Source organism: Vipera ursinii, assembly GCF_947247035.1.
Source record: "Vipera ursinii genome assembly, chromosome: 1".
NCBI lineage: Eukaryota > Metazoa > Chordata > Lepidosauria > Squamata > Viperidae > Vipera > Vipera ursinii.
Window position 1 is genome coordinate 65,315,822 of NC_139512.1, and position 144,179 is coordinate 65,460,000.

The window sequence follows — 144,179 nt, forward strand, 5'->3', positions numbered from 1 at the left end:
GCAGGTGCGGGCTGGTGCGGCTCCAGGCTCAGCCGCAGCTCCGACCAAGGGCTGCCAAGCTCACGGGGCATCGTGCCGGCCCCCTCCCTCACTCCCCGCGCCTGGATGCGCCCCCGGCGGAAGCCCCGGCCAGCCGCGGTGCATGCCTGAGTGAGACGGGCAGCTGCGCTGGCGGGTCCCGCTCTCTTCCAGGCATCAGAGGTAAGAAAGGGATGGCGGCGCCCCCAGCCGCCCCCCCACCGGCTCCGAAGCGGAGGCTCCGCTGCGCCGCCTGCCTCCTGGCACGGCCTCGGGTCCCGGCGCTTCTGCCGCACGTGAGGGAGGGGATGCCGGACCTTCCCCCTTTTCCCGGGGGAGGTGTGGGTGGGGGGTGCGGCGGACGCCCAGGATGCGGGGCTCCCTGCGGCAGACTCGAGTGCTAAAATCCACAGGTTAGGGGGTGCAAATTACTTGCCTTGCCCCGGGTGCTGACAACCCACGCTACGCCACTGAAAATGTGTGAATATGCGACTCTCCATCATGCTCCTATTTAAATTTCATTGTGGAAACAGTTGATTTTCACATCATAAAGGCAGAGCTGCTTTTTGATACTGTGAGAAGTTTTATATGAAAATATATTTTATTCCTTATATTGTTTCCATCTTAAAACATTAACAGAATTCACAATGGACTGAGACTCAGTGTCTCTAGATAATTGACAGTCAAACTGAAACTAAGTTAATCAACTAAAATTAGCAAATTTCCTCAAACCCCCAAATAAGTTACCCAGACATAATCCACATATCAAAGGATAAGGTCTGTAAACACAGAGTTAATTAAAATAGGTCTCCCAGTGGAACTGCATGTTCACAAGAATAAACATACCTACACACACACACACCTAAAGTGTCACCCTAGAATCAGCACGTGGGCACTTTGACAAGCTCCCCTATTAAGAATAGAATAGAATAGAGCTGTAAATGACCTTGGAGGTCTTCTAGTCCAGCCCCCTGCTCAGTCAGGAGAACCTATATCATTTCAGACAAGTGATTTCTTGGCCTCTTCTTAAAGATCTCTAGTGATGGAGCGCCCACGATTTCTGAAGGCAAGCTGTTTCACTGGTTAATTGTCCTCACTGTTAGGGAGTTTCTCCTTAATTCTAGGTTGCTTGTCTCTTTGAACAGTTTCCAACCATTGTTTCTTGTCCTGCCTTCTGGTGCTTTGCAGAATAGTTTGACCCCCTCTTCTTTGTGGCAGCCCCTCAAATACAGGAATACTGCTATAATGTCTCACCTATTTCTTCTTTTCTTTAGACTAGCCAAACCCAAGTCCTGCAGCCATTCTTCATATGTTTTAGTCTCCAGGCTTTGGATCATACTAGTTGCTGTTCTCTGAACTTTTTCCAAACTTTCAACATCTTTTTTGTGATATGGTGACCAAAATTGGTTGCAGTATTCCAGGTGTGGTCTCACTAGGGTTTTATAAAGCGGTACTAATACTTTGTGTGATCTTGATTTTATGCCTCTGTTTATACAACCCAGGACTGTATTTGCTTTTCTGGCTGCTGCTGCACATTGATGGCTCATAGTCAGATGATCGTCCACTAGGACTGCAAGGTCCCTCTCACAGCTACTGTTTTTGAGCCAGGTCTCACCTAATCTATACTTATATTTTTGATTTTTCCCCCTGCCTAAATGTAAAAGTTTGCTTTTCTCCACATCAAAACTAATTTTGTTGGATAGGGCCCATTGTTCAAGATCTTTTTGATTCCTGAGCTTGTCTTCTGGGGTGTTGGCTATTCCTGCCAGTTTAGTATCATCTGCAAATTTGATGATTTCCCTTTCTATTCCCTCATCTAAGTCATTGATGAAGATATTGAAGAGTACTGGGCCTAAGATGGAGCCTTGTGGTACCCCACTGCTTACTTCTCTCCATGTGGATGTAGTGCCATTGAGGACTACTCATTGAGTATGGTTTGCCAGCCAGCTACAGATGCACCTGATGGTGTTGTCTATCCCACCTTTTTCTAGCTTACCAAGGAGTAGGTTGTGGTCTGCTTTATCAAATGCCTTACTGAAATCTAAGCATACTGTGTCCACAGTGTTTTGCTGGTCTACTAATTTGGTCACTTTATCAAAGAATGAAATAAGATTGGTTTGGCATGATCTGTTTTTAACAAACCCTTGCTGGCTACCAGTTATAACTTGGTTTGCTTCTAGTTGTTCGCAGATCTGTTTTTTATTATATTTTCCAGAATCTTCCCACGTATTGATATTAGACTGATTGGTCTGTAGTTTCCTGAGTCTGTTTTTGTTTCCCCTTTCTTGAAGATGGGAACTACATCAGCCCTTTTCCAATCATCAGGTACTTTCCCGGTGCTCCAGAATTTTCGAAAGATATGGTGCAATGGTTCTGAGATAACATCTGCCAGCTTCTTCATTTAATTGGGTTGCTGTGCCCCATATCTCTGCAGCCATGCCTAAAGGCAAATAGTTTTGCTTTTAGGAATAAATATTTGTTCTTTCATCACAACTGTCTGGATCTGATTTTTATTTATTCTTATGCAGCCATGGCTCAAGTTGGAACCCCAAATTATTCTTCTGGCAATACCTTTAAAAAACATATATGGGAAAATCCATATAAGCGTCCTTGCCATAGCACAAGAAGAGGCCATGCTAAGTGTTTCTACAGAATGTGTGTATGCCACAGCTTGCAACTTAATTGTCCACCTACAGCTAATACACCTGAAGAGAACTTAAGAAGTTCCATTCCAGAAAACTTGTTTCTTCTCCCCCCCCCTTTAGGTATAGAGTATGGGACAGCCCCCTTAGAGTTGGGAATGATGTGGTTGGAGATCATGTTGTCTTTTGGATGTTGCTTCTTTTTTACATGTTTTTTATACATCTGGTGAAGCTACCTAGAATCTCTCTGGAATTGTGTGACCTAGAAACTCAATATATAAATAATAGTTTTTAGCTCCATCACCTACCCCACAGATACTGTAAACCCCTTTCTCAAATTTCAGCTCTAAAAAAGGTTATCCAGCAACTTTATAAATGCATAGAACCACTAGATGGCAGACTAAAGGTCCTGCTAATTTTTTTGTGGGCATCTACAAAAAGATAAACAGTTGACCAATCAACCCAAAAATTGCAATGTGTAGAATAACAAAAGTGTCATGTGAGCCAGTTAGAGGACACTTCTCATGCAATGCATCCTTGGAATTTCAGCTGAAAGAATCACAGCCCTTAGACTGTTGTGTATTAAAGCTGTATGACAGCAACACAACTTAGATCTGTTCCAGGTAAATAATGGCATAAATGCAGGAGTACAGGTTTTTTGGGGACTGGGGTTCCTCCTAGCTTCAGGAACCAAAGTGGTTGTGTGGATGAAGCAGTACTCAGCATTAGGCATTTAGGACTTGAGTATTCATTGTAGCTGCTCCTTAAGTCACGATAAGATTCAAATTTGCACTTCATATACGAGGGCAATTCGGAAATAAACTTCCATTTGGTTATCAATGACAGACACAGATACAGAACTTTTATTATACACATTATTATGCACACTACAACATTGCATTACTTTTTGACATAATCGCCATTCAAATTGAGGCACTTGTCATAACGTCTTACAAGGTTTGAAATTCCTTCGTAGTCTCTCAGTGCCAAATCTGGGCTAAGGCGGGGTGGTGGTGGTGGTGGTGTGTTGATCTGGGTGCATCTAGCAGTGTGCGGATGAGCATTATCGTGAACCAACACCACACCGGAAGTCAGCATGCCCTGATGCTTGTTATGGATGGCTCGTCTGAGTTTTCGTAACATTTCACAGAAGACTTCTGAATTGATGGTTGAACCACACTCCATGAAGTTCACTAGCAGTACTCCTTTGGCATCTTCACATTTGGCAGGATTTTCTATGGCACCATTTCCAGTGTGGTGTTCGTTCACAATAATGCTCTCCTGCACACCACTAGACGTACCCAAGAACTTTTGAAGCAGTTCCGTTGGGATGTTTTTGATCATTCCCCCCCAGCCCAGATTTGGCGCGAAGTGACTACTACCAAGTAATTTCAAACCTTGTAAGAACAAGTTCCTCAATTTGAATGGCGACTATGTTAAAATGTAATGTTGTAGTTTTCTAATGTGTATAATAACAGTTCTGTATCTGTGTCTGTCATTGATAACCAAACAGAGGTTTATTTCTGAATATGAGACCTGAAAATATCTAAAGCTAAGCATAATAATGTAATAATCAGCAAACTATTTCATAGATTTCTGAATCTATCTATGAATCTCCAGGCTGATTTTCTGATTCCACTTAGGATTTAAGAGCTAGAACTGAATGGGAAAATAAGTAATAACATGATTCTCACAGTATTGTTTTATACTACATCATGCTATACAATCACAGCTAATTATTAAGTTCATACATTGGACAAACAAAAAGATAGGTTAGCTTTAACTTATCATACTGTGTTAATTCAGCCTTAGTAAATAGAGCAAGTCTCCAGGTTAAGAATGCCCAAATTTAAAGACAACCCATAGTTAAGAATAAAGCTTATTGCAGCAAATTTTTAGTTAAATACACTTTTTCAGGTTAAATACACAATGGTTCAAGTTCATTAGACAATACTACTTATACAATATGATACAATAGTACTCATTTTTAAATTAGAGACTACCTGAATTAAGCATCATGTGCTTTTCAGAAGAATATGTATCTTACATAGGTTTTTAGGTGAGAGAAAAATTTTGTTGCATTGTATAATATCAACTTTATCTCACGCTAAAACAAACGTTGAATTTCAGAGTGTGGTTCATAATGACAAAAAAATACCTGAATTTACTTCACCAACTATACTCATTGATGCATGAGAAAAGTTACTCCTGGTGAAAACAAGCAGGTCATTTACTTTTTACAAGCTGTAAAAGCCCCAATTAAATATAGTTGCCACATCCAGTAAATCTAGAAAGTTATAAGTAGATCTGTGCAATAAAAGAGGAAATAGCTCTCTCTGAATGTGCTCATTTTTTTCTGAAAAAAGTGAGATTCCATTGAGAGTAGAAGACAGTGTAATTTTCCCCATTACATTTGAACTTGGGCAGTTCTTGAAATAAATCTGAAGGAAAAAGTCAAAAATAACATATTTCCTTTCCATTTCATAAAGAACTTTATTTAATGACTACTTTAAGTGACTACTTCATTTTACTTTTTCTCACACTGATTCCGAGATCTTGCTCCCTGGGAAATCACCTATTTTGGATCTACTGATCTACTGTAAACATCCAGCTCTCAGTGTGTGACTGAGCTGACCACATTTGCTTTATGACTACTACCTCTACTTAATAACCACAATACAGGATGGGTGACCTGCTTTGCAACCATCACGAAGCATTACGGTTGTAAGACGAGGACTACCTGTATTCCTTTCTTTGGGCAATGACTCTTACACTATCCCTCCCTGTACTACTTAGAGAAAAATAAATTTCAACATCTGTTGAAATAGTCTTGTGGCTGCAATTCCCCCATCACAAAGCTAAATATAAGCCACATACTGGCTCAAAACAATGTATGAATCCAACATTGCATGTGTTTATATGAGTGTCTTGGGTAAACTCTGTTCTGTTCTGGCAAAGCATTCATCCCAAACCACATTTTAACCTTACAGGTAGTCCCTGACTTATGACTGATCGCTTAGCAACCATTTAAAGTTCACTTCCCTGTGAATGTTGACCGGTTCCAAACTTCTGACAGCTGCCCCCCACCCCTGCCCACACAGTCATGGGACTGCATGTCAGGTGCTTAGCAACTAGCCCGCATTTATGGCAGTTTGCAGCGTCCTACAGTCATGTGACCATGTTTTGCAACAGTTTCGCATTTACTTCCTATTTTTGGCAAAACTGGCCCATAGCAAACCATTCTTCATTTAATGACCACAACAGCCACTTTATGACCACATTTGCTTTATGACTACTACCTCTACTTAATAACCACAATACAGGATGGGTGACCTGCTTTGCAACCATCACGAAGCATTACGGTTGTAAGACGAGGACTACCTGTATTCCTTTTTTTGGGCAATGACTCTTACACCATCCCTCCCTGTCCTACTTAGAGAAAAATAAATTTAAACATCTCAAAAGGTTAAACACTGGGCAGGGGTGAGGCATTCTGTTCACCCTTCATTCTGCATTTTAAATGACCTCTCCACCCATCCATACATTCACGTGTGTCATTTGGTAATAAAACTTGCTCTTAAAACATCACCTTGTAGCTCTTAATTGGTGAGTGCACATATTTTAACTTTAACTTCAACTTAGCAGTGAAGTTTTTCTCATACAACAGTGGTCCCCAACACTTCTGGCTCTGGGGAGTGACTGCAGTGGTGGGGTGGGTGGGTAGAGGGGATGGTTTCACATGCATGCCTGCCACTTGTGCAAATGGAGTTTCACATGCTCGCCTGCTACTTGTATGGATTGAGGATTGGGGCCACAGACAGAGGATTGGGGACCCCTGTCATACAACATCTAGGATAAAACCTTCTAATATTATAATAATATAATTAGCAAAACTAAATCAAATAACAGAGTAAAATGAAAACTGCCAAAATTACAGTTGGAATCGCATATCACACTAAGAAACTACAGTTTGTCTGAGTCTGGTTTCAACGTTGATTATAAGCCTCAACAAATTTGATTCAGCAGTTTACAAGGAGCTACCAAAAACAAAGCTACTTTAAGTAAGTGTAAGAAAATTGCATATCTTTGACGTTTATATTTTATCTTACAATGCTGTCAGAAAAAGGTCCTTCCATAGGCACTGCTTCTATTACCAGTTCTTTCCAAACAGTTTGAATTGATTTTTGAAACGCAAAGACCGGTGCTTTTGAGGTGATCAGAAACTTGAAAGGCAGGATCAAGCTACCAAACACATTACTTGTTTCATGTTGGTGCAAATTCTAAATAATTAGGGAAGGGAAAGCTATCAAGACGCCATCTCTCTGCTTTTTGAGAACTCATGTCAAATAATAGCATTTTAGGAAGACATGTCAACTGAACATCTGTGAGGCTGGAGGACAGGATAAGAGGAGTTGCATGCTGGTAATATGCTAGTTTCTTCTAATGAGGAACCAACATACCCACATAGACTTTCATCTTTCAGAAGGGTTAAAGTTTGTTTTGAGATGAAACCACAGCTGACATAGAAATAAATAAGCTCAATTAAGAAACAGATGATGAGGTTGTCAAACAGAGGCATGGCAAAGATATCATGGAGAAGCATCCTTAGGTCCAAATAAATGGACATGAGTTAAAGGGGTGTGTGTAAGAACTAAAGAAAGTTTCGTATTTTTCTAGTTCAGATGCAGCTGAACTAGTAGTTTCTTCTTTCTGGTCAGCTGTTTGCACATCATAGAAGGCCTGATTTTCTTCTTGCTTGAAAGAAGTTGAGCAACTGATCTAAGACACAACGCCTTTCCTGAGAAATAAAAATTGCATGCCTAATACTTTTACATTCAGCCTATTTATGTTCAAATAAAAGCAGATCCGCCCCCCTTGTCCCTCAGCAACGTAGTCATTGTGACGAAATCTCATCCGTCATCCTCAGGCTGGTGGCTTCAGCTTCGTTCTTCTGGGAGAAGTGTGTGGTAGTGGCTGTTTTTTCTTCTTTTTTAAACTGCCAGAGGGGGTGTAGTCTGTGGGTGGAGGTGTGCTCTGATTGGGTGGGGGGTTAGCTGTGTTCTGATTGGGTGGGGGTGTGTTTTAAATGGGGGCTGTGTTCTGATTGGATGGGGTGTGTTTTGAGTGGATGGGCTGGTCTCGGCTGCCAGCCTTAGACCTGAACTGGTGAGTTGTGCTGCTTTTGTTCGGGTCCATGTTTGTGGTGGTGCCATATATTGCAAAAAGAAAAAGAAACACAAATAACTTCCCTCCTCCTTGACCCCTTATTACCTATATGAATACCCTCCAGATGCTTTGAGAGTATTTCCAGAAACATGCTGGGAGTTATAGTCTCCACGCATGTAGAAGGCCAAATTTCAAGAAATGTTGCTTTATCCAGCTGTCCATATCCTGGGACATCTCATATTATTGAAGAATTGTTTGTTTTCTATCCATCTTCCATTTCAGGTGCTCAAGATAACATACATGGGGCTCTCTTCTGGGCTTTCTTCCCCATAATTTCTTTCAATTCTTTCACTTGTTTATAAGGTAGGTTTGGTGAAAGAAAATATATGATTTCTTAATAATTTGATAAATTAATATGATAAATTCAGTAAATTCAATAAATTCAAATTCAAATTATAACATATGATAGAGCTGGATCATCCATAACAAGCACTTTGTATTTGGGGCAATTGCAAAAGTGACCGGAATGGTTTATCTGTCTGATAACACACACCTAGTCATATATTCATTTGTATAATTTAAACCATGTTAGAACAATAGGCCATTCTCCCCCAAAAGCAATACTTTGTACAGCTGCCAATGGCCTTTGCCAGCTGAGAAGCCTGGATTACTCTCTCCCTAGAGTCCACTCAAGACGCCTAAATGAGTGGCTTCTACTGAGTTCTTAATTACATTTAGGGCTCATACTCAAGCGTGCTTAATGCAAATTAATTACCTTCTCTAACTCACCATAGCTGCTCTTTTTAGTAAATTAGCAAGGTGGTCAAAAGTTGGCTTCCTTGCTCATTCTATAAAATATTACTGCATATGGAATGGGAACTTTATTTCCTTTTAATGTTTGTTAATCTCTACGTAGGAGATGGTAGTAACCATAGTATTCTTAAGTAGAAATAATCTTTTAACATTGCTGGTCCTTAAATTAACTTGTTTATTATAAAGCTCTTGACTAATATTTGGAGAACTTCAGGTAATTAGAAGAAAGATCAGCACTGGTGTCTGTAACCAGAAACCTCATGATATTATTAGAAAATGCACTTTCTCTTCAGACATGTATAGTGATAACTGGAAGATTGTATTTTTATTTATTGAATGGTTATTGAATCATATACACCACATATATTAATTCAGGCCCGAGGCCTAGCCACTAACCATGGCAACAATCTACTGGGTGGGTCTTCTCCTTTCATTCTGATTCAGAACTTTATAATATGCATTGTTTTACATCTCCCATTGTTTTACATCTCCTTTTTGTCACATGTTTCTTCCAAATGTTGGAGTTCTCCCTAGTACAGCCAAGGCCAATTTGAATTTTTGATGTGTGGGTTGAAGGCCATGTATGGTTTTCTGTTGAACTTCCTATCTTGGTGCCATCCTGTTATACAGTATACTGTGCATATGGCAGAACAGTGGTTTCCTTCTATTCCCACTCCACTCCATTTGCATGTAATTTGGGGCTTGGGTCCCAAATACTCTTCCCTTTGTCTTCTGGCCTTACACATTTTGGGATATATTTAACATTTAAGAAAAATTTTAGTGTGGTATCATCTGCATATCTTAGGTTGTTGATATTTCTCCTGGCAATCTTAATTCCAACTTTTGATTCATCTAGCCCTGCCTTTCTCATGATGTGCTCTGCATATAAGTTTAATAGGCATGGCGACAGTATACAGCCTTGCCGGACTCCTTTCCCAATTTTGAACCAATCAGTGGTTCCGTGTCCAGTTCCCACTGTTGGTTCTTGACCCACATATAGGTTTCTCAAGAGACAAATAAGATGGTCTGGTACTCCCATCTCTTTAAGAACTTGCCACAGTTTGTTGTGATCCACACAATCAAAGGCTTTAGCATAGTCAATGAAGCAGAAGTAGATGTTTTTCTGGAACTCCCTAGCTTTCTCCATGATCCAGCATATGTTGGCAATTTGATCTCTAGTTCCTCTGCCTCTTCAAAATCCTGCCTGTACTTCTGGTAGTTCTCGATCCACATACTGCTGGAGTCTAGCTTGTAGGATTTTAAGCATAACTTTACTAGCATGTGAAATGAGCGCAATGGTGTAATAGTTTGAGCATTCTTTGGCACTGCCTTTCTTTGGAATTGGAATGTAAACTGATCTTTTCCAATCCTGTGGCCACTGTTGAGTTTTCCAAATTTGCTAGCAAATTGAGTGTAGCACTTTTACTGCATTGTCTTTTAAGATTTTGAATAGCTCAGCTGGAATACTGTCACCTCCACTAGCTTTGTTGTTGTTCAGCTTTTCTAAGGCCCACTTCACTTCACATTCTAGGATGTCTGGCTCGAAGTCAGTGACCACCTCATTGTGGTTATCAGGGACGTTAAGCTCGTTCTTGTATAGTTCTTCTGTGTAATTTTGCCACCTCTTCTTAATCTCTTCTGCCTCTGTTAGGTCCCTGCCATTTTGGTCCTTTATCATGCCCATTTTTGCATGAAACATTCCTTTCATCTCTCCAATTTTCTTGAAGAGATCTCTGGTCCTCCCTATTCTATTGTTTTCTTCTATTTCTTTGCACTGTTCATTTAAGAAGGCATTCTTATCTCTTCTAGCTATTCTCTGGAATTCTGCATTCAATTGGGCATATCTTTCTTTTTCTCCCTTGCCTTTCGCTTCCCTCCTTTCCTCAGCTATTTGCAAAGCTTCCTCAGACAGCCATTTTGCTTTCTTGCATTTCTTTTTCTTTGGGATGGTTTTAGTTGCTACCTCTTGTACAATGTTGCGAACCTCTGTCCATAGTTCTTCAGGCACTCTGTCTATCAGATCTAATTCCTTAAATCTATTTGTCACCTTTACTGTATATTCAACAGGGATATGATTTAATTCATACCTGAGTGGCCTAGTGCTTTTCCTTACTTTCTTCAGTTTAAGACTAAACTTTGCAACAAGAAGTTCATGGTCTGAGCCACAGTCAGCTCCTGCTCTTGTTTTTACTGACTGTATAGAGCTTCTCCATCTTTGGCTGCAGAGCACATAGTCAATCTGATTTCTGTGTTGATTGTTTGGTGATGTCCATGTGTAGGGACTACTATTGTAGCTGGTATGCAAACATAACTACTGCCTCAGACTCCACTTGCATGAAACACAAGAGGTAGTAATGGATAACCATGTGTAATAAAGTTCAGAAAACAAATCATTAATATGTTCAGGAGGTCACCTTCTAGATCAGATATGTCAAACTCATGATGTCACGTGACATTGTGCGACATATCGTGATTTTTTCCCCATTGGCGGCAATGGGGTGGGTGCGGTTTTGGCGTGACACATCTGGCCCGTGGGCCGGCAGTTTGACATGCCTGCTCTAGATTCAAGCATTTACATAGTTCCTTATATAACAGTCAAAACTGAGAAGGACGTTAGCAAGGGAACTGTCTATGGCCGTGGTGGCGAACCTATGGCACAGGTGCCACAGGTGGCACGCAGAGCCCTCTCTGTGGGCACGCGCGCCATTGCCCCAGTCCTAGGCCTTCAGCTGGGTTTTATAAAACCTTTTCACTTTAGGCCTCCGCCGCCGTGTACAAAAAAAAAGGTTCAATCAATCAATTTCAACTTCTTGGGGGGAAAAAAAGATCTCACAAAGTTGGAATTGATTGATTGAACTTTTTAGTCCCACCCAGTTTGCTGTTACCACTGCAGCCATGCCCACCCAATGGGCCACACCCACTCAATGGGCCACATCCACCCAATGGGCCACGCCCACCCGGCACCTGACTGTACATAAGTGGGTTTTGGATTGCAGTTTGGGCACTCGGTCTCTAAAAGGTTCGTCATCACTGGTCTATGGGGTTCAAATTGATACCCCACCAAGGAACCCATACTTAGTGTTCTTTATGAATCTATTGTTTTCTTTGGCCAATTTTGTCCTTTTCTCAGAATTACACTGCAGAATTACACATATCTTTATTATTCTGTCCTTATTATTATTACATTTTGTATCCTGCCTTTATATATATATTTTGGTAAGGAGCATGGTGGCTCACGTGGTTGGACACTGGGATGGAGTTTGGCAAGCCCAGGTTCGAGATCTGAGTGCTCCCATGCAGTGGGGTTGACCCCCCCTTCCAGCTCCTGCAGGACAGATGAAAGGAGCCCCCAACTGGACATGTCCTGGGCAATGGTGATGTCACCCGCTAATCCTTCCAATCCAGAAGCACCTTGGTGCTTCTGACATGAGTGCAAGCAATATATTTTGATTCACTCAAGGCATTATGTTAGATAGATAGATAGATAGATAGATAGATAGATAGATAGATAGATAGATAGATAGATAGATGATAGATAGATAGATAGATAGATAGATGATAGATAGATAGATAGATAGATAGATAGATAGATAGATAGATAGATGATAGATAGATTCCCAGAATTCCCCAGCCAGTACTGAAGTCCATAAATCTGAAAGTTGCCAAGTGTGAAAAGTGCAGGACAGGTCTCTCCAGGTGTTACAAAATATGTGCCCTTTTTATATGGGAAGAACTAGAAATGTCAAAAAGGCAGGCTTGTAGAAATTGCTTTCTGTTTGGTGGAAAAAGCAATCATCTCTATGGAAGCTTATCCGCCAGAGTTTGTCCTTTAAAAAAAAAAGGCAAAGTCATTGTATATTGGGGAAAAGGAGATAAAAATGCTATGTCATTTCTGGAAAATGCTTTATTTTCCTTCTGGGGAAATTGGTTGGTTGTGCTGGATAGGCATTTTGGCAATTATTAGCCCCACACGTATCTGGAACTCTTCAGGTGCGGAGCTGTGCTAGAGTTATTAGCAGTTTCTTTCATGAACCTGAATGTTTTTTCTTCTTGGAAAGGTGATGAGATTTATTATTTCAACTTAACTCACTTCACTGTTGTTGTGGGAAAAAATAGGAGAAAGGACCAAGAAGTGGGATATAAATCTAGGAAATAAATAAATACTACTTTGGTTATGCAAAGTTTTACCAGGCAAGGTACTGTGTGTGACTACTGGGGAAATAGCTTTCTCGTTGATTACACCAAGACTTGCAAAACTGACCAATGCTTTTGTTTTATGAGCTAGATGTATATGCCACCTTTTTCCGCAGAGTTTCACAGCGGCTTTCCTGAGATTTGTGTTTCAACACTTTACGTTGGAATACCTAGTTAAGAAAAAGTGGTTTCATTTCAAATTTGATTGTTAAAATGCATTTTGTTCCAGTACTTTTGAGTTTTTTTACATTTCTGCCACATATGGTAAAAATTCTCCTCCTGGCTTGTGGCATTTCCAGCATTTATTACTATATAAATTGTATATTTTGGCAATTAATGACGGGATTGCATAGCATCCATAAAACATTATATACCAATTTTCTTTTAAGCTGCAATTTGGGGTAAATTTTACAGATTTGTTCCATATATTTTTCCCTCTGGAGAGGGCAGCTAAATAATATAATAAAATAAATAATAAATAATATCTAAATAACAGTTTATATATACATCCTAATGTAAGGTTTTACACTTAGCCTCACAATTGCCCCAGCATTACTCAGGAATTTAAAAGAGCCAAAAGGTACAGTACTCCTGAGCCGAGGTTTCAGCAAGCAAACAACTTTTATTTTGATCAAAATAGAGTTGGGTGGCCACATCTCTCTTCGTGGCTGGTAGAGAGATGAAGGTAACAACCAGGAAAGATGTCTTCCACCTTTTATACCTCTTCAGAACAAAGAGATCTGGTCTTGCTACTAGGAACCAAAAGGTACAGAAAAATAATTCCTAGATGATGACTCATACACAACAACCCAGGCTCCACCATAACTCCTTTGCCCCCTCCCCATGCTCTTTTCATGTAAGCAATCCCCTGCACCTAAAGCATGAAACATTTGCTTTTATATAACTAATTTCCCAATATAAAGCACCTACAAAGCTGCTTGCACATAAACAAAGATGATTACAAAGTATCACTACTAATATCAATATTACTAACATCAGTGCTTTTTTTGTAAAAGAAAAAGGTGCCAGAACTCACACATGTCATACAACCCGCCTTGCCTACCCTACAAGGTTCCATCCAAAAAAGGTGCCGGAACTCCGTTCTGAGCATTCTATGAGGAAAAAAAGCCCTGACTAACATCAACCTTAAGCATAATAAAATCGCTTCACTAACATATGGTCTTGATTCTGTAGAACATTTTAAATTCTGTGATTTTTTTAGAAGCCCTTCCTCATTGTTGAGGTCTGTTTTTATTCTTCCAATAATTTGTAGATATATAGCAATCATGATATATTCTGGCCTTCAACAAAAGCCTTGATAAAGATAGATTCCCCTTTCTTCAGACTGGTTGGGCTCACAAAAGTAATTTACAGATTTTAGTTTGGGCTATTGTGTGAATCTATCCACTGGGATTGGGAAATCACAATTAACACCTGCCAATTCTAGTTTAGCATCCCCAAGAACATTCAGAACTATGCAGCTAAGGTTTGTTGGCATAATAATGGTTATTTGGGTTAACATTTTAAATACATTCTTTTATAACTCTCCTTAAAATAAAAATTTAAAATTAGCCTTAAAATTTGGATAAAGTCCATTCACTGTCATTATGTAAAGGGAGGCATGATATTGTCTCTGACACTGAAGATAATAACATAATATTGTATCCTTCCTTCCTTCCTTCCTACCTTCCTCTCTCCCTTCCTTTCTACCTTCCTCTCTCCCTTCTTTCCTTCCTTCCTCTCTCCCTTCCTCCCTCCCTCCCTCCCTCCCTCCCTCCCTCCCTCCCTTCCTTCCTTCCTTCCTTCCTTCCTTCCTTCCTTCCTTCCTTCCTTCCTTCCTTCCTTCCTTCTTCCTTAAAATCAACATGCAAATATATTAAAAGGCCTCAGAAAATCAAAACATCTTTGCCTAATGCTAACAAGACAGTAAGTTTCCAGGACCACATCTGAACCACAATATAGGAGGATGCTTGGAGCAGGTTTATGTTTTATAGATAAGCACACTGTATGTGGTTTTATGTAATAAACCATAATTAAGTAATAGTATAATGTGACATAGAAACCTAACCATAGGTATATTCATGAGAAACAAATTTAAGTAGCAATATAATATTTTAATCCCCCCAAATTAGTTTGTTTTGTTGTTAAATTTATAATCTGACTTTTGACATGGAAAAGTCAGAAGATTACACCCATTACAATTTTTTTTAAAAAAACCAAAGGGTAACGTGTCCAATTACAGTAAAATCCTTATTTATACTGTATTCTTAAAGTATTATTACCATATAGTATTTTAAATGAACAGTTTTGTGATTGAGATATATTCTTTGACATTTTTGGAAGGGTCAAATACCTTTTCTTGGGAAAAACTTTTCATTATTTTGGCAGCTATGAGAAGACCTGTTGCTTACCAGATTAAGGATGGCAGTAGGGATGTTCCAACTGGGCCTCAATAAGCCTGCTATGCAGTTCCCAGATTCCTTGGGTTTTAGCCCTGTAGACCTTCTTAGATGAAATTGCACTTTATAGTAAGACACAGTTTCCAATTAATGTATTGGGTTTTAACTGCACAAATATCCACTGTGAATTTACTGTACACAAACTGTTATGAATGTAAATATTCTTATTTTTTCCAGTAATTCAGTAACAGAATATCAAAAAGCCCAGATTCATTCTGAGAGCATCTTACTTTTCACTAATGCCTCAAAAACTAAGAAGATTGAAAAGTAAGACCATACCATAATCTTCTACGCCAGGGGTGTCAAACTCAATTTCATTGAGGGCCGCATCACCATTGCGGTTGCCCTCATGGGGCCGGGTGAGTATGGCCAGGATGGGCATGGCCTACTGGGTGGGCATGGCTAGAGTACGTATGGCCTACTGGGTGGGTGTGGCCAGCTCTACATCATTCGCATCAAGGGTGCCTATGGGGGCCTGGGCAGGAGTGGGACAGATCTGGGGGTCTCTGGCAAGAGGAGGGTCTCTGGCCTAGGGCCAAGGCAGTGGGGGCCGTTCCCTCACTGTTTCCAGGATGGCTTCGCGGGCCACATGAAACCACTTCGCGGGCCGGATCCGGCCCCCGGGCCTTGTGATTGACATGTCTGTTCTACGCTGTGCCACAAAAGCCATCAACATTATTCAACTTGTTAGAGCAGTATGAATTGGAGGGTTAGAGCACACCTATTTTGTATATGTCTCCCATGTTAACCTTCGGCTGGAAAGGAAGCTGAACTAGGCAATGTGGTTCCTCAAAATCCCACCTAGTATTGTAATTGAGCAGGCAGAAATTCAATTCCTAATTTATCCACAATAACACCCTGCCCAAAACTATGCAGCCAGAGATTCTTTACAACTTTTGTGAAATAACATGAGGCTCTTGATTTTCTTTTCTAACTTCCTGGGAGTAGGAAGAATTGAAATGATCTTACATTCTCTCCTGAGGCTGAAAACATTATTCTCTACAACCCGGTAGAGAGAGGGTTCCTTGAGGATGGGCTCCAGCACGAGTCCAAAAGCTTGGAAGACTAACCTCTGGTCCTGGTGACCAATCAAGATTGGATCCTGCTTTAGTTTACAATTGATTCCTGCATCGCATACATTCACCCCCAACACCACTCCAGTACACCGGGAGAATAAACACTGGGAAACATCAGATCAGGTAAGCAATTTGACTTCCGGTGACGTCGCGGACCAGGTGAGCGGGTGAGGAAAGTTCTCTTCCCCCCCAGCTCTATCTTTTTGCCGATTTGCGGCCAAACGTGGCCATTGCCAGCCCTGGAGAGGCTAGTAAGGAAGAGCGGATGCGCTAGAACGCAGGGAGTGGTGCGAACTCTCCGACGATCGTCACGTGGCTCTGATCCCAGGGTGAAAAGATGGCCCCGTAATGGCGGCCCCAATACCACGACACCACTAACTTGGACATTACCAGCTGTGCAGTGCAGGTGGACAAGGATAGTCTGCAAGCCCTGATAAAGAATTTTCTTGTTTATACCTGGCTTGGAGATCAGCTTTCCTCAGGGGAGGAGTGGAAGCTTCGGAGTGGAACGGCAGTTGAGCTAGCGATTGATGGTGGCGAATTTTACTTTTACTTTCTTTTGGATCTAAAAACTAAGTTGGATTCTGGACTTTGCGATCTGTTTTGAGGGACCTCTCCCTTTTTTTTAGTTGGCTTTTCTCCTGACTGCCTTATCGAGCGGCTGTTTGGCTGTGCAAGGATCTGCTGAATAATTAACTATTAATATCTTGCTGGCTCATTAGTTCCTTTATATTTTTGCTGATTCACAGTGCGCATTTGGAGTGTGGAATATGCCTTTCACTATTTGAACTGGAACAGTGGCATTCTGAAGAAGGCTTTCGATTATTGGAACTTTTTGGACTCTACTCCTTGATTTACACTGATTTTTTTTCCTTAATTGATGTGATATTAATAACTCTAGACATAAGATTTATTGCTTGTGTCTCTGGATAAATTTATTGTTTATAAGTATTTTGGCTTTATAGTTAGATGAACTAATTCAAATAACTATTAATTTGGTGAATTAAACCCATAGGGGGAGGGGGAAGGTAGCAAAAAGGGGGGGGGAAGGAAAAGGAAAGGAAAGGGGGAAAAGGGGGGATTACTACATTGGGTGTGGGTAGTATATAACTTTTAAAAAGGGTTTGGAGGCCTTATGGAAATGTCGAGTTCCTCAGCAGCAGTTAAACCAAAAAAGGGTTTCATAACGCCTCCTATACCACATAGAGTGATTGAAAGTATGGTGGCTGAGAAGGCTCCATCCCTCCAGGGGATTCAAAATTTATCATATTCTATGCAGGAAACGATGGTACGGAATCAGGAATCTATGGCAAAGGATTTAGCGGATTTAAAAAATGAAGTGGGGGATATGAGAGGTGGGATACAGCAATTAAATACTCAATTTAAGGAGATACGGGCAACTTTGGAGGAGCATGATGGGAAAATTCAAGAATCAGCAACCAAGATTCAAAAAGTGGAAGGGAAAGTGGAAAGGGTTGAGCTTAAGCAAATAGTAATTAAGAGGGAGATGGAAGATGAAATTATTAAATTGGATATGGAAAGATCTGCATTTCTCTTGAGGTTTCAGAATATTGGTGAGGAATCTGGTGAAAATTTGCTTGAAGTGATCTCAGGAATTGTGGCGGAGATGTTACAAAGAGAGGTTGAAATGGTACGCAGAGATATTGACGAATGCTTTCGGGTGTACACTTCCTATACTAGGAAATTTAAACTTCCAAAAGAAATATATGTTAGATTTAGTAAAAAGGTGCTTAGGGATGAAGTGTACCAAAAGTCTAGAAGCCAGACCTTCTCTCATGCTGAGAAGCAAATCATTGTGTTGAGACAATTACCCCTTAGGGTCAGAGAAAGAAGGCAGAAATATTTGGCACTGACATCCAAACTTAGAAGATTAGACGTAAGATATAAGTGGCTAGTTCCTGATGGTCTCTCGTTGACCTGGCAAGGCAAGAGAATTCGGTTGGACACCCCGCAAGATGCGCAGGTTTTTTTAGCTAATGAGATCAAACCTTCGGGAATGGAGTCTGGGTACGAAATGGGAGTGAAGGAATCAGAAGGTGGTGCGACAGGGGGAAGGGTGGATGATGTGGGGAGCGAGGGAGACAAAGAGGAAGAGGAGAAGTATCAGAGAGTGACTAGACAGACCACCAGGGCAAGAATGGCGGAGAAATGAAAATGGGCGATGTATGTTTACTTTCAGTTAACGTTAATGGTTTGAACTTGCTGGTCAAAAGGAAACGTGTTTTTTTTTCAAAATTGTTAAAGTCGGGTGTGGATATAGTGTGTCTCCAGGAAGTGCACATTAAAAAACAACATGAAACTGTTTTGCATTGTCCAAAATTAGGTAATTTATTTGTGGCCTTAGCAGATAAAAAGCAAAGGGGTTTTTTATGTTAAACAGTATCTGAAAGCTAAATTAATTTATCAAGGCGAAGATGGGCGAGTCCTAATGAAGTCGAGATCGGTTTTCACAGGACACTGCTGGTGGGGATATATGCCCCAAATGGAGCCCAAAAGCAATTTCATGAAAGGCTGTATTACAGGTTGGTAGATTTGCAGTATGATCAGATTGCATAATAGGTGATTTCAATGGGATTATAAATAAGGAGATGGACTATAATTGTGATCAGGAACAAGGGGTTAGGCGGCTGACAGATAGGCGGATACTTCCCAAAATATGTGATGAGATGAGGGAGGAGCTTGGCCTTCGAGATGCCTGGCGGGAGTTGAACCCAAACGGGAAGCAATTTACTTTCTTTTCTACGAGGCATAGATCTTGGTCACGCTTGGACATGGTGTGGATGACAGCCGAGATAAGATCTCTAGCCACTGTGGAAATACAGAGTAATTTATGGGCTGATCACAACCCCACAGTGGTGGTATGGGGTGAAGGTAGGATTGGGAAAAAGAGAAGGTGGACCCTTGATGTAACAATATTAAGAGACATAGAATTCCAGCAGTTAATTAAGAGAGAGATGGAGCTTTTTTTTAGGGAGAACGATAATGGGGAGACGTCGTTACAAATCCTTTGGGATACGGCGAAAGCTTATATGCGTGGGGTGGCAATTAAATTTATCGCGAGGAAGAAAAAGGTTAAATTACGGGAAAGGGAGGAGTGGGTAGAGAAATTAAGAGAAGCAGAAGGGGACTTACAACTACACCCATTAGATCGAAGTTTGGGAGAGAAGGTTGATAGAATTAGACATCAGATTACGCTACTAGAGCAGGTTGATTTGGCCCAGAAATTTCGAAGTGTCAGACAGCACCATTTTGAGCACGCTAACAAAGCAGGGCGTTGGTTGACTTACCAGTTGAAGAAAGAGAAAGAGAAAAGGTTTATTGATCAACTACAAGATGAGACAGGAGAGATTAGAGTAAATATGGATGGAAAGAAGAGAATTGCACAAGATTTTTTTTCACGCCTATACTTTGGAGAAGAGATACAGGAGAATAAGATCTTGGACTATCTGACTTATGTGGATCCCCCTGTAGTTCCAGAAGACATGAGGGAGCTTTTAAATGAAGAGATAACAGAGGGGGAGATAGAAAGTGTGATTAGGAGTCAAAAGATGGGTAAGACTCCAGGGACAGATGGCTTGCCTGCCGAAATTTATAAATTGCTCTCAGAGACTTTGGTGAAATATTTGAAAGATCTGTTTAATGCAGTTTTAGAAGAATCTGCAGTTCCCAAATCTTGGTCCGAAGCCTATATCACATTAATTCCTAAAGAAGGCACTGATCACTCACAAATCAAGAATTATAGACCTATCTCCCTTTTAAATACAGATTATAAGATATTTGCTTCTATCACGGCTGGGAGACTTAAAAGATTTTTGAGTAGCTTTATTCATAGTGACCAAAATGGCTTTTTACCATCTAGGCAGATTAGGGATAACTTGATAATTATAATCGATGTGCTGGAGTATTATGAGGCCCAACCTAATAAACAGTTAGCATTGGTATTCCTTGATGCCCAAAAGGCATTTGACAAGGTGAATTGGAGGTATCTAAACTGGTTATTGAAGTACATGGATTTTGGTCCAAGGTTTCTGAATGCATTCCAGGCGATTTATAACGAGCAAACTGCCAAAATTTTGATTAATGGAGAGGAATTTGAAGAGGTGAAAATAGCGAGAGGAATGAGGCAAGACTGTCCTATGTCTCCCTTATTATTTATTTTATCTTTGGAGCCATTTTTGAGACCCTTGAGAGGAGACCCAGAAGTTAAAGGGTTGAGGATAAAAGAACAAGAATATAAAGTCCAGGCGTTCGCGGATGATTTAGTGTTTATTCTTGAAGAACCTATAAATTCGGGTAAGCGTCTCTTGGAGAAGTTGGAGGAGTATGGAGAGGTGGCAGGGTTACAGATCAACAGAGAAAAAATGAAAGTTATGGTAAAGAATATGACGATAGCGCAAAGGTTGGAGTTGCAAGGCAAGTTGGGGCTGCAGGTGGAACGTAAGGTAAAATATCTTGGAATCTGGCTCACAGAAAGGTGCTCCTCAATTAAAGAAAATAACTATCAAAAATTATTGGTACAAATATCTAAGGATTTGGAGAAGTGGAACAAATTGTCCCTGTCTCTATTTGGTAGAATAGCATTAATAAAGACGCAGGTTTTGTCGAGATTTCTCTTTCTTTTTCAAACAGCTCCTGTGAAGTTAGACAATTCATTTTTTAAGAACTTGGAAAGACTTGTTTCTAAATTTGTTTAGGCAAATAAAAAAACCTCGGGTTAAAGCTAAGATAATGCAAGGACCAAAGGCAGAGGGAGGACTTGGGCTCCCTAATTGGAAGTATTATTATGTTGCAGCGTTGTTAGTTTGGATAAGGGAGTGGATGACTCTCCAAAATAGGTGGTTGTTAGCATTAGAGGGACATGATCTATCCCAAGGGTGGCATGCTCATTTGTGGTGGGAGCCAGGAAGCCCACCGAAATATTTTATTAGGCATTATTTGTGTAATATATTATTAGGGGCTTGGTCGTTAGTTAGGAAGAAGTTTTATACGAGAACACCGTATTGGCTGTCGCCGATGGAATCATTGACCTACCCTAATGTGTTTAACCCAGAAAAAAGGGTGATTTATAAAGAATTATTGCATTCAAATGGAGAATTAAAATCTAAATCGCAATTGCAGGAACAGGGTATCCAGGTAGATTGGTGGGCATATATGCAGCTTCGCAGTCAGTTTATGAAGGAGAGAGTGGTGCCAGGGATTACTAGAGAAGCTCAAGGATTCGATAAGATTCTTTTCGGGAAAGTGAGAAGTTGCTGGCAAAATGTTATTCCTTACTATTGGATATGGATGGGTTAAATGAGCTTACAGAGAGCTTTAGGGTCACCTGGGAAAGGAATCTGGGTTACCAAATTGACCGTGATAATTGGCGGTCCATTTGGGAGAAAAATGTTAGGCTAACGAAATCTACTGCGTATAAGGAGAACATTTATAAGATGGTGTTTCGTCGGCATCTCCCTCCAGCTAGATTGGGTAAAATGTTTTTGGGTGTGTCCCCAGTGTGTTGGAAGTGTGGAGAAAGAGAGGACACCTATTACCACCAGTGGTGGACCTGTGGCGAAGCGAGGAATTATTGGCATCGGCTTCATATATGGTTGAATGAGATTTTAGGACATTCTGTTAAATTGACTCCTGAGACGTTTTTGTTAGGCTTAAAACCAGACAATTTGAATAGATCTGCATGGTATTTGATGTCGCATTTGTTAACGGCGGCACGGATATTATGGGCTCAATATTGGAAGAATTCTGTTAATCCTCCCGAGGATCTGTTAATCAAGAAATTTATTGATTGTGCGGAATCGGACTGTTTGACCATGCTGTTGAAAGATAAGGGGGATACAGATTATTATTTATCTTGGAGACCGTGGTATGAATGGTTGACAAAAAGGGATGGTTATGGGAAGGATTGATTATGCAATGTAACAGCAACTTGTCTAAATCATTAGAATGCTTATTATTATGTTTTGTATTTTTAAAAAGAATTTTAATAAGCACTGCGATGTATTGTTATGATGTAGTTGTGGATGATTTCAATAAAATAAAAAATATATTAAAAAAAAGATCAGGTAAGCAATTTTGGGGCTCGCAGAGGCTGGATGGAGTTGGGGGAACTGTGTATGAATGGAGACTACAGAAGGGATGGGTGAAGGAACCATAGCAAATTCCAGATATTTGCAATAGCCAGCCTGAGAGCTGGGAAGGAGACAAAAACATCCCCAATGCAAACGCTACTGGCAACATTTACCAATCCATTTGTTCATACCAGTAGGTGGTTTTCTGTTAAATGTGGAACAGAATCAAGGTGAAAGATATTTGAATAAAAATGGCATATCAGTAAGATAGTTGTAGGAAATGAGTATTATAGATCTATGAGCCTTATGTGAAAGTGAACCTTTTCCTCTTGCAAGAAATGTCAAAAACATTAATGCTATTATAAATTAAATGCCACTGAGCTCACCATTTATGTGGTGTTCTCTAGTTGTTTCTCATCTTGGTTTATGTATGGCATATAATGTAAACAAAATCAGGGTCTAAGACATAGACATACATGGTTAGAAAATGTGCCTTTTGGCATTCTACTGTTGTCTAATAATATTCACCAAGGTAGAAGCTGAGGGCTTAATATACCCATGATTTCATCAGCACCACTTCCTACTGCAATGCCCAGTTCTGATACCTTAGAAATCTATTAGCTCCAGATCAACACTTAACACATGTATTCTTTTCTTTACTGGTACTTAACCCAAACCATTAAAATAATTTATATTTCAGGAAATTAGATTAAATCTCTTAGCTCCAGATCAACATTGAACACATGTATTCTTTTCTTTACTGGAACTTAACCCAAACCATTAAAATAATTTATATTTCAGGAAATTAGAGTAAATGTTTAAAAACTAAGCATAACAAGCTAAACTTTTTTACTGAATGTCACCTCTATATAAATAGGAATGGAATTTTCAAGCAAAGCGGTTTGGAGAGAAAATCCCATTTGCAAAAACATTGCGATCTGTGCTTTGGTATTGATCGCCTTAAGCCTAATGAATCCCAACTAAAAGGTGTTAATATTATATCCAATTTATTTTTAGAATTTATGCACTAATTGTAAGATTCTTTCTAGACAAATTAAGAGATATTGTTCCCATGTAAACAATTCTCAGTAGGACAACATGTATGAGGATTTATTATTCCAGGAGAAACATTCCAGAAAGGGGCTAGAATCGTTATTTTGTTATCCCCACCAATTGCAGCTTGGTTAATAGGCTGGAATTAAGTTGGTGTTGGTGCAAAAGACTTAGTTTCTTGGACTATAGTCTCAGCTAGTTAGATCATGGTTTGCTGGCACAAGATGAACTGGAAAAATTGTATCTGGCTGAAGAATGGCAGGTTTGATTAGGAAGGCTGATTACTATCCATAGTCTTTCATTTGTAGGTGTAATAGTACATCTGCCATAAACATGGGTATAAGATTATACATTCCTGGTAATCCTCTACTTACAATCGATCACTCAGCAACTGTTTGGACTCACAATGGACTCTGGAAAAGTGTCATGACCTGGATTCAAAGTTCTGATGGCTGCAACCCGTCACAAGGTCCCATTTTGGGTGCTTGGCAACCAGCCTGCATTTATATCCATTTGCTGTGGTCACATGGTTTACTGTGATTTACAACATTGTCCGCAGAAAGTGGCATTTATTTCAGGTTTCTGGCAAAAACTGCCCCATGGCAAACTGGATTTCAGGACCACTATGTTCACTCTATGACCACTGCATTAATTTTATGACTGCCACAGAAAAGGTTGCAAAAATGGCTACAGTCATTGCTGACCAGCTTAATAACTGCCATGAATTATGACCGAAATTGCAGGCTCAGTTATGGTCATAAGTCAAGGACTACCTGTATGTCAAGCTCTGAAGAATTCGTTCCTTAGGCCGGGAAGAGTCAATTGGCTCAGATTGTTCACAGGTGTTCATGGTAATGATGAACATTCTGGAATTACCAGTTACAGAGCCAATTTCAGTTTTTAATTCTTGTCTTCTTGTCTTTGATATATTGTGTTCTTATTTTGGCTTTAGCATAGCCCACAAATATTAGCTGTTCTTTAGATAAATCAGGGGTGGCTAATTTATTTTTCTACTGTCAAGGGCCATGGCATAGTCATCTGTCAAGGTCGGTGGTTCTGGACAGGAGATAAAAACTTGTGCATTGTAGAATGTGGGAGTATTGCTCAAATGAACCACCTAAAAAGAAATAAGAAAGAATATTGGCTCATAATGTTCAGGATCTTCATTCTATAGGCTATTAATGTTCAGAATATGAGAAATAAGCAAACTGAGCTTGAGCTCCTTGTACAGAAAACACAACTTAATACAAATAGAAGAGAGATACTACAAAGACATTTGAGAGATATGACTGGAAGATAGACATTTTCAAAAGAGGCACAAGAGAAAGGGAAGACTATATATTAACTGTTTCCATTCCTGCTTGGAATTCCAGAGAATGAATCTGGCAATGCTGCTGAGAACATCTGGATTAAAATACATAGAAGAACAAATAACAGCAGTACTGTTATTGCTATTTATTGTTGCCAATCTATTAAGAAGAGAAATTGCAATTCTTTTTAAAAGACACAAAGTTGTAATGATGGGAAACTTTAACCCAAGTGTAATGTATTGGGATTTTTACTTGAACTGTTTTCACGTGTCTGTTTGAATGCTGCTTAAGGTTGCTCAATGGTGTGTCTGTGTAACGGTCACTGATTAAGCCAGACTTGTTGTCTCCAAGAAGATCATTGGATGATTTGGGGCGGGAATGGGTTCCTTTAAACCTATTGGCTGCCGCCTAGTGGCCAACCATATAAGTAGCTGTGCAGCAGCCTCTGTTTCAGTTCTGTTACTGTTTGCCTCAATAAAGCTATGTTCCTGTTTACAACCTTCCGTCTCGCTTATTGCCTGCAAAGAACCGGCTACACAACACCAAGTATCTTTTGGAAGAGAACCAAAGCAGGATTTTTCCAGGAAATTTCTGACTTGTCATGCTGATACTTTTCACTGTTAGAGAAGAATGGAAAACACTTGAGGATCTTCACAATGAAATAATTATGAAAGTGAAAATATCAGTGACTTTATAGGGGAAAATGTAATGCTGGAATTCTTGATCTTAAGGGAAAGTAAACTGAAATGCATGTCTTGGACTTCAAAATAGCAGATTTTAAGAAACTGAAATAAATATAGTCAAAGCAAAAAGAGGAGTTAGAGTTCCTAAAGAAAGAAAATACATACTATATACTAAAAACACACAGTAATTGCAACCAATTTCAATGACAGAACAATAAAGACAGTTCAGGAAACCTGTGTGGTTGCATGAAAAGCTTAATTAAAATCTGGGAAAAAGTGGGCATACATAGGAAATAAAAAGAGGGCTAAATTATAAACAAAAAGGAAGGTAGGCTGAAACTCTAGAATAAGTGTCAGATAAACAAAAATTCAGAATAAGATGAAATTAATGAAGGATGCTAAGAATAACAACACCTTATTTAGTTATGGAATAAAAAAGAGAAGACAACCTATATATTGTTGTTCAGTGAAGACAGCAAATGGCTTAATAGATAACTAAAGGGAGAGTTTATGACTTCTATTTTATTCAGTTTTTCTGAATAATCCTTGATGGAGCAGTGGGCTAATGCCTCCTTAAGTAACACCAGCTGCCTGCAATTAGTGCAGGTTCGAGTCCCACCAGGCTCAAGGTTGACTCAGCCTTCCATCCTTCCGAGGTAGGTAAAATGAGGACCCAGATTGTTGGGGGCAATTAAGCTGACTTTGTAATAATGCCGCTTGGGGTGTGTGTGAATGCCCTAATAATCAGGCATATACATAGAATGAAGGCTACTGCTAAGCTTGTAAGCCGCCCTGAGTCTTCGGAGAAGGGCGGGATATAAATGGAATTAAAATAAAATAAAATAAAATAAATAAAATAAAATAAAAATAGAAATATGTTCCACCAGGTAATTGTGAAAAATGGAGTGAAGGAGAAGGAATGAAGCTTGAAAATTATTTTGAATAAGTTTAAATCTGCAGATTCAAGTGTATCCTAAAGTACTAGACAACTGATATTCTGGCTCTACCTTTCCATGTCATCTCTGAGAAACCATCAAAAACTGGTGAACTACCACATACTAGGAAGAAACAGATGTTTAAAGTGGAAGGAGGGGAAAATCCAGCAAAGTACAGGCCAGTCTGACGTGGATATCTGGAAAGATTCTAAAGTAGATCAGAAAGAGATCAATCTGTGTCTCTTTAATTCATTGCAGTACAGTAATTAGCAGAGGGCAGCATGGATTTGTCAAGAACAAATCTTATCAATTAATGTTATCTTATTTTTGCCTGGGTATCTGCTTTAATAAATTGTGAGAACATTGTAGACATAATATAATTTGAGTGCATCAAAGCATTTGACAAAGTGTGCCATGACATGCCTATTAGCAAGCAAAGTGTGATTTAGATGGCATGACAATTAAGTGGATATACAGCTGGCTCAAAAATCACACTCAGAGTTTTTTTCAATGAATTCCCTCAAACTGGAGAGAGGTCCAGAATACACTGAGTGCCTTACTTTGCAATATTGATATTACATAATTATTTGGTGAAGAGCTGGAAGGAATGCTTATCAGATTTGTAGATCATACAAAACTGGGTCAAATAGCTACTAACTCAGAATTGAAAACCAGCATGATAGGTTGGAGAAATGGACTGAAAGAAATTGAGATAAATGCAACACTCTATAGAGAGGGGGAAAATCAAGAGCTCAGCTGTAGAATGAGGGGTATCTGGCTTGGTAATCCTACTTGTGGGAAATATTTTGGAATAGTCATTGATTGCAAACTGAATAAGAGCCAAATGTGTGATCTGAGTGCATAAAAGATAAATGCAATTTTAGGCTGCATCAATCGAAGTATAATTTCCAAATCATGGAAGGTAATAATTCCACTTTATTTGCATTAGTTAGAATAATATCTTGTTCAGCACCTGCAAACATCTAACACAGGTGCCTTATTGTATGAAGCTTTGTGGGATAAAAGAAATAAGAGGCATTCTACTTGGTCTCCATCATTCAGTAGAGGTTTCCCCATTGTATAGGATATCAGAAAGGTTTGGGTTGGGATGAGTATAGAGATACGACTGCACATATCTGCCTCCACTCCCCAACCCCAAGGATACAGAATAATGTGCAGTAATAAGGAAGATGAAACAAAAGGCAGCAAGAGGTAAGAGCCAGATGGACCCCAAATTCATCAACTCTTCATTAGGAAAACTGTCAGGTTCTTAATGGACTTCCAAAGCTCCATAAGTGGAAAAAAAGGCCTGTTGAATTTCTGAATGCAGAGGCCATTGCACAATGGTTAATTATCACACAAATTTCCTACAGCCACTTCTCCCACTTCAGTGATGGTTTTGCATACATGGAGACCGCTGGCCATGTATAAAGGTTACCTATATACAGTACACAAAAAGCAGCATTCTGTATGACTGGCCAAGACTTGTATAAACTGGAAGCTTTAAGAATCAAGCACTTACAAGTACAGTATCTGTTAGGGCAGAAAAAAGCTGTGTTTCATCCATGCACCACAGTAGATTTTGCATTCCAGCTCTAGAGTTGTAACTACACATTCTCCTAAGCTGACTAAGAAACTGTCAAAGCTGGTGGTAAAATTCAGATATCATAAATAGTTATAGAGAGGTGAAATGTAGGAGGAATGCCTCTAGATATCAATTTAGACAACAGGAAGATGGATCACTGCTTGATTTTTTTAGTGAGGTGAGGCATCTGGCAAAAATCTAGTTTTCACTGTTTTTCAGTTTCATCTGGCTAAGCCCCTCCTTGTGAAGGTCTACTTTCCAGTCCCCAGGAAAACATAGCCCAGTTCTAGGAAGACAAAACTGTTCACATCTTTCCGAAGAATGTGTAGGAAGGGATTCCATAACAACTTATTGAGATTATTTTTATTCCTTGTTACTTGCTTTCAGGCTATCCTGCAGATCTCTGTTGGTACAATGGCATTATTTTGGGAAAGAAAACTAGCAGGACCCAATTTGAGGGAAGGCTCCATACTCCATGACTAAAATTAACTAAACTTTGAATAAATTATAAATGGCCAAGTTGATATAATCACTCTATTAACACGGCTTATAATAAGCCACCACTAGATCATTCCAAACCAATCTTATTTCATTCTTTGATAAAATGGCTAAATTAGTAGACCAGCGAAACACTGTGGACATAGTATACTTTGTTCTGAACCAGCCCTCTTCTCGCACCCCTAATCAAAAGAAGAGTCTGGAAAGCGTCCAAGACCAAAAGGCTTCTGCCAAGTTTTAATTACACTGTTACAAGAATACAAGAGCTTGACTTCTCAAACGGAAAAGTTGCTTTCAGCAACCAGCCCCTCCCCAAACACTTCTTTTATAGAGAGCTCAGGGCGTGGTCTCCCTGTGCCTCCTCCCGAGGAGTCCCATAGCCTTTCTTTGTTTGTCCCTGCTCGTCTGCCTCCTGCGTCGGGCGTCCTTGAACAGGGCCAGCTGTGGGTCATCATCCTCCGCACTCTCGGGCTCACACAGCTGAGAAGAGGTTCCCGGCTGAGGACTCTGCAAAGTCTCCAAATCATCATCAGCCGGTTCGTTTCCCTCCTCCCCCACATCTGAGTCCTCCGATACATCGGACCCGGCTGTCGGACCCACAGGCTGGCCCTGAGTCACAACACTATCCCGCACCGCAGGGCCCTTCCCCCGGGTCTGCCGATCCGGATGCGGTCGGGATGGGAACTGTTCGTGAAACGCAGTCACCAACGCAGGGGCATGAACGGCGGTCGCGTCTTCCCATGTGAAGTCCTCCGGCCCGTACCCTTTCCACTCGATCAGGTACTGGAAGCGACCTTTCAGCCAGCGGGAATCCCTGATGCTGGCGACCTCGTACTCGGGGGTGCTGTCGCCATCACGAGGTCCTGATGGGGGAGGTTCCGCTTGGCGAAGTGGACAAGCCGGTTGTTCGGGGACCAACAAGGACCGATGGAAGACGGGGTGCACGCGCAGGGAACGTGGCAGAGTTAAACGATAGGCGACCGGGTTGATGACGGCCTCGACTGGGAACGGTCCAAGGTAACGGTGGTCCAGCTTCCTCGCCGGCCGAGTGGATGGTAGGTTCCTGGTGGACAGCCAGACCCGATCCCCCACCGATAATGGAGGCGTATCCCTTCTCGACCGATCGGCGAACCTCTTGTAGTCGGCCTTGGCCTTCTCCAGCTGCCGTCGCACCAACCGATGGATCGCCTGTAACTCCGCCATGAATTCGTTCGCTGCCGGCTCCGGTGAGTCCACGGGAGAAAGGGGGAAAAACCGAGGGTGATAACCCACATTGGCCAAGAACGGTGTCATCTGCGTGGAGGTGTGCTGCGAGTTGTTAAAGGCAAACTCGGCTATGGCCAAATAGTCCACCCAATTGTCCTGCTGCAGGTTAACGTAGCAGCGCAGATACTGCTCCAAAATGCCGATGACCTTCTCGGTACCCCCGTCGGTCTGAGGATGATGCGCGGACGAGAGGCAAACCTTAATGTCCAACGCCCGCATCAACTCCTGCCAGAAGCGGGCTGTAAACTGGGCCCCCCTATCGGAGACGACTCTATCGGGAAGGCCGTGCAGCCGGAACACCTGTTGGATGAACATGCGACTAGTGGCGCGAGCTGACGGTAAGCCGCGACAGGGGATGAAGTGCGCCATCTTGGTCAACATGTCCACCACCACAAACACTGTCGTGAAGCCGGAGGATGGGGGTAGATCCGTCAGAAAGTCCATGGACACAGCCCCCCAGGGTCTCTTGGGCGTTGGCAAAGGCTGCAGTAAACCAGGCGGGGCCCCTGTCGCTGACTTGGCCTGCCTGCATGGGACGCAGGAGGTGACATAAGACTGGACATCGTGTCGGACTCGGGGCCACCAGAATGTACGGGAGACCAGGTTCAGAGTCTTGAACAGGCCAAAATGCCCCGCAGCCGGGTTATCATGACATTGGCTGAGGACGAGTCCCCTGAGTGGCCCTCCTGGAACATAGAGCCGGTCACGATAATACAGGAGTCCATCCGTGACCGACCAAGGTGAATCTGGCCCCACCTCTTCCTTCCGCTGAGCCACCCACGCCTCCTGCTGCTGCGCCTCCCGGATCCGAGCCCGTATATCCACCGGCTCCCGCACCGCAGCAAAAGACTCGACGGGGATCACGGTCCTGGGCGGAAGCTTGTCTTCCACTCGGGTGTACTCGGGCTTCCTGGACAGAGCATCCGCTCTCTGGTTGTGCCCGCTTGGTATGTACCGCACCCGGAAGTCAAACCTCGCAAAGAAGAGGGACCACCGGATCTGGCGTTGGTTCAAATTCCGAGCGGTCTGCAGGCTTTCCAGATTCTTGTGGTCCGTCCGGACCTCGATTTGATGCCGCGCCCCCTCCAGATGATGCCTCCAAGCCTCGAACGCCGCCTTGATGGCCAGCAGCTCCTTCTCCCAGATGGTATAGTTGCGCTCCGAGGAATTCAATTTCCGTGAGTGATACGCGCAAGGGAAAAGGGTACCGTTGGGCGTCGCTGCCTGGAGTAACACGGCCCCAATGGCAATGTCGGAGGCGTCCGCCTCCACGACAAACGGCCGTTGCGGGTCAGGATGCTTCAAGATGGGCTCCTTCATGAAGGCGTCCTTCAAAGCTTGGAACGCCTGTTGTTCGGGGGCGTTCCACTGGAACCGAGTCTTCTTCTGCAGGAGCCGGGTGAGGGGGGCTGTCAAGGCAGCAAAGCCAGGGATGAATGTCCGATAGTAGTTGGCAAATCCAAGAAGTCGCTGAATATCCTTCACGCGACGCGGGGGTTGCCAACTCTGCAACGACTCAACTTTACTCGGTTCCATGGCGATGCCCTCAGGAGAAATGCGGTGACCCAAGAAATCAATGGTCACCTGGTAGAACTGGCACTTCTCCAACTTGGCAAACAGCCGATGTTTCCGGAGGCGCTGCAGGACCTGACGGAGATGCTGATGATGCGCTTCACGCGACGGGGAGTAAATCAGGATGTCGTCCAGGTAAATCACAACAAACTGGTCCAACAGATCCCGAAAGATGTCATTCATAAAATGCTGAAACACAGCGGGGGCGTTGGTCAGGCCAAACGGCATCACCGTGTACTCGAAATGTCCATAGCGAGTACCAAACGCCGTCTTCCACTCATCACCCGGCCGAACCCTGACGAGGTTGTAAGCTCCACGCAGGTCCAGTTTCGTGAAGATCTTAGCCTCCCGGAGTCGGTCCAAGAGCTCGGGGATGAGGGGCAGCGGGTAGCGGTTACGCACCGTGATAGCGTTGAGTTTCCGGTAGTCACAGCAAAGCCGTAACTCGCCCGACTTCTTTTTGACGAAGAGCACGGGCGCAGACACTGGCGAGGACGAGGGCCGGATGAAACCACGAGCCAAGTTCTTCGTCAGGAAGTCCCGCAATGCAGCCAACTCGGGCTCCGACATGGAGTACAAACGCCCCACTGGGAGAGGCGCATCAGGGACTAGGTCAATGGAGCAGTCGTAGGGCCTGTGCGGGGGTAATTGGTCCGCCTCTGACTCGCTGAACACGTCAGCAAAGTCGGACAGTTCGGGAGGCAAGGAAACCCCTGGGGAACCCTCCACCTGGCCGGCACAGATATGGCGGGTGTGGTCCACGCACTGCAAACTTGGGAAGGTGACCAAGTTCTGAGACCAATAGATCTGTGGATCATGCGCCCGGAGCCACGCCAGTCCCAAGACCACGGGGAAGTGCAGATCCGAAGTGACGTAGAACTGAATGGCCTCCACATGGGTACTGATGGCCATACACACGGGTTGCGTGGCGGCCGTGATAGGCCCGGACAGGAGCACTCGACCATCGATGGTCTCCACAAGCATGGGCGGATCCACTGGACACTGGGGAACAGCCCATTTGGCCACAAAGGCCGAATCCATAAAGTTAGTGGTAGCCCCAGAGTCAATTAAGGCATGGACCGGAATCCCCTCTGGCTTGCCAGGAAGGATCAGACGTGCCTCCAAAATCAAATGCCATGGAGGTTCACAGGCACCGTCGGAACAACGTCGCTCGGTGTGGATGTTGTGGGTCGCCCGATCTTTCACACCGTCTAGATCGGGCTCGGGCCGTTTCCCGATAGCAAAGCAGGGGACTTTCTCGGGGCAGGCTTGGTCACTGACGCCCGCTGACGCTTCTTCGGGCAAGAAGCAGCCAAATGTCCAGGGTCCCCACAGTAAAAACACAACCCCTCCGATCGTCGTCTGTCCATTTCCGTCACCGATAGACGGGACCTGGCGGCACCCAGCTCCATTGGCTCCTCCCTCTGGACTGGGGGCTCACGCACAACAGGGGCGGCAGGGGTCTGTGGGGTGGCACGGCGACTCTTACGCTGCTGCAGCCGGGCATCGATCCGCAGACAAAGATGGATCAGCCCATTCAGGTCTGAGGGAATGTCCACGCGGGCCAGCTCATCCAACATCTCCTCTGACAAGCCATCCTGAAAGGCATCCACGAGCGCAGCCTCATTCCAGGCGGAATCCTGGCTAAGCAGCCGGAAATCGCTGATATAGGCCTGTAGAGGGCGCTGACCCTGCCTCAAAGCTTTCAGGCATCGGGTGGCCGTCTGCGCCTTAATCGGGTCCTCGTACATGAGGCGCATATGGTCACAAAACCCCCCAAAGTTATCCAACAAAGGGCTAGGCTGTGCCAACAGAGGCGTGCCCCAACGAGCTGCATCTCCCGACAGAAGGCTCAATACGAATCCCACCTTATCTCGGTCAGTGGGGAAATCAGCTGCTCTCACGCTGATATAAAGCTGGCATTGTCCCAGGAAGGCAGGAAACAGTTCTGGTTTACCAGCAAATTTATCCGGCATAGCTATCTGACATTTCCTCCTGGGTGGGGGGGCAGCATGTACCTGAGCCTGCAGTTGTGCCACCTGAGTGGCCAGCAAGGTGAGTTGCTGGTTGAGCTGGGCATTCTCGGCAAGAAGCTGCTCCATCGTAGTATTAAGGGGTGGGTGGCTGAAAGCAAACTGTTCTGAACCAGCCCTCTTCTCGCACCCCTAATCAAAAGAAGAGTCTGGAAAGCGTCCAAGACCAAAAGGCTTCTGCCAAGTTTTAATTACACTGTTACAAGAATACAAGAGCTTGACTTCTCAAACGGAAAAGTTGCTTTCAGCAACCAGCCCCTCCCCAAACACTTCTTTTATAGAGAGCTCAGGGCGTGGTCTCCCTGTGCCTCCTCCCGAGGAGTCCCATAGCCTTTCTTTGTTTGTCCCTGCTCGTCTGCCTCCTGCGTCGGGCGTCCTTGAACAGGGCCAGCTGTGGGTCATCATCCTCCGCACTCTCGGGCTCACACAGCTGAGAAGAGGTTCCCGGCTGAGGACTCTGCAAAGTCTCCAAATCATCATCAGCCGGTTCGTTTCCCTCCTCCCCCACATCTGAGTCCTCCGATACATCGGACCCGGCTGTCGGACCCACAGGCTGGCCCTGAGTCACAACATACTTAGACTTCAGTAAGGCATTTGACAAAGCAGACCACAACCTGCTGCTTAGTAAGCTAGAAAAAGATGGGATAGACAACAACACCATCAGGTGGATCTGTAGCTGGCTGACAAACCGTACTCCGCAAGTAGTCCTCAATGGTACTACATCTACTACATCTACATGGAGAGAAGTAAGCAGTGGGGTACCACAAGGCTCCTTCTTAGGCCCAATACTCTTCAATATCTTCATTAATGACTTAGATGAGAGAATAGAAGGGGAACTCATCAAATTTGCAGATGACACTAAACTGGCAAGAATAGCCAACACCCCAGAAGTCAAGCTCAAGATCCAAAAAGATCTCGACAAACTTGAACAATGGGTCCTATCCAACAAAATGAGTTTTGATGTGGAGAAAAGCAAACGTTTACATTTAGGCAGGAAAAATCAAAGGTTTAAGTACAGATTAGGTGAGACCTGGCTCAAAAACAACAACTGTGAGAGGGATCTTGGAGTCCTAGTGGACTATCATTTGACTATGAGCCAGCAGTGTGCAGCAGCCGCCAAAAAAGCTAATACAATTCTGGGTTGTATAAACAAAGGCATAGAATCAGGATCACACAAAGCTATTAGTACCGCTTTATAAAACCCTAGTGAGAGCACACCTGGAATACTGCAACCAATTTTGGTCACCATATCACAAAAAAATATGTTGAAAGTTTGGAAAAAAAAATTCAGAGAAGAGCAACTAAGACGATCAAAGGCCTGGAGACTAAAACATATTAAGAATGACTTGGGTTTGGCTAGTCTAAAGAAAAGAAGAAACAGGGGCGACATGATAGCAATATTCAAGTATTTGAGGGGCTGCCACAAAGAAGAAGGCCTACATGGCATGGGTCCGGAGTACCTTAGGGAGCACCTGCGGCCGGCATCAACTTCCCTCCGCCCAGTGCGCTCCCACAGAGAGGGCCTCCTCAGGGTGCCACCGGTCAGAGAATGCCGACTGGTGACCCCCAGGGGGAGGGCCTTCTCTGTGGGTGCGCCAGATTTGTGGAACTGTTTACCGGTTGAGGTCCGGATGGCTCCCGACCTCCGCTCCTTCCGACGTGATCTAAAGACCTATTTGTTTGAACAAGCTGGCCTGGTCTAATGGGTTTGGGTTTTATTATTGTTTTTAATGTATTGTAATTTATTGTTGTATTGCATAGGGCATTATGTTTAATCTTTTCTTAATTTTTGTATCTTTGTATTTTAGTATTTATTGCCCTGTTCACTGCCCTGAGTCCTTCGGGAGAAGGGCGGTATACAAATTATTATTATTATTAAACTATTCTCCAAAGCACCAGAGGGCAAGACGAGAAACAATGGTTGGAAAATGATCAAAGAGAGAAGCAACCTGGAATTAAGGAAAAACTTCCTGACAGTGAGGACAATCAACCAGTGGAACAGCTTGCCTCCAGAAATTGTGAGTGCTCCATCACTGGAGATTTTTAAGAAGAGGCTAGATAGTCACTTGTCTGAGATTGTATAGATTCTCCTGCTTGAGCAGGGGGCTGGACTAGAAGACCTCCAAGGTCCCTTCCAGCTCTATTTCTATTTGTATTCTGGCTCAAAATTCACACCAAGACATTATTTGTCAATTGCAGTATATTGATTAAATCATAATGGCTAGATTCACAAATTATACTATGCACCCAACTGATCATTAAAAGCATATGGCTCAGTATGCTTTTAAATCTGAGTTCATGTGTTATGCTTCACCATAATGCATTTTGTTTAGTTTTGACTTAACATGTGTGGACCAACCATTTCTGATCTGTAGGTATGATTTACAACTTTTGCAGAATGTAAGCACAACTATCACCGCTTATTCTGCACGTGATAATTAAAACAGACCATGGCAAGAAAAAGCATTGTCTGCCTTCTATAAGCTGAAATGCAGAACTTTCCTGATGGCATGGTGTCATTAACACTGAAAATCATTTACACCAGCATTTTCAGTGTTATATAGCCCAGCATTTCAAAATATATTTAGTTATCCTTTATTATAAATAGTTCTTGTCTCTCTCCTTCAGAGAATACAATAATAATAATCATCATGATCCCCCAGGGAGGATTGATGTGGTTGTGGGGCTTGTGTACTCTGAGAAAGATGAGAGCTATGCTAGAGGTTCAACCATACTGGACAGGTCTCATCAGAGGAGTCAGACAAAGAGTGTCTCTCCCATAAAAAATATGGTGAAACGTAAAATTTCAGAAAGCCACACTGGCTCGGATGTTGCCTGGGTTAATAAGGTCCGTGCTAGATGTTGGAGTTCCTGGATATCTGGCGATAAATGGGCTACAGGACTCAGGAATGTTGGCTGAGCAACCAGCTGCAGAACTACTGGAAGAAAAGGTGCTTACCTGTCCCAAATACACAATGACTGAAAACAAAGAAATAATAATCTGTTATTACCAGGGCTTTTTTTCTCATAGAACGCTCAGAACGGAGTTCCGGCACCTTTTTTGGATGGAACCTTGTAGGGTAGGCAAGGCGGGTTGTATGACGTCTGTGAGTTCCGGCACCTTTTTCTTTTACAAAAAAAGCACTGGTTATTACAGATCCAACAAGAAGAGGATATCTGAAACGAATGCACCAGTTCTGGAAAGAACAACATCCAGAATCAGAAATAACACAGAACAGAGACTAGCAGATCAATGTCGATTTATAATGCAAAATAAAGTATTCACAGAAACAGAATTAGACAAACTGCAAAGGTTTACCCAGGGCAAAAAAAATGTAGAGGCAAACCAGGGGGAGCTGGCAGTAGAGGAATTCAGCAGAGATATGCAACTGTTTTCATTTGGAAACCAGGCATCTCTTCCTCAGGAAGAACAAAACCCTCTAACTAAAGAAATAAAAGAATTGAAACAAAGAATAACTGAGTATCTAGAACAGCACAAAAAACAACAGAATAAGGCTGCCTGCATTAAACCTTGTTCCAAAGAAAAAGCTAGCACAAGCATTAAAAGATTCAAATACTGCAGTATCAAGCATTAGTACCAATTCATTGCAAGAAACAAACCAACTAATGTATAGCACAGCTGCAGTTTTAACTGAATACCTGGGATGCAAAATCAACGAAGAAGAAAAAAAAACCAAACAGTACACCATAAAAATGGAAGGTTAGACTGGAAAATAAGATCAGCAAGTAAAGATCAGATGCAAGCAAGCTAGAACAGACGAAAGAAAAGAAGCTGAAGAACAAGAAGACCAAAGAATACCTAATCAAGAAATACCACTTAGAAACAAGGAAGATCAAAGAAGCACTGGAAATAATAAAGCAGCAAATAACAGCTACAGCCAGGAAGATCAGCAGATACGAATTATACAAATTATAGGCAGAACCTCCAATTTCAATCCAATCAGAAAAGTTTCTACCAATCCATCAATGGAGAAACTGCAACGAATCAGTCAGTAGCTGACAAGGAAGAAACAGTGCAGTTCTGGACGCAGATATGGGATAACCCAAAGAAATACAACAAGGACACAGCTTGGTTAAAAGAGGTGGATGCAAATAAAGCAGAAGTTGAAATGAAAGAACTAGTAATAACAGCAGAAATGGTAGAGAAAAGAGCAAGGAAGATCAAGAATTGGTCAGCACCAGGTGAAGATGAATTGCAGGGTTTTTGGTTAAAACATCTAACTGTTCTATACCCACTCATTGCCAAGCAGTTCAACAACATACTACAAGGAGGAGAAGCTGAAAAGTGGCTAACAAGTGGGAAAGCCTATCTGATAATGAAAGATCCAGCAAAAGGGCCAATTACCTGCTTCCCAACAACTTTCAAATTGCTAACTGGTGTGGTAGCTGATGCAGTCCGACAGCATCTAGTTGAAAACAATCTCTTTCCACCTGAGCAGAAAGGAAACCACCCCAATAGCAGAGGAACAAAAGATCAACTCCTAATAGACAAAATGATCTTGGAAAACTGCAAGAGAAGGAAGACCAACCTGAATGTGGCATGGATTGACTACAAAAAAGCATCTGACTTTCTCCCACATAACTGGATAATCAAGTGTCTGGAAATAACAGGAGTCAGTAGAAACATCAGAAAGTTTGTGCAAAGATCGATGGCACAATGGAAGACACCATTGCAGGTCAATGGTGAGAGACTGGGAGAGGTTAATATCAAGAGAGGAATATTTCAAGGAGATTCACTACCACCACTACTATTAGTTATTGCACTGTTTTCTCTGTCATCAATACTGAATAACTCAGGCCATGGCTATCAAACATCAAAAACATCTGCCAGACTATCCCACCTCCTTTACATGGATGATCTGAAGCTGTATGGAAAACATCATCTGAAATAGAATCCCTGCTGAACACTGTCTATATATATAGCCAAGATATTGCAATGGAGTTTGATTTGGACAAATGTGCCACACTTACTCTCAAACAAGGAAAAATAGTGAAAACTGAAGGAATCAAGATGCTGCACGAAAATAACATTAAGAGTCTGGATGAGGAAGATTACTACAAATACCTAGGTATCTTTCAACATGACAACATCAAGCACACTGAAGTCAAGAAAAAGATTAGAGATGAATTTATCAAGTGGGTGAAAAAGATCTTAAAGTCCAAACTCGATGGAGGAAATACTATGAAAGCAATCAACACCTGGGCAATTCCACTTGTTAGATACATAGCTGGAATAGTGCACTGGACTCAAGCAGAACTAAAAGCAATGGATAGGGAGACCAGAAAAATAATGACAATGAATCATGCTCTTCATCCACTCAGTGACATTGACAGACTCTACCTACCAAGGCAAATAGTGGACATGGAATGCTGTGAGTACATCAGATGGTTAAAGAAAAAAAATGGCTTTGGAAGAATATCTGAAGGACAATGATGAAGATGCACTGAAGTTAGTATATCAGGAAGGCTTACTGGCTACTGGAGAGACCAAACTGGCCTACAAGAAAGACCAAATGAAGAACAGAATAGAGGCATGGGAAGACAAAGTACTACATGGCCAGTACATTAAAAAAAATAGCTGGGAAAGCAAATAATAAGACCTGGCAATGGCTAAGGGCAAGAAATTTGAAGAAAGAGACCAAGGGACTAATTCTGGTTGCATAAGAGCAAGCCTTAAGGACAAATGCATACAAAGCCAGAATTGAGAAGACAGCAATGGACAGTAAGTGCCACCTATGCAAAGAAGCAGAAGAAACAGTGGACCACCTGGTAAGCTGCTGGAAAAAAGATCACACAGACTGACTACAAGCAGTGGCATGACAAAGTAGCAACAATGGTGTATTGGAAGATCTGCAAGAAATATCATTTGCCTACAAGCAAGAATTGGTGGGACGATAAAATAGAGAAAGTCATAGAAAATGAAAAGGTTAAATTGCTCTGGGACTTTAAAATTCAAACAGAGAGGCACCTGTCACATAATACCCTGGACTTAACAATTGTCAATAAGAAAGACAAAAAAGTCTGGATAGTGGACATGGCAGTGCCTGGAGACAGCAGAATAGAAGAGAAAAAACTGGAGAATATAACAACATACAAAGACCTACAAGTAGAAATAGAACAATTGTGGCAAAGGCAAGCAAGGGTAATACCCAGTGCTTTTTTTGTAAAAGAAAAAGGTGCCGGAACTCACACATGTCATACAACCCGCCTTGCCTACCCTACAAGGTTCCATCCAAAAAAGGTGCCGGAACTCTGTTCTAAGCATTCTATGAGAAAAAAAGCCCTGGTAATACCAATAGTAATAGGTGCCTTGGGTGCAATCCCAAAACTACTGGAGCACTACTTGGACACCATTGGCATTGACAAATTCACCATCAGTCAATTGCAAAAGGCGGCCTTAATAGGAACAGCTTCTATCCTGCGACGATATCTGAAAAACCATCAAACATCCACATCTCTAGTCCCATAATCATCTTTATTGTCTAGAGTATATATAGCACTTTAAATAGAGGATCTGCCAATCACATGTATGAGCCCAAGATTGAGCTCCGGATGGCTCCCGACCTTCGCTCCTTCCGACGCGACCTAAAAACACATCTGTTTAAGCAATCCGGTCTGGTCTGATGGGTTCTGTTTTAATTATTGTTTTAAGATAACTATTTGTGCATTCTGTTATTTATGTTCACTGTTCACCGCCCTGAGTCCTTAGGGAGAAGGGCGGTATACAAATCAAATAAATAAATAAATAAATAATAAATAAATAAATAAATAAATAAATAAGATGTAGGTTGATGCAGTAATATAACCATTATTTATTTATTTGATTTTTACCCCTTACTTTCTAAGTAATATAAAAATGAATTTATTTTCCAGATGATTCATTCTATTTCACTACTGTATTTAATGTTTTACAAAATTAATGAATCTACTGCTCTATAATATTTTTAATGTATTAAATGAAGAAACAAAACTAAAAGGAGGAACAGGAATAATACACAGCTGAGAAAAACCAACCCAAACCAAAATAATAAATACTAATTGACATGCATGAAATCTTGAGGAGAAATGCCATTTCCACATTCTATGGAAAACAGTCTTTTTTAAAAAATAAGGGAATAAAAGGTATTAGGGAATAAAATACTTCAAACAATCATGATGATCAGGTTTAACTAGATTTGGCCTGCAGAATTTTCAAATGAAAATTTCTAACTAAAGCCAGTCCCCAAGCTTTTTAATATCACAAACTCAACAAAACAGGTACTTTGGTTTTCCGATCTTTCACTTTCAATCAGAAGATGATAAAGCATTCAAAATGTTTCAGAAATAAACATAACAATTTTCCATTTACATGACTTTGTAATGTCACATTGACTTGTATGTGTTCAATTTTTTAGGTTAATGTTTGATTTTCTCTAACTTCAGAGCATAGGAGCCAATGCTGTTCTGTCAGTGGCAGCCTGATAACCTGTTGGCCAACTGAAAGTATCTCTTTAGAAGCAACTATTTAAAAATCAATTGATTCGTAGCCGTTTTGAATATTTAGTACTTCTGAATTATTTCTATCTGGCTGGATTTTCACATTGTGATAATATCTTTTGCTTCTATGTGAACCAGATGTTATTTTGATCAGAAATGAAAATAATTGTTTGATCAATTAATAAGCAATGTTTAGCCACCAAATTCAGCTCTGTGGCTCAGCAGGTTATATTGACTGTGACAGCCCTCTTCCATCTCTATTTCCAGCCCATCCTCTAGCTAAAGCAGTTCTTCACTTTCCCAATCCAGCATAATATAATTGACAGACAGTTTAAAGATTGTAGCTCACTTATCAAAGCTTTAGGCTACAACAAAGCCACTATCCTAAAAGTTGCTTGACTCTCTGGAGATCATCTGCCACTCAAGGCTCTTCCTTTGTTTCTTAGATTTTTTTTTCTTTAAATCTTCATCTTGTTGGTATTCTTTTTGGTTGTTGTCTACCACTTCTTTTGAGACTTAGCTAAAAATATCTCAAATGTTTAAAATAGCCAGTTAGATTAAGTATTGATCAGTGGAAGTTGATAAAAGTCAATAAAATTTTTAAAATAAACATAATAAAATACATAATGGAATAAGAGCTACTAACCTTCTTCTGCAAGATCAACATCCTAGAAAGAGAGATAGAGAGAAAAACTAAATAAAAACAGGATAGGTTTTTAGGAATAGTCAGTGAGAAGATGTGCACACATGGTCATCTTAATTCCTCCTCAAATTATTAAGTATTATGATTTATAACCATTATGTTTTTTATTTTTATCCCATTTTTAAGCAACTCAAGGTGGAAAACTTACATACTACTCATAGTTAAATGTAAACATAGTAATATAATAATAATAATAATAATAATAATAATAATAATAATAATAATAATAATAAGAAGAAGAAGAAGAAGAAGAAGAAGAAGAAGAAGAAGAAGAAGAAGTAGTAGTAGTTGGAAGGGACCTTGGAGGTCATCTAGTCCAACCCCCTGCTCAGGCAGGAAACCCTATACCATTTCAGGCAAATGGCTCTCCGTGTTTCCTCTTAAAAACTTCCAGTGTTGGAGCATTCACCGCTTCTGGAGGCAGGTTGTTCCACTGGTTAGTTGTTCTAACTGTTGGGAAGTTTCTCCTTAGTTCTAGGTTGCTTCTCTCCTTGACTAGTTTCCATCCGTTGCTTCTTGTCCTGCTTTCAGGTGCTTTGGAGAATAGCTTGACTCCCTCTTCTTTGTGGCAGCCCCTGAGATATTGGAACACTGCTATCATGTCACCCCTCGTCCTTCTCTTCGTTAAACTACACATACCCAATTCCAGCAACCGTTCCCTATATGTTTTAGCCTCCAGTCCCCCAATCATCTTATTTGCCCTTCTCTGTACCCTTTCTAAAGTTTCAACATCTTTTTTACAAAACTGGATGCAGTATTCCAGGTGTGGCCTTACAAGGCATTGTAAAGTGGTATTAGTACTTCATGTGATCTTGATTCTATCCCTCTGTTAATGCAGCCTAGCGCTGTGTTGGCTTTTTTGGCAGCTGCAGCACACTGCCGGCTCATATTGAAGTGATTGTGTACTAGGACTCCGAGATCCCTCTCACAGTTACTACTATTGAGCAAGGTAGCACCTATACTATACCTGTGCATTTGATGCCTAAATGTAGAACCTTACTTTTTTCACCATTGAATTTCATTTTGTTAGATAGCGCCCAGTATTCGAGTCTGTCCAGATCCTCCTGTATTTTAAGCCTATCTTCTGGAGTATTGGCTATTCCTGCCAGCTTGGTGTCGTCTGCAAATTTGATGAGTTACCCATCTATCCCTTCAACCAAATCGTCGATGAAGATGTTGAAGAGCACTGGGCCCAGAACAAAGCCCTGGGGCACCGCACTACACACTTCCTTCCATGTAAATGCAGTTCCATTGAGGACCACACGCTGAGTACGGCCTGTCAGCCAGCTATGAATCCATCTGGTGGTGATGCTATCTAACCCACATTTTTCTATCTTATCAAGTAGTAGGTTGTGATCTACTTTATCAAATGCCTTACTGAAGTCCAAGTAAATTATATCTACAGCATTCCTCTGGACCACTAATTTTGTCTCTTGGTCAAAGAATGCAATAAGATTTGTCTGGCATGATCTGTTTGTGACGAACCTATGATTCATAACCAGGGTACTTCTGAACTGGGTCTGGTTATAAATAAATAGTATAACATAAATAATATACTTTATGTTATATATTTTGTTGTTGTTAGTTGAGATGTCATGTCTGATCCATCGCGACTCCATGGACAATGTTCCTCCATTCCTCTCCTCTATCATCTTCTGGAAAGATGGGTTCTCCAACATTTCAGGACATGCCTCCCACTGAATTTTGATAAACATCAATTTGCCTATATGGGGAACAGGTCGATAGACGATGCCATAGCTACAGCTACAGACTCTGTAGCAAGTCATCTTGAGAAACCTGGAAGCTATGTCAGGATGCTTTTTGTTGATTATAGCTCAGCTTTCAACACCATTTTGCCAAGCATTCTCATCGAGAAGCTGACTGACTTGAAATTCTCCCCCGCCATCTGCGATTGGATTCAGGACTTTCTTAAGGACCGGTTACAAACAGTGAGGGTCAGGTCTGCTTTGTCTACCCCCCTGAAGCTTTGCACTGACTCGCCACAGGGCTGTGTGCTTAGCCCCTACCTGTATTCTTTGTACACATATGACTGTGTATCATCTGACCCATCCACTGCAATAATTAAGTTCGCAGATGATACGACCATGGTGGATTTTATTACAGGTGGGGATGAGACAGCATACAGGGCGGAGGTACAAAAACTATCCATATGGTGTTGTAACAACAACTTGCACCTGAACATCGGCAAGACGAAAGAGATGGTGCTAGACGTCTGGAGGAAAAAGGAGGAACCTGCCCCACTTTACATTGGGGAGGACTGTGTGGAGAGAGTTTCCTCCTTTAAATTTCTGGGAGTCTACCTCTGTGAAGATCTGACCTGGAAAGTTAATACAACCCAGGTGGCTAGAAAGGCCCAACAGAGACTTCACTTTCTCAGGGTCTTGCAGAAGAACAGGATAGAACAACGGCTTATGACCCTCTTTTACTGGTCTACTGTAGAGAGCGTCCTCTCGTATGGTATCGTGGTTTGGTATGCTGGTCTGACAGCCGCGGATAGGAAAGTATTACAGAGGGTGGTGAGCACAGTACAAGACATTGTGGGCTGTCCCCTGACATCACTGGATGACATCGCCAGGGCTCGCTGCCTTGGAAGAGTGAGGAAAATTCTCAGGGATGACTCACACCCTGGATGGTATCTCTTTACTCTCCTACCATCGGGTAGGAGATATAAGAGTATAGCCAGCCGCACCAACAGGCTGAAAAACAGCTTTTATCCATGGGCTGTTAGGCTTTTGAACAGGAAATAATTTTTATAAACTTTATGCATAATTGACTTGCGAGGCTGGTGTGTTGTGCAATTAGTTCACATGGTGTAATAAGATGGAGGGTTTGTTGTCACTGTGAGTTGGGGCGTGGGGGCACAAAGGGAGGCTCAGCCAATCTCAATGTATACATGGTTGTACTATGACAATAAAGGTTCATTCATTCATATTGCTTGCAGAATCTGAACTGAGAATTGGGCTGTAACTAGCCGCAATTTATAGTCTAGCCCCTAGGTGGCAGCCAATAGGTTTGAAGCAACCATTACCGCCTAGGGACAGCCAATAGCAGCACTGGAGACTTGTAGTCTGGGTTGCTGGAGAGCCGTTAGCTGCTCCAGCTACCCACATGGTACCGCAAGTATATTTTTTGCAGTAGGGTTTCTTTGTGTGCTGGCACAATTAGTGATATCCCAAAGATGTTTTTTTCAAAAGGCAACTGGACTTTGTTTTTCCTTGAAGATATTTTGCTTCTTCAATTCACTTCTTGGATAAGAAGCAAAATGTCTTTGAGGAAAAACAAAGTCCAGTTGCCTTTTGAAAAAGCACCTTTGGGTCAACCATGACCTGGATGACTGGGAATCTCCATAGACACAGGTATTGATACCTACATTGGCACTTCCCCATCAAGAAAGATAAAGAGCAGGTCTCACAGATAAGAGACTTTCCTATGAATACCAGACCAACTTAAGTCTTTTACAGGACACTGAGATATAATGGGCAACAAGGGTTTGTGACTGTTCACAGAAAAATAGTTACAGAATTTTTTTTACCGCAATTCCCAACTTCTTTGCTAGTGTTGGTTTTGGAAGGCACGGAGCAAAGATGTACCTGACACAGCTGGAGAACACCAGGCAGTGGGGATAAACTTTACTGTGTGTTGTGTCTGTTATTTTTCTAACTATTCCCAGAAGGAATATCATATCTACTTTGCTATTCATCATATCACCCCATTGGGCATGAGAACTTCAAACTATTTATAGCAAAACAATTAAAACTACATAGGCTGAGTGCATGGAGGCTAAGAGTCATACCACAATACAGATTTGCAACATCACATTTGCAGCTTGATTTGAAATGGTTATACACATTTGTTGCATCTCTTTAATTACTATTTCAATCAGATGAATTATCTGACCTAATATATATTAGGATTGAGGTATACTAGAGGGTTTGCAAGAATTTATGAGAATGGTGTGTTGCAAATTGACCTGAATGAAATATGATTTGCAAACCATTTACTGTAGCCCACAGTATGCCATTACAAGCAACCATGATGCCCCAAATTGAATCATGCAGCCATGAACACATAATTCTGGTGCCCCATCACCAGAAATTGGAAGAACAAGAAAAAAACATGGACAGAAGAAAACAGTACATGGCCAGTAAAATGCAAGAAGAAACATTTTGTCACATGGAAGTCATGCCCTCTTGAAGGGGTGGATGTGAAACCCAGGATTTGTGAAACGATCAGGAATAGCGCTTCACATTTTACAATAAGACTTAACCTTGCAACGTCAAGCAGCAGCAAATAAAAAAATGCACGGTAGTTCCAGAGAAGGGCTAAAATCGTCAAAGAAAGGCCCAAGAAAGAAGAGCTGCCTGGAAGGATAGTTGTCTCCCCCACCCCTCCAAACAAGACCAAGAGATGAGGGAGATGACGGCTAAATGGTTCTGGCCTGGAAACTTGAGTAAGAGAAGTGGCTACATTCTCAAAATGTGAAAGGCAGGTTGAGTAGGTGCCGACATTTCCACCTGTAGCAAGGGTACAAGCTAGCTACTAGCTAGCTAGCCATCCCAAAGATTCGCAACCATGGGCACCAATCGTTGGAAGGCGATGGGAACTGGAGCCGGTGACCTGAGGTAGTGGACATGGCAAGGAAAGCAAACTGTCACTGAAGAATGGGAACTAACACGGGGGAAACCCCTAAATCACAAAAGGAAAAACTGGGAGCCGCAAAAAATGTGTGCACATGTGTGCACATGCGCAAAACAGGGTTTGACTGAAGAGTGGAGCCAAGGCGAGATATGCACCTACCCTGCATATTTGAATTGATTGGTTGAACTTTTTTAGTCCCACTTTTATTTTTATTTTTGGACTACACATGGCAGAGGACTGGGAGCCGCAGGAGACGGCTGAAAAAGCCGCATGCGGCTCCGGAGCCACGGGTTGCAGACCTGTGCCTTAAACCCTTCGGGCAATGGAAGGACGATAACAGCGAGGAAGGCCATAGAGCAGGGGTCTTCAAACTTGGCCCTTTTATGACTTGTGGACTTCAACTCCCAGAATTCAAAGCTGGCTGAGGAATTCTGGGACTTGAAGTCCACAAGTCATAAAAGGGCCAAGTTTGAAGACCCCTGCCATAGAGGACCGAAGGCGGGAAGGCCAGAAGGAGCTGCTTAAAAACCGATCTGAAAAAACTTCGCGGGATCAGATGCCGAACGCGGGGTTGGAGCTGGGGGCGGGAGTGGGGGAGAGAAAGGGACGGCGCAAGAGCTTCAATTTCGAAGACGGGCCAAAGGCAGCGGCTCCCCACTCAGGTCCAAGGGAGGGCGGGAGAAGCAGATGGGGACCGACTGGGGGGCGCTCAGCGGGGCTGCGGGAAGACAGGTTAGGCGAGGGGAGGGGGCGGGGCCGGCGCAGAGGCGGCTGCAGCTGCGACTACCGCCGCCGCCCGCCACTCGCGTGGGGACGCCCCTCCCCCCGCGCTGGGCGGCCGTGTCCGTGTCCGCAGGGAGCCGACTGCCTGTTCTGGGACCTGGTGGCTGGTGCGGAGATTGGTTCGCGGGGGCGGGCCAGATGCCGTTTGATTGGCGGGCGCCGCAGAGCGGACAGCCGAGGAGAGCGCCATGATTGGCTGCCGACGAGGAAGCAGGAAGGGAGGACGGAGCGGAGCTGGGGGCTCGATGCTGCCGCTGCCGCTTTCGGGGGAGTTAGAGCACAGCAGCGGCGTCGGAGGCGGCGGCGGCGAGGACGACTGAGCAGAGGAAGCGAGGGCACAGCGGCGCAGGGCAGGAGCGTTTTTCCCGCGGCCGAGCAGCCGCCACCGCCCCCTCCGGCCTTGCCCGCGCGGGCCCCAGAAGGGGGCGCGCCTCCTGTCCCCATCCTGTAGCCGGGCGGCGACGCGGAGGAGGAGGAGGAGGAGGCGGCAGCGGCGCTGCTGTTGCTGCTCCTGCTGCTGCTGCTGCTGCTGACGCAGCAGCGTGGAGCCCGGGACTCGGGCGCCCCGGGGCGTTCCAGCCGCCAGATCCTAGCCCGGCTGGGGCCTTCGCCTTCCCCGGGGGTGGGCCCCACGAAGTCAAACGGCAGTGGCGGTGGAAGCCACCCCGACGACGGAGCAACCCGCCAGCGCCCCGGTGAGTGAGCCAGGGACTTAAGCCAGCCCGTCAGTCAGTCAGTCCGCACCGGCCGGCAGCGCGATGGGGCTCCGCCCGCCGCCAGCCTTGAACGCTCGCGTGGTGGGGCGGGGAGGGCGCCGAGACGGGGAACTTGCGGGGTGCGGGCGGGTAATGGGAACAGGTGCCGCCGCCGCGGCTGGAGTAGGGGTAGGGGAAGGGGTGGGTGGGTGGGTGGCCGGGGGGGGGAAGGAAGCGGAGGGGGCGCGGCTTTTGCGGGACGCCCCCTCCTACGAGCCGGCGCTCTGGCTTCAACGGGCCGCCCCCGGGAAGTTTCTGCCAGGATCCGGTTGGTGCTGGCCCCTGGGCCGCCGAGGACGGAGAATCGAGGTCTGAAGCGTGGAGCCCTCCAGCTCGGGGGCGCCCCGGTCCCCCTGCTCCGCCTCGTGTCGGTCCGCCTCTCCTCGTGTCGTGGTGGGTGGGTAAGCGGTTGGACTGGCTGCTTCTCGGTTTCCTCTCCTCCCCCCCGGGGATTGGGGTCTTGGCGCTGAAGATCCCCCCCCTCCCGTTCCCGAAGGGCACCGTGGCCCGTCGGGAAGTCCTACGCCTGATCTGAAGGGCCCTGCTCCCATCTCACTCCCCCTCCCATCACCCGCGGCCGCCAGAGAGCAGCCAGGAAATGGCCCCGGGTGGCAGGTGGGCTGAGCCTTGACTCCGATTCCCCGGTGTCTGCTTTGGATCACATTAAGGCTTCTGCCCTTCTCCCTGGGATTACCTTTGGGTCTGAAGTTATGTAACAAACCCATTAACTTTTACAATAGCGCCGAGGGCGGGGGGGGGGAGAAAGCGCCCTTTTTTTTATTTTTTAAACAATCCGGGCCGAGGCAGGAACCGAATCTATGGGAAGCTGAGCGATTAGGGTTTGAGCTTCTTTCTCGGCTATTTTTTCCTGTTTGCCTTTCTCCATGGCTCGCCTGTCTTTGAAAAGTATGTAGCCAGATCGGATGCTTTCCCAGTTCGGCGGGTCAGGTTTATTCTAGGGGATTTAGGGAAGGGATAATTGAGGCAGGGAGACACGATATCTTTAAAACAGTATATAGGAAGCAGAGAAACCAGTCTTGACACCTAGTTTAAGGTTTTGTTATAAGAGGATCTGGGAGCTAGCTCCAGAAACAAAGGTGAAGCTTTAAACTGTTCTTTAAAAGGGGTGTGTATATTTCTGTATGCATGTGTGAGATGAGCTGTAGAAATACAAATTCTGAGGTGTTTTTCTCTAGAAACAGGCAAATGGTTAACAACTTGACTCTGCTCTAAGAGAAATAAATGGATCTGTGGAGTAAAGTAATGCAGTATAAGCATGTGAAAATATTGAAGGAAGGTTTTGGGGGGTCATGACAACAATACTAAACCCAAAATGATGCCAGAAAACACTTTTATTTTTTATAGAGAGAATGATTTTGCCAGTGATTAAAGAAAGATTTTTGTAAAAAACCTATTTAGTATTCTCCACTGTACCATGCTTATGACATCAGCCAGAATCTTATCTTTTAAACTGCTTTAGTTGCAGATTTAAGCATACTAACCATGGAAGGAGTGCTTTGTGAGTAGACATGTATAGGAATAGTTGTTTAGTTTTCACTCTGAAATGTTTTTTCTTTCCACTAATGGTGATTTATCACTATTTACAAATGTATATTCATCCTTTTTTGAATGCCACTGCATTATTTCAAGTCGTGGTTTGCTTTTGAAGGAAAAGGCAACCCTTATCCTTGCAGCAGCAAGCAAAAAATATGGACTAGTCAACCTCCCTTTCAACATGCCAGCTGGAAATATGCCATAGGCAAATATGGCTACATTTTAATTTGATGGCAATGAGGATGCTTTCCTTTCATATATATATCTCCAATATATAGTTCAGGCAGGAAAGGTTGAAATATAAACAAGCTTTTCCAAAAAATACAAGAAATGCTGGGGGAGCTGAGCAAGTTACACTGCACTTCATGTGGACCATGTCCCTGAAAAATGACATGCAGGTATCAAAGAAAGTTTGAAATGAAATTGGTTATATGCAAATAAAATGTATAATGAGTTTCAAAATATGATACAAAATCAGTTTCATATCAAAGATGTGAAGGACGCTTAGTTACTGTAAAACATGTGAAATATATTTGGGGATTTCTTCTAGTGCTTCTTGAGGGATTTAGAATAATAGAAAATGTTTGGGGTATTTTAATTTCAATTTTAAGAAATTGTGTTTGGAGATTAACTTTTGGAGGAAAGGATGTGGAAAACTAGATAAAAATATATTTGGTATCCATGTATGTCAATTGTGGTTAAAACAAGACGTTTCAGAAACTGCAAAATGGCATGTCAAACCTTCTGTTTCAGCTGCTTGCCTTGAGTTGACAAAATCATGAAGCTGTTTGCCTAAGAGAAAAAAAACCTCATAGGACAGAATTTTTTCCCCTTGCTGCTATATTTTGCCTTAACTGTGGAAGGATGATATTGAGAGTCAGTAAAAAAAAGATTGGCATTGTATTTGCTTGCTGATTTCCATATCTCTTGTCTGTAGATCACATGGAAGGCAGGAGCAGGTTGTTGATTTCTATAGCAAGGAAGTTATTTCTATGAGTTCCTCTTTGGTGATGGTGTTAAAGGGAGCAGGCAGCAGAATTTATGAGATTAAGAAATTGACTGTTGCTTTTTATTTATCTACAGTATTTACATTTGCTTCCTGAATACTTCCAAGGCATAGGACATTTCCTTATTCTTTTTAATAATGTTTCTTTTTATTATTGTTGGAACTACGGTACATCTGAATAAGTTTGCTTAAGGAAAGAAGTACTTAACAGAGTCAGAAGGGACCTCAGAGGTCTTCTAGTCCAACCCCCTGCTCAAGCAGGAGACCCTATAGCATTCTGGACAAATGGCTGTCCAATCTCGTCTTAAAAACTTCTAGTGTTGGAGCATCCACAATGTCTGGAGGAGAGCCATTGCATTGATGAATTGTTCTGACTGTCAGGAAGTTTCTCCTTAGTTCCAGGTTGCTTCTCTCCTTGATTCATTTCCATCTGTTGCTTCTCGTCCTGCCTTCAGGCGCTTTGGAGGATAGCTTGAATCCCTCTTGCCTTGTGGATTTAGCCATGATGAGCTGGGATAGGACTATTGCACGGGATCATAAACCTTGATTTATTGATCAGCCGTGGCTGCATTCAAGCCACAGGAGCTAGATAGAGGCAAACATCCTGCAGAATGCGTAAGCATTTGGTTTGACTTGGATGGCCAGTGGCTGGATTTAATTCAGGATTAAAAACCCCATGAACCCTGGACAAAATCTGGAGTGTAGGTTTAATAATAAATTTGTATCTGAAACTTGAGCTTACATATTGCCCATCCCTAATTTCTCCAGGTGTTTTTACTTACGGGGTAATACCAAGATGCCATATAAATCCTGTAAATTGAATTGCAGAATCCTGAATATCGTAAACAATGCAATGTAAAAATGTTTCTATGACATTCCAGTATAATTTCTGGAGAGCCCTTACAGAATTATGGTACTTCAGACAATATCTTGCATCTTAGTAGGACAAAATATGTATTTTGGGGGTATTTCTACTGTGTATTATTTGTAACCTGATCTTACAGAAGCTTCTGTGGAAACGTTTATGTTTTTGTGTATTAAAAATGAGTGCATATATTGTAAAAGATTCTTGGAATTTCTTTTAGTGCTTAGAACTTGACTTGGGAATCGGAAAAGGAGGGGTATTATTAGAGGTACAATAGTTTCTATATTAGGTGATTGTACTTGCTTACAGCCTAGCAGAAGTGCTACCATAGACATAGACAGAAGCAGCAGAAAGGACTAGTAAAAGATGGAAATGGAGGGAAAATTAACTTTAAATCTACAGAATGAAGAATATTGGAGAAACTTTTGGTGAGATTATAGGGTTCTTCAGGTAGCTATCAAATGGCGGTTTCTTGTAATGTCTGAGTTTGTCATAATGAATATAATGATTTCGTCAAGCAGACAAACAGTGCTGTACATGATTGTTATTACTACGCTAAATTGAGATGAAGTAAAGTATCTTAATTTATGTAGGAAGCTGTGCAGCAGCTTAACTCATATGCCAGTTTTGATGAATTAATTTACTAGTGTTTAAGTCTGTCTTTTTTAACATATATAATTTGTATATATTTTCCCTGATTTGATAATCTGCAGATAATTTACTTATGTCTAATTCCATCTTGATCCATAGATCTTTTGCTGTGCGCAGGTATTCATGGTCATCAAGGATGTAAATCATGCATAAGATTCATAAGCAAGGTTCAAAGGATGTTGTGTTACGGATAACAGTTTTTAGATGTTAACTTCTTGTTCGCATCATCTCCCCAAATAAGTACTTGGAAAAGACCACCAGGAATTAGACTTTATATTACTTAGGAAGTTAAACAAATTCTATAAGAAGACAATGGTAATTGTCTTCTGTATGGCTAGCAGTACAACTGCCATGTATCATAGTCTCCAGAAGATCAGCTGAACTCAAAGGCTTTGAGCTTTTTTCTTTTTTTAACAGCATTTGGTTGTTATATTTTAAATAAAAATGCAATGCATCTATACTGAAAGAAGCCTTCAATGCAGGACAGTATGGTGTCCTGAGGAGAGCAAGTCTTCACCATTATCTATTATTTTCTCCCACAGCAGAACAGAATTAGTTTCCCCAGCAAATGGGGAAAATGAAAAGTGAGAATTTAAGGCCCTTTCTAGCAATTGGTGAGATGTGAAACAGTGTTGTCCAATGAATATTAGGAACAATTTGGAGTGAATAAATAAAGTGCTGCATGAAAACTTATTTTGCTTTCTTTGTAACGGCCCTGCATAGTTAGTCAAGAAAATCTCTGGGTTCCTTCCATAGGGATTTGTGTGTTTTGAAGGTAATATTGCTTTTTGAAAAGGTTCTTTTAGCACCTTGAATCATGTATTTCCCCCCCCCCAACCTTGGAAATTGCCTTAAGGAAATTCTGCCTTGAAAGTTGTTATAAGAATATTTCAAATAAATAAATCCACTAATGAGTAAATGACTGGAGATTTGGACTAGAATTTCAGCTGCTCAATTGATATCAATATGTTATGATAAATTGAAGAGAGTTGAATTGGCACATTTGTGCCACGTTCAGAGGCTTTCTTAGCATACTAATTTTTCTCAGGCTGATTTCTAACAAAAACATGTTCCTTTTTTCAAAATAATTGGATAATTTGTCATAGATGAGTTACTGCAAGGTCTGGAGGAATTGGCCTCCTCTTCCTCTCCCCTTCCCCCAAATTATCCATCAGCATTGGTCAGTTATTTCCTCTGGCTTCTTTGATCTAGTTAAGTACCTGGCAGTAGCCTTGTAAAGCAAAGAGAAAGCTCATATGTTTACCAAAATTTACTGGCTTGTTGAATAGATTTACTTAAATATAGATAAAGCCTTGTTGCCCAGCATTCTGATTGAAGAGATGCATTAATCTCTCTGAGCAAGGTCTGCAATATTATTTATTTTGGCACTTTTTAAGAGGCCTTCATTGAGACAAACATTATGCCTGATGAATTTGACTACTGAGACAGCTAAATAAAAATTTTAAGCAGATTTTTCTGTACTCTGTTTTAAAATATAATTGAATTAACTTATGACATACATTCAAGTTTGATTCCTTGGCCTAAAACACACTGTTAAAAGTTCTAGATACTAAAAGGGATGTGATCCCTATATTTTCTTCATCTGAGATGGACATTTCTGACACTTATTTCTATTATAAATTTCCCTTTTCCTTTCTCCTCAGATTTTCTTGGCAAAAATATCTCCATTTAGTGTGTCTTTATAGCTTGTGTTTGTAGGTTATTGGCTGTAAAGCCCCATTGCCCTTTAGCTTATGCAGCAGCTGTACTGGCTATATTCCTACACAATGCTGTGCCAGAATTTATTTAACTATGAATGGTTGACCAAGTTCTAGTGGGCTAGATTGCACTTAGTGCTAACCCATAATGGGTGAATTTGCACAACAGACTAATCCAAATACATTATGGTTTAGCTTTTAACGTAAACTAGGTCCATACTAATTAAATCAAGCTAACTTTTAAAGAGAACTACTTTGCTACAAGAAACCTATTACTAAATTTTCAGCTCTCTACAATATATCTTAAAGGCTGGCCATTTCGGAACAGAAGATGCTGCCCTACACTGAGGCAGACTTCTTAATCTGTCTGGTCTAGTTCTTTCCATGTTGAGTGACAGCTGCTCAGCAAGGTTTCCAACAGTATCTTTCCTAGTCTTTGTTATATATACCAAATCTTTGTAGAAAATCTGTTCTGAGCTGTAGCACTAAAATTGTAAATGTTTTTCTTATTTACTAGATTTGAGCAAAACATTTTAAAAAATGCTTCATAAATGTACCAAAGTCTTTGGTCCAAAATAATACCAAAGTCCTATGCAAGATTTATATGATTCCTTGAAAGTTGTCCATTTCCACCTGTATATATATGATTGTTTCATTGGCAGTCCCAGTGGAATGTAAATTGTTTGCATAAATGTGTGCATGCACAATCGGGACATGCTTTGAAGTAGTAGCACAAGCTTATAGGAATGCCGCTGTTTTATTATTTCAAAGAACACCTTGCATACCCATATTATTTATTTCATCCCATGCCTTTCCTAAATTATAGATGGATTGTATGTAATCTAAATAGGAAGATACATTTTATTCCTTGCAATAAATTGGGTAAGTGCCCAGGTTTAAGCTTACTCTGTATCATTATTTGCTCCTCACTTATTGCATTGGCTGGTTGTTATCTGATGGCCCTTTTCCAGAGGTAAGAGTCATCCTGTTGATTTACCATCTGTCCGCTGTGACCAATTTGCTTGACATTTATTTATTTACATTTTTGGCTGCCTAACTCCAGTAGACTTCACTGGTGAAGTTGCTCAAATTCACTGTTGTCTGGATTCTTTGGTGACTAGGCACCATCTTTTTTGGTTACTTGGGTTTCTTTGTGGCCTGCTCCTTCCAAGGAAATTGTTACGGTTCTCTTTAGGATATCTGCAACCCCTGAGGGCTGCAGTCCCTTTGACTCTTTTGGGCTGCTGGGGAGGTAATAGGTCTGTGGTCCGGGAGATTGTGAACACCTCCCTTGCACTTGGACCTGCCACCATATCATGTCCTGGTAGCTGAAAGCTGTGCATTGGAGAAAGCAGACTCATATTGTTCTACAGCAGAGTTACTTAGGTACACCAGGGTTTCTTTATACGTCCCTGTTTTGTCTGTAGATGGGGTTGCACTGGCTTTGAAGGAGTAGGTCCATGACTTGGGAAGCTACCTAGACTCACGGGTCCTGCTGGATCAGCAGGTTGAGGCCACGTCCTGGGAGGCCTTTGTCCAGCTTTAGATGAAGCATCTGGTGCACTTTTACTTCAGAAGACCTGACTTCAGTGGCTCACACCTTCCATCACCACCCAACTAGACTACTGCAACATGCTGTACATGGGGCTGCTTCTAATTTGGGGCTGCAACCTACCACCCAAAAACAGTTGGTGCTGGTTTTTACTTAAAAAGCCCTTTATGGCTTGGTTACCATTTCAGTCATGCCAGGAAAAACAGAGGGCTGATCCATTATTTTCTACAGATTAGCAGAGCAAAGTCCAAAAGTCTCTTTCAGTGATGGGGCTGGCCCATCAGTTGTCTGTTTTCTTTAAAAAAAACTGTAGGCAGAGCTTTTCTGGCAACCTCTTGGGGATCTGATGCTATGTACTGTGGTTGGGGTTTTATTTGTTACACTCTTTTATCTTTTATTCTATATTCTTATTTTTGTGAGCCACAAAAAAGTTCTGATTTTGGCTGGATTTCATAAATGGATGATTTTATCTAAGATATTTTAGGCTACTGTTAACTGGCTAGTGCTGCTGATAAAGTTTTTGAACAGGGCAGATGATTTTCGGCTTGTATTCTCCTTGTGGATGATATCAAGATATAAACTGTTTTATATGAGTTGTTGATGTAAATTAATAAATGGGGGAGATAGCCTTGAATAAAACTCTTAGCTGCTAAACCTAGCCCCTTGCAGCCTTATTATCCTTTAGTGTTCATTATTTGATGCTGCTTATATATCAGTTTAAATTTATATTATAACGAATGATTAAGAATATGCATTCTTCAGGTATGAGTGAGATGTATTTAAATACTGATTTCCTACCCCTAGCAATAATTAGAAGCAAAACAAATAAGCAAAATAACTGGTTAGCCTACACTGGACATGCACTGTAGGTTATCAGTTGATCTTGCACATTATACATAGCTAATATGGGTTAATGAAAAAGAATAAGCTTCATCAGTTTTGTTCATCAAGTGGAGCACACTGAGATGGCCAATTTGGATTAACTTCTGCATGGTGTATTTGTCATTCCCCATCTTCCCACCACTTTCCTGTAAAGATCCAGATAAAGAAAAGTTGCAGCAAAGCTACCATGGGAACAAATTCCAGTTTCAGCTGATCTGTTGAGCTAATTGAAACTCACAACATAGACATGTGTATAACTATAATTCAAGTATATTATATTAAACGAAGTAGAAAAAAGGATAAGTTTTCCAGTTAACATTTTTAACGTGCACAAGTTTTTAGTCAGAGCAGGATAGCCCTGTGTTGTTAGGTCCTTTGCTCTGAAATGCTGTGGCTGCCTTATTTTGTTTTTTAAAATATTTTTTGGTTGCTTGGATAATTTCTGCATAAATTAGTTATACTATTGATTGATGATAACCTCTTATAAATGGGTAGATTGTTTAACTGGATCATATACTGCACTCTTTGGAAAAAGTAATTTACTTTTTGAAAATGTGATAATGTCAGATTTTTACAAAAGGTTTTTGTCCATCACATATCTATGGGTGTAGGTTGTTTTGTTGTAGAACACCAAATTAAAATGTTTCTGATCCCTAGCAGTATAAGATTTGGAAACTGGTTGGTCAAAAGAATGTTGACAGTAGATCTGGTCATAGAGAAAGAAAAATGTTAAGTATGGTTGATTCACGACTGAGATCAGGAAAAATAATATCTTGAAGCGTTTGGCAATATACAGTATGTGTTTCAAGTTATTTAAAACTCATTTTTATAATACATTTAAGACATACTGATGGCAAACGGAAATACTTTTGCTGCTTTGTTTGATAAAGGCTCACTTGGGGGCAGAGAGGAGACCCGTAAGCAACTTGCAGTTACATTGTGCTTCAGAAGGCTTAGCTTAGCCTCAGAGAAACAGGGAAGATCTTTTCAGCTCCAAGTTAAAAAGAATGCATCAGCCTGAATTTGTCTGAATTGCAAAATGCCAAAGCCAGCTCCATCCTTTCTCTTTTAACTCCAAAAAGGAAACATGCTACTGGTTATCTAGGCAATGCACTGCCAAAAGTGTCTGTACTTTAACAAGAGCTGAACTTCTAATCATCTTGTCCTGGTTCTGAGACCAAAGTTGGAGGTTGTCACTCACCTGCAGCAGACTTGCAGCATGAAGTTTGGAATTAAGGTCATAGTCCAATGTATACCTTGCAAAATAATATGTACGGAGTGCAGTAGGGCTTGTTTCCTATTAACCATAAAAGATATTTCATTGGAAGGTTATTATTCTGGCATCCAAAATATAAAGCAAGCAATGTCAGCTAAAATGTGTAGGCCTATGATTAGGAGGAAGCAATAAATGCATCTGTTGAACAAAGAATACAAACAATGTTTTTTTTTTTGGTCAAATTTCATGTTCGAAACTAGAAAAACTATGGGATATTGATTATTTCCAAAGAATGTTCCCTTTAGGGAGAAATTATTATTATTATTATTATTATTATTATTATTATTATTATTATTATTATTATTATTATGGTTATGATCTTTAAGTCCCTACATGGCATGGGTCCGCGATACCTCGAGGACCACCTGCTGCCGGCGTCGACTCCCCTCCGCCCTGTGCGCGCCCACAGAGAGGGCCTCAGGGTGCCTCCTGTCAAGGAATGTCGACTGGTGGCCCCCAGGGGGAGGGCCTTCTCTGTGGGTGCTCCGGCGTTATGGAACCAACTGCCGGTTGAGCTCCGGACGGCATCAGACCTCCGATCCTTCCGTCGCGGGTTGAAGACCCATTTATTTGAACTAGCGGGTCTGGCCTGATGGGGGTACATGGGTTTTTATAGGCTTGTTTTATTATTCTTGTTTTAACTTGGGCATTGATTTAATTGTCTTTTAATTTTTGTATTGTCATTTATATTTATGCCCTGTGAACCGCCCTGAGTCCCTTTGGGAGAAGGGCGGTATAGAAATCTCAATAAATTAAATTAAAATTAAATTATTAAACTTAATTCCTAATTACATGCTCATGTAAAAGATTGAAAAAGATTAATTGATAAATTAAGTATGGATCCAATATTTATATAAGCTTCCACCTAATGCCAAGCCTAGAACTATTACAAATTATGTCAAGATAGGTTATTTGGCAAAAAAGTATATTAGTAGATGAAAATCCCCCCCAAGCAATTAAAAATAACAAATTGGTTGTATAAACGTAGCTTTGGTCTAGCCTCAAATTATATATGCATATGAGAAAGCCCCCCCCCCCCGTGTTCAGGACATATAAAGCTAAAGGGGATGCATTAAACCTTGGTGAGTCAGTGCACCCCTTTTGACTTCTAAAAACTCCCCCAAATTTCTTTCACCTCACATTGCCGCCTAAAAGCACTTGTGGCCCTCAGAGGTCAAAATGCCCTTCCATAATGATACATGCTGTCTTCTTAGATAGCACATGGGTAATTTTTAAAGTTTCTAAAGCTGTAGTGTTTTAGAGAATTGAATAGAGCCATTTCTATTTATCTTACAAAGCCATACACATCCCAATTTGTATTGAAATCAAATTTGCTCAATATATTTAACAATCAAGTATTAAATTACACCCAGACACAGCACTCAGAAATGTAAAGTCTTTTCTGCCTTATAATTCTAAGCCAAGATTCTAAAGAATCATTTCTAATTCTAGTAGGTGTTGGTAACACACTGCTTTAAAATGCCAATCCTGTCTTCTACTGAAGCATGGCGTAAGCATTTTATTTGAAAGCATCAAAGTTACTGTACACAAATAAAAGGTGGTGGGGAGGTGACAAAGAAGAGCTCCTAGAAGTAAATAGCAGGAATTCTGGTGTAAGAGAAAATAACAGACTGTATTTGTTTGATGCTTATGTCATATTGTCTCACTGCGGTGTACGTATGTCTGTATAGCTTTACCCACATAAAAGTATATTTAAAAGTGATCAGTAATCTGTTTATTCTGCTATTCTGATCAAAGCTGTTTTCTGTCTGGTAAAAACTTGTTAATTTAAGACAGCAGTGGTTTAAAGGTCTGTATTATTGAGAAGCAATTTCACTGTATGCTCATCTTTTGAAAACTTTCATTTGCAGAAACACTTTCTATGATGGCCTATTTGTTTACCCTGTGGTAACATGGGCCACCAATAGATTTTACAAATAAATACATAGAGTAATCGGTGTATTTCATGATGCCATGGCATTTTGGCTGATGTAGTTGCTAAGTATTCTAAACGGAAGCAGCATAATACTGAAAAAAGATAGATGCTCCTGTTTATTTATTTATTTATTTTATTATTAGATTTGTATACCGCCCTTTCCCGAAGGACTCAGGGCAGTTTACAGGGTAATTAAAACAAGAAATACAAAAGTTAAAAATGATTAAAAAAAATTACAACAGTCCCTGAAAAAGTAAAAGCCCCCAATTAAAATTAAAATTAAAATTTAATTGTTGAAAACATCTAGGCTAAACTGAAGAGAAGAAGCTATGAAATCAATACTCTTCTTGATAGCTACCAGAATATCCTCATCATGAATGCCTTTTGAGGACTGCTTCATCACCCCAAGGGCCAAATCCCAAATTTTGATATCAAATCTGTACTAAATGAAGAACATTGTGAGCAATGTAATATATCCATTAAACAAAAATTGATTAAATAAAACTACCTTTACCTTTACCTTTAAAAAAAAAAGACCCATGAAACAGTTATTTTACTTTGGCCACATTTTCATTACATGAAACACCAGTGTTGGTATTCATTAATGACTGGCTCATTTTTTTCTCAAGATCATCATTCAGGATAATAGAATCTAGGAACCTACCCTATCAAAAGCTGCCCAAGTCCTGTATTTTGTTCTTCATTCTTTCCTTTAGTTTTTTTTCCTCATTCCTTTCTCTTATTTCGTCCTTCTTTCATCTAGCGGAGAGAACTTCCTAGCTTACTTATTTGCTCTGTTTTCCAAGTTTTTGCCCAGCAGACAAATCCTTACAATGGGTTGTCTGGATCCAGTCTTTTTCCTCCATTCTCCCATTTGTCCTTTCTTCAGGCAGCCCAAGTTTCTCAGCCTGTCCTACCCAGCCAAGCTAGCTGCCCCATTTGGAGAGTTTAGCGCTACCTGAGAAGCAGTACCTGCCTTGGGGAGTGCAAGAGCAGATTGGTAAGGGGTGGGGGTGTTCCTGGGAATAACTGTGTTCTGCAAAGATGGCTTCAAGGCAGTGACTGTATAGCCCAGTTAACAAAGCCTTGCTTTTACCAGGGGACCTGCTGACTCAGGCTCAGAGGTATGCTCTCAGACTGTTTCTTTTTTGGAGGACATTGCATTGCAGAGTCTTGCTCCCTGGCTTCAAAAAGTATTTTTGCTGGTTATAGAAAATTACTTGGACAGCTATGTGTGGCATTTGGATTTGAGACTCCTATACTACAGGCACGGGCAAGCCACCATATCCTCCTGAAGGCTTGATTTCCATGACATTCTCAGCAGAAACTACCCCCTACCAATGTTTTACTAACGTGTTGAAAATCTACCTTAGCATCAAACAGCAGTTTTGGGATTATTTGTACATCCCTAGTGTTTTCTAAGGGATGCGGTGGCTCAGTGGGTTAGGACGCTGAGCTTGTCGACCAGATGGTCGGCAGTTTGGCGGGTCGAATCCCGAGTGCCGCGTAACAGAGTGAGCGCCTGTTACTCGTCCCAGCTTCTGACAACCTAGCAGTTCGAAAGCACGTAAAAATGCAAGTAGAAAAATAGGGACCACTACAGTGGGAAGGTAACAGCGTTCCGTGCGCCTTTGGCGTCTCGTCATGCTGGCCACATGACCACGGAGACGTCCTTGGACAAGCGCTGGCTTTTCGGCTTTGAAACGGTGATGAGCACCGGCCCCTAGAGTTGGAAACGACTAGCACGCATGTGCGGGGAAAACTTTACCTTTTAGTGTCTTCTACTAATTCAGTGGATTTGCTGGGAGACAAACTGCCACGGGTGATCCTTAAAAAAAATCCTGACCTTTTTTGCTGAGAATTTTTTTTTCTTTTATAAGAGAGTAAAAGAAAGTTGATCCCATAGAAAAGACGTATTAGAGAAAGTGGAAGGAGCAGGGACTTTGGGAGAAAAATACCCATCTAATATTGAAGTTCTTGTTTTTGAACTTGGACTCAATTCATTACCTGGACTTCAGGGAATTACATTTTAATAAACTCAGAACAATGATAAATACATGGGGAAAAGAGCCCAATGTTGACTAAACTTCCCCCAAAGTATAAACTGTGTTAAAAGCATAACTGCAAACAGTTCCAAAAAGAAAAGAAAATGGGAAATGACAAAAGAATCCAATAAAGCTGCACATAAAGTTCAGTGAAGTTCTGGGGAGGGGAGGTAGTCACATAAAGGAGATGGAAAGAGGGACACGTAATCAAATAGGCACACACAAAAATAGCCTGAGATGATGTCAGAAAGGCTAAAACTCACAATGAACTGAGGCTGACTGAGGAGGCAAAGAACAACAAAATAGACTTTTCCAAATATGTTCAAAATAAAAGAGGGGGGGGGAAACTTGATTAGCTACTGAATGAAGACAGCAACTTGATAACAGATTAATGAAGGAAAATGAACTATGTTGGTTCAGTTTTCTTTAACATTGAAAATTTGTGGGCAGTCAAAGCAGGATTCCAACTTGAGCTTGATAGAAGCAGAAAATACAAACTGACCTTGAATAAATTTAGATTTCCCTAGGCCAGATACATTGCATACTAAGGTACTTAGGAACATATTGTTAGTTTAGTGCAGGGGTCTGGAACCTTGACAACTTTAAGACTTGTGGACTTCAGCTCCCAGAATTCCTCAGACCATGGCCTTGACTGTACGCACTTTTGTTGGCAGGGTGATGTCTCTGCTTTTTAGTGTGCTGTCTAGATTTGCCATGGCTTTCCTCCCCACGAGCAAGCGTCTTTTAATTTCTTGGCTGCGGTCCTCATCTGCGGTGATCTTGGAGCCCAGGAAAATAAAATCTGTCACTACCTCCATTTCTTCTCCGTCTATTTGCCAGGAATTGAGAGGGCCGGATGCCATGATCTTGGTTTTCTTAATGTTAAGTTTCAACCCAACTTTTGCACTCTCCTTCTTCACTCGCAACAAGAGGCTCTTTAGTTCCTCTTCACTTTCTGCCATTAGAATGGTATCATCTGCATATGTTAGGTTGTTGATATGTGTCTGGCCCAGGGATATCTAAATTTATTCAAGGTCAGTTTGCATTTTCTGCTTCTATCAATGGGTGCCACAAAATTTCCTTGTGTCCGCAAGGTGTTGCATAGGCATGGTATATATTGAAAAATATTGTTTCCTCCTTTCACTTCCTGAAATCTGAGAACTATAAGACGAAACTTGAAGATTCTCAGCCATCCAGTTAGAGTTGTCTGGAAATTGAATCATGGCAACTGGACCTCTTGTTGGTTTGAAACATTTCGCTGGTTATCTAGTTACAGTTCCTTGTTATGGTGACCGACTAATATGGTCAAATTACATAATCTCAAATACGTTTTAGGTTGGCCATAGCATATTTTAAGCATTAATGGGATATTGTGATACCTAGATTCATAGGATAGAATCGGGCAATAATTAAGAGACATAAGGATTGCTTGATAGTGATACGAGACACACAAGGGAAGACAATTGGCACATGGACAAGATAATGAACTTTCTGGCAAGCAGTACAAATTCTTTATCATTAAAGTCCCTACTCACATTGATAAAGAATGAGGGTAGTGAACTTTGTGGTTCTCTGAATTCACAAACATCAAGTGCTTGTGTGCATAGGAAATAATTCAGCCTTGGATATTGCTTACGCATGATGCAAAAAGATTAAAAATAAAAGAAGAAATCATTTAAAAGATAAATCGAAATATCTATGGGCACAGATGGCTAGATTTCAATCTACTACTTTGTACAGAGACATACAGAAGTAGAAATATGAACTAAATACTATATATCTGTCAAGCAGTAAACATAAAGAAGGCTTTGAAACCACTGACTGGAGTGTATTCGAAGACCAAGACCTGAATGCATACACAGATGCCGTACTGTCTTATATTAGAACATGCACTGATAGTGTAACAACACAAAAGTGCATTAGAGTTTACGGGAACTGTAAACCCTGGATGACTGCAGAGATATGAACACTCCTGAGAGCCCGGGATTCTGCCTTTAAGGCAGGGGACAGGGACACATACAGAGAGGCCAGGGCAAATCTTAGAAGAGGCATTAGGATGGCGAAACAGCAATATAAACACAAAGTGGAGAACCACTTAGCAGACAACAATCCGAGGCAAGTGTGGCAGGGACTGCAGCACTTAACCAACTACAAGAGCAGTACGAGGACCAGCAGTACGATGCCTCGTTGGCTGAGGAGCTGAATATCTTTTTCCTTCGCTACGAGGCAAAAAGACCAGATCCCGTAGCCTCTGCTGGCCGGCCTTCTGATTTTCAGCAACTCACCCTATCTGAAGACCAAGTGAGAACTGTATTGAAGGCTGTGAATCCCAGCAAAGCCACAGGCCCAGATGGGGTGCTGGGGATAGTGGTTAAGAACTGTGCCGACCAATTAGCAGGGGTCCTGACAAGGATTTTTAACATCTCCTTGCAAACGGCATGTGTACCATCGTGCTTGAAAACAGCTACCATTGTCCCAGTCCCCAAGAAAACTGCAGTTGAGTGCCTGAATGACTACAGACCTGTTGCATTAATGTCTGTAGTCATGAAATGCTTCGAAAGACTGGTTCTCCAACGTCTCAGGACATGCCTCCCACTGGATTTCGATAAACATCAATTTGCCTACAGGGGGGACAGGTTGACAGACGATGCCATAGCTGCTGCTTTACACTCTAGCAAGTCATCTTGAGAAACCTGGAAGCTATGTCAGGATGCTTTTTGTTGATTATAGCTCGGCTTTCAACACCATTTTGCCGAGCACTCTCATCGAGAAGCTGACTGACTTGAAATTTTCCCCCTCTATCTGCAATTGGATTCAAGACTTTCTTAGGGACCGGTTACAAACAGTAAGGGTTGTGTCTGTTTTGTCCTGAAGCTTTGCACCGGCTCACCACAGGGCTGCGTGCTTAGCCCCTACCTGTACTCTTTGTACACATATGACTGTGTATCATCTGACCCATCTACTGCGATAATTAAGTTCGCTGATGATACTACTGTGGTGGGTCTTATTACAGGTGGGGATGAGACAGCATACAGGGCGGAGGTACAAAAACTATCCATATGGTATTGTAACAACAACTTGCACCTGAACATCGGCAAGACGAAAGAGATGGTGCTAGACGTCTGGAGGAAAAAGGAGGAACCTGCCCCACTTTACACTGGGGAGGACTGTGTGGAGAGAGTTTCCTCCTTTAAATTTCTGGGAGTCTACCTCTGTGAAGATCTCACCTGGAAAGTTAACACAACCCAGGTGGCCAGAAAGGCCCAACAGAGATTTCACTTTCTCAGGGTCTTGCAGAAGAACAGGATAGAAAAACGGCTTATGACCCTCTTTTACTGGTCTACTGTAGAGAGCGTCCTCTCGTATGGTATTGTAGTTTGGTATGCTGGTCTGACAGCCGCGGATGGGAAAGTATTACAGAGGGTGGTAAGCACAGCACAAGACATTGTGGGCTGTCCCCTGACACCACTGGATGACATCGCCAGGGCTCGCTGCCTTGAAAGAGTGAGGAAAATTCTCAGGGATGACTCACACCCTGGACGGTATCTCTTTACTCTCCTACCATCGGGTAGGAGATATAGGAGTATAGCCAGCTGTACCAACAGGCTGAAGAACAGCTTTTATCCATGGGCTGTCAGGCTTTTGAATGGGAAATAATTTTATAGACTTTATGCAGAATTGACTTGCGAGGCCGGTGCGTTGTGCAATTAGCTCACAGGGTGTAACAAGATGGAGGGTTTGTGTCACTGTAAATTGGGGGTGTGGGCACAAAGGGAGGCTCAGCCAATCTCAATGTATACATGGTTGTACTTTGACAATAAAGGTTCATTCATTCAGAAACAGGAAGCAGATTGTTTTATACCTGTTTAGGTATACATTATTACCTGTTTATGGCGATGAAGGCTGTCAGAAAAGTCTATGAGCTGTTTTGGGTGACGATGGTTTTTAGAGAACATAGATTAGTAGCACATTGCTAAAGAGGAGTTGGTATTAGATTCTGTTCCAACAAATTGTAACACAAGAAGCTGTCCATAGGGATATTGAGAGATAATGTGCCTCTTGGGTCACAAAGTTGGTTATCATTCTTGCCAAGTAACAGTAGCAGAGGAAATCTAAATTTGGAAAATGCTGTAGTTGATCTGCTGTTAAGTCTGCACCGCAACCAAAGCAGGGTATTTTATAACTTTCTGCATTTCTATTTTTCATCAACGTTTGGAAGCATCGATATCTAACGAGACCTTTCCTGTTCCCTCTGTTACAGGCAGAGTGTGAGCCTGTATAATAAAGCCTTAAGGTTCTATACAATCCTCTATGCTAGCACCTCATCTCCAGCATTAATTTTAATTACTATTGTTTCAGCAGACCTCTAATGCCTTCATGACACTATTCAAGGCTGGTGCTTGATTAGATGTGTCAGTGCAGAATGAAAGAGCCTTTTGGTCATGGAAATAATTGCTGTAGTGCTTAGTGGCATAAGCATAACCAGTAAAAGCTGGTCTCACCAGTGGTTTACCACAGCTGTGCTGCTATGATGAAAATATGGCTAGGTGTTTGAGGCATTACTAATAATTGCTATGCCTCAAGAATGTGACAGAACTTGAATCAGTTCCATTGTTGTAAACCTTTTTAGGGAATGTGGCTTAGGTGTGCTTGAAACCAAGGGCTTGAAATAAACCATTAAACTGAACCTTCCTGGTTCAATTTAATGCGTTTTAAATGTTTTTTGAAAATGAGTTATCTGGACTGTCAGAAGCAAGGAGAAAGCTTCATGTATGGTTTCAGTCTTTCAGTCTTGTACTTCCTTCAGAGTAATACCTTGCTGAACTTGATCTGTGGACTGGGTGGTAGCACCTGGCCAATTTAGGCAGGTCTGAAAAAGCTAAGCAGTATAGGACCTGCTTAGTCTTTGGATGCAAGGTCACCAAGATGGCTTTTTCTAGGGAGTGGGGGGAAAATCCTATGGGGAAATGGAAAATCACTTTCGTATTTTTGCCAAGAAAACTACCTGGACATCTTTGTTAGGTCTCCAGGTACTAAAGTCAACTTGAAAACATTTAACATGTAGGGCTTAAGTTAAGTTAATGTAGAAATATTTTTTTCACTCTATTGACAATTTTTTATGCTGGATCTTGGCCTGCCAATTTGCCTAATTTAGTAAGTATTGTATAGTAGAGCTTTCAAGTGTTAATATTCAAGAGAGAAATGCCATTGTTTGATAGCTGAAGATTGCAAATTCTTTAATAAGTGAACTGCGTAAATGTAAATTGTGATAACCAAACATCTTTGAAGGCTCATTCACTGCCTGAATTTCCTCCTTAATTTAATGTAGGGGAGCACAGCCCACAGACCCCATCCAGCCTCTCAGTCCTTCCTTAATTATATTTAGTCAGCTTCCTAAAGTGACATAACAAATATTGTGAATAACAACTAACACAATCTTTGCAGAAAGTACAGTACATGTAATCCTTTTCTTATGACCATAATTGAGCCCAAAATTTCTGTTGTTAAGCAAGGCAGTTGTTAAGTGAGTTGTGCCCCACTATTACCTTTTTAACCAGAGTCGTTAAGCAAATCACTTTATTTGTTAAGTGAAACACATAGTCATTAAGCAAATCTTGTGCTTCCTCCATTGACTTTGCTTGTTGGGGAGGTCATAAATGATGATCGCATAATCCTGGGACAGTGCAACTTTCATAAATATATGAAATTTGCCAAGTGCCTGGGTTTTGCTCATGTGATCATGGGATGTCATAACAGTGTAAGTTAAAGTGCAAGTGTAATATCCAGTCATAAGTAATTTTTTGCAGTGTCACTGTAATTTCAAACAGTCACTAAACAAATGGTTGTAAGTCAAGGACTACCTGTAGGTACAATGACCCTCCAGTAAATGTAGCATATCTATTGTACTTAATATTCTAGATCTGCACAGGAGAATCGGGACTGAAAAATTCCACTTTGGTGACATCTTCACATCTTTGCCTTCCATACTGCCAGTGTTCTACAGGATTTCTATGCAGGTGTTCTATTTAGGTGATAACGTTTAGAATACTGGATCTCAACAGTGGCAATTTCTAGTTTGTGGACTTCAACACTTGTCAGTAGTGACTGTACGAAACTCCTAAAAAAGTCTAGGAGTTAAAATCCATGCATCTTAAATTTGGCGACATAGTTGCATGGAAAAATAATGTGCATTTTTTATATAGAGAGAAGTTCTAATACGACAGTCTGCTTCTAAATTATATGGCGCTGTTCTTGAATAATCCAGTATCCAATATTTGGCTTCCTCCCTATCTGTAGATCAGAAAGATATATTTATAAATCTATATACAATACCACAATGTGCATTTCCACCTTTATTATTTTAAGATCTCCATATCTATTAGGGTCATATTTCAGGCCTTCCAAAGAATAATGCTCTTATTCTACATTGTAATGCATTTATTTTGAACAGAATTTAATTTTGAAATGTAGAATAGCTCTGATTCTTTACATATCATGTTTAGGTCAAATCACAAATGATAAAGACACAAACACAGTTTTGCCAGATCTGTACAGGAGAAAGCCATAACCCGCAATTGCCCTTTGTCAAGTGTACCAAACTGATTTGTGTTCCAGATTTCTTAAGTGCAGATGAAACTTGGTTTGGAGCAATTTCCTGTGCAATTAAAATAATTCCTATCATGTAAGTTGCTGAGAGTCAAATTGATTGCAGCAAGATACAAATGTAATAAATAAATGGCATAGAGTAATTTGCATTTGAAAATGTCTCTGTCAAGGGGATACATATTTATCTTATATACTCCATATTAATAAACACCTGGAAACACTAATTATTAAAACAAGAAAACCTGCTGAAAACATTACAGGTAAATATTTAGTTTCTAACTTCCCTCTTGTACTCCAACTGAGATTGATTGATTATATGCCATCAAGTTGTTTTTGATTCCTAGCAACCACATAGATTTTCTCCATGACTGACTGATATACTGTACAATATTTATAAACATTTAAATTTTTCATGTCTTTATGATTTCAGTTCTTTGGTTAGTACTCCTCCCCCCTTAAAAGCATATTCTAAATGGTTAAATTTGCCTTGTTGCATAATATATGCAGAAGTGATTCTTGCTTAAGTTTAAACGTGTGTGTGTGTGTGTGATATTAATTTTGTCATTACTGCATATTTTCCAATTTTTAACTTCCATCTGATATCAATAATATATACCTTTTCCAATGATTGCTTTGAAATTACTAAATTTGGAGTTGCACCTATTGATTATTATCAATATGCTTCGGAAGCAGAAAATGTTCCATGGAACATTATGCATTAGAAATTTCCCACACTACATTTTCTGGATTTTGGCTCATGGTCTCTTAAGCTTTTAAAATTGTATAATGTCCATTTAGTGTTAGATTACAGGTTTCCGTATTTATCTTTTCCATTCAATAAGAAAGTAAAATTTGAAGGGTAGAATTGAAAGGGGCCATAGATTACTCACCCCCTGTATTATCCACTGGTGTTCCTTTTCTACAGCACACACTGGAGATTTTGTCATGACAGCTGAACCTCTCAGATAATAAACATGCCCTATTCGAACTTTTCTTATTCCTGTGGCATGTAAGAAATTTTGCATAGCTGACATGGTTTTCCCATGTAACGTGGATCATTGCTAATGAAATGGGTACTATCCCCTCTCTTGAGGTGTTAGGTGTACAGGTTGAAACTCGAAAAATTAGAATATCGTGCAAAAGTTCATTTATTTCAGTAATGCAATTTAAAAGGGGAAACTAATATATGAGATAGACTCATTACATGCAAAGCAAGATAGTTCAAGCCGTGATTTGTCATAATTGTGATGATTATGGTTTACAACTCATGAAAACCCCAAATCCACAATCTCAGAAAATTAGAATATTGTGAAAAGGTGCAATATTCTAGGCTCAAAGTGTCCCACTCTAATCAGCTAATTAAGCCATAATACCTGCAAAGGGTTCCTGAGCCTTTAAATGGTCTCTCAGTCTGGTTCAGTAGGAATCACAATCATGGGAAAGACTGCTGACCTGACAGTTGTGCAGAAAACCATCATTGACACCCTCCATAAGGAGGGAAAGCCTCAAAAGGTAATTGCAAAAGAAGTTGGATGTTCCCCAAGTGCTGTATCAAAGCACATTAATAGAAAGTTATGTGGAAGGGAAAAGTGTGGAAGAAAAAGGTGCACAAGCAGCAGGGATGACCGCAGCCTGGAGAGGATTGTCAGGAAAAGGCCATTCAAAAGTGTTGGGGACTTTCACAAGGAGTGGACTGAGGCTGGAGTCAGTGCATCAAGAGCCACCACACACAGACGGATCCTGGACATGGGCTTCAAATGTCATATTCCTCTTGTCAAGCCGCTCCTGAACAACAAACAATGTCAGAAGCGTCTTACCTCAGCTAAAGAAAAACAGACCTGGTCTGTTGCTCAGTGGTCCAAAGTCCTCTTTTCTGATGAGAGCAACTTTTGCATCTCATTTGGAAACCAAGTACCCAGAGTCTGGAGGAAGAATGGAGAGGCACACACTGTAAGATGCTTGAAGTCCAGTGTGAAGTTTCCACAATCTGTGTTGATTTGGGGAGCCATGTCATCTGCTGGTGTTGGTCCACTGTGCTTCATTAAGTCCAGGGTCAACACAGCCGTCTACCAGGAGATTTTGGAGCACTTCATGTTATCTTCCGCAGATGAGCTTTATGGGGATGACTTCATTTTCCAGCAGGACCTGGCACCTGCCCACACTGCCAAAAGCACCAAAACCTGGTTCAATGACTGTGGAATTACTGTGCTTGATTGGCCAGCAAACTCGCCTGACCTGAACCCCATAGAGAATCTATGGGGCATTGCCAAGAGAAAGATGAGAGACATGAGACCGAACAATGCAGAAGAGCTGAAGGCCGCTATTGAAGCATCCTGGTCTTCCATAACACCTCAGCAGTGCCACAGGCTGATAGCTTCCATGCCACGCCGCATTGAGGCAGTAATTGCTGCAAAAGGGGCCCAAACCAAGTACTGAGTACATATGCATGCTTATACTTTTCAGAGGTCCGATATTGTTCTATGTACACTCCTTGTTTTATTGATTGCATTTAATAGTCTAATTTTCTGAGATTGTGAATTTGGGGTTTTCATGAACTATACGCCATAATCATCACAATTATGACAAATCACGGCTTGAACTATCTTGCTTTGCATGTAATGAGTCTATCTCATATATTAGTTTCCCCTTTTAAGTTGCATTACTGAAATAAATGAACTTTTGCACAATATTCTAATTTTTTGAGTTTCACCTGTAAATTTTATGGGGAAATATCTGCCTATTCTGAAATGAAATGATGAAATTTTACCTGTTTGGCTGTGGAGACTGAATTAAAATCAGCTTCTAAGTTCTTCTTGTTACTCTGTCCGTAAGTGAAAACAAAATTAAATTGAATCCTTTGAATTAATGATAGTTTCAGTATAGAGAAGAATTTTTTCTCAAGCTGGTGCAAAGATATCATTTGACAGCCAGCAAAGTTCCAGGACTCTGCAGAAGAATTGCTTGCCATTTTTCCTAGTTGTCAGTTCCTCCCTCTGGACCGTGTGGATTGCAAGCTGTACTTCTGTGGTTTGTTTACAGTTAAAACATATTGCCTGAGTTAACCAGGGAGTGTAGCCAAGGATTGCTTTGGGTTTGTTTTGTGACAAGGTCCCCTGTTGAATTCCATGTAGGAGCATTCTCCATACTAAATTTGGCTGAGATACTTATTTCTGACTAAGTCAGGAAGAGGTGGTTTACAAAGCCATGCTACTCAAAGGCTTTGACTCGCTATATTCACATTATTCCTTCCGTTCTGCTGCCATAAGGATCCAAAACATCCCCCCCCCTCGACAATGTCTTGTAATTAAGTAGGCTACTAAACCAGTTCCCTGCAAAGCCTCTTTCTTTTTCTGGATGTCTTGTTAAAAATCTCCTTTAGCAAAACAGATCATTTTGAACTATCCCTGTATTTTCCCCAAAGAAAGGCGGGCATTTCTACCCCTAATTGCCTTAGCAGTGGGCTAGCTATTGTTCATAGAATAGAGGTGGGCCTTATTTAAAAGGCAAGGGACGTGGTGGCTCAGTGGGTTAGGACGCTGAGCTTGTCGATCAGAAGGTCGGCAGTTTGCCGGGTCGAATCCCGAGTGCCACGTAACAGAGTTGAGCGCCTGTTACTCGTCCCAGCTTCTGCCAACCTAGCAGTTCGAAAGCACGTAAAAATGCAAGTAGAAAAATAGGGACCACTACGGTGGGAAGGCAACAGCGTTCCGTGCGCCTTTGGCGTCTAGTCATGCTGGCCACATGACCACGGAGACGTCCTCGGACAAGCGCTGGCTCTTCGGCTTTGAAACGGAGATGAGCACCGGCCCCTTGAGTGGGAAACGACTAGCACGCGTGTGCGGGGGAACCTTTACCTTTACTTTTATTTAAAAGGCAACAGAGTTTAGAAAGGAAGATGCAACTGCAATGAGTGAGAACTCTAGAAAAAATTATGCAGAATTCATAGGTAGAAAGTCATGAACTCCATATATATTGTTTAGATGCCTCAGTCTCAAAGCCGCAGAAGAAATGCCCTTCCCCCCCCCCCCCGGCTCCCCTTTATGTCAGGATCCCTTTTCTCCAGCCAGTTTTATTCCCTTATTTCACTTTACTTCCCCTTTTGTTCACCTCATGTTTATCCAGTGTTTTCTTCTTTTATGCTTTCTATGCTGGAAGGAAAGAGGGAGAAAATATATGTGCATTCTGTGTATCCATGTGAAAGAGAGTGGTTTGAGTATATACATGTAGAAAGGAGAAGCAATTAATTTTATCAATGGGATGCTTCCTTTTAGAGACAGCGTAATCAGTAGTTATTGAATTAGTTGTTTTGCTTTGCTTTTTGTCCAGAGACTTGTCATTTCTGGCCGGTTTGCACACAGGTTACACAGTATACACATAAGCAAGTGTCAGAGATACACATTTATAAAATAGATCTCTGGGTTTGGTTTCAGCTGGGGGTTGGCAAATTAGACTGACATGGTAGGAGGTGACACCTAATTTTGGGGAGGAGGGGCAGTCTTAATTAAGGGTGATTTTCTTTGCAGTACCTAAGGGGTACTTTCCTTAGAGAAATACATTTATTCAGCCTGAGTAGTTGTAAGTGACTTTTTCTGAGCCAGTTGTAATTTTGAATTGTTCTTAAGCAAACAGTCTGTGTCGAGGACTACCTGCAATTAAAACATCTGTAGTATATGTAAATAATAAAAGCCTCTGTGATAACAATAAATTCAGTATAAATTCAATTTAAAACAGAAGAAGCTGACATGCAGTCATCATGATAGCACCTGGAAGAACTCTCTCTTTAACAACTTTCAAAAGTTCATTAATGTAAAGTAATTTTGTTCTGAAAGAAAAGGCTCTGTTCAATAGCACAGTGGAAGTATAATTAACATATTACGAAAATTTGAGAATCCAGAAATCAAAACTGACATCACTCCTTATTTACATGATTTTGCCTACTCTGGAAAGGCAACTTTACCTGGAAGAATTAAAAAATAAAAGTCTGGGAATCTAAACCAATCTTTCCCAAACTGGGATATCTCCAGTGCAGAATTTAACATTTGCAATTCACAACCAACATGACGATCCCTGAGATGTTTCTTCTATTTTGTTACTCATTCTCTTATTTTCAATTAATCATCTGAAATGTCATCTGGAAATTATTCCCTGCCAGTGTCAGAAAATAGAATATGCTAAAGAGGTTGAATTGCATTAGGACTTGAAGAGGCCACGAAATCCATTCTAAAGTTTTCAAAAGAAGTATAGGTATAGGACATAAAATCATTATTTTAATGGTCGTTCGAAGTTGCACTGGCAATGGGCAAACAATTTAACAACTGTCTTGCTTAGTGATGGAAATTTTGGACTCAAATGTGATCATAAGCTGAGGACTACCTTTGTTACTAATACTAATTTAGATTAATCATGGTCATACACTGCCCTGATTTTTGCATTTCTTAGTACTGTAATATTGGTAGTTTGGCCCTTATTCTTCACTTTATATATTACTATGATTGCTAATTAAGACTATACCTTGATAGCAAATGTAAATGCTTTCACACATCTGGCTTTGCTTTTCTGTTACTTTGTGCTTGTACAAAAATGAGCAATAGAGTTTTGAACATATCTAAAGTAAGTTTTTTATGGCCTTATTTCCTGCAGTCTTAAGTCAGACACTAAAAGTTCCAAGCCAAGGACCACTAGCCTGTGCCATGAGATGTACAGGTAGCCCTTGACTTACGACCAGTCATTTAATGACTGTTGAGTTACAATGACCTTGGAAAAGGTGTTTTACTGCCTGCAAAGCACTTCTGGCTGCTGAAAAATGTCACTCTTTCCTCCCCCATGGGCACATTGCCAAATTTTGGGCCCTTGGCAATTGGCTCACATTTACAAGTTGTTGCAGTGTCCTGCAATCGTGGCCACAATTTGTAATGATTTTTGCTGGTTTCCAGCAAAAAATGCTCATTTGGGAGAATTGGTTCACAATTATGATCACTTGATTTGCTTAACAACTGCTGTAAAAATGGTCATAAAATCATGTCCAGTCCTGTGAGCGCTTCTAGTCGCAACCATCAAATTCTTGTTCTGATTGTCACAAATCAAGAGCTACCTCTCTTATTACAGCTACTATTCTTCTTCAGACTGTCTCATTTTTTCATAGCACCTGCCAGAAACACCAATCACTAATATGTTATTAACACGTGTAATATTCACATAGGTTCCACCTTACTGTAAGAAATGCAACAGCAAGGAACTGTTACTGTTATTTCTCAGAGCTCATCAATTTCTAAATCAAAAACAATGCATTGTTATAGAGGATTTACAGAAGATGCTGCAGATTTTATAACTGTGGTTCAAACCAGAGATGTTTTGCATAGTTCCTTTACCTAAAAATGACTAGATTCAGGGACACTTACTGTGTGTTACTTTGAGTTGAAGATCAACTATAAAAGAATTGCAGCCTTTACTTGTACTGCTTAGAGGAGAATTGAGTTTTCCCAACCTTGACCTGTCCAAATGGGTGGACTTACAACTCCTTTTGCCTAAGCTATTTTTTTAATGTTCATATTAGAAATTTTATTCCTAATTATAAATACATTTTCTGATGTGGGCGAGGAATAATTTCCACATAACATTTCAGATGATTAATTGAAAATAACAGAATGAGTAAAATTTAGATAATTTAATGAGACCCAGTGCATGTTGGGCTAGAGCTGGAAAAACCCAGGCTCTCATGTGTTCTCAAGCATAGAAACTCATTGGTTGATTTTAGGCAAGTCACTCTCTCTAGTCTAAATTCAACCTACTACATAGTGGCATTGGATATGGAGAAAAATAGGAAGGAGTGCAGTGTACTCTTTCTTTATCCTCCTGCTTGGATCCATCGTAAAGCAAAAACAGAATTAAAGAATAATTATTGGATTATACTTGGTCCAAGATGTCTGATAAAGCTTTCAAATACATTGGGATTAAGGACAACTGGTGACTAAATTCAATGAATTTAGTGAAATGAAAAGGTTCACAGATAATTATTTAAAAAGCATAAATGGGGTTGCAGTCAGAAGGAGAGAAAAGAAGGAGTAGCATACTGAGGGAGGGATGGTGATCAAAGAAGATTCTTCTGATGATTCTTGATTTTATTAATTTATTGATTTTATTGATTTAAATATCAGATACCTAAATCATTCAGGATTGATATGTAAGGTGCCCCATGCTTACTTTGTTTTGCACGTTAGAATGTTTCCCTATCAAAGCACTGGATTGGTCAATTTGCAGTGAATAGCTGAATGAGAACATAGTAATCCATTTGGCATGTGTGCATTTTAATACTTTTTCTCAGCAACTTCTTTTAATCTAATTAATGAAATCTAATTAGCGGTTGTGCAGCATAATTGATGAGGTTCTAACCTTTCTGCAGGCTTTTGGGGTCTTATTCTTGTTCCCAGCAACTGCTGAGCTTCTGATTTTGCTGCTATTTCTAGATCAGAATGAATTCCTGAATTAAGGACTGATTCAGTGAGGCAACAGAACCCCTTGGTAAAATGAAGAAGCTTTCTCTCCTCTTCAGAATTTTTATTATTTATTGAGATGTGTTGTCCACCTCAATGACTGAAGCAATTCCACAGGACCTATAATATAAAGAAACAGATTAAAAACAAATCAACAGCAGCAGCAAACTACTATCAGAGAGACAGCAAGTGGAGTCAAACAATATCCTACCCCAGGGACTGTTGAAAAAGTCTTACCTTCGTAGCTTTCCTAAATGACAACAGAGTTGGGGCCATGAAAACTTCAGAAGAAGCTTGGGGTCCCATAAGAGGGCACTGCGCCATTGATGAGATCTAGAACATGCTGATATTGTCAAATCCACCAGGTGGGTAGAAATAGTCAGAAAATAGTCAATATTTAGTATCATACATTTGGAACTGGCCTTAATGTCAGCAAGTCAAACCATCCATACATGTACAGTACAGTTTGGTCACCACGATGTAAAAAAGAGGTTGAGACTCTAAAAAGAGTGCAGAGAAAAATGGCAAAGGTGATTAGGGGACTGGAGGCTAAAACCTATGAATAACGGTTGCAGGAATTGGGTATGTCTAGTTTAATTAAAATAAGGACTAGGGGTGATACTATAGCAGTGCTCCAATATCTAAGGGGCTGCCACAAAGAAGAGGGGGTCAACCTATTTTTCAAAGCACCTGACAAGAAGCAATAGATGGAAACTGATCAAGGAGAGAACCAACCTAGAACTAAGGAGAATTTTCCTGACAGAACAATTAATCTTTTTTTAACTTTTGTATTGTTGTTTTTATTGTTGTTAGCCACACTGAGTCCTTCGGGAGATAGGGCGGCATATAAGTCCCATAAATAAATAAATAAATAAATAAATAAATAAATAAATAAATAAATAAATAAATAAATAAATAAATAATTAATCAGCAGAACGACTTGCCTCCAGAAGCTGTGGGTATACTGGAAGCTTTTAAGAAGAGATTGAACAGCCATTTGTCTGAAATGGTATAGGGCAGTGATGGCGAACCATTTAGAGACCAAGTGCCCAAACTGCAACCCAAAACACACTTATGTATTGTCATATGTCAGGTGGGCGTGGCCCATTGGGTCGGCATGGCCCATTGGGTCGGCGTGGCCGCGGTGGTAACGGCAGACTGGGTGGGACTAAAAAGTTCAATCAATCAATTCCAACTTTGCAAGATCTTTTTTTTTCCTATGAGAAGTTGAAAATGATTGATTGAACTTTTTTTTTTTTTTTGCACACGGCAGAGGAGGTCTAAAGCGAAAAGGTTTTATAAAACCCAGCTGAAGGCCTAGGACTGGGGCGACGGCACACGTGCCCACAGAGAGGGCTCAGCGTGCCACCAGTGGCACTCGTGCCATAGGTTCGCCACCACGGGTATAGGATTTCCTGCTTGAGCAGGGGTTTGGACTAGAAGACCTCCAAGGTCCCTTCCAACTCTGTTATTCTGTAATGGTTTTCCATAGGGCCTCAAGATAGAACTGATTTTCTAGTCTCCAATAACATTCTTGTTCTTTTCTGAATTAATTTCATTTTATATTCATTCTTATAAGAATGATGCTTAGAACTGGGCACAATATTCAAGATGGGGGTCAGACCAACAAAAATATAAATTGAAATTATTAGTTCCCATAAGTAGCTAGTTGATTGAACTTGTTTTTTTACTTATAAAGCCTTGTCTGGTTCAGCACCAAGGTACTTGCAGAATTACCTGCTCCAGTGGCAGCCTCTGGGTGGATCTTTTGGGAAGGATATGATAGCGATGGAGCAGTTTTGTGAAATGAGTAGAACTAAGGCTAGAAAGCATTATTCAGTCATGGTACCCATCCTTTGAGCCATTCTTCCTATAGAATTAGAAGGATTGTGGGTTATATGACAGCCCTTAATCTACTGGCATATGAAATTTCAGTTTCCTAAACTAAGAATTTTGGAGTTGTCTCTTTTAAATATCCTTATGTTATTCTCAGCTCTCTTGTCAATCAGAATAATTTTGAATTTTATTTCTGCCATCTAGCATATTAGGTTTGCCACCCAATTTTGTATTATGTGCAAATTTGATAAACATTTCTTCAAGCAAATCATAAATTAAAAAATTGCAGAGAACTGAACATGCAGCACCGATTTTTATACCACTTAATTTGATATTTCATTCCAGTTAGTGAGAAGGAATGATTGATAAGCAATCAGTGGGTAAGATTTCTGAGCCAGTTAACATACGTGTAGGGTGATAGTTTTATTTATTTAATTTTAAAAAGAAAGATATTCACAATTACCGTATTTTCCGGCGTATAAGACGACTTTTTAACCCATGAAAATCTTCTCAAAAGTCGGGGGTCGTCTTATATGCCCAGTCGTCTTATACTCCGGAAAATACGGCACAATCTAAATTTTATATATTTATATAGGCCTCTTGCATATATTTTGTTGTTGTTGTTAGCTGCGAAGTCGTGTCCGACCCATCGCGACCCTATGGACAAAATTCCTCCAGGCCTTGCATATATATAAGATCATAAATGTTACAAGATTTCATTGTTCTTACCTGAAATATCACAAGGAATTTTGAACAGGTATGCCAAATTTTCTGAGATTTCTGAGGCTAAAACACCAAGATTTCATAAGATTGTAGGGCAAGACCCTGAAATATCTAACGTACTACACAAAAGGAGGGTGATCTATCCTAAACACTCATTTTTTCTGGCTTTAGAACAGAACTTGGCTGCTTTTAATACTATTATTTCAACTGTTTCAATCATAGAAAACTATGTAGACTACAGGCTATTTGGACTATTACAAGCTTAAAATAAAATGCATATATTTCAACAAATTTTTTGAAGTTCAGAGCCAAAAAACTGTAGCTTTTTCAAGTTTAGTTCCAGTGGAACACAGTCAATTTGACAATTTCAGTGAAAATTTCTGAGCAGATTTTTTTTTCTTTTGGTTACAAGCTCCAAGCAAAATAGGTATCCATCTTCCACATGCTCATCTCTCCATTCTCTAACCTTGCTATCTTCCATTCATTTAACTATGGAATAAAGCATCCATACTATGAGGAGTTAGGTAAATCTAGCAAAAAATAAAGTTGGGTAAAATTCGTGTTCTGGGAAAGATGCAGTTTCCAATGACCACCTGAGTAAGAAGAATACAGTAATGTATTGAGAAGGCATTTTTGCGGGTTGTAAAGATGAAAGAGATGTATCCGGCTTCCCTTAGCCATTGCGAGAAAAGCACTGAGGTATCCAGAGGCACAGGAAAAATTGGGAGGCTCCCCAGTTCCCCTGAGGCAACTTCGCTGCTGCTCAATTTTAAAGAATGTAGTAGCACATCAAGAGAAACTTCTGTGGTAGTGAGAAGAAGTAATTTCAAGCTTGCTTTTTGTCACAAAGGTCTTTTTCTTCCTCAAATAGTGGCAGTCTGATTTACAGTATCATGGCTGCCCTTAATTTCTTGTGTAATTAAATTTTTTCACAAAATACTATAGGGCTGCTCTTGACTTAGGGTGCCAAATCAACACAGTAACTCTTAACTCTGTCCCAGTGTTGCATAGAGCATTGGAAAGGAAATATTGAGGGATCCTTCTTTGCTTTCTCATTCCTTTACCTATGGTAGCTTTTTGAGATCTGCCAAGTTTGGTTAGGTGCTGTCAACCGGCTGGGCTAACAAACATGATATTGAAATACAGCCGGTAGACATATGACAATTTATTTTAAAATAAATATGGTATCATAGAGTCTGAACAATGTTGAATCAGCTACTACATCTTTCCTTTTGGGATAATTTAAAATGCCTTTACCAAGGAAATTGTTGTTTCTCATCAATGCTATCACATCATGGTAAACTGATTTCTTTCTCACAATAGTGTGATCTTTAGAAATTATAAGTTGCATTTAGGTGCCATTTTGTAGTATTCCCAAAATGGAAAGTGTACAAAAACTGAAACTACATATGTCTGCATCGAATAATGAAATAAATTCAGTTTTTACCACAATAAAGAGCTTTAAAAGGGTTGAGGAAGAAGGAGAATATTTTAAAATTTCATTTACAGCACAAGCAAGAATATTTTAATTTAATTTTAATTGAGATAATTTGGCTGTAGTATTGAAAAATGAAACTTAATAACTCTGGGGGGAAAAATAGAAAGCTGTCTATGAGTCAGAGTGCATATGGACAATTCCCCGCTACTACCCCAAATCCCATGTCCCTGCTAAAATTTTAAGCATGTTAGCTTCATGTATTCTTTTAGCTGGAGCAGAAAATCCAGTCCATCCAAAACAATAGGACAATTTGAAGATTCAATACTGTAGCATTTCATAAGAAATAAATATATATGTTTAAATAAAAGATCACTGCCAATACTGACTTCCCCTGGATATCGCTCTCCCCAAACTACTCCCAAGATGTTTCCTGGGAGCATGATTGTTTTGGGGCACACAGAGACAAGCATGCCCATGTATGATTCCCACAGTCCACCAATAGATGGGGGAGATTGGTTCTTAGATGGAGGGCGGTATGTGGAAAGAAGAATATTGTCTTACCCTACCTATCTTCTGAATTTTTTTTCTATGTTTCAGAGAAAGTGGTTTTGCAGTTGAGGTTGTTTGTGTGTCTTGATGATAAACTCTTCACTTCTTCTGGGTGTTTTCTGGGAGGGGAGGAGGCGGTGAAGGAGAAGCTTGATTGTTCTTGATTTGAGAAGAGTTTAAATATTTGAAAAGTGTCAGTTAAAGTGATTGAGAGCATTACCATTTTCCATGGAAGTCATCAGAAGTTTCATTTGGAACAAGGGTCTAATTTCTAGAAATTTAAAAGAAGAACCCAATTAGTAAAATAATGAGCTAATTATGAAACATCTTCTAATGTAAATTAGTCCAATATTTTCCTTTAATTCATTTATATCACAGGTTATATTAACACTGAAAAATGTAGTTTCTTCTGAGCATTGCTTTCGTAACAGGTGTGCTCCACAATTAAGCCAGGATTTCTCCCCCCCCAAAACCAATTTTTTGTGCTTATTCAGCCTCATAAAAATCTAGTTATGTTCATAGATGTACCTCAGGTGCTTCAATACAATTGTAGTTGAATACTGTAGTGTTAAACCTCTGGGACAATTTTCTTCTAGTTGGAATAATTATTTCATTGTGTCACTGAACATATCCTATTGTTCTTCTCTATGGCATGCTCCTACTGCACAATTCATAGTGTTGCTTACACGGTCAAAAATTAAGACTTGCAAGCAAAGTAATACTCCGCCGAATTTCAGTGCATGCAATTAAAAAATGTCATGAGGGAAAATGCAAGCCTATCGCCGGAGGCTTCTCTGCATGTTGTGCCTGTAACTGCTGGCTCATTTTTTCAGTGCCTCATAGTCTGCAAATCAAACATTCCAGCTAAGGCAATTATTGGTTTTGATAACAGTATAGCATGTCCTGTAATTTACTGTGGAGAGGGATTGCTTGACAGCAATATAATTGCCAGGATGGGGCATACATCCACAGAGATTCAAGGTATCCGTATGTTTGCAGCTATAGTTTTCAACGGGGACTGGCATTTGAAGTGTTGGCGGGAGCTACTGCTTACTTCGGATAATCTTGCAGTTTTGGTTTGACTGAAAAAGTTTACCAGCAGTTACTCCAGCTTTTTTTTTTTTACTTACTTTTTAAAAAGAGCTGAGCAGCTCTGTCTTTTGCATATTTAGGCAGTGCCTGATTAAGACATGGCCCTTTTTCACAGCAGTGTTTGGAAAGTGAGGCAAAAGTGCTGCTTACTCAGTATTTTGTGCACTTAAAATAGTTATAGGAACAGTCCTTGGGAGTAAGGGTATCCATGTTTGACACTACTTCCATAACTTAATTTTCAAAAGAAAATTTTAATTACCGTAAGTGGAGAGAGGAATTCAAAGAGAGCTCTAGACTAAGAGTGAAAATGAAACTTCAGACCTGTTGTGATATATTTCAGTAAGGCAGGGGCATTTGGCCCTTTTATGACTTGTGGACTTCAACTCCCAGAATTCCTCAACCAGCTGCCATTGAAGTCCACAAACCATAAAAGGGCCAAGTTTGAAGACCCCTGCAGTGCTGCATTGGTTGTTCTTAGATTCTGCTGTGATTAGAGGTCCCCAATATGAACTTTGATCCTTTCTAAAACGAAGGCACTCAGTCTGAAGTTCAGAACTATACGCAGCTCCCAGAATCTTGGACGCAATACATAGAGCTTCTCCGAAAACCAAATTGTGTCTTAAAAGGGAGTAGCTGTATTTAATGTGTCTGATTGTTTGATTTGGTAGAAGAACATAAATGAGAGAGTAGCTGTACCTGCTTTGTCAAATAGAGGTAGTGTGACCGTATTGGAGCCTAGAATTTACATCATAAGTCATGATGGTTGTATGTCAAGGCACCCACATGACTGGATCCAATTGTATGACTTTTTTGTAGCAGCCATTAAGTGACTGTCATACTCCTATGAATATGTTTGCCAAAAACTGGCCAAAAAGAGCAAAGCAGAAAGCAGCAAAACTGCTGTAAATCATAGCCATTGGACCATGAGAACACTGCAACAGGACATACCGGTTGACCGATTGCCCAAAATAACTGTCTATCTCCCCCCCCCTCTGTGTGTGTGTGTGTGTGTGTGAGAGAGAGAGAGAGAGAGAGAGAGAGAGAGAGAGAGAGAGAGAGAGAGAGAGAGAGAAAGAGAATGTACAGGTGTTATAACCCTGGATTCAGGTTATAAGTAGGGATATATAAGTGGGGATCCATCGTAAAGGTTGCTAACCTATAAACGGCATAAATATTCTAATTCCCTCAACAGCTTCATTTATTGCAGTTAGATTTAGAAGCCTGAATCAAAAGGCACTAAAAATGGGTGATGTGTTAACATTAGCCAAATAAAAGTAACAAAAGTATTTGTCTTTGTTCTTTATACAACATGTTGGCCCTCCTGAAAATCATTATCATATCACTGACAGAGGCTGGGGGGAGGGGCAGCCCAGTCCTTTCACAGGTAAATATAGGTAGTGATCTTGTTGCTTGGCTAGTCTTAGAGGTTCTTCTAGTACTCCTGCGGAAGGGAAGGAACAGATAACCTTGGTTGTTTCCTTGGTTGTGGTTTACTCCCTCAGGGCACCGTAAATACAGTATTGATTCTCTTGGCCACAGTTTGGATTGTTTCCTCCTACACAGAGGCCTTTTTTTACAGGGCTTAAAAACATATTTTGGATAATAAATGCTGACACTTGGTCCCCAACCTTGGTAACCTAAGTCCTGTGGACTTCAACTCCCAGAATTCCCCAGCGAGCCATGCTGGCTGGGAAATTCTGGGAGTTGAAGTCCACAGATCTTAGGGTTGCCAAGGTTGGGGACCCCTGCCCTACATGTTTCCAGTGAAAGGAAAAATAAAAATTTGGACATTTTCCTTGATGCAATAGAGGGGTCCACTCTATCTTTCAGTTGACCACTTTAGATGCCGTTTGAGACCTCTTCGTTTCTGTTTCTGGAAAAAAATGAAAGCGGGGTTAGCTGCTCACCCAAGGAGCAAAAAGGACTTGTAGTTCCTGCATTTTTTCCCCCTGTTATAAGTGGTGGGAGTAAGGACTAAGACCTTTCCATATACTTTAACATTTAAAAACAGGCAGATCTATCTATATGTGCTCCTCCAAGCTGGCAAAGATATTGTACTGGTATATTCTGGAATGTTCCTGGATGAAGCTTATATTACTTTCTTGCTGCCTAATTCACAGAATTTTGCCAAGGGCCTAAATGGGTATGATCCACCGCTCACGGGCCATGCATTTTTACTGCCTTACTGATATTTTATAACTGCAAAAGTGGAGAAAAAATAGAAACAAGAAAATAAGCAGAGCATCAGTATTTATTTTTAGCAGGTCTAGATGAAATTGAAGTGGAGGGTGCCCTCATTTATCATTGTTCAATAATACGTGATTGCATAGCTATGTTGTGTCTACAAAACAAAGCCTTTCTCTTCTCCCACAAGTTTATTTGCACTGTGAAAAATCAGAGATGGGGAGGAAACAAATATGGAATTTTCTGGGCTGGGTATGAAATAGATGGAAAAAAGTTGAAACCAAATTAATTTGGAAATGAAGTCACATTTGTCCTGAAATAATAGTAATTCCAACACTGAAATAATAACAATTCTTTAAACATAGATAGAAAACTGCAATGGATCTTCAAAATATCTAGAAGGATGATTTTTTTATGAATGAGCAGCATTTTTAGTTTGTAGAAGCAGAGCCATAACAACAGCTAAGTGTTATTTTGGAATTGGGATTGAGGGAATCAGATGCTGGCTGGGGAATTCTGGGAGTTGAAGTCCACAGATCTTAAAGTTGCCAAGGTTGGGGACCCCTGCCCTACATGCTTCCAGTGAAAGGAAAAATAAAAATTTGGACATTTTCCTTGATGCAATAGAGGGGTCCATTCTATCTTTCAGCTCTTTTTTTTATGAATGAGCAGCATTTTTAGTTTGTAGAAGCAGAGCCATAACAATACCTAAGTGGTATTTTGGAATTGGGATTGAGGGAATCAGATGTAGGTAAGCAGAAATTTAAAATTATGCTATCCGGATGGCCCCGGATCTCCGGTCCTTTCGCTGCGGCCTTAAAACTTTCCTTTTTCATCAGGCTGACCTGGACTGACGACAGGGTTTTTTTTAAATGTTTTTTAATTTTTAATTGTTTAGTTTAACTTATTTATTGGGGCTGTTTATTTATTTTTATTTTTTTAACTTTTGTATTGTTGTTTTTATTGTTTTTAGCAGCCCTGAGTCCTTCGGGAGATAGGGCGGCATATAAGTCCCAAAAATAAATAAATAATAAATAAATCTTGTTGATAGAGAAGTAGGGGATAGCTGCTTTACCTTTTTTGAAAAAATATGTTTTTAGATGCCAGAATACACTATTCTGGATGTATCCATATTAACTGAAATTATATAGTATGCAGGGAAAGTAAATGCAGCTAGAATAAATTCTAACTCTTACACCTAAAGCTGTAAAATTGTAATTGCCTGATGAATTTCTGATAACCTGACCAATCAGTTCCATCTGCGTGTGGGAGGATGTTTTCTTTTTCTTGCTAGCATGTTCTTAAAAATATTATATGCTGGTCCCACATAAGTGTATTACTAATATGTGATCCAAAAGCAGTGTGAAGGAAAATCAGCATTTCTGACTGTTGTTCATCCTGGTTTCTAACCCTGCCGTCATAACTATGTATGGCCGTTCTCTCTTGGCCAAGAGATAGCATCCTCTACAGATCAGTTTTTCACCCTGGCCGGGATGTATTCTTCTGTATGCAGGAATCTCAGAGACGCTTGTCATATTTTCTCCAGTCCTGGTAATGAGTTTTCTCTTTCTTTTGAATGCATTCTATGCAGATGAAAATCAGATATATTGCAAACACATTTTAGAGCTTTTTAACAGGATTTTATTTAAAACACAAATATTCAAAGATAACACTTTTCCAGTACCAGATAAAAGTGCTAAAGTAGATACTTCTCCTTTTAAAAAATGGGCTTCCCTAGTTATGTGAGAGAAATTCTACAAGTGGATAATCCCTGATGGAAATCATCCCTACAGATGATGGTGAGATGGATCGATATTGATTGAAATTAACAAAAGAGTAGCATGCTTCTAAATAAAGAAGGAAGGCTTCGGGGTTAGTTTTATGCTGGGTTCAAAATGGTGGGGTGTGTCCTGTTCTTTCCCCACAAAAATGGGGCTTCCTGGTTATGCAAGAGAAATCCTGGAACTACCGTATTTTCCGGCGTATAAGACGACTGGGCGTATAAGACGACCCCCTACATTTCCTGTTAAATTATAGGGTTTGGGCTATACTCGCCGTATAAGACTACCCCTCTTCCAACGCACACTAAATAAAAATTAAAAAACATCAGATTTGATTTTAATATGGTAATTTTAATTCAAATGCTTATGACATGCAGGTGCTTAGTAGGAAAACTGTCACTTATAAACATAAGGCTGTTTGTCATCAAACATGTAAACATAAAACAGTGCAAGTGGATTAAACTTAATAATAATAATAATAATAATAATAATAATAATAATAATAATAATAATAATAATAATAAGTTGGAGGGGACCTTGGAGGTCATCTAGTCCAACCCTCTGCTAAGGCAGGAAACCCTATAAACCCTGTAAAAAATCACAGACTGCAGCTTCTTCTCCAATTGGTCCTGCTTTCCCTGCGCAGACTAAATGGGAGATCCGCTCCAGGTTTTCCAGCCAGCTCTGTCCCTAAATTTTCAGCACCCGGCGTATAAGACGACCCCTGACTTTTGAGAAGATTTTCATGGGTTAAAAAGTAGTCTTATACGCCAGAAAATACAGTAAATAATCCTGATCAGAATCATCCCTACAGGAGATGGTGAGATAAATCAGTATTTGTTGGAATTAGTGTAAGAGTAGTTACTAGTGTAGAGTAGCATGCTTCTAAGTAAGGAATGAAGGTTTAGGTGTTTGGTCTTTAGCCAAATGTAACTGTCAAGTTCTGGTTTGAAACGAAGACATGTTTTTAGGATAGCTGAAAATCCTAATCCTATCCCTTGCCCCCAAAGATCCATATTTTGTATAGAGCACATATGTTCTAAGTATTGGTGCATTGTGTGAGGAAGCATTTATCTACCGCTGATATTAAGGCATTTTCCTTTATGTTCTCAGGGGTGGACATTGATCCTATGACGCATGCCCGGAAGAAACAGCTCTTGCTTCTGAAATACTCAGCTGGTTCTGCTGGCCAAGCTTTGTCACCGATTGACGGTGAGAGAATGGATAGGACTGAGGTGGAGGGCAGCAAGCAAGGAAATGGTACTGAAGGGCAGAAAATCCAGACTAGACTTGGCAATACGACTAAAAGCAGGAATTTGCAAGAATTCCGAAAGACATATCCCTTAAGGAAACGCCTCAGCCCCTCTGTGGACAAAAAAACCTGCTCCGTGCTACTCACAAGGCTAGAGGATGTAGCTGGATCACTGTCAGAGGAGACTCCAAGGGTGATGAAAAGAGGTCTTGCCAGTTGTGTAGATGACTTCAGACCTTCCTGCCTTCCAGAACAAGTTCAGGTAGCAGGAGCAGAGAAACGAGACTCTTCTGTAGGCAAATGCCAGCTATCATGCCTTGGGACTGAGGAGGAAGAGCATAATGTCTGCCTCTCGGAGCCCAGAAAACGGAGACTAGCTTCCTTGAATGCTGAGGCGGTGAATAACCTGCTCTTTGAACGGGATGACAACTTATTATCTGGCAGGCGTTTTCGAAAAGATTCCCCCCAGATTAGTGGGATTTGTTGCACTAATAGCGTATGTTGCAAAGCTCAGGGCTCATGGCCCTTGACAGAAAAACGAGGCACTAAAACAGTGAAGGGAAAGAACCAAACTAAACCAAGTCAGAAGTGTGCTCCTTATAACCAGTCCCTGGGCAGTGGCTTTGAAGGGAAAACACGGGAAGACAAAGGAATTTCCTACCATCCTGCCCCAAAGAGATTGGCCAGTCTCAATGCTGCAGCTTTTCTGAAACTGACTCACGAGAAAGACCAACCATTAAAGCCCAGAAGTAAATCAACTGGAGAAAGCAAGATGGAAGGACACAGTTCCAAATCAAAACTCAAGTGGGCCAAAGCCAATGGAAAAAATTGTGTTAAATCCAAAAAGGAAATATCCTCTGTCAAAATAGAGGGTCAACGTAACTGGCAAGGTGTCTCTGAGGGTGCATTTGGAAAAGTAGCTCATCAGGATTCTCCTAGTATCTATGGGAAAACGGAGTCTGTCAGTTACACACCATCACCTAACTCTTCTGAAGGCACAGAGGGTTTCTTCCACAGACTGCCTTTGCTAATGGGTGGGCAAGCTTCCATGAAGCCTGAATATGGAAGACCTGGAGAGAAATCTCCTACCCCCAAGCAGGAATTTCATCAGCCTTCCTTCCCAGTACCTCAGTTCCATCCTTTGCCTGTTCCAGGCAATCATCCAGATTGTGGCTGTCTCTTTGAATCATCTGACTTGACGCCATTGAATGGATTTTATGTTTATTATGGCCAAAGTGGATATAATAGCTACACTCATCGCTCGATATACCCGAAGGATGAGTTGTCGCAGGCAACGGGTTGTGAGGGACTTTTGGTATCTCCTGGTTCTTTACCGTCTGACCCTTCGTTTCAGCCATTTCATTGGTGTAGCTCTCCATATTGTTGTGGAGAGGGACCAGCCATTAACAGCTTCAGCCTTTGTGGAGTTATGCATGTACCAGAAAGCAGAGTTGGTAGTGTGTATACAGGGCGGAATGGCTACCCATATAAGATGCCTTTTGCAGCAGGTAAGTCTGTAAACATTTCCTTTTGCTAAAAATGCTAATATTTACGGGCAGTTAAGTCTTTGAACAAAGTTATTTCCTTGTTGCCAATAGGTGATATACTTGCATTGCCTGGATGATTGGATGCTGGGATACTGTGCTGTCCTTCAGCATCTCTGCACCTGAAGTAGGAAGTCCATGTGGGTTAGGCATTTTTATTCACAGGCAAAGTTAGAGGTTGGAATCAAAAGAGCTCCCCCATGAAATGTCATGCTAAAAGGAGATGTCAGTTGCATCTTCTTGAGCTATGGTGGCGCAGTGGTTAGAATGCAGTGTTGCAGGCTAATTCTGCTGATAGCTGATTGCCAGCAGTTGGTAGTTCGAATCTCACTGGCTCAGGGTGGATTCAGCCTTCCATCCTTCTGAGGTTGATAAAATGAGGACCCAGATCGTTGGGGGCAGCATGCTGACATTTTGTAAACTGCTCAGAGTACTGTAAAGCACCGTGAAGTGATATATAAGTCTAAGTGCTATTGCTATTGCTTGTAACAGCCCAGTCGCTCCTTTCAGAGATCTTAGGGTCAGTCCTCTTCTGCGTTGCATCAGGTTTTGCACATGGGACGTTTCTTACAAACATGTCTCCATTTGATGCTTTATATTTACCCCATCAACTAAAATCCTGGCAAAACTTGCCAACTGCTAATACAGAGATTCCGCTTCATGTTTGGATAAATTCAGTTGTAACTTGAGTAGTCTAAAATATAAACCAGCTCAGTTAATGGAATGTCTTGTTCAAGTTGTAATCCAAACCTAGTGTTTGGCCTGTATGTGGTTTCCTTAAGCAAGCATCAAAGGCGTTAAAAAAAAAGGCAGATGTTGCAGAGGGATGCAAGAAGTAGGATAACACAGAGGAAATAGTACTGCTTGAGGTTTCTGTTCTTCCCTGTTTCTGACTGAAGCTGTGAGCATGACACGACTGATTCATGTCACACGTAATATAATATGGATAGAGATACTTGTTGGATGAGTAGTGTACTGTTGTTTTCCCCAACCAGGTACTCCGCAGCTAGGGTGAGAGTGGCTAGCAATTTGGGGAATTACAGTCCTAACATCCTGCAAGGTAAACAGATTGAGAAGGCTGCTGTGGAGGAATGGAATATGTGGATACTAGAAAGAATGTGGAATTTTTCTGTCTTTTCCATCGTCCTCAGTAAGGGAGCCTTTAATTGCAGATATTTCCTGGGAATTCTCAAATCTGGAGAGCACCATGTGTGTGAAGACTGCTACACACAAACAAATCAGTTGATTTAAATCCAGGGAAGCAATCTTTTTGTTGCTGGAGCTAGCACTATTGACTATTCCCTTCATCTTCCAGTTTGTTTGTTTTTTTAATTGGTGGGAGGGTCTAATTCTTTAAATGTACTTAAGCCTCTCTGTAGGCTTAGCACAATTTTTTTGTGTGTTTGTATTTCTTATCAAAAATTGCACCACGGATTTTGGGTGACTTGCCCCAGATTTCTGCAACATAATACTGGGGATTCTGAGATTTGCGGGCCATGTATAGCTCACATGTTTTCTCTCCCTGAGCTAAATTGTTCTCCAAATATAAATATCTCATTCTACAACAGTAGCACCCACGGTGTAGACCTTTAGAAGAAACACTTGCTGCCCATGAGCCTTAGACACGATCAGTTTAAACATGCCTGCTTAGTTTTCCTTTCAACACTCATTCAACTCCCTTAACTCCACTAAAAAAAAGTCTTTTATTTCTACATATCTCATGTCATGGTTCAGCTGCCTGCACAAACTACATGCTGTCAGTCACTTTAAAGTACTGTGGAAAGAACATTGTTGTTCCCTTTCTGTGCACAGCTCTGCAGAGTCAGATTGCTTAATATACAGGTAATCTCGATTTACAACCACAGTTGGGACCAGAGTTTCCATTGTTAAATAAGGCAGTTGTTAAATGAGTCACATCCAATTTCACAATCTTTTCTGCCATTAAAATGAATCCCAATTGCACTTGATAAGTTTGTAAGGGAAGCCAGCTTCCCTTATAAAGTTTGCTTGTTGGAAGCTGGCTGGAAAATTGCAAATGGTGATCACATGACCCCAGGATCAATCCAACCATACAGAATAGTAGAGCTGGAAGTGCATCTTCTTCACTGTTTGTCAGATATTCTTCTGATGACCCTTTTTCTTCTTCCACTGTTTGGTATACTTGCAACAATGCTTCTTGATAAATAAGTCTGTCAACATCTCTGCCTGTATGACAGGAATGATTCATTGTAATTATTTTTCCTGTCTTCATATCCGGGCTTTAAGTTCAGCTTAAATCCAGTCCACCCTTCCAGTTTTTTCAAATGACTGGAATTGCCCGGTGTTAATCGCCTTGTGGTATTTCTGCCACTGAGCTTGAACTTTTAAGATCTTATTCACTCTTCTGATGTATTCCTGACTTTTTTGACTTCAGTGTGCTTGATGATGTCAGCCTGAAGGATGCGCAAATATTTGTAGGGATCTTCACCCAGACTCTTGATGTTATTTCCATAGGTCATCTTGAATCCTTCAGTTGTCACTATTTTTTCCTTGTTAATGGTAAGGGTGGCACATTTGCCTAGTTCAAATTCCATTACATTATCTTGGCTGTATATTTGGGCAGCAGTTGCTGAGCACCATTTTAGATGGTGTTTTTCCATGCAGTTTCAGATTGTCCATGTAAAGGAGGTGGGATAGCCTAGCAGATGTTTTTGATGTGTGGTGACCTGACTTGTTCAGTATTATTGACAGAGGAATCAATGCAGAGACTATCAGTGGTGATGATAGTGAGTCCCCTTGAAAGATTCTTCTCTTAATATTAATCTTTCCCAGTCTATTAACATTTACCAGCAACTGTTTCTTCCATTCTGCCATTGGATCTTTTCACAAAGCTTCTGATGTCTCCAATCCCAGCTACGTTCAAGTTGATCTTCCTTCTCTTGCGGTTTCCCAAAATCATCTTGTCAATTAGGAGCTGAACTTTTGTCCCTTGGCTGTTCAGGCAGTTTCCTTTCTGCTCAGATAGAAAGAGCTTGTTTTCAATTACGGTAGGTGCTGCTGGACTGCATTAGCTGCCGTACTAGTTAGCAATTTGAAAATTATTGGTAAGCAGATAATTGGCCTGCAGTTGCCTGGTGCTGGCCCTTCGTTTGATTTTTCATTATCAGAAAGGTTTGGTCAGATATTAACCAATCTTCAATTTACCTCATTGCAATATGTTGTTTGGTGATGAGCGGGTGGCAAACCAGTTAAATGTTTCAATCCAAAACCATGCAGTTCATCTTCACCTGGTGCTGACCAATTCTTGATTTTTCTTGCTCTTTTCTTCACCATTTCTGGTGTTGCACACCAGTTGTGCGCTTTTCTAGATGATGAGGCCTGCGCTCAGTTACTCATGCCTCAGTTACTCATCTTTTCTTTGGATCACTGCAATACTCCCTAAATGGGCTACCCTTGAATAATATTTGGAAACTTCAGTTGCTTCAGAACACAGCGATGTAGACAATTCTGCAGTTCTGCTATACATCAATTGGTTTGTTTTTTGCAGTGAGCTGATGCTTATATTTGATATTACAGCATTGCCATCTTTCAATAGTTGTGCTAGCTATTTTTTTGTAACTAGTTTCAACCTTATTCTGTCACTTTGTGCTGTCCTAGATGCTTAATTATTCTTCATTTCAGTTCTTTTTATTTTCCAGTTGAGGATTTTGTTCTGTCTGAGCAGACGGTAGAAGAGAGGATAGCTGATTTGAGAATGAAAATGGTTCAATAGTGATGCTGGTTCTGTTATTATGGTTGGTCATACAGTCAACCAGATGTTTAGACTGGATTGGATTTTTTTGTCCACCTATCAAATCCTTCCCAAGGACCTGGAATTTTTATTATACAAATTATGACTTAAGATCATGCATGTGAGCATAGTAGCCCATATTCTCTTTTTTCTTGTTCTAAAAAGCAAATTACTTGTTTACAAAAGAGAAAAAACAGGGAAAGAGTGATGAAGAAGCCCTAAAAATAAATACACAGATGTTACTAACCCAGCTAACCACACATACTTAAATGTAAGTGAAAAAGAAGAAAACTTCTTTAAATGCTTCTCTTTCTGTGTGCTCCTATTCACAGTTTGCTAGGCAAGTAATCATTTTCAAATCTGACTGACAGATTGGCTGGCATCTAAGAATTGCTTAAAGAGCCTAACCCAGCTTTTGCCAAATTGCTGTCCTCCTGGGAGCTTATGCTTCAAGTTTCAGAATTCACATGGTCACTGAAGTTGAAGTCCAGCAGACGATGAGGTTGGAGCAAGTTAGTAGATGCTTCTTCAAATGTAGGGATTATATCATTCTTCAGATTGCATCGATAGCACTAAATACTAGATACTTAGGTCCCTTCAATTTAAAAGCAGATTTTGAGAGATCTCTGAGAGCTGTAGTGAGGCAACCTCAGGACACAGAACAAGTGCTCTCTGAGCTCTTTAGAGCAGAATCCAATGTTGTATATTGATAACCAGAGGAGATGGCCATATCTTGGTGGATCCTGACAAAACTAACCAGGTTCTGTTCCTGCTAGTTCTTGGATAAAAGGCCACCAGCTCCACACGTTAGCATAAAATCAGCATGAATGTCTCCATGTAGTCACTGAAATTTGAGTTCAACAAGAGGAAGGCTTTATCAGATGAAGGGCTCCAGTGCTGTTGGATCCATTTGTTCCTCTTGGCTCCTTGTACTGTGGTCTTCTCAGCAGGCCTGCTCTGCCTTCAGCTGGAATTGCTGTTGGTTGAGCAATGAAATTCCTTTTACACACACCTTTTACAGAATGTCCTTTTATATTCTTGTAAATTTCTGAAATAATTCCTTCCACTTCTTATTCAGTACTAATTTTATACATCTGAAGACATTTATTTATAATAAATACAAGTTCCAGTTTCATGTCATGGTTAAGGCACCATACTACTGTAGAAGCTGGGTAATTGAACTCTAGTCCTGCTTTAGGTATGAAGTCAGCTAGGTGACACTCAGCCCTACAAAGACAACAGTGGCAAATCATTTCCAATACTCTTGCAAAAAAAAAACCCTCCAAAACCTTGCAGGAACTCATCTAGGCAGTCATCAGGACTGACACAAAAACATCTTCCCTCCCAAATTTGAATACAAGTTAGCTACATTAGAATTGTTTTCTCTCATATCATATAAAAATTCCTTTAAAAATAAAAATAATCTAACTTCCCTGCTGTGTCATCCTTCCCCACCAAGAAAGTAAATTTCAGCCAAATACAAGACTGGTCATGATGAATAAAATCATATTCTCTATAAGATAAGCCAGACATGTCAAACACAAGGCCTGGGGGCCGGATCCGGCCCGCGAAGTGGTTTCATGTGGCCCGCGAAGCCATCCTGGAAACAGTGAGGGAACGGCCCCCACTGCCTTGGCCCTGGCCCAGAGACCCTCCTTCTGCCAGAGACCCTCAGATCTGTCCCACTCCTGACCAGGCCCCCATAGGCACCCTTGATGTGAACGATGTAGAGCTGGCCACGCCCACCCAGTAGGCCATATGCACTCTAGCCACGCCCACCCAGTAGGCCATGCCCACCCTGGCCACACCCACCCGGCCCCCTAAGGGCAACCGCAATGCTGATGCGGCCCTCAATGAAATTGAGTTTGACACCACTGAATAAGCTATAAAAGCCCTTGTTTTTCAGTTGCTTGGAAGAATCATAATCATTTATACTCCCAGCTTTAAATTAAGAAAAATAAGTTATCGTGAGCCAAGCTATTAATCTATCTAGCTATGGACTAACTGACTGGTGGTGGGTCTCCAGAGGTTCAGATAGGAGTCTGTCAATTCTAAGTGGAAATGCTGAAACTAGTGTCCTTTCCTATGCAAAGCAGATTGTCTATGATTGTACTACATGCCCCAGAGAGCAAAAAAATAACTATCAAAGTCTGCCAGGTGGATCACTGAATTGCTGACCATTGAATCACTATAGAAGCCATACATGACAACTAATAATACCATTTCCCCCAATATTTATAAAATCTTAAACATTGTTTTAATTATTACTTTATACATCATTGATTTCTATTCACTCTTTATACAGTGGATACAAAAAGTCTACACACCCCTGTTAAAATGCCAGGTTTTTGAGATGTAAATAAAATTAGAGCAAGATAAATCACTTCAGAATTTTTTTCCACCTATGACAGGGGTAGGCAACCTTGGCTCTTTTATGACTCGTGGACTTCAAGTCCTAGAATTCCTGAGCCAGCTATGCATAGCTGGCTCAGGAATTCTGGGAGTTGGTCCACGAGTCATAAAAGAGCCAAGATTGCCTACCCCTGACCTATGACATACAAGCTATACAATTCAGTTAGAAAACAAACTAAAATCTTTAAGGGGGTCGAAAAAGAACAATAAAAATTTATAATAACATGGTTGCATAAGTGTGCACACCCTTAAAGTAATACTTTATTGAAGCACTTTTTGATTTTATAACAGCGTTCAGTCTTTTGAGATTGGAGCCTCTCAACATGGCACATCTTTGTCTTGGGAATCTTTGCCCACTCTTCCTTGCAAAAACGCTCCAGATCTGTCAGGTTGTGAGGACGTCTCCTGTGCACAGCTCCCTTCAGGTCACCCCACTGATTAAGGTCCAGGCATCTGGCTGGTCCATTCCAAAACTTTGATCTTCTGATGAAACCATTCTTGTTGATTTGGAGGTATGCTTTGGGTTGTTGTTCTGTTAAAAGATGAAATTCCTCTTCATCGTCTTCAGTTTAGAAAAATTTTGTTCCAAAAATTGACTGATATTTGGAGTTGTTCATAATTTCCTCCACCTTGACAAAAGTCTAGTTTCCGCTGAAGAAATGCACCGCCAAACCAGGCTTCACCTTAGTCTCATCAGAGCATAACACGTTTTCCCTCGTATCTCGTTAGATTTGATGTCCGTTTTTGCAAAATGTAGCCAGGCTTGGATGTTTTTCTTTGTAAGAAAGGGCTTCCATCCTGCCACTCTGCCCCACGGTCCAGACATATGAAGAATACAGGAAATTGTTGTCACATATAGTCCACAACCAGTACTTGCTAGAAATCCATGCAGCTGTCCTTCAGTGTTTCTGTAGTCGTTTTGGCAGCCTATCGGACCAATTTTCTTCATGCTTTTTCATCAATTTTGGAGGGATATCCAGCTCTTACCAGTAGTACTGTTACTACTGTGCTATATTTTCTCTGCTTGTTGATGACTGTCTTCTCTGTGTTCCATGGTGTATCCAATACCTTGGAAATTGTTTTGTACCCTTTCCTGACTGATAGCTTCCAGTCTTTGATGCTTTGTAAGCTCTTTGCTAAGCACGACTGTTTGCGGTAAGAGGCAACTGAGTAAATAACAGAAAAATCCTATTAGAACAGCTGAACTTTATATGGAGTCTTCAGAATCACTTTCACTGATGGCAGGTGTGTACTGACTACCTGCTGCACGCTGGTGGAGGACCAGGGGTTGGGGGGCCCTGTCCTAGAGGACTCTTTACCAAAAATTACTGAGGTGAAAGGGATAGAATTACATTTCAGCAATTGAACTGTTTCCCATTTAGAATCTAATTATCCTCAATTTATTAGGCTAGTGACCTTTTTTAGTTTATTGTGTACAGCCTTCCTGTGATCTCATGGGGGAGGCAGATCTTCTCGCTGATAACAGAAAAAACATTTTCTAAATCTTTATCAGTCTCGGAATAAACTATGAAAATTCCTATATAGTCCATTCAAAAGCTATTGCCAAATTGTAGGTTTTAAGGGGAGAGAGTTAACAAATGCATGCTGAGTAATTGTACTTATGCATTTAACTAATTTTAAAGTTAAATTCAACCGTGCCTCAGCTCAAAAGTGTCTGAAAAGATGCTACCCATTTGCAGAGTAAAGACATTTAAGTAGAAGGGCTTAGGAAGGAGTTAGAGAAGAGCCTACTGTGCCATAGTGAACAATAGACTGGCTTCTGTAGAGCCAATTTAATATGTGGTAAAGGTAAAGGTTCCCCCGCACATGCGTGCTAGTCGTTTCCAACTCTAGGGGCTGGTGCTCATCTCCGTTTCAAAGCCGAAGAGCCAGCGCTTGTCAGAAGACGTCTCTGTGGTCATGTGGCCGGCATGACTAGACGCCAAAGGCGCACGGAATGCTGTTACCTTCCCACCATAGTGGTCCCTATTTTTCTACTTTCATTTTTACGTGCTTTCGAACTGCTAGGTTGGCAGAAGCTGGGACTAGTAAGAGGTGCTCACTCTGTTAATATGTAATTAATTTAATATGTAATCTGATTCAAAAAGAACCCTTCTGGTGTTTGCGTAAGTGGGTTCCAGTGAAGTGTATTTGACTTCTTTTGTTGCTTGTGTATAGAATTCTAATTCAAACTATTTAAAACACTTCTCTTATTTGCTGTGTTTGAAAATTCCATACCGGTATCTCTAGTATAAAAGCTACAGGACTATAGAATTCTAATAATGGTTATTTAGACAATTAGTTGATAAAAGAGGTATAATTTCTTCTCCTCAAAATGTCAGGTGCCTCTATGGACATCATTTTCTGGCAGTGTGCAACCGTGCTGTGAGGGTAATTTTAAGATTGCGGGAAGGGATAACTAATTCAATTAAAACTGCTGGAGGATTTTAGGTAGATCAAACAATATTTAAACTAGGACCGTGAGAAAAATGGGTATTATGACTTCCTCATTTTGCAAAAAGGATACTGCCATTCAAAAAGAAGCACATGGATAAAGACTGTGTGACTAAACACCTTTTTTTTTAACCTGAGGAATTATGGATTTCCCCAAATCCTGTCTTGCACTGAAGAGTTAATGGCTATATAATTCATTGGTAAAATTAAAAGAGTGTTAGCTCCACAGATTAAGCCGTGCTTCTCTGAGTTTCAGAGTTGGCTAAAGCTAAGTATTCAGATCTGAGATCGTGTTTCATGTTCTGAATAATGCGGAAGCATGTTTGCAGCCTAATCAGTGAGTGCTTTCCTTAGAAAAAAGATGAACTTGCTAAATGAAGAATTGTGTCATTCTTTGAATACAAAAGGTTCAAGTGGTAGTTGAGCGATTTGGGCTCTGCCTCCAAGCTTTCTGTGATTAGTAAAGAGTTGCCTTGTAGGAAAGATGGACAGCATAAAATAAAGTTAAAGTAAAGTAAATAGTAACATGAAATGAAAGAAGTAAAATGAAATGAAATAAAATAGTAGCTGGGAAAATTGTTGTTGGGCTCAACGGTGGCCATAATAGCAGGGCTACCTGTATCATCTCCTACTTTTTACAAGCGTTTAGGGTTTCCCTGCTTGAGCAGGAAGTTGGACTGGAAAGATCTCCTTCTAACTCTGTTATTTTGTTATTCTGGTTTGGTTTGGTTTTTTTCACAGTGAGGTTTGCTCTGCAGACAAATTCAAATTCACTTAAAAGTTTTGAGAAGTGCAAATTGGGTAGGTTCATCTAAAAAATATAGACTGAATCTATTTTCCCTTCATCCTTATTTGAGATACATGAAACATCCCTTTTCAGAAAGAAATAGTATCTCTCAGTTCTCTCTAGGCCATTCCCTGTTGGAGATTATGTATGCTTTGAGAATTGCAGTTTTTAACATAACAAGGGAGGACCTGCTCAGTCCAGGGAGTTCAGAAGTCCAGGATGATCTTAATTGTTTTTGTCATATTTATTAGCTGTCCTTAATTGTGCAATTGTGCTAGCAGTATTATTATTATTATTATTATTATTATTATTATTATTATTAGTAGTAGTAGTAGTAGTAGTAGTAGTATTAGTATTATTAGTATTATTAGTATTATTATTATTATTATTATTATTATTATTATTATTATTATTATTATTATTATTTAATGCTGCTCCCCATATGGATAGAGTAATATAGCTTCATGGCTTTTCCTCTCAATAAAACATCTCAGTCATGCTATGTTCTTTAGATCAAAATCAATGGCAATATTCTTTTTTTTTAAAAAATAGTTGCCTGTATTTCAGCAGAGACTTGGTTTTGTCACAGCTTGCATGTCAGTGAACTTCCTTGCTTTCTGAGGTTACATGAGGCATTATTGATTTTTATGGGTAGTAATACCTCTGCTCATGCGAAAATGTTTCACTCTTCAGGGTGAAGGATGCTTCAATTGGTCAGGCGTAAGCCACTTTCTATCTGTACTGATTCTTGCCATTCAGAATCTTTACATTAAAATGCATGGCTCTTTTTCTAAACGTACTTGATGAAGTTTGCAGACTTCAGGCCGCTTGTTCTGTGTTCCTGAAAATCATGACCAATGCCAAGCATGTTTTACTTTAAATGTTTATGTAAAGATATCCTTCATTAGCACTGCATCAACAACTACTTACACATAGAGCTGTGCAGTGATCTAGATTTGAAAGAAAAAAGTGACCTGGAACACACATGGAATGGAATGGAATGGAATGGAATGGAATGGAATAACAGAGTTGTAAGGGACCTTGGAGGTCTTCTAGTCCAACCTCCTGCTCAGGCAGGATAGCATAGCTGGCTCAGGAATTCTGGGAGTTGAAGTCCGCGAGTCATAAAAGAGCCAAGGTTGCCGACCCCTGCCCTATACCATTTCAGACAAATGGCTGTCCAGTCTCTTCTTAAAAACTTCCAGTGTTGGAGTAGTCACAACTTCTGGAGGCAGGTTGTTCCACTAGTTAATTGTTCTACTGGAGATGCACGTCTCACCCGTTGGCATTTCCTTAAGATAATTTGTCTCTTCCTGAGTTGCATGAGCCCAGGAAAAGAGGTTTTGTTATTATAAGCAGGTAAAATAAGCCATTCACCTTTTCCCCATTTAAATCCTGATTTCTGCACAGCTGTATTGAAGTGCTTTGATTCCCAGTTCCTTCATTCCCCTGTTCTAATTTTTCTTGAGATATTGAAACTATTTGATAATTATTCTTGCATTCATGCATATTGTCAGGAGAAAAAATTAAAGACTTATCCCACTGTTGATTAAACAGAAATGTGGTCCATCCATTTTGCTAGTATGGCAGGAATGGGTGGCATGGTTTATAGTGGTGTGTAAAATATTTCCACTTGAAACATTCCATTTTGAATTCAAAACAGTTCTTTCAAGTCAAAAATCATTGATTTTGCTTTTGAAACAAGGTATTTTAACCCTTTTGGAGGTGTTTTGAAACACCTTGCTTTGATGCTTGGAATTTAAGAGCAAGTATTTCAAAATAATTTGAGTACAGAACTTTTTACACATCTCTAGTGACTTGTATATCAAAAACATATGGATTTTATGAATGATTGAAAATCTGAAGATGTTTTCAAACAAATTTATTTGCTCCTAATTCCAAACTTTGCGCTAAAAACTCCCTCAGGGACTCATGAAACATGGGTAGAAATTATATAGGTATTAAAAAGGTGAGCACCAGATCATTTTGATTCATGTAATACATAGGAAGTTTAAATGAAACAGCTTCTGCATTTTTTTCTTTTTCCTATCGATCAGGTGTAGCACTAGAACTGCAGGTTTTTATTTTGTGGCGGAGATATTCAAGGAAAATGATGCCTTGATTCTCAAGACTGAAAATAAGATTTGATAATTTAGTATAGATATAGATGTCATACATTTTGTATACTAAGAATGCTAAGTTAATTATGATGGAAGCAGACTGACAAAAATACCACATATTCATATGGCCGGTAGATCACTTTGCTGTCTGTCCTAGTAATTCTCAAATGTGAGACTTGAGTTCTGGCTATAATATGGTTGTTATTAAATGGTGCCTTTTCAATCTTCCTCTTGGGAATTATTCCAGAAATGGTGAAAGGTTAAATCTTGATCTGAAAAGCAAAACCTTGTACTAGTTGTTTACCTCTTGCTTGTCTTGTAGATAGCTGCAAGTCCCTGGACCAGCTGAGCCTCACAATCCCAGTGGCAGGACATCCCGTTTCACCTGCCCATCCTCTCTCAGGATGTCCGGTACCCAGTGTGCCACCAGCTGCAGAACCTGTTCCTCACCTACAGACGCCAAACTCCGAGCCCCAGACTATGGCCCGTGAATGCCCGCAGAGCTCCAAACCACCCAGCGGCTCTAAATCTGGCCTCCGGAACACCACTAGCTGCTTGCACGTATCCGACAGCAAAACGGTCGGAAGTCACCTGCATCCAAAGCAGCAACGCATCAACCGGAGGAGAGCCACAAACGGTTGGATACCCATTGGAGCGGCATCTGAGAAGGCTGTCTACGTTGTGGTAAGCATTCTGCAAATAACTTTTCTGGTTAGCAGGCAGAGCTAAGAATGAATATTTTTTTAAAAAAATGAAGCAGCGTACAGTAAAGAAGCAAAACAACTTAAGTTGCATCAGGATTGTTTGTGACAGAATGTTTTATTACCTTTCGGTGTAGGAAGAAAAAAAATCTTGCCTTTACTGCAATCATTGCAATCCAAATCTTAGCTATTTGGGACAGGAGCAGAATGCCTTGTAGCAGTTTCTCAGCAAAGATAGCAAGGCAAAAGAGGCTAGTCGTAGCTTGCCTTTGAATTGAGATTCTTGCTCTGATTATTTTTGCAGTATACTTTCTCTGAGAAATATATTGGAAGAACTTCCCTAGAAGATATTTAAATGACCTTTTTTTTAAAAAAAAATCAGAAATATGGTAGATTTTTTTAAAAAAACTTAAGTTAAACTGGAAATTTATAGATTATTTATATTTATTATAAACCTTTTGAGCACCAGGTACCGGTTCCGTGGAGAGAGATTTTTCCACAGAGCGGAAGGAGCGTGGTTTCATGTGCTGCCTGCGTCCAGTGGATGGGGCTTTGCTTGTTTGTGCGACCTAGTTTATGGTATGCCTCAGCCCAGTGCCAGTCCATGGACCGGGGGTTGTGGACCCCTGCTCTTTAGAACAACGTGTTCTATAAAGTCACTTAGAGGTATTCCTTGACTTAAAGAGAGCAGTTGGGAGTGAAATTTCCATTGTTAAGCAATGCAATTGTAAAATGTGACCGCATTGTTTAGCAACCGCAATCCCTGCAGTCCTGATTGCAATCATTAACCAATTCCCATGGTCATTAGGCAGTTATGGTCAGCATAAACATTACACCCCTCTGGGACTGGTCTCCACACCTGTGCTGGCAGAGGAGGCAACTTACGGACCCCATTAGTCAAGGAATTCCAGCTAGCAGGGTCCAGAAAAAGGGTCTCCTCTGTGGTGGCTCCTGTCCTTTGGCACATCTTAACTCCTGAGGTGAAATCAGTTCTCACCCTTCTGACCTTCTGCAAGAGCCTGAAGACCTCGTTAATCTATTAACCTGGTGGTTAATAGATTAAGAGGCAATCCTGTTCCCTTCCTCCCCATCTTTTAATTTTATTTTGATTGCGATTTCCATTTTTATTGTTTCAGAAATATTTATCTGTCAGGATTTTAATGTTTTAATATTGTAAGACATCCAGAGATGTGTTGATACAAGATGGGCGACAAATAAACAAATGTCAATGTTGTGGGGCAGGGGGAAGGGTGCATGGGTGGGGGAGATACGTTCCAGCGACTAGCAAACTTTCCTGCTACCCATCCACATTGCCCTTCTTGAGAGGCAGCAAGGAAGGTAAACACAGGATCATGAGGCACTGCAACTGATTGTGAGTGCAGATTGGTTGCCAAGTGACCAAATCTTAATCACATGACCACAATGGTGCTGGGAAAGACAGAACTTCGAGGTCCATTTGTTGGTTTGGATGTAGGTGGAAGACTACTTTGTATTCAACGCACTTTCTATTTATGCTTCTTTCTTCTGAAATTCAGCCCTTGCATTTTTTTTCAGTTCAGATTCTCTCATTTATATTTGCATTTGGCACTCATGGCCACGTTTTACAAATTATATTCCTGTAGATATGCCTCGGTATCCAACTTCTGTCAGTAATAATAAATGAGGCTACTCCCATGAAGCTTGTTTTGGTCACTACAATGTAAAAAAGATGTTGACACTCTAGGAAGAGTGCAGAGAAGAGCAACAAAGATGATTAGAGTACTGGAGGCTAAAACATATAAGGAACGGTTGCTGGAATTGGGTATGTCTAGTTTAATGAAGAGAAGAGCGTGGGGTGACCATGATAGCAGTGTTCCAATATCTCAGGGGTTGCCACAAAGAAGAGGGAGACAAGCAGTTCTCCAAAGCACCTGAAGGCAGGACAAGAAACAATGGATGGAAACTATCCAAAGAGAGAAACAACTTAGAACTAAGGAGAAACTTCCTGACAGTTAGAACAATTAATCAGTGGAACAACCTGCCTCCAGAAGTGGTGAATGCTTTAACACTGGAAGTTTATAAGAAGAGACTGGACAGCCATTTGCCTGAAATGGTGTAGGGTTTCCTGCCTAAGCAGAGGGTTGGACTAGAAGACCTCCAAGGTCCCTTCCAACTCTGTTATTCTATTCTATTCCATTCCTATTCCTATTCCTATTCTCCAGTCACTGTTCCAGGCAGTTTCTTGGTTTTCTGAAGAGTTGAGGGAAATGAAGTGACTGGAAAAAATGTTTGTGGCCAAAAACCAGAAACCATAACCAAACTTTGGTAAGAGCTCATGTTTTGAGAACCCTCTGTGGTGATGCAAACAGCAAGTTTCTTCTCTGCAGTTATTGTGTCCATTGATTCTGTCTAGCAACTATGTTCAGGGAGACCAAAACTCTTTAAGGAAAGGATGGGTAGAACAAACTCCCTGCAGACACACTGCCTAAATTAGAGAGTTTCCTTGTAGATAAAGTAACCTCTGCCGGCTCTAGTGTGGATGCTGGATGGGGAGAGTCCATTTCAGAGGGTGAGGCATTGCTTGGTGTTGCTACTTAGAATACATTTGATCTTGTGGCACCCAGGGAAGTAGATTGAATCCTCTCTAATACTAAATCTGCCTCCTGCATGTCCTTTCCGGCTTTTTTTGGTGGCATGGGAAGATGTAAGTAACTAACTCCTAGAGATCATCTTGGGGCAGGCATAATGCCACCTGCCTTTAAAAAGGGTGGTAGTGGTGACCCTTTGAGAGCTGTATGCAATGAAATTTCAATTTAATGTATGCCGATTAGCGTACATTTAAAGTGACAATAAAACTACTCTACTCTACTGTCTCCCATTAGGAGAATTCTTGCCTAGTTTCTAATCTCTTTCCTTCTTCAAACATGTGGTGGGAAATTAGCAACAAGAGATTCCTAGATGAAATTTTTCCATCAGGATTCATACTTGATCATGGGACAGAAATGGCATTGGTCGCTGGAACGTCAGTGGAAGTGTTGGGGAGTGCATCTCACATCAGTATTTCATACCAGTGCCTGTCTGGAAACTGTGCGGGATTGATTTTGAGGAAGTGTCATTGACATAAATCTTAAGACAAAAGTTTTCACAGGGTTATTTTCTCCAGTTTGAGAATAAACCTCTCCCAGAATTTGATTCTTCCTTTGAGCATCATTTTTACTGCAGATCTCATTACTTTGAATACCAGGATTGGTAACTTATTTCTCACAGATTTCTTTTGGCAATTCCATTTTATTTTGTGACCACACCATTGTAAACATTCTAAAAACCTATTTTCAGAGGAATTCTAAAAGCACAGGAAATATGGTGTAGCATACTTTTTCTGCTAACACATGGAACATATTAGAAATGTACAATAGCAGCGAGAGAGGGAGAACTGTTATCTATGGATAAATCTATGTAAAAGTGTGCATTTAAGTACACACTATGTAGCTAGAGTTGGTATCAACTTTTCCATTTTGAAACTTCTAAGTATAACACACATTTTGTATAGATCTTTACTCTGTGTGTGACCAAAGAAATACAATAGCATAAAAAAAATCATTATGTGGGAATATCCACATATGTCCAAACATAGATGTTTGGTAATAGTATATACAGCGGACCAATTATTTATACTTCTCCTTCTGTTCAGTCCTGTTCAATTCTTGGAGACTGCCTGGACCAGTCCCTGCATTTTTTGGCAAGGTTTTTCAGAAGTATTTTAGCTTGCTTCCTAAGGCTGAGAGAAGGTGACTCGCCCAGGGTCACCAGGCTGGCTTGGTGCCCAAGGTGGAACTAGAACTCACCATCTCCCCGTTTCTAGCCTCGTACCTTAACCACTACACCATACTGACTCTAGCAGGACAAATATCTGGCAACAATTCTCACATGGCAAAACAAATGTTTCAATGCACTTCTTGGGAACCTGCAAATAAGGATTTAAAAGTGTAGTGGGCATGGTCCTTCAATCATTTAACTCTGCAGCTAGGAGCAATTCAATATCAGTGGACACACAATAATGATTTCTACACCAGACAGGTTAAAATGCATTAATGGGGGGGTATTAGCCCTGCAGCCTCCCACAGAGCCAAGCATGAAGAATCTCCCCTTTTGTCCGGCCTTTATCCTTAAAATGAATCTAAACTAAGTAAAGTGACTTGAATATTTCTTCTTCCCAGCTTTAGTAATCATTACCTTTCATTTGAGGACCATGTTTTGCTTCTGAAATTAGCCCGCTGAGAAGAGAGAAGCAGCCCTGCTGTTTTGTATGATCCGTCTTCTCCACGGGCTCTTTAGCAATAAAGACACCCTTTTTTTGGCAGGAAGCTGTCTACTTGGCGTAGGTGGATTAGTGGAGGATGCTGGTGTCTGTTTCTTAGTATTGTTTTTGCAGACTCACTCCTTTTCTTGGCGCTCTCTCTTGTCAATATTTGTAGAATGAGCCAGAACCAGCTGTTCGTAAGAGCTACCAGGCCGTGGAAAGAGATGGAGAAATCATTCGGGTTCGGGATACAGTCCTTCTGAAATCGGGGCCACGGAAGAAATCGATGCCTTATGTGGCTAAGATATCTGCCCTATGGGAAGACCCCAAAACAGGTATTGAGCACAAAAATGGGCTCTCTCTTGTACAGGCTATCAAGGTGAGATGGCCAATTATATGATGGATATTAGCTGTGTAATGATGTATTTGTTTACAAAAGATTTCTGGAGTTGGGAGTGGGCACGGGGGGTGTCTGACCATCCTGCATTTCGTTCCCTGTGTCTCCCAAAGGCCCAGTGTGACAGAAATGCCTAGAATGTAAAAGGCATATAAATGATTCCTTTTGTATCCATGATGGTAATATTTGTAAGCTTGGGTCAGGTCAGGAAGATACAAGGTAGGAAGTTTAACCTGGAAGTCCAGTTGGCAACCTGTGGAGCTTTCTTTCATTTGCATCATCCCTTTAATAATACAATTGTTGTCTCTAGACATTCTCAGTTATCCAGGTCATGATTGTCCCAAGGTGTTTTTTCAAAAGGCAACTGGAGTTTGTTTTTTCCTTGAAGACGTTTCGCTTCTCATCCAAGAACTGAACTGAACTGAAGAAGCTTGTTGGATGAGAAGCGAAATGTCTTCAAGAAAAAGACGAAGTCCAGTTGCCTTTTGAATTGGGACAATACAATTGATGGTGATCCCTAATCATTAGCCCAATGGGAAGGAAACAGCCTATATCCCCAAATTATTTTTATTTCTTATTTCCATTTCTATGGCAGCATGGCTTTGTTTAGTACTACTGTAAGGGCAATCAAGCAAAGAGAAATCAAGTTATCTTCCGTTTCCCAGATGACAGACTGTGGAGAATGTTAGCCTAATTAGAGTTTCAAGACATTCCGGCTGTGGAAATATTTTGTGGGAGCTGCTGTTTCTGATGTCAGCTTGGCAAAATCAGTGCAGCTCTTTTTTTTCAGTTGGCAAGAAGGTGCCTTACTACTAAAATTAAAGGCATTAGGAGGCTTCTGCTCTGAAAGGAAGGCAAGAGTAATCAGCCACTGCCCCTGAATTAGATTTTGTATGGGCAAAAGTGCCTATGTCTCTTGCAGCAGGTAATTAGATTTAATTGGTCAGTAGTCACCCATATGTCACCATCCTCCTCCCCCCCAAATATCCCAAAGTGGAATCTTTTTGAAGCTTTTCAGCTTAATTTATTTCCTAAGAATCTTTAGATATTGGTTCTGATAATTGGCCATATACACCCTGGAAACCATTGCACTGATTTTACCAAGTTAACATCAGAAACAGCAACTCCCACAAATTTCCACAGCCAGAATGTCTTGAATATCTAATTAGGCTAACATTGTCTATGGTCATCTGAGAAATGGAAGATAACTTGATTTCTGTTTATTTGATTGTCATACGGTCGTACTAAATAAAGGCCATGCTGCCAGAGAATTGGAAATAAGAAATAAAAATATTTTGGGGACATAGGTTGTTCCTTCACCATTGGTTTAGTAGTTAGGGATCTCCATGAATTGTATTATTGATGAGAGTAGATAGGCCATTTTTAAAATGCTTTCACTGAAGCCAGTTAGACTATAAAGGACATTTATTTTATTTTATTTATTTTATTTTTATTTTTATTACATTTATATCCCGCCCTTCTCCGAAGACTCAGGGCGGCTTACAAGCTTAGCAGTAGCCTTCGTTCTATGTATATGCCTGCTTGTTAGGGCTTTCACACACACCCCCAAGCGGCATTATTACAAAGTCAGCTTATTGCCCCCAACAATCTGGGTCCTCATTTTACCTACCTCGGAAGGATGGAAGGCTGAGTCAACCTTGACATGTCTCCATAACTAAGGATATGGGGGAAGGGAGTAGTATACTGTTAACATGCAGTTTGTGTTGCTGAATTTGAATTGGTTCACATATTTTAAAAATGCAAACATGCCTAGTAAAGCTAGGGGCAAAAAGAAAATTAGAAGGTTGGCATGGGCCACTCACTTCACATTAACATCTCTTTCAGTTGCAAAGCAGGCTGACATTTCTATGGATTGAGGTGGCATGATCTCTCTTCTATGTGCATCACACATATGGGTAATGAGTCTTCAGAGAGTCGGTGGTGGAAATTTCTAGAACTGCAGATGGTTTCTTTGGAAACTTGACATCCAGTCCACATCTGAGAATGTTCTCCATTGCTTCTTGATGCTACAGCATCATCTGGATTCTTCCCTTCTCAAAAATGTGCTTAATGATTCAGAGGTTGTTTTATTATTTTTGCTTGCTTCCCTGCATCTTTCACTGAGGCAAAGCTTTGAAGGAGTCCTCTGCAGATGTGGAGCAAAGTCACACTTCAAAAACTATGCTAGCAAATTGTTCCCTACCAACAATCATTTTTTTTTGGTCTGCTAAGACTAAGATAGGTTCATGTCATAGAAATCTGTCTTGATTGTTAAATAAGCTTGAAAAACACCATTTGCTCAAGTGTCGGGCTCTGTTTACATGCGAAGGTCATTCTCATATCTGTTTGGGCTTCAGAGATAATAACATTGGAAACTATGCCAGTCACTTCAGAATCAATAGCTCCAATGTGATCTTCAGTGCCAACCGCTTATACAGGTTCAGACTCAACCTGTGTGCTGATCTCATACATTTTTTACTGTTTCAAGCAAGTTACTGAATTTCTCATTCCAGTCATTTGTCCAATGATTTTCCTGGTTAAAAAAAGTCTTCAGCACAAAATTGCTCTTTGATACTGATGGTCTATATCAGAGGTAGGCAACCTTGGCTCTTTTATGACTCGTGGACTTCAACTTGGTGGAGCAGTGGGCTAATGCCTCCTTAAGTAACACCAGCTACCTGCAATTAGTGCAGGTTCGCATCCCACCAGGCTCAAGGTTGACTCAGCCTTCCATCCTTCCGAGGTAGGTAAAATGAGGACCCAGATTGTTGGGGGCAATTAAGCTGACTTTGTAATAATGCCGCTTGGGGTGTGTGTATGAAAGCCCTAATAAGCAGGCATATACATAGAATGAAGGCTACTGCTAAGCTTGTAAGCCGCCCTGAGTCTTCGGAGAAGGGCGGGATATAAATGGAATAAAAAAACAACTCCCAGAATTCCTGAGCCAGGAATTCCTGAGCCAGGAATTCTGGAAGTTGAAGTCCACGAGTCATAAAAGAGCCAAGGTTGCCTACCCCTGGTCTATATGATTATGTGTCCTCTTGGGCCTCATTCAACTGCATCACTTGAGAGGATTCATTTGCCATAGCCCTCTCCTTGCCTCCAGCTTTGTTAGAACCTGAATAACAGAGAGATTCAATAGTCCAGGCAAGTTGCCAAGAAATCGTGTTCTTTTCAGTCCTGGTCATCCTGATCTCACTAAGATTTCCCAGGAACGCAACTCTTCCTAATATACTCATCTGATGAAGGATTTTGATATAGACTACTATAAATCCCGTTTCTCCATTTTTTCTTCCTGGCATTGTTATCCTTCCATGTAATAGAACCAGTGGCATCATTTAGAGACCAAATTTCAGTGTGAATTCTACCACTCTGCTCCATTGGACACCACCATTGATACCTTCCAACTTTGCCTGCATATGTTCAGTCAGATTCTGAAAATTATCACTTTGACACTTCTTCCACTTAATCAGACCACATATTTCACTCTTTCATTCTTCTCCTGACTCAATAGCATTTATTTTCTTAAAATCAAAGTACCTTGAGAACCTGCAGGAAATTGAAGGATTTTAATACTATCTTCTCTTTTAGCATTTGATACCAAATTCTATTATTGTAAGATGCTTCTCAAATCACAGGCTTATTAAATCCAGTGTATTGAAGGGGAGGCTGTTACATCAGATTCCTGGGTTCTTATTATAATCTGAGTATGCAGCACAATCTCCTTTAGGATTTGTTTGTCATTCACCCTTATTCTTCACGTTAAGGTTCTTGAGACCTTCCAGAAGTTTGCAGTAAAGTCAGCCACGTGTATTCTAGTCTTCAAAGCTTTTACTTCAATGGTTCCTTTAGAGATGGTAAAAAGAGATGGATTTAAGAAACTGAAACGCTTCACTTTGTGATTAGAAAAATCTGTCTGATGATTCTTCAAAACCTCCTGTCTTCACTAAAATTGTATTAATTGGATTACAACATGCCTCTTCTCACATTACAAAAGTTACAACGCAGGCAATATCTTTCAATAGGTCTTCTTTTCTTTAGTTCCTAAGATGCACCATGATTACTTATCTCTGTCTTCTCATTATCTAACTCTATCTGTCATAGACAATTGCTGCTCTTTTTTAATCCATCTTTCAAAACAGATCCACAGAACTCTTCATCTTCTCCATCTCTCAGTTCTTTGAGATGCCTTATTTGCATTTTGCTGCATCATTTCCCTTCATAGGCGCAATTCTAGATTCACACTAGCCAGACTACTCTGGAAAAATGCTGTGAGTTTTTCCCAGCTGGCTCAATAAATGCCGCGACTAGTGGATTATGGCAGTTTCTATTTCAGGATTCAGTGCACAAAGCTTTCTGTATTCAACTGTTCTCAGTTATAACTCCCACAGTCATCAACTGAAAAGCTGACTCTGTCACCCATGTGCAGCTTACACTTCATTCTCGTGTAGGGTTGAATCTTCTCAGAAGATTCACAACTGACATCCCCTTCACAGCTGAATTACCCACTGTGAAAGCTTCCAAATTAATGAATATGGGTGCCACCTGTTAATCATCTAGAACAGACATGTCAAACACAAGGCCCGGGGGGCCGGATCTGGCCCGCGAAGTGGTTTCATGTGGCCCGCGAAGCCATCCTGGAAGCAGTGAGGGAACGGCCCCCCACTGCCTTGGCCCTGGCCCAGAGACCCTCCTTCTGCCAGAGACCCTCAGATCTGTCCCACTCCTGCCCGGGCCCCCATAGGCACCCTTGATGCAAATGATGTAGAGCTGGGCATGCCCACCCAGTAGGCCATACGCACTCTAGCCACACCCACCCAGTAGGCCACACCCACCCGCCCCCTTGAGGGCAACCGCAATGCTGATGCGGCCCTCAATGAAATTGAGTTTGACACCCCTGATCTAGAATTTTTGGTATTCTTTGAGTATGTACAGTCCTGTGGTTTTGGAATCAGGTGTACCAGCTGTTTTTGCAAATCAACGAAAATGCAGAACTCGCCCCTCATTCATGTTGCAACTAATCTAGGATATTGGTGTTTAATCCACAAATGATTCTCCCAACACATGACAAGGAAGGGAATTAACAGCCTGACCCAACAACCCTTCAGACAGGAGCGTGTGTTTTTTTACAGTTCTGTTTGAAAGTAAGGACTGTGTCACGCAACTTGACCAAACAGTGTCAAACTAATAAACACTTTTTCTACTTGTATTTCTGCCATTGGAATATTTCAGCGTTCATCACAGTGTATATTTAAATTCTAATGTTTTGGGGGTGAGGTCAGCAAAACTTTCCTTATGTTTTATACAGATTGTTGGGGGCAATTAAGCTGACTTTGTAATAATGCCGCTTGGGGTGTGTGTGAAAGCCCTAATAAGCAGGCATATACATAGAATGAAGGCTACTGCTAAGCTTGTAAAGCCGCCCTGAGTCTTCGGAGAAGGGCGGGATATAAATGGAATTAAAATAAATAAATAAATAAATATGTATTTAGCAGCCATTTTGCCTACCATATAGAAGTGATCGTTTCTTGCTTGGTCTCTTCTTTTATCAATGATCTCATTGCCTCTTACCCTGTTAAATCACCACTTCATCATTTGTCTCTTGTTTTTTCCTGTTTGATTGCAAAATTCAAACAACAGTTCTATAGCTTCTTAACTTTAAAGCTGTATCAGTTACTTCAGCTTGCACTCCCTGTTCCTTGAGTGTGGATCAGTTCTATTTCTGATTTAACAATTTCATTTTAAAAAAAAATCACAAAGCTCACATCAGTCTTTCTCTCCAAGCTAATTTCTTTTGCTGTCCATGCCTGAGGAGCAATCCCTTTGCTTCCTGGACATCACTCACACTTTGGCCAATTATGCTGGTTGTGCTGCTTCCTTTCACCCTTCCTCTCAACTGCTTCTATGATGTGAGTTGCCTAGGAAGAGTTTCTCAGTGTCGGTGCAAATGATTTGCCAAATAGATGACAGTTATAACTCTGCAAAGCCTCTTTGCCATCCCATGGTCCACCAACTCTTCTTCTACAGCCTTTGCCTCCTGGCTAACCAATGGTCCACTAAGTCCCATTCCGGAACCTTTCTTATTCTCTCATTGTCTGCGTTTTGCGAGAACACAACCTAATTGTAGCTTTCTACATCATAGAAATCCAAAAACTGCATGTAACCCTCACCTTCCTACTTGCAGCTCCAAGAGCTATTCCCTCAGTAGAGGTGGGAGGCTGGGCAAACATTTTGAACCTTTTTCTCACGCAAAGAGCTTGGGCTGTTAAATTTCATATAAAACCAGCAAGACGTTGTGGACCATGCGACCTTCATTAAACATTATTATCTCGATATCAGAATTGGAACTTCATTGTGGGCAACGACCTACCCTTCAGTTCACTTACTCAAATGTGTGTTGCACAAGGAACTATGAGAATAATAGTTTGCTTATACAACCCGCACACCACCCTTGCTCAAGTAGACTACATTTTTACCTGTTTTATTCTTCAGTCTGAGGAAACCTAGGTGAGAATTTCCCATTAAAAACATCCCCTGCAGCTCTCACCAGCTTCTAGTGTTGGCTATGCATGGGTGCATTGCCCATATATTTGAATGCACTAATGACCAGTATTAGAGGTAAGCAGACTGTCTTTATATTCTGACTTCATGCTGGTGTGTTGGAGTATTATTATTTTTTTTAAAAAAAACACTTTATTCCTTTCTAGGGGAATTGATGATGAGCCTCCTATGGTACTATAGACCAGAGCACACTCAGGGAGGCCGTAATTCTACCATGCATCAGGTGAGTGTTTGGCCATGATGATCAGGAATGGAAGTCCTGGACATTAAAACGAGTCAAGAAAGGCTGCTTGATGGTTCTGTATGGTTCTGATGTTTCTAATCCTTCTTCAACCACTTATTTGCAAAGAAAAGGAGGATCATTTTACAAATGCTTAATGTTTATTTTACAGTTGGGCCACTTCTTTCTAGACATGGGAATATTTCTGCTTTTTCATAAGCTGGAAAAAGTAGCAAAGTCTACATTAAGGACCAACAGATTTATTGCTTTGGGTGTTTCTGCTGTACCAAACTAACATAGCTGCTCTCTGGAATAGGTTGACAAGTAATTTGAGTGGCAAGGCATTTAAAGACTTTCCATTACCTCACCCCAAACATTCATAATTTTATAAACAATCCTAAATTACACTGAAAGTGTCCTTTTATCTCTGTGAATTTGTTACAGAATAGTTCTTGCTCCTATTGTAAAGTTGGCTTGCCTTCACTTTAAGACACTGAAAGCTATGGAAGTGTTTGCTTTTAAAACTGCAAGGTTATCTTTAAAGGCTGGATTCCCCCCCCCCTCTGCTAAGACCTACGGTATATTGTTACAATGCTACTTTTCCAGATTAGAGTTTTATAGCACAGTAAATGCAGAGGTTATGGTACTTCTAAATGTTCTTTTCCTTTTTTTAAGACTTCGGGTGTAGGAAAATTGCTTTTTTTCAGTAGCAACAAAAAACATGTGCTCTCACCTCTTCCCTGCTCCCCAACTAGCTATCCCTGATATTAAATGTATTTCCAACTACAGTGACCTTCTGACAGGATGATCCAACCACCTTTGATGCCCTCAGATCTAAAATTTCTAGACTAACCCAGTGAAAATATGAGTGCCATCGCCTTTTAGGCTAAAATTGAGCTTTCAGGGAGTGAGAAAACAAAGGCAATAATTAATTTGAAGTATTGTCAGGTTGATTCCCAGAAATTAAAACATAAGAGCTACTTGAAAATAAAGTCTTATTTTGGTCAAATTACTAGTATTTAAGCAAATGAATAGGCATTTGAGGGCTGTGAAATATCTATGCATATTTCTGAACTGGCAGACTTCCATTTTAGCTAGATATTTGACATTCCATATAAAGTATAAATACTAATATGTAATCAATTTCAATTAAATTTCTTTTTGGCTCCCTCAAAGAAATGCTGTTTAAAGTGCTGGTTTTTATGCACAGATGAAATACCTGGTATAATAATTTTATAACTTAATGCATTGATAGGTTGTTGTAAAGTATCTCATAAATCAATGAGAATAAGTACAGGCATCCACCTCCTTTTCCCTACATCCAAGGAACCTAGGTGAGGTGGAAATTATTAGTCACTAAATGTATGCACTTAAACTTCAAAAAGCCTGATGTGCTATAAAGTGCTGGGATAGGACTAGAGGGATCCAGGTTCAGGATTCAAATCTACCCTGGATATGAAAGTTCACTGGGTAGATTTGGGCCAATTGTTATTTCTCAGACCAATTTACCTCAGTTGTTGTGAGAAGAAAATTTAGAAGAAGGAATGCTATAGATGCCACCTGAAGTAAAAGCAGGATATACATTTACTAAACAAACAACTATGTTCATTATTGCTGTGTTATAACATAGAAGTCAACTAACTGGAGACTTAGTGCAGTATCTCATTTAAAAAACAGAGACTAATATTGCCTTCTACTGATATACCTTGACATATCTTTTTTGCTTTTAAACTACCCCTGTTAATAAAACATTAGTTCCCACACTAGTAGCTCAATCCCTGGGGCCTTCAGAGAATAAATATATTATTTGATTAAAATGTGCATCTGGGCAATGAAAAGTTTGCTTCACTTAGTAGATGGGCTCAGAAGATTACACTCCAGAAAGTGAACGAAAAATCCACACTCTGCTTTATATATATATATGACTTGAAAATGCAAGCATTAATGTCTAAATCATCATATGTTGGGTCTCCTAATACAATTGACCTACTTCTTGGCAGAACTGGGCTTAAAGGTGTAACCTAAAGAGCATGCAAAAATAAAGATATATACTTTTAACACACCACAGATAAAAACATGCAATGGAAAAATGTCCATGCCGGGTTCTGATCCCCTTGTGCACTTTCTTGCAGAATGAGATCTTTGCCTCCCGACACCAGGACGAGAACAGTGTGGCCTGTATAGAGGAGAAGTGCTACGTTCTGACCTTTGCAGAGTACTGCAGGTAGGTGGCGCTCTTGCCAAGCTTCTTTTAGGGTCTCTGCTCCATCAGGAGAGTTCCACAAGACGGTTTGTTTGTTATTGGAAGGGTTTTCTCTCTCTCTCTCTCTCTCTCTCTCTCTCTCTCTCTCTCTCTCCCTCTCCCTCTCCCTCTCCCTCTCCCTCTCTCCCTCCCCCCCCTCTCTCTCTCTCTCTCTCTCTCTCTCTCTCTCTCTCTCTCTCTCTCTGTGGTTTGTGAGGCATCACAGATAGTTCCAGTAGACAGACGGACTAACACGTTACGATCAAGCTATTGTGGCATTTTCACAGATGTCCTAATGAGATCACCTTGGCATTTTTTTCCAGTCAATTTTTGTACGTACCAACTAGCATATGCACACATAGATGTCTAAAAGTATTGCTCTATGTTTTGCACCAACCTTACCAAGGATTGTAGGTTTGGTAATCCAGCATATATTGAAGGCATCAGATTGCCAAAAACATATCGAAACCCAGTTGACCCTTCAGTCCAATTATTTGGCCTTTCAGCTGGATGGGTATTGATTTTGCTGTATTTTTATGAGTTTTGATATTTTGTATTATGTACTTGCTATGCAACATCCATTGTCATTTGACAGTGCGCAAGAACTGTGAGATAAATGAATGAATGAATAATATGTACCAAATCCAGATGTCTTAATAAACATGTTTGTGCTTTTGATCTTGGAGTAAGGATGCATGGGAAGGAACAATGGGACTATGCTATTATTTTTCCCCCCACTTATTTTCTCAAATGTTTTGCCAATACATCCTAAGCCAACTTTTGTAGATCTGGAACGTACAGCTCCAAATCTACAAGAAAAAGAGCAATATAATCTATTGTGGGAGATTGGTTTTCTTTGCCTTTTATCATAATGCAAGATTGTGGCACAGTAGTGGTGCAATGGTTAGAATGCAGGATTGCAGGCTGACTGCCCACTGCCAGGAGTTCAGTCCTGACTGGCTCAAGGTTGACTCAGCCTTCCATCCTTCCAAGGTCAATAAAATGAGGACCCCGATTGTTGGAGCAATATGCTATCATTGTAAATTGCCCAGAGAGTGTTGTAAAGCACTATGGAGAAGTATATAAGTCTAAGTGCTATTGCTGTTGCTATTGCTATTGTACAATAGCTTGTAAACCATATATAGCCCTTGGAAGCCTTCTGGGTGGCCCACCATGGCTCCCAGTAGCCTGTCAAATCAGCTGGTTGATGGGCAAACAGGAAAAGATTGCTGAAGCTTCAAGTGATTTGAAGCTGTGTTACTAAGTGAAAGACTCGTGGCTCCCTTTTTCATCATATAGCTTGCTTGGGACTCAGCAGTCTTTGGCTTGGGCCAGGGAGAGAATTTTTCGCTCTGTGCACGCAGGTGTGAGAGACAGCACAGCTTCCAGCTCGCCACTAGGCAACCATAATGGCTAGAGTAGAAAACAGGGTCTTCTCATTGGAGAAAACTAAATAAATAAATAAAAATAAAATTTGATAAATCCCTGAGTGAATGAATTATGGCCAACTACTGATGTCAGAGTAACCAAGAATGCACTAACATCCATTACCTGGCTGTCTTGCAGATTTTGTGCCTTGGCAAAGCGTCGCGTGGAAGGGATTCCAGGCAAGAAAACGGTGATGGTTCCTCCTTCTGAAGAGTATTCCACTCCTGCCCATCGCAAGGTGCCAGAGGACACTGATCCAGAATTGGTTTTTCTCTGCCGTCACGTCTATGATTTCAGGCATGGACGCATCTTGAAGAATCCACAGTAACACCACTGTGGGGTTTGTGAGCAACGATAGCAGGCCATTAGGCAGGCTAAGCTCTTTGTCCATGTAGGGGCCTCCTTTGGTGGAGTGCTGCCCACAGGCACTGCATAACAACCCCGAAGCACTCAGTCCTATACATCTGGGAGCAGATTTCCTGTTAAAGCACAGCACTTCATATAAAAAGCATAAGTGGAAATATATATCTATAAAGAAATGTGTGTCTGTATATAGATATAGGTGCTTGCTTCTGTAAATCTATATCTATATATCTGTACAATGAGCTTCATATACTGGAGGGAGGGGGGAAGGGAGGATAAAAGTGGATAAAAGCCAGTAAAATGAATCTAGAGCCAATCTTGTTGGGGATGAGTAGAAAATACTGAAGGAAAACTTCAGTGTAGAAGTGAGTCGAACTATAAAAAGGTTCCTGATGCCATGTCCTTCCAAAAAGAAGGACATACATCCTTTTGTTTAGTATAATACTGAAAATGGAGATGAGACCTTGGTTTTGGAGCCATTAATATGAGAAAATTTCTCATTAATATGAGAAAATCCTTCTCATATTCTGCATACATACTACTTGAGAAGGACCACACTCAAGTATTTTGTATTGGGTGATTGCCCAGTCAAATTGGTTGCTTCAAAGCAGAAAGTTGAAAGGGTGTAATAGATCACCTCACACGATTGTGAAAAGCTGTGTATCCTTCTAAGGTTGAAGCTCTAAGCCAATTGCTTAGCATTAACTTACATTGACATCGATAGGACCTATTTCCAAATAAATGTCATAAAAAATCAGGATATCAGGAAACAGGCCCAGCCTTAAAGATCATGCTTATTGGGCACAGCAATGGTGAGGGTGATAATGTGGCACTTGAAAAGTTCTCAGAGTGAGACATAAATAACAGCTGCTACAACACTGATCTCTTCTCTCCACAAACTTAGAGAGGCCTGCCTTTTTTGGGCAGAGGTAATTTATATTTTTTCCTTTCCATATCCCATTTTCGTTGCTCTCCTATACAGTCCTCATAAAACCTGGATTTGCACACTCATTTAACTTGGGAGGGCTAGAAGCCAGAGTTAAGAAATGATAGCCTAGTGCATAGTGCTTGAGTGTCAGTCTTTGAAACAGGCATCGTAACCCAACTGAGTCTGCTTTTTGCCTGTCTACCTCTCCTCTCTCCCACCCAAACCCAGAATATCTTAACACTGACATATGAACATGCCCATGATGGCGAGACTCTGGCTTCCAAAAGGAACTGGCCAATGAGAGGTTTGCATTTTGAGAAACTGCTACTTGATTCTCACAGATATTTCTGCCTCTTGCCTTACGTGTATAGCTCTTAGAATACTTTAGTTTAACTTTAACACAAAACTGTTTCAGTTAATTCTAAAGCAAACCAAAGGACAGCATAGGAAGAGTCCACCCAATCAGTTAACACCCAGCTGGGATTCCATTTGTAGATTGCACTAATCCAAAAGGAGAATCAACACTGTATCAGTCCATGTACCTGCTGACAGCCAGAGTTGCTCACCTAAATTAGGGACCTATGTAGTTTCTTTTTTCTTTTTCTTTTTTCCTTTTGTAAGGGGTGAGGGAGATTTAATTAAGTGTTCAGTTATTATTGAAGCATTCTACGGCTTTAATATTGTTATTTTTTTTCATGTAGAGTTAGCACTGTCTTCTGACCCTCAGGCTGGAAGCAAAGAGTTTGGCCACCAGTGCTCTACATACCAAAGAGGGGAGATGATGGGGGAGAACTATGAAAAAGTCTGACCATGGTGGATAGCAGAGATCAGGGGATGATTGTAATTCCAGCAGGAATGGGTATATTCCTGCTTGGAGGAGGAATCTTCCACCCTAAGGCTGCGCGTGAATTTTCCAAGCTTGCTAGTGTCAAGAGTAGTAGTGGCTTCCTTTATCCAAACGGCTGCTTGGGCACACAGAAGGGCTCTTTGTTAACTAGGGCTCCAAAGCGTATCTTGTGACGGCACAGATATGGAACCGAAGATTCTGTACAACTTTCCTTCGTGCAGGGGAAAAAGCGACCGTGGAGAGGGAACTGTTGGATGGGTAAGCATTGGGGACAGTATTATATGCTCTGCAGCCATGGCCTGTTCTTCCATTTGCCAAGTCGAGGGAAAGGCAGAGATAAAAGGGACAGTCCTTGGATGATATGGGTTGGAGAGTGCATGAAAAAGTCCGACCATGGTGGATAGCAGAGATCAGGTGATGATTTGCATAGATCTGATCTATGCAGAATCAGATTCGGGATTCTTTTTCTTTCTTTCTTTTTCTTAACTAGAAATGGGAGAGAAACTCTAGTGCCAGAGAGCTTCTTTCCCCCCCCCCCAAAAAAAAAAGATATATTTTTTTTTACAATTCCTGGTGTGGTGGCTGGAATTCTCAGCATGGTGACTTGAGACCCAGATTCAGGGTGGTCTTCCTGCCCTCATGAAAGAAGATGAAGTTTAGCTTCAGAAACAGAGCAACTTCATAATGTCCTGATTTCTGTTGCTACTTCCTCCCCCTCCTTTCCCTGGCTTCTCCAGGCAGGAAAGCAAGAGTTGTCTAAAAAGAAACAAAATAATAAAAAAAATAGTTACCTACCCAATTCTGAAATAGGGTCGGAGCCCCTTTTCTGGAGAACAGAAACCCCAAAACCTTCCCTGCTTCTGATAATTGTCAGAATCTACTTCAGGCCAAGAATATTGTTTTAAAGATTTGTGTAGTCGTTTTATGCTGTTCGCGGACAGCATGTAAATGATTTGAAATGTCTTATCTTCAATGAAAATATTTCATGCTTTTTTAATCTATTAGATATGGAAATATTTTTGAAACTGAAAATGCAGTCCGTAGAATTTAAATTGAAATGTAATACATGTAAAATATATTTTAGTTGATAATTTTGTAAAATGCACTTTTTGTGTCTCTCCCCTTGTTTCCCAGATCTGTATTTCAGTGTTTACAGATGGAATGAGAACATTCCCTATACTCTCCTTCTGTGAAAAAGATATATTAGAAGTAATTCTTAAAAATAAATTTGAGAAATTGTATTGACTTAGAAAACTAAAGCCGTTGTCTAGTTTTTATTACAGGTGCTGTATGTATCAGTGAGACTGCACAGTAATAGGAAAAGATATTGCATTTATTTTATTAATTAAATGGGCAATCCTGCCATATACTTGAAGTGGCTCACAAAATAACGCTATATAAAATACATTTATTCTTCAAAGCTGGGTGAAATCTACCATGCACATTTTCATCACACAATATTTCATATTTTTTGTTTTTAATCCCATTTATATCCCGCCCTTCTCCGAAGACTCAGGGCGGCTTACAATCTAAAGCACAAATCAATGTGCTTAGCAGTAGCCTTCATTCTATGTATATGCCTGCTTATTAGGGCTTTCGCCCCCCCCCCCCCCAAGCGGCATTATTACAAAGTCAGCTTATTGCCCCCAACAATCTGGGTCCTCATTTTATTAGGAGGGGGACTCTGCTTGGTGTCAGCACATCTCTACCGTCTTCTCTCTGGTCCTTGGAGTGAAAACACATAATAATTGTCAAGCTCTTCTGGCTTCTGATATTCTTCACAACAGTTTTAGGTACAAATATATTTTAACCTCTCTTATCATGTCTAATCATCAAAACCATGGATCACAAACTCTTTTTTTTTTCGTTTTTACACAAAAAATCCCTAAGAGATACCAATAAATATAGAAAATGTCTCCTCTCTAATCAAAGTCAATGTATCAAGTTCAGTAAAGTCTACCAACCTCACCAAACATTCCTTTATAATGGCTAATGTTTCCGTTTCTCTGTATGTAGTCATTTCGCTGCAATGATCATACAGTGAAATAATTTTCTATGGTTTTTTTCCGTTTATTCATTAATCCTGAAAAGCAGAAAATACAATTTCAATTGAGCATTGATCTTTAAAGTCCTCTTTATCAAAGTATATATTTGAATCCAATTTTCTTTAGCTTTTGTACATGTCCACCAAGCATGATAAAATGTCCTTTCATCTTGTTCGCATTTCCAACATACATTTCTAGATAATTTCTCTGGCATAATGAAGCAACAAGACATCATTTTATAAAAATTTTCTTTGGGATCATAACACAATGAAAGATTTCGGTCCTTTTAACCCCATAATTTCCCATTGATCCATCTTTGCATTATAACCAATGTGTGGGTAAAATAATTACTGAAAAGATGCTTCCCATCCAGGGAACAAGGAGGAAGGTCTTTTCCTTAGCCTTGTCTTCTCACTTTAAGAAAAATAACCCTCATCAGGAGCCAAAATGATACGTTAGAGCAGGCATGTCAAACTCGCGACGTCACGCAACGTATCACAACTTTTCCCCCATTGCCGGCAATGGGGTGGGTGCGGTTTTAGTATGATGCATACAGCCCAAGCAATAATGCTGTAACACAGGCAGTTTGACATGCCCGCGTTAGAGCATCATTTCATTGCAGTGTGCTACAAATGCAACTTTTCCCCACTTGCTAGTGCAAAAATACATCTGCATTTCTACATTTAATTCTGTTATCCAGGACAGTTAAAGCAAGGGGATTTTAAGAGACAGGCAATTAAATGGTCAAAATGTGCCATCTGGTGGCCGAATAGCAATTTGGAGAAGCATCTCAGTCTTACCCGCTTAAGGAGCCAATGAATTGAGCAATCATTGCCTGACATGCTGTGCATAATTTTAAAGGCATGCGCCCAGTGGTGGGATTCAAATATGCAAACAACCGGTTCTCTGTGTGGATGCCGCTTCCGGAAGTCCATTCTGGGCCTGGGCAACAAAAAATTAGCTGCCGTTTCTGCCGAAGTGCTACAAACTGGCTAAATCCCACCACTGCACCACTTTGGCTTTGAATGGTGGAGCTAAGCTCTGAATATCGAAGAAGGGAGCCGGAACTAGGTCCAAAACTAAATGTATTTTTCATTTAATTAATTCAGTGTAGAGAAGGTAAATGTTATATAATGTAAGAAACATTTACGAACACCCTTCATCTGTCCATTTTAAAGCTGCAGTGTAAACTATCAACTTTGCAAGAGAAGGGGGATGGTTCTGCAGTCCACGCCCCAGAATTTCTAGAGGAGGCATGCTACCATTACAGCTCAGATTGGACAGACCTGTTGCATGTCTAATCAGAGGTGTGAGAATTCAACACAAGCAACAACAACAAAATCCCTTAAAATTGCACTCAGGATAAATGATGCCCCAACTGATAGGCAGAAATATTTCTGCTGCAATTAGTTTCTTACTGAATAGAATGTCACCAGCTATTCATGGATGGTGAGCCAGCGGGAACACAAATAAAACGCTTGGCTTTGCATGAAATAAATGACACCCTCCTCCAATTCGATGCCTCTCACATGCTTTGGGGAACACCTCGTCTCCCTTAATTCTGGAAAGGGCAGAACAAAGAAAGACTGGGCCCAGCTTGAAACCTGTCGGATCTTCATTTCTGTCTTGAGAAATCCACTGATCATTGCCAGGGTCATGCAATGAGTGAGGTGATGGGCTATGATTGGGAGAAGAGAAATCCTTTGCTCTGAGCTCCTGGGGGGTAAAAAGGGATGTGGCGTTAAAATAAAAGGGGAAAAAATGAGTGAGTTGGTTTTTTGTGTTTTTTTTTGTTTTGTTTTTGTAAGCTCAAAACAAAACATCTATCCCTAACATTCCATTGCAAGATGATTCTATGGTTCAATAGAACAGACTGATCCAGGTGTTTCTTTTAAATACTCAGCATTACACTGCGGCAGCAACAACAATAAAAGAATACAGAAAATCCTAACTCTGTTACTCTCTAGTGGTCACCCAGATTTCTGCAGCTTATATATCAGCCTTAGCCCTGGTCTTCCTTGAAAAGAAAGACTCATCTGCCTTGGTGGGGTGAGGCAAGGGAGAATAGTGGGAGTAGATGAGGAAAAAAAAGAGAAAATTTATTAAACTGCTAGCTGCATGTTTTTGATCTCTTACAAATACAAAATTTCAAAGTAATTACCTTATTCATTGTTTTACTCAGAAAGATTTATACATTCCAATCAGTTTACTGAAGATTTGCTTTATGAATGTTTTAAATATACCTGTTCAAAAGCTATATTCTTGGTGCTATAACTTAACCTTGCAGAGTGTAGAATATAAATCCTCTCTCTGTCTTTAAAGATTAATCTGTACTGCACATTTAACATGTTATATTTAGGTTTTTTCTTCTTCTTTTCTGATTGCCAAACACAAACAAGGAAAATTTAGTCATCTCTTCCCTGATGAAACGACAAAATTAAGGAAAAGAAAGAACAAAAAAAAATCTTATCAGTCTGGCTGCCAGCATTGATATCCTATAGCAGGGGTGTCAAACTCAATTTCATTGAGGGCCGCATCAGCATTGCGGTTGCCCTCAAGGGGCCGGGTGGGTGTGGCCTGGGTGGGCGTGGCCTACTGGGTGGGCGTGGCTAGAGTGCGTATGGCCTGCTGGGTGGGCGTGGCCAGCTCTACATCGTTCGCATCAAGGGTGCCTATGGGGGCCTGGGTAGGAGTGGGACAGATCTGAGGGTCTCTGGCAGAAGGAGGGTCTCTGGGCCAGGGCCAAGGCAGTGGGGGCTGTTCCCTCACTGTTTCCAGGATGGCTTCGTGGGCTACATGAAACCACTTCGTGGGCCGCATCCGGCCCCCGGGCCTTGTGTTTGACATGTCTGTCCTATAGTATATGTAAAGATCAATATTTAATGAAACAAAACATTCATCATGACTATCAGTCATATCTCAATCATCCAGGTCATGGTTATCCCAAAGGTGCTTTTTCCAAAAGGCAAACGGACTTTCTTGGTTCCTTTTTCTTTGAAAATATTTCACTTCTCATCCAAGAACTAAAAAAAGCTTCTTGGATAAGAAGCGAAATTTTTTTCAAAAAAACAACAACAACAAGAAAGTCCAGTTACCTTTTGAAAAAAAGCACCTTTGGGACATTCATCATGAATGACGTATGCAAATTTCCTCAGAAAAGCAACCTTTACACTAGGTGTGCTAACGTGATAGATTGAAACACTGTGACAAACAGGACTTGAATCAGCAAGTTGAAATGTACGTTTGCAGCAAATGCGCCATGCACTACATTCATAAGATCCAAAAACCTGCACTTTTCCCATGCTAAAATCTTAGCAGGCCAACCATTGTTCGCATTTTTAAATCCAATGGTGTCTGCACAAATGAAGTCCCAAAGATGCTTTTTCACAAGGCAACTGGACTCTCTTGTTTTTCTTTGAAGACATTTCCCTTCTCATCCAAGAAGCTTCTTCAGCTCTGACTCATCCAAGAGCTGAGGAAGCTTCTTGGATGAGAAGCGAAACAAGAAAAGTCCAGTTGCCTCATGAAAAAGCATCTTTGGGATAACTATTGCCTGGATTTCTAAGAATCTCCATAAACGTTCCACAAATGAAAATGTGCAACAGAGAATAGCAATAGCAATTGCACTTAAGACTTTTATACCACTTCACAGTGCTTTGCAGCCTTCTCTAAGCAGTTTACAGAGTCAGCATATTGCCTCCAACAATCTGGGTCCTCATTTTACCAACCTCGGAAGGATGGAAAGATAATTCAACCTTGAAACTGTGAGAATCGAACTGCCGAACTGCTGGGAGCTGGCAGTCAGCAGAAGTAGCCTGCAGTACTGCATTCTAACCACTGCACCACCACGGAATGTAATGCAATAGTTCGCTCGAATAGTAGGCTGCTGGCCAAGGCAATAGATAGCAGCTCTGTCCTTGGCAAGACATCAAACACACTGCCCCAGGGAGGTACAACATGATAATACTACAAACCTCTGACAGCACAGGCACTACAAAGTTTATTAAAACAAAGAAAGTGTTGTCTCTGTCCTTTCTGAGCAAACTAAACACTACTGTAGTATCGAAGAAAAAGGAATCCAAAACTGAGTGGCTTTGGAGGGGTTGTGTGAGAACTTCATTTGCTTGCTTTTTTGTTTGGATTTGGTTAGTTAAGAGCCATCCATGTTAACACTACTAAAAACGTATTAGAGAACATTGCAATTCCGAAGGCCATTAACATTTAGTAGCAATAGGTTTTGTTGTTGTTTATTTAAAAAATGTTTGATAATTTTTTTAGTGGCTCTCTGTCATTGTTTCCCCACTCTCACGCCATAAATAGATGGTTTGGAAAGATCCTTGATGTCACGAAGAGCAACATGGTTTAGCATCTAAAGTATTTCTGTCAGCTCCACGATGAATGAGTCCATGAAGTCAACTTCACAGGAAGGCTAAAATTATTTTCATTCAGATTGGCTATAAACACACAACCTTGCAAATGAGATTGTGCCGTACCGTCTCTCCTTCTTGAGTTCAGCAAATTAGTTAGGAATCTGTGTCAGCTGTTTCCAAATGTTCTGGATTCAAAAAATGGGCAATCCCATTTCATCCCCTTCAGTCGAGCCAACAGCTTCTGCCTATCTCCATCCAAGGTCATTTTCTTCACCTTCAAATGCAGTTTTTGGCTCAGAGGGTTAGGACGCTGAGCTTGTCGATCAGAAGGTCGGCAGTTTGGTGGGTCGAATCCCGAGTGCCGCGTAACAGAGTGAGCGCCTGTTACTCGTCCCAGCTTCTGCCAACCTAGCAGTTCGAAAGCACGTAAAAATGCAAGTAGAAAAATAGGGACCACTGCGGTGGGAAGGTAACAGCGTTCCGTGCGCCTTTGGTGTCTAGTCATGCCGCCCACATGACCACGGAGACGTCCTCGGACAAGCGCTGGCTCTTTGGCTTTGAAACGGAGGTGAGCACCGGCCCCTAGAGTCGGAAACGACTAGCACACGTGTGCGGGGGAACCTTTACCTTTACCTTAGACCAGATAAATTTCAACTTTTCAGCTTGGATTTCCTGCTGTAAAAAAACAATCATAAAAAGATGACTGAAGAACAGGGAAATTATATTAATTATGTTATATTAAGATTACTCCAGGAATGGAGAGATGAAGGAAACATAAGCAATTAAGAAGGATGTGAGCTAGAAGGTTTTTCAAAGTGGAAGAAACGGAGTGCTGAACAATTCGCTCAAATAGTCCTGCTCTCTATTCTTGCTCTCTGTTACTCTCTATTTTTAAATTATATACTGACCGTTTTATTGTGGCAGTGAGATACAATGTCTTAATGAGGACCTTCTTTGTGGGGGAGAAATGTCTAATGATACATCAGTGCAATTATTAAATGCCAAGGAAGGATCAGAATGTGAACTCTTTTTTTAGCAACACACACTTGTATGTACATAGTGAAGCTCAGAGGAAAAAATATACTAAATTGATCTTTAAGAAAGAATGTTCACTAAAATATGCATTATTCTGGGAGCTATGACCCAATTGAACATTCGAGTGAAATGTTTACTATATGATCTATACTATATTAATTAGCAAAGCCCATAATAATTCTAGGACCAGCCAAAGTAGCCCAAAACAGCATGCAATTTCTCCAGAACTTTTAATCAGGCAAAATGTTTTTAAAAATCAATTAACGTACAAGAAACAAGGTAATCCAAAACTAGTCTATGTGCACCCATCTCATCTAGAGTCAACTCTAAGTGGCTTACAATCAATTAAAAACCACAGGATGAAACATTTAAAACAATAAACAATGGCACTAAAATTGAGTTAAAATTAACAAAGATGGGAGGAAAGGAAGCAAGGAGCCTTGGTGGAGCTGCGAACCTGCACTAATTGCAGGCAGCTGGTGTTACTTAAGGAGGCATTAGCCCACTGCTCCACCAAGGCTCTTGCTCATATGTCCCAAAGTAGCATGTGCCTTTTTAACAGTTGCATCACGTTAGCATCTCATGTTATATTACAACACCCAGATTCTTTCCCATAAGTACTACTGCCAGGCCTGATGTCCTTGATTGTATATTTATGTTTAGTTGTCCACCTCCCCAATGTAGGACTTCATTTTTTCCCTTGTTAAATTTCATCCTTTTTATTTGGCTCATTCTTTTAGAATCTTCTGTTCTCTTCTTCTCTTTCCTGGGAGTTTTGCACATCTACAAATCACCTTCTCAACCTTTTCATCCAGGTTATTAATAAATAGCAGTCAGTTCTCTTCTGAGAAGACATAAAACACAAGTTCTGTCCCCTAATTATTGTCCATTAACAAATCCCCTCCCCATCTTCTGCCCAACAAGCCTGCACCCCCTTGTCTTTCTTTTTTTCTGAGTATCCTCAAAAGCCTTTTGTTGTTATTGTTTTGGTAATTTCTTGCAAGTATCAGATCACTAAGAACTCTAGACTTTCTGATACATGTCCTACTGTTTCTGGCAATGGTCTTGCATACTTCTTTGATTTTCTTTTTAGCATTTTAGAAAGCTCTTAAACAATAGTCTGTTTAAATGGTGTTTATTTTTCCTTTTAGCAAGAATTGTTTACAGTTGCCCCTTTGGAATATCACTTCACAGTGTTTCCTATTTTCTAGGCACTTTCCACTTTCATGAGTTCAAGCCAGTTGGATCTGACCTATCTTCTATCTTAGTACATCAGATTTAGACTTCTGAAATCCTATGTATAGTAGATGAAAGTAAAGTACACACAGTACTATATGTTAGCAGACCTGGACTTAATATAGAGCCTTGGTGGAACAGTGGGCTAATGCCTCCTTAAGTAACACCAGCTGCCTGCAATTAGTGCAGGTTCGAGTCCCACCAGGCTCAAGGTTGACTCAGCCTTCCATCCTTCCCAGGTAGGTAAAATGAGGACCCAGATTGTTGGGGGCAATAAACTGACTTTGTAATAATGCCGCTTGGGGGGGGGGCTAATAAGCAGGCGTATACATAGAATGAATGCTATTGCTAAGCACATTGATTTGGGCTTCTTAGATTGTAAGCCGCCCTGAGTCTTCGGAGAAGGGCGGGATATAAATGGGATTTTAAAAAAAAGATGTACACAGAAAGAAGGTAGGGTCTGATCTTAGCCCAGTAACTACCACTGAAATGACACCATTGGGGCCTCAGGCTAGTTGCCAGAGCCTGATCTTCGGGCCCTTTTGGAAAGCCAAAACTGGGGGTGCAGTTCTCCCCTTGGAGGCACAATGTTCCAGAGGGCAGGAATTATGGCAGAAAAGGCTCTTTTCCTGGTTCCCGCCAACCAGAATTCTTGACTGATGGGGCCTGCAGTATTTCCCTTCTGCCAGTGTGGGTGCGGTGGGCCAATTCCATGGGGGTGAGATCGTTCCTCAGATATTGTGGGTTTTCTGTCTCTGGATTTTTTTTAAAAAAGACATTGGATACTATAATCACCTCTTAGAATGGTTTAACTGGCTTTTCTGCACATTGCAAAGGGTTGGATTAGATCACTGTTTCTCAACCTTGGTAACTTTAAGATGTGTTGCCTTCAACTTCCAGAATTCTCCAACCAACCAAAGTTGAGAAGCACTGAATTAGATTATTTTTGTGGTGATTTCCAATTCCAGAATTCTATGATTAGCTTTCATTAGTTTCCTGGATTTTTGTTTTGTTTTGCCTTGGTGAAAGACAATTCATCCCATCACACCCACTCAGATTTGGAATACACCTGATAACACTGAATACCTCGGGGACCACCTGCTGCCGGCGTCAACACCCCTCCGCCCTGTGCGTTCCCACAGAGAGGGCCTCCTCAGGGTGCCTCCGGTCAGAGAATGCCGGCTGGTGGCCCCCAGGGGGAGGGCCTTCTCTGTGGGCGCCCCAGCCCTGTGGAATCAACTGCCGGTTGAGCTCCGGATGGCACCGGATCTCCGCTCCTTCCGGCGCGGGTTAAAGACCCACTTATTCGAACAAGCTGGCCTGGCCTGATGGGGAGTCAATTTAGGGTTTTAATTATTTGTATATTCCTATTGTTTTATTTTGGGCATTAATTTAATTCTTTTTTTAACTTTTGTACTTTTGTATTTTTATTATATGCCCTGTTCACCGCCCTGAGTCCTTCGGGAGAAGGGCGGTATAAAAATCCAATAAAACTAAACTAAACTAAACTAAACTAAACTAAACTAAGACATTTTATAGCTTCTTAAATTTTATTTCAATTACCAAAATTGGAAGCGCTTCGTCATGAACCATTATTCTTCCTCCTTTCAATCTGTGAACCTTTCAGTCATTTCCACATATGGAAAAGAACTGGGCATGTATCTCACTTGACAATGAATGAATCTCCTTATGTACCAGAGGAATACTTCATTTTCATGGGCCTCTTTGAGGACTCTTTTGTTTGTGGCCTGATCTGAAATGCAGCAGCCTGTCTTTCAGAAGGACCAGCCCAACTGAAGAAGTCGGGCCTTGCTTATTTTGCCCCTGTTTGCTTGGATTATTGTTTGTGCTTGGAAACACAAGCACAAACTGGCCTCCAAAGTATCTCACAGAGAAAATAAGAGTGCTCTGGGAATCTTTCAACTCCCAGTAAAAGCCATTTTGTGTGGTGATAATGAGGGCAGGGCCCCTGTAATCCACAGGAGGCGTATTGATTCTTCAAGCTACTCACTGTGAAACTCCAAGAGAAAGAGCCATTCTTCAAAGGTCTGGCCTTTCAGGCCAACAGCTGTCACTGCAGTAACAATGTTGGTGTTTTTCCTCTACAGCAGAGAACAGGATTATTTCTTCCATATGTTAACAATGTCTCTGGGCTGCCCAGTAGTTATTGGGTAGTTGGTACCCACAGAGCAGAACTGGCATAGCAGGCTAGCTGCCTTTGCTATCGCTTTGTCATCAATGGTAGCAAGGAAACATCACAGATTAGCTGCCCCCATATTGTATGAAGCTTTTTGCATACAAAATAAAGGGGAATTTTAAATCATAAGAATACTCTGGGCTAGGGAAACACCTTTTCGTGCCAAGGAACACCTTTGATTCTCTGAAAACATGCCATGAAAGCTCTCACAAAGGGATGCCTTCAAGAGGGCAGTCACCAAATACCCATCACAAATTCAAAAAGGGGCCATTCAGAGCCCTGAATACAGCTCTCTGCTCAGTGCAAACCACACGTGAAAACATCCCAGCCAGATGGCTGCTCAGTCTCTGCTTGAATGCATTCAATGAGGAGGAAGCTACCACCTTTTGGGGTAATTCGTCTGATTCCCAAAATGCTTTAACTACCATATAGGAAAGGTTGTTTCCTAACCTTCAGTTGACCTCTGCTGACTTTTTACTGAGTAGGTGCTCTTGCATTTATCAAAAAGCAAAATGAATCATCATCCAGAATATTCCTTGCTATCTCAGCTTTCCTTCGTCATTTTTTTCTCGGTGGGTTGCAACTCCAACCTATACCCTTCATCTAAACTTAGAAGCTAATTAAAATTTAACATTTGAATGTTAGAGTCTAGTGCTGTGCTTTGCAATCTGCCTGTGTCCCATTAATTTTTCTAATCTAAAAACCATAATGATTCATATATTAGGAAAAGGGAGCCTGGCAGGCAACAAGAAAGGTATCCATGGACACCATATTGTTTACCCCTGACATGGAATTTAATGGAATTCTGTGAAGGATGAAAGGGATTAACACACATTATTTCTGATTCTGATATTTTTAAAAAAATTAAATGAAACCAAAATGCTTAAACATAATAAATACCAAAAATTAAAACGATTATTATTTAAAACTAAACTTAACCAAGGTCAACATTTTAAATTGGATTTCATAATTCCCTTCATAAGTAGCCCATGTGCTCCTTTCAATGACTGATTTGACATAAGGCCCAGAGGAGCTAGCTGAGTCTCGCGCTGTGTGTTGGTGTTTTTTTTTTTTTTTTTTTTCAGCGCTGACCAGCTGACTGTCGGCTCTCGGAGGGCCCGGCTGCTCGGAGTAAGTTCGGGAGAGCCGTGCGGGCCCAGAGGAGCTAGCTGAGTCTCGCGCTGTGTGTTGGTGGTTTATTTTTTTTTTTTTTTTTTTTTTGCGCCGACCAGCTGGCTGTCGGCTTTCGGCCCTCCGGCTGCTTGGAGGAAGTTCGGGAGAGCCGTGCGGGGCCGGAGGAGCTAGCTGAGCCTCGCGCTGTGTGTGTGTGTGTTTTTTTTTTTTTTTCGATCAGCTGACTGTGCTCCGCAGCGCCGACTGCTGTTTGTTGTCTCTTCGGAGGGCCCCGACTGTTTGGAGGACTCTGGGAGAGCCGTGTAGGCCCGGAAGAGCTGGCTGAGCCTTGTACTGTGCTTTTTGGCGCCGACCAGCTGACTGCTCCGTGGCACCGTTCAGCTGTTTGTCGGAGCCCGGAATAACTTGACGGAGCCTGTGACCTTGAGGAGAACTTTCCAGTTGCTCAGGAGCTGGATGTTGGCTGATTTACAACTGCTATCATGATCTACGGCTTGGAGCAGCAACAGCGTTTCAAGCTGGAGTGGTGGAGACGGCCCTGGTTGCCGTCTGAGACGGTTGGCGGTGAGGGAGTTGGAGCGCCGCGACCATCTTGGCACGGGACTATGGCTGGGTGGAGTATGGACTTTTATGCCTGGACATCTGGAGGCATGGACTATTATAGTTCATTGGACCATATCCTTGAACCCCACTCCATGACTTTACAGGTTTTACCCTAATCCATCTCGCTGACTGGTTTCCCCTTATTGTCCCCCCTCTCTCCTTTCCCCCTGGGCTGTGGAAGGCGCCGGGTGTATAACCACTGTGAGAGAGTGGTTAAAAGTTAAGAGTTTCCATCTGTTCCGTCTTAGAGGTGAGAGCTCTAGGCGGTATCCTTTTCCCCGGCTGTATATCTCAGGCTGCCCCCCGGTTCTGACCACTGTGAGAGAACGGGGATTGTCCCGGGGTTACCCAGCTCTAGTGGCAGAAGAGCTGGGTTTGCAGTCTGGATACTCTCCTTCCATTTTTAAGATCCTCCCATTTATTTATTCGACCTGGGTCTGTTTTGCTGTATTACCCAATTTTACCATGGTCTTGAGGTACTCCAGCACGGTTTTACTTGCTCTCAGGGGTGCCCCCCCATCCTGGGAGCGACCCGCCTTACTTTTTAATCTGCCTCTTGATGACGGGTCCGATTGTTGGGACCCTGAGAGATGGCCGGGCAGAAACAGGGGCCTAAGACATAAATTTAACAAGAGGCCCCTGATTACTTTTTTAGCTAAATTTTTTGTAGGGTTAGGGAGGGGGGAGGGTTGTGGTTGGTTGGAGAGGGGGGGTAATCCGCCAACTGCTGTTCTGACCAGGCCTAGGATAGACCGCGTTGAGGGGGAGCCGGGGTCGGTCACCTCTGGAGCTCTGGAGCGGGTCGTGGGATTGCCAATCCCCACGACGATAGGGAATGGCAGCAGGTGTAAGATCAGAGGGCCGTATCGACCTCTGGGAGGGCCTCTCCGCTATTTACAAGCGGTGAGGCGCTCCGACCCTCTGCCTTCGACCCAAGGTTCTGGGAGCGGGGATGTGCAGCCACCTGAGCTCCGACTGGTGTACCTAAATGCCAGGTCCGTTGCTAATAAGGCTCCCCTCGTCCGGGATCTAGTCGAGGGTGAGCAAGTGGACCTGGCTTGCATTACGGAAACCTGGTTGGGCCCAGAGGGTGGTATCCCCCTGGTTGACCTTTGCCCACCAGGCTTCCGGGTGCTACACCGGCCTCGGACTCAGGGTAGGGGTGGGGGAGTGGCTGTGGTTATGAGGGAGACCTTATGTCCGCAGGAGGCCACCGTTCCTCAGATAGTCGGGTGTGAATCTCTCTTATTGAGGTTTGGTCCTAGGGCGCAGTTGGGCTTGCTGCTGGTGTACCTTTCGCCTAGTCGCGTAGCAGCAGCCCTGCCTGAGCTTCTCAATATCCTCTCAGGGCTGGTGATTGAGTTTCCCAAACTTATGGTTTTGGGAGACTTCAATCTACCATCCCTGGGAGGAGTATCTGAGTTAGCTCGGGAGTTCATGGCTTCCATGACGGCCATGGACCTGACGCAGGTAATTCATGGACCGACCCATGAGGGAGGTCACACCCTTGACTTGGTTTTCTTATCTGGTCGGTGGTTAGATGATCTTGGTGGGGGCTCCCCAATTGTTATGCCCCTGTCATGGACCGATCATCATCTCCTGCGGCTGGTCTTCCATTTTGCCACTCCCCACCGTGGGGTTGTTGAGCCAACTAGATGGTTCCGCCCCAGGCGCTTAATGGACCCTGAGAGGTTTCAGGCAGCGCTGGGGCCCCCACCTGCCTCCTCAGCTCACAACTCGGCAGATGCCTTAGTGGAAGCCTGGGAAAGGACGGCCACGGAGGCACTTGACCGAGTTGTACCCTTGCGGCCCCTGTCCCGGCGCAGATCCCAATGGGCTCCATGGTTTTCCGCGGAGCTCCGGGAGATGAAGCGTTGGAGACGGGGCCTAGAGAGCGTCTGGAGGTCCACCTGATCTGAATCCGACCGATTGCGACTAAGAACCCATATTAGGTCTTATCTCGCTGCGATGAGGGTAGCGAGATCTAACTATTTCGCTGCCCTCATCGCGTCCGCAGATAATCACCCGGCCGCCCTATTTAGGGTGACCCGCTCCCTCCTCAACCAGGAGGTCAGTGGGGATCCCTTGCAGGGGCGTGCTGAGGAATTTAGTCAACATCTGTCGGACAAAATCGCTCGGATTCGGACCGGTTTGGACTCCGACTGGGCAGTATCGGACGATCAGGACACGAGTGATCTTGTCGATGTCATCTGGGAGGAGTTCGATCCTGTAACTCCGGAGGAAGTGGACAGGATCATGGGGAGGCTGAGCTCCACCACATGTTTATTGGACCCGTGCCCTTCCTGGCTGGTTTATGCAGCCCGGGAGGGGACACGAGGCTGGTTCCAGGTGGTTATAGCTGCTTCTTTGAGTGAGGGCAGTTTTCCCGCCGCCTTGAAGGAGGCGGTGGTGAGACCTCTCCTCAAGAAGCCTACCTTGGATCCGGCTGTTTTGAATAACTTTCGTCCGGTCTCCAACCTTCGCTTCCTTGCGAAGGTTGTCGAGAGTGTGGTGGCGCATCAGCTCCCTCTGGTCCTGGATGAAGCGGATTATCTAGACCCGTACCAATCGGGCTTCAGGCCTGGGTACAGCACGGAGACGGCATTGGTCGCGCTGGTGAATGATCTCTGGAGGGCTCGGGACAGAGGACACTCCTCTGTTCTAGTCCTATTAGACCTCTCAGCGGCTTTCGATACCATCGACCATGGTATCTTGCTGCGGCGTCTCAGGGGATTGGGAGTGGGAGGCACGGTTCTTCAGTGGTTCTCCTCCTATCTCCTGGGACGTTCGCAGTCGGTGTTGACGGGGGGGCAGAGGTCGACCGCGAGGCCTCTCGCTTGTGGAGTCCCTCAGGGGTCGGTCCTCTCGCCCCTTCTGTTCAACATCTATATGAAACCGCTGGGTGAGATCATTCGTGGTTTTGGAGTTGGGTATCATCAGTATGCTGATGATACCCAACTTTTCATTTCGACCCCAAACCACCCCAGTGATGCCCTCGACGTGATGTCCCGGTGCCTGGAGGCGGTCCGGGTCTGGATGGGGAGGAACAGGCTTCGTCTCAACCCCGACAAGACGGAGTGGCTGTGCGTACCGGCATCCCGGGATATTCAGGATATTCCACCCCTCATTATGGGGGGTGAGTCATTACCTCCTGTAGATAGGGCTCGCAACTTGGGAGTCCTCCTAGATTCACAGCTCTCTTTAGAAGACCATATTGTAGCTGTAACTAGGGGGGCGTTCGCCCAGGTTCGCCTGGTGCGCCAGTTGCGGCCCTATCTAGACCGGGATGCCTTGCGCACGGTCACTCATGCGCTCGTGACCTCTCGTCTTGATTACTGCAACGCTCTCTACATGGGGCTACCCTTGAAGACCACTCGGAGGCTCCAGCTGGCACAGAATGCGGCCGCGAGAGTTGTGTCGGGGGTCTCCCGATACTCCCGTGTTACACCTTTGCTCCGCGAGCTGCATTGGTTGCCAGTTGTCTTCCGGGTGAGGTTCAAGGTGTTGGTAATGACCTACAAAGCCCTCCATGGCATGGGTCCAGAATACCTTGGGGAGCACCTGCAGCCGGCGTCAACTTCCCTCCGCCCAGTACGCTCCCACAGAGAGGGCCTCCTCAGGGTGCCGCCGGTCAAAGAATGCCGACTGGTGGCCCCCAGGGGGAGAGCGTTCTCTGTGGGTGCACCGGACTTATGGAACCATCTTCTGGTAGAGCTCCGGATGGCGCCCGACCTCCGCTCCTTCCGGCGCGACCTTAAAACCCATCTTTTTAAGGAAGCGGGCCTGGCCTGATGGGACGGGGTGGGTTTTGTTATTATGACGTTAATTTTAAATTTGTACTATGGGCATTGTTTAATTATGTTTTAATAATTTTAACTTTTGTATCTGTCTTTTACGTATTGCCCTGTTAACCGCCCTGAGTCTCTTGAGAGAAGGGCGGTATATAAATTAAACAAATAAATAAATAAATAAATAAAATAATCCCATTTAGCCACCTTACTTAACAATTGGTAATTGTGTTCTGGCCTATTATGAAGGATGGGTCCACATGGGTTGCAGAAATCTGAGTGATTATTAAGATAAGTAAAGGCATCCAGATGTGCCATCCAGATGTGTGATAGCTAATGCACCAGCCAAAACTTGGCATGTGCTTCCCTCCCTGCTGAAGCTGTATATGTATCTGGCAACAGATTACTATCGAGCAGAATTTCCATATTGCCTATTCCTTTAAAAAGAGTGGTGCTTTATCCAAAGCAGGATAACTTCAAAGCACCCAGTCCTGAAAGCACCTATTCAACATCTATCTCTATTTAAATTCAACTCTGGTGTGTTGGAACCATCCTCACAGCCTCTGGGAAACTGTCAAGTCCCAGCCTTTTTCAGGTGAAAAAGATAGAATTAAGTGTCACATGCATACTAGACATCAGACACGACAGCTCCAGATGGCCACACCAGCAGCTTCAAACAGAATTACTAATTTGTTTGACTAAGTTGAATTCAAGAACAGCTCCACAGTCTTGAAAACACTGAGCATTGTCCAGGAACTGATTGTCTGCAACAAGGGTGTCAAACTGCTGGCCCAAGGGCCAGATGCATCATAGTGAAACCGCACCCACCCCATTGACAGCAATGGCAAAAAAAAGTCACGATACGTCACAAAATGTCATGTGACATTGCGAGTTTGACACTCCTGGTCTACAATATCCATAGTCAGAGAGAAATATAGGTGTTTTCGGGGGGGAGTATTGGAGGGTGCCTTAATGCATATTTTTGGTACTCCGTGAATAATTATTTATTTATTTCACATTTCTAGACTGCCCATCTTCCTCAAAGAACAATATGGATGCCATAATACTGGCAGGAAGTAACATAGACACTATCTTCACCAAGTCTCAATACAAATGGAGAAAGAAAATCTGAGGAGCTTCCGAATATCAGAATTGACCATTACACAAGACTGATTATTTCAAAACAAGTATATAAATACAATAGAATTTAAAAACACGTTGACAGGCAGCAGTGTTTCACCTTTCATTCCTGTTTCAAAATTCAAGTTTCCTTCAGAAATGCTAATATTTGGCACTAACTTTCACATTCTCCAGATTGGTCATATGTTATTACACAAAACAAAACATCCTACTTGGCATACAATGAAATAGTTTTAAAAGTCTATTTGTATTTTCTTGACTTTCGTTGACAGCATTGCTAGAATTATTTGGTGAAATAAAAATGTAACCATTATAAGCATGCTGGCTGGGGAATTCTGGGAGCTGAAGTCCACATCTTTTAAAGTTGCTAAGGTTGAGAAACTCTAATGTAGAGGATCAGGTTAAGAAAGGATGTTATGTATTCACTGTTCTGTTTATTATATGAGATGAGGAATTGAGCTATGAAAATAAGTTCTCTGTTCTCATTCAAATAATTGTTTGAATGAGATAGCTAGCATAACAAAAATCTGTTACCATAGAAACTTCAAAAAAATTTCATTAGAAGTTATTATCCAAAAGCAAGGAACAAGATGAGAAAAAACACGTTATGGGTGTAAATCATTCAATATAATCACTGGTGCAGCTAGAAATTGTTCTTGTAGCTGGCACTTATAATCTAACAGCCAAGTGGATAACCAAAAATTTGTGACAGATGATTGGCCTATCAGTTTTTAGGCATAAACATCTGAGCTGGTATGTATATGACCCACCAAGGCTGACTTCACCTGATACACAATTTTTCATGTATTTTATTTTATTATTTATTTATTTTGAAAATTTAGAAAATATGGCCACCCAACTCACTCATATTAACTCCAGGTGGTTTACAGAAATAAAACCCCAGTGCAAAAGCCAATAAACACCAAACCACCCACCCACCGACAGTGACAACAATCACTGGGAAGGGGTGGGGGTGTTGCAGTGGTTGTAAGGGAGACCTTGTGTCCGTGGGAGGCTACCGTTACTCAGATATTCGGGTGTGAGTCGCTCCTCCTGAGATTTGGCCCTGTGGCTCAGTTGGGCTTGTTGCTGGCGTATCTTTCACCTACCTGTGTAGCAGCAGTCCTGCACAAGCTCCTCGACACCCTCTCAGGGTTGGCGGTTGAGTTCCCCAGACTTATGGTTCTGGGGGACTTTAACCTGCCATCCCTGGGAGGTTCGTCGGGGTTGGCTTGGGAGTTTATGACCTCCATGATGGCCATGGACCTGACCCAGGTAATTCAGAGCCTGACTCATGAGGGGGGTCACACACTCGACCTTATTTTTCTATCTGGACGGTGGCTTGATGATCTGGGAGGGGGAGCTCCAGCTATTACACCCCTGTCATGGACCGATCATCACCTCTTGCAGCTGGCCTTCCGCTTCACCCCCCCTGTCGCGGGGTTACGGGACCAACCAGGTGGTTCCATCCCAGGTGCCTAATGGACCCTGAACGATTCCAGGAGGCGCTTGGATCTGTGCCTGCCATCTTCGCTCACAGCTCGGTCGATGCCTTAGTGGAAGCCTGGGAAAGGGCGGCCATGGAGGCACTCGACCGCGTTGTTCCCATGTGGCCCCTGACCCGGCGCAGATCCCGGCGGGCACCATGGTTCTCCATGGAGCTCCGGGAGATGAAGCATTGGAGACGGAGCCTAGAGAGCTGTTGGAGGTTCAGCCGGTCTGAGTCTGATCAATTGCGATTAAGAACCTTCACAAGGTCTTATCTCACAGCAATGGAGGCAGCGAAGTCTAATTACTTCGCTGCCCTCATCGCGTCCACTGTTCCTGGAGGAAGCGGATTATCTGGACCCCTACCAATCGGGCTTTAGGCCCGGGTACAGCATGGAGATGGCATTGGTCGCACTGGTGAATGATCTCTGGTGGGCTCGGGACAGAGGTTGCTCCTCTGTCCTAGTCCTATTAGACCTCTCAGCGGCTTTTGATACCATCGACCATGGTATCTTACTGCGGTGCCTCAGGGGGTTGGGAGTGGGTGGCACTGTTTTACAGTGGTTCTCCTCCTACCTCCTGGGTCATTCACAGTTGGTGTTGGCAGGGGGACAGAGGTCGGCCTCGAGGCCTCTCGTTTGTGGAGTCCCTCAGGGGTCGGTCCTCTCGCCTCTCCTGTTCAACATCTACATGAAGCCGCTGGGTGAGATCATTCCTGGTTTTGGGGTGGGGTATCATCAGTATGCTGATGATACCCAGCTTTTTATTTCCATCCCAGATCATCCCAGTGATGCCCTCTCGGTGATGTCCCATTGCCTGGAGGCGGTGAGGGTCTGGATGGGGAGGAACAGGCTTCGTCTAAATCCCGACAAGACCAAGTGGCTGTAATTTACACAAGCTCAAAATCTAAAAGAGAATTTTTACAAAATGTTTTACAGATGGCATTTAGACCCTAAAAAGCTTGCAAGTATGTATCCGAATTATCAGCCTAAATGTTGGAGGTGCGGTGATGAAGACGCAACATATTTTCATATATGGTGGACTTGTAAAAAGGCTGAGGCTTTTTGGATAAAAGTCTGGTAGAATATGCAGAAGATTTTTAAACAGAGGATAAAGTTTTGTCCGCAACTTTTTTTGTTGGGAATAATTACAGATGCTACAGTTGTGGACACTAAGTTGATGCTGAATTTAATTACGGCAGCGAGACTTTTGATAGGCCAGTATTGGAAGAAAGAGGAACTGCCGACCATAGAAGAATGGACTTTTAAGGTTTCCGACCTGGCTGAGATGGCGAAGATTTCGGCTTATTTGAAAGACCACTCGCAAGAACGCTATATTATGGAATGGAGAAAATGGATTGAGTTTATCCAGAACAAGTATAGGGTTAAGAAGTTTTATGTAGCATTTGAATAAGTCTTCTTTCTTTTCTTTTTTTTTATTTTTGTTTTTCTATATATATTTAATAGATATATATATTTATCCTATATAAGCTAGAGAGTGATGGATCTTAGAGTTTATGGTTGTTAGTATATGGTTGTTTATGATTGTTTTTTTATATATACCTTGTATTTAGCTCTGGGAAGTCGGGGGGGGAGGGGGAGGTGGGAGAGGTTGGGGGGGTGAAGGGAGGGGGAGGGGGGAGGGGGGAGAGGTAGGGGGGGTGAAGGGAGGGGGAGAGGGGTTTTAAAGGAAAATTGTATGTTAAAACTTTTCAATAAAAAAAAAAAAAGACCAAGTGGCTGTGCATACCGGCATCTCGGGTTGCCCATTCTATTCCATCTTTATCTATAGGGGGTGAGGTGTTACCCCCCGTAGATAGGGCTCGCAACTTGGGTGTCCTCCTTGATTCACAGCTCAGTTTTGAAGATCATATAGGAGCTGTGACCAGGGGGGCTTTTGCCCAGGTTCGCCTGGTGCACCAGTTGCGGCCCTACTTGGACCGAGATGCCCTACACAGAGTCACTCATGCGCTTGTGACCTCTCGGATAGACTACTGCAACGCTCTCTACATGGGGCTGCCCTTGAATACCACTCGGAGGCTCCAGCTGGTGCAGAACGCGGCCGCGCGAGTTGTGATGGGGGTCTCCCGATACTCCCATGTAACACCTCTGCTCCGCGAGCTGCATTGGCTTCCAGTTGTCTTCCGGGTGAGATTCAAGGTGCTGGTGATGACCTATAAAGCCCTAAATGGCATGGGTCCGGGTTATTTACGGGAGTACCTTTTGCCGGTGTTAACTTCCCATCGTCCTCTGCTTTCCCACAGAGAGGGCCTCCTCAGGGTGCCGTCAGTTAGGGAATGTCGACTGGCGGCCCCCAGGGGGAGAGCATTCTCTGTGGGCGCACCTGCCCTCTGGAATCAGCTCCCTGTTGAGCTCCGGATGGCTACCGACCTTCACTCCTTTCGCCACGACCTGAAGACTTGGCTATTTGAACTTGCCGGCCTGGACTGAGGGACTGGGATTTTAGATCTTAAATGTTAAAAAATTTAAATTTTATAATGTGTTTTATTGTTTAGGGCTATTGGTTTAATTTCATTGTAATTTTTGTATATTATGTGTTGTTTATAGTGTTTAATTGCCCTGTACACCGCCCCGAGTCCCTTGGGAGAGGGGCGGTATATAAATCCAAATTATAAATAAATAAATAAACCAGCAACTTGATGAGCTCCATATTAATCCATATTAACATCATAGAAATGGATGTTACACAGGGAGGGAGCCACCACAAAGATCATCATCTTCTTGGTCCCACCAGATGGACCTCCTTAAGAGGATGGATCTATAATACACCCTGCCTCCTCACTTGGGTGGCTTGGACAGATATAATTGGGAAAATATTGTCCTTCAAATAATCTGATTCCAGTCCATGTAGGACTTTAAAAGTGACAACCAGCATTGGACCTGGAAGAAAATCAGTAGTCAGTGCAGCTCCTGCAAAGGAGATAGCATGTGTACAAATCTAGATTTGCAGAGAACCACGTGGGTTACTGCATTTTGAACCAACTGAAGCTTCAAGATACTTTTCAAGGACAGCCCCATGTAAAATGCAGTGCAGTAGTCAAGAAAGGTGGAGACTAGAGTGTGCATGACTGTGACAAGGATTGTTGGTCTAGGAAAGGGCATATCTGACACACAATCTGCAGTTGCACAAAGGTCCTTCTGTCCATAACTGCAACAAAGGTATAGTCATAAGTAGATAAGGATACATCAGTGCTTTTTTTGTAAAAGAAAAAGGTGCCGGAACTCACACATGTCACACAACCCGCTTTGCCTACCCTACAAGGTTCCATCCCAAAAAGGTGCCGGAACTCCGTTCTGAGCGTTCTATGAGAAAAAAAAGCCCTGAATAAAGGTACATATAACTTGACCTCCTGAAGCTTCTTAATGTCCAAAAAGCAATTTACAAGCCAATTCCAATAAAAGTGATTAAGAGGGGAGGTGGGCGCTTCCAGTATCCTTATGCAAGACTTTGATCATGGCTTGGAAAAAGCTGTTTCTGCTCTAAAATCTACTGGAGACCACTACCCAGTGTCGCAGGGGGCATCTGTAAGGAGCCTTCTGGATGATCCCAAGCCCTGTCTTTTTCCAGAGGGGAATTAGGAAGACAGTTGCAGTCAGAATTACAGCATATTCTGATAGCAATTTATGAAACAAAGTCAAAAATAAATATTTGGATGTGTTGGCGCTAAGGTTCTCAAAATCAGGCTGAAGATAAAACACTGAACGTTTAATATGTATTAAAATATGGGGGGGTTGAGAATCACATTAATGTGAATGTTTTGTAAAATGGCATCAGCTTTATTTCAGACTAACTCTGCTTTAATGAATAGCAGAAGGTGTTCCACTAGGACTTGCCACAAGGTCCAAGGACTGCTTCTGAATAATTTTCAAAGCATGCACCAGCCAAAATAACTATCCTGACACCTAATCTAGGTCATGGAAGGGAGGAATAATGGGCAATTTCTGAAGCTGTCAAAACAGGAAAGAACAGGAAAAAAGAGAAATGACAGAGTAATCTTTATTAAAAAAACAGAATGAAAAAAGTATTCTCTCCAGCTCATTTCCTTGACAATAGTATCAATATTCCTAACTGGGGAAGACTTTAACTTCAAACAGTGCTGTTTATGACCTCTCATAGCCATCCCTATGCGACATCCATTACTCTGGGAGTTGAAGTCCACACCTCCTCAAGCTGCCATGGTTGAGAAACACTGTTGTAGCAGCTTAAGCTATGCCGCTTAGCTTGGGGATCTTCCTTTTTCCCTTAAAAGTGTGAGCATTCCAACTAAAGAGAGAATGCCAAGGTTTATGCAGGGAAAGGGCAACTCTCTAGCACAGCATTAGTATTCGAACAGACCTATCACATCTATTTGCCTGTTCCTCTCCTTCCCATCCTTTTGGTTTCTATAGCAACATGAGGTTACTAATACCAGCTTCTACCTGAAAATAATAATAATAATAATAATAATAATAATAATAATAATAATAATAATAATAATAATAACAATAACAACAACAACAATAACAACAACAACAACACAAGTTGTTGTTGTGTAGCGGGTCCTTTGGTGCAGGAATGAATACAAGGCAAGTGAGTTCAGGAAAGCTCATGGTTTATTGCTTGCAGCATCTGAACTGAAACTGGGCTGTAACTAGCCGCAATATATAGTCTAGCCCCTAGGTGGCAGCCAATAAGTTTGAAGCAACCATTGCCGCCTAGGGACAGCCAATAGCAGCACTGGAGATTTGTAATCTGGGTTGCTGGAGAGCCGTTAGCTGCTCCAACAACCCACATGGTATTACCATTGAGCTCAATACATAACAACAACAGCAACAGCAACAATAGCAGCAGCAGCAACAACAACAACAATTCCGGACAATATGATACTTCTTGCATTTGATCAATACATTATTATGCTCAAAGGTTGTCCTGCCTGCAGCAGGGGGCGGGGGGGGGAGGATTTGCATTATTCTGAAGTGCATTCAAAATAAAACATGAGTGGATAAAAATCTTTACTTGAAAAAGCACTGCTCCTGCCCTTTCTTTTTTAGCATGACTTACTCCCCAATCATTGTTTTTTTCTGAGTTGTTCAAAAAAATAATAATCCAGAAACTTAGCAAATCAGAAATTGATGGGCTGATGACAATTTCTCATTCGCCTTCCTGCTTCTGAATCTTATGAACTCCCTGCCCCCAACAAACACACAAAATAAGTTAACATAAGGCCCTTGATATATAACTAGTAGTTATATAGTAAAGGTAAAGGTTCCCCCATACATATGTGCTAGTCGTTTCTGACTCTAGGGGCCGGTGCTCATCTCCGTTTCAAAGCTGAAGAGCCAGCGCTTGTCCGAGGACGTCTCCGTGGTCATGTGGCCGGCATGACTAGACGCCAAAGGCGCACAGAACACTGTTAACTTCCCACCATAGTGGTCCCTATTTTTCTACTTGCATTTTTTACATGCTTTCGAACTGCTAGGTTGGCAGAAGCTGGGACGAGTAACAGGTGCTCACTCTGCTACATGGCATTCGGGATTCGACCCACCAAGCTGTTGAACTTCTGATCGACAAGCTCAGCGTCCTAACCCACTGAGTCACCGCGTCCCTTAGTAGTTATATAGTATAGTAGTAATATAATTTCTGCCATTCCACCAGACAGAAATCCTGCCTTTCATGCCTCCATCATATAATTGTGTATTTTTATTGCTGTTGTTTCATTCTGGGGGGGACATGCATCCTGAGAAGCCAGATGCCATTTTGTAACATTCTGAGATAACAGAAACATTCTAGAAGAATCCAGCTTAATCTGTGATGTATGTTCTTCTGAAGACAAAATCTATACATAACATCACTGTTTCACTTTATCCTGTTCTTTAATAAAGTATCAAGATTTACATTTATAGTCTGGCTTATTAAAGGATAGGAGGGTCTAGCTGCATGTCGAACTACACACTGTGAACTCTACAACGAACCTGACTGTAGCCATCTTGCTCGTTCTAGGTTGCCACAAAGATGGGAGGGGGTGCAGAGGATTTCTGCTAGTCTAAACAATTCAATGTCCCTGGGAACCAAGGTCATTTCTGCTGCTTAGATTGGGAAGGGGAGCCGTTGGGTAGAAAGCCCACCAAACTATTCTGTTGGGAAACGTAGCTGATTGCATAGCACTGGGGTGGAAAGTTTAACTTTGTAATAGCGTAACTCTTTGGAGGGAATTTCGGACTTGGTTTCACTTTTGACTGTGCCAATACTATGTAACCAATAAACATGTTCTTTGAAGAAACCTCTAGCCTCAAAGTTCTGATTTATTTGGTCTTGTCTATTGGAACCATGACACACACAGGGTAAATTATAGTGAGGACAGAACACTGCCTCTGAAACCAAAGCAGATAATACAGTCTGTGGTTCAGACTGCAGGTTGCCTCACATACACATTCTTTATTCTATCTTGCTCTCTCACACATCCTCTATTGTTGGGAGAAGACATTTGGCCTTTGGACTCCTTGTATTATGGTATCCAAGTCGCAGCCTGGAGGGATACTAAATAACAGGAAAGAAAAGTCTCTGGAAGCTAAATCTCTATTAACCTTACCAACCACATTAGACATGAATACCAGGCATTGCTAAAAACAATATTTCTTGTTTCCATGGAATTGGCAATCACCAACAAAGAATTCAGAAGGCTCCTGATGCATCTGCTGCTTAAAGAAAATCTGAAAAATCTGCATCTGAAAAATCTGGTGTGTGTGCGAGACCAAAAGAAGAGTAAAATCAACTGTAAAATAGGGTGTTCAGATGTTCCTCAGTGCATTTGATAAGAAGGTATGCATCAAAGCTTATATGTTCCATTGAACAATAGCTATTATGGCACTCAGCTATTAGGATTAAAAATCCCCACAATACATTAAAGTACCCATTAAAGTAATTTTATCAACATGCCACCCAATTATATATTTCATAGACCTGAAAGAAGTAAAAATCTACTTCTCTGGGAACTGTTCATTAGTTTATACCTTGCTTCTTCCTTAAACACTTCTATATTACACTAGGATACTTGAACATGCCTTATCTCTGAAAATTGCATTTCATCCTTGTTTAAAAAGTACTGATAGTTTGCCCGCACATTAAAAAGTTATGGTGGACATCCATTGCTTACGACCTGAGACTTAACAAATATTTCCTAGGTGAAATTCCTTACTTACAATGCAGGATTGAAATAAAAAGGTTTGATGTGTCATATGAGAGAAGCCAATGAAATAACCAGATGGTGTATGTATGCCAAACATGAGTAGCCAACTCTCTCTCATCAGCTCCAGCTTGGCTAATGGGAAGAGGACCTGTGAATTACAGTTCAGGACCATCTAGTTTGTTTGTTTGTTTATTCATGTCAGAAGCATCACAATTAAAATGAGGCATACTGTACAACATAAAATTTAAAATGTAAAATACAAGATTAAAATATGTACAAGTTAAAGAAATCTTGCCCAGAAAATAGGATCATTAATTGCATTCTGTCATGCTGCCATGAAATCCTCAAGTATACACTGATTAAGACATAAAGGGCAGGTATACATATGTATTGTTGTCTGCATGTCACCACAATTGCAAAGAGCAGAACCCACCTAATAGCCCCATTTGTTAACAGTATCTCTGAATCTTCTTGTACTTGTGCATAGTCTATACAAAGATTTCCATATTACCAGCTTCCACCAAACTCAGGTACCAGCTCCTCCATTGGGTCCATCCAATGATGGTTCTTTGTAGTTTTCCATAAGTCCACTTTGTAGTTTTCCATAGGTCCACTCTGCTTTCAAATTCTTCAAAATCTTCCATCAACCTAAGGAAACGTCCTGGATTTAAATCTCTGAT

The 144,179-nt window shown here is 41.5% G+C and overlaps 1 protein-coding gene across 1 annotated transcript; it reads left to right on the forward strand.

Moving 5' to 3' along the window:
* Window positions 1-47,305: 47,305 nt before the first annotated feature.
* Window positions 47,306-118,530, forward strand: BAHD1 (bromo adjacent homology domain containing 1). The gene is made up of 7 exons (XM_083374849.1): window positions 47,306-47,729; window positions 86,087-87,733; window positions 99,634-99,995; window positions 104,467-104,626; window positions 111,396-111,472; window positions 113,602-113,693; window positions 115,278-118,530. Exons 2-7 carry the CDS (start codon window positions 86,104-86,106, stop codon window positions 115,465-115,467), a joined length of 2,511 nt encoding a protein of 836 aa, XP_083230975.1. The 5' UTR covers window positions 47,306-47,729; window positions 86,087-86,103; the 3' UTR covers window positions 115,468-118,530.
* Window positions 118,531-144,179: the final 25,649 nt, after the last annotated feature.

Coding starts and splice junctions, on each gene's coding strand:
- BAHD1 (XM_083374849.1), top strand. CDS start 86,104: ATGACGCATGCCCGGAAGAAACAGCTCTTGCTTCTGAAATACTCAGCT. Junction 111,473..113,601: donor GTAATTCTACCATGCATCAG/GTGAGTGTTTGG, acceptor ACTTTCTTGCAG/AATGAGATCTTTGCCTCCCG. Junction 113,694..115,277: donor ACCTTTGCAGAGTACTGCAG/GTAGGTGGCGCT, acceptor GCTGTCTTGCAG/ATTTTGTGCCTTGGCAAAGC.